This window comes from Callionymus lyra, chromosome 1, assembly GCF_982586985.1.
Source record: "Callionymus lyra chromosome 1, fCalLyr1.hap1.1, whole genome shotgun sequence".
NCBI classification, from domain to species: domain Eukaryota; kingdom Metazoa; phylum Chordata; class Actinopteri; order Syngnathiformes; family Callionymidae; genus Callionymus; species Callionymus lyra.
The window spans coordinates 50,820,948-50,965,126 of NC_141818.1; the positions used below are offsets into that span (position 1 = coordinate 50,820,948).

Genomic DNA, 144,179 nt, shown 5'->3' on the forward strand with positions numbered 1-144,179 from the left:
CTTGTTAATTCTTGTTGAATCTTGTGATCCGCATTGAAGGAGGTTAGGCTGAAGGTTCTCCGAGCTCACTCTGTGGCGTGAACTGATCATGGCAATCTGGAGTATCTGATAAGACCCAGTGACTCCATCCCTGTCAATCCCGTTGGCCCTTGTTCTTCAGCATATTTCGATTCACCGTCTCAGGTTCTAAGAACCGTGGGCATCCAGGGGGTCCACGGAGAGCTTTCGTTGTGGTGGTCTAACTTGCTCAAAGGTGTAGTATGTCTGAGCTGCCAGCAGGTCCTCCAGAAAGCAACCACCAGGGAAACATCAACCCTTTGCTAGTTCCATCTGGACCCTGGTCCAACATATCCATGGATGGCATGACCTGACCACGAATCTTTACCCACGGTCCTCCTAGAGACATCGTGTCTGACCGGATTCCCGGTGAAATTGTTTGATTATAGTTGAAAACAGTTGGATTATAAGTAACGAATGGAAATAACAAATACAATCAATGCGTGACTTCATGAATCTGTGACCTGGAGTTGCTCAACTTTAAGTCGTTTGTCCAAGAAAAGAACGTTCTGGTCCTTCATGATTTTTCCACTTCATTCCAAACTTATTTCAGATCCACCGACAGAAATTTTGACTGATTTGTTAATTTGAGATCAAATGAGGTTAAAAAAAATCCAAAGTTCTTGTTTGAGTAAAGTTGAAAATATGATATATATTGTAGTGTTACGTTATAAGAATGTATGTGAGTTTTTCAAGTGTACGATTGATAAGAAACAAAAAACTACAAAGACCAAGATGAGAATGAATCACACAAACATTAGCACTTGCTAACTTAGCTATGGAGCTAAAATTTTATATTTGTTAATTTTAATTATTTTCAGAGAAGAAATTAAATTAGAGTTCGAAAAGTACTTTTTGAAAAACGATGGATCATAAGTGGTGCTGTCACTGGCTAGCATTAGCATATTGATCAAACGCTCATGTTGTATTAGTTTAATTTAGTTCATGAACTAGATAAATGGATGGAACACTTGACCTTCATTTACAGAGAAGACAATGTTCTCAGAGGTCGTGAGTCATTCATGATTGAAACGACTCATGAAGTCATTCAGGGAACAAAGTATCATTTAAGAATTTTTCTGTCCTGAGCTCACGTCAACTGAACTAAAGAGCTCGAGTCATGACAACTTGATGGATCGTTAGTGAAATCACCAGATGTGACTTAGAGAAGAAGAAGAAAGATAAATGATGATTCTGGTCCAATGAATTATTTTTGATTATAGTTGAAAATTGTTTGTTTATAGTTGAAAACTGTTTGATTATAGTTGAAAACTGTTTGATTATAGTTGAAAATTGTTTGATTATAGTTGAAAATTGATTGATTATAGTTGAAAATTGATTGATTATAGTTGAAAATTGTTTGATTATAGTTGAAAATTGTTTGATTATAGTTGAAAATTGATTGATTATAGTTGAAAATTGTTTGATTATAGTTGAAAATTGATTGATTATAGTTGAAAATTGTTTGATTATAGTTGAAAATTGTTTGATTATAGTTGAAAATTGTTGGATTATAGTTGAAAATTGTTTGATTATAGTTGAAAATTGATTGATTATAGTTGAAAATTGATTGATTATAGTTGAAAATTGTTTGATTATAGTTGAAAATTGTTTGATTATATTTGAAATTGTTTGATCATAGTTGAAAATTGTTTGATTATAGTTGAAAGTTGTTTCATTATAGTTGAAAATTGTTTGATTATAGTTGAAAATTGTTTGATCATAGTTGAAAATTGTTTGATTATTGTTGAAAGTTGTTTGATTATATTTGAAATTGTTTGATCATAGTTGAAAATTGATTGATTATAGTTGAAAATTGATTGATTATAGTTGAAAATTGTTTGATTATAGTTGAAAATTGATTGATTATAGTTGAAAATTGTTTAATTATAGTTGAAAATTGTTTGATTATAGTTGAAAATTGATTGATTATAGTTGAAAATTGTTTGATATAGTTGAAAGTTGTTTGATTATATTTGAAATTGATTGATTATAGTCGAAAATTGATTGATTATAGTTGAAAATTGATTGATTATAGTAGAAAATTGTTTGATTATAGTTGAAAATTGATTGATTATAGTTGAAAATTGATTGATTATAGTTGAAAATTGTTTGATTATAGTTGAAAATTGTTTGATTATAGTTGAAAATTGTTTGATTATATTTGAAATTGATTGATTATAGTCGAAAATTGATTGATTATAGTTGAAAATTGTTTGATTATAGTTAAAAATTGTTTGATTATAGTTGAAAATTGTTTGATTATAGTTGAAAATTGATTGATTATAGTTGAAAATTGTTTGATTATAGTTGAAAGTTGTTTGATTATATTTGAAATTGTTTGATCATAGTTGAAAATTGTTTGATTATAGTTGAAAGTTGTTTGATTATATTTGAAATTGTTTGATTATAGTTGAAAATTGTTTGATAATAGTTGAAAATGGTTGGATTATAGTTGAAAATTGTTTGATTATAGTTGAAAATTGTTTGATTATAGTTGAAAATTGTTGGATTATAGTTGAAAATGGTTGGATTATAGCTGAAATTGTTTTATCATAGTTGAAAATTGTTTGATTATAGTTGAAAATTGTTTGATTATAGTTGAAAATTGTTGGATTATAGTTGAAGATTGTTTGATTATAGTTGAAAGTTATTTGATTATAGTTGAAAATTGTTAGATTATAGTTGAAAATTGTTTGATTGTAGTTGAAAATTGTTTGATTATAGTTGAAAATGGTTTGATTATATTTGAAATTGTTTGATTATAGTTGAAAATTGTTTGATTTTAGTTGAAAATTGATTGATTATAGTTGAAAATTGTTTGATTATAGTTGAAGATTGTTTGATTATAGTTTAAAGTTTTTTGATTATAGTTGAAAACTGTTTGATTATATTATATTTGTCTTTGTTGTTTTTCTTTGACCTATGTTCTTTGTCTTTATCTTTAGACTTAGATTGTGTCATCTTGTTCTTTTTCTTTTTATGTTCTTCTTCTTATTTTATTTTTTATTTATTATTTTGTATTGTTTATGGAAAATTGCTGGCTGTTGGAAAAAACAATTTCAATAAAGTTTTACCTTACCTTACCTTACCTTATTATAGTTGAAAATTGTTTGATTATAGTTGAAAATTATTTGATTACAGTAGAAAATTGTTGGATTATAATTGACAAGTGTAATCATACAATAAAAAAAATATTTCATTGTCCATTGAATCAGGGTGTCCCTGACTCTTGCCCTCACTAGCTGGGACCGGATAATAAAAGTAGAAAATAAAAGGTAGAAGGAGGTTCAGGCGATGACAGGATGAGGTGTGAGTGGATCCAGAGAGCATGATGGGAAATGACCACAGATGACATGTGACTTCATGAAGACCACAAGTGTTTCAGATCATTCTGCAATCACTTCTAGTTTGTTCTCAACGAAACATAAACTCTCCACAGATCCTCAAATTAAAAGCAGTTTCCAAAAGCCTGGACTGTAATTCATCAATTAGTGCATGTGATTTATTTCATGTCTCCGTGTTTGTTGCGGGTGTCTTGGCATCTCACGACCACACATGTCTTTCATTAGCACAGATGCTAGCAATAGAACCTCGTGGAGACTTTTACTGGCATTTCTCCTGCAGTGTTTCCCAACATCCACCCGGAGCCTCACGAGTCCACCAGTCCTGCAGCGTTTCCATCACGAAGGTCTGACTCCAGGTTCTCATGGTCTCCTGGTCACACCAGAGAGTCGACACTAGAGGTTGATGCGACGACTGGAACCTCTCTTCAAGATCGTGTGACGTGCATCAGGTCCTGATCGTTCTTAGTCGCCTTTAAAATCATCATTTATTAATACATTTATGAGCATATTTCAAGAAAGTCAAGTACAGTTCAGTCTAATGGAGTTTCTTAGTTACACTCTGAGACCCACAGACAGAGAGAAGGAAAGAAGCACGGCTGGATGGAGGGAAGGAAAAAGAAGGAAAAAAAGAAAGACCGACAATGAAAGAAAGAAGCATGGCTTGATGGAGGGAAGGAAAAAGAAGGAAAGAAAGAAAGACAGAAAGAAAGAAAGAAAGAGGGACCGACAATGAAAGAAAGAGGCATGGCTTGATGGATAGAGGAAGAAAAAAGAAGGAAAGAAAGAAAGACCGACAATGAAAGAAAGAAGCATGGCTTGATGGAGGAGAGGAAAAAGAAGGAAAGACAGAAAGAAAGAAAGAAAGAAAGAAAGAGGGACCGACAATGAAAGAAAGAAGCATGGCTTGATGGAGGGAAGGAAAAAGAAGGAAAGAAAGAAAGACCGACAATGAAAGAAAGAAGCATGGCTTGATGGAGGAGAGGAAAAAGAAGGAAAGACAGAAAGAAAGAAAGAAAGAAAGAGGGACCGACAATGAAAGAAAGAAGCATGGCTTGATGGAGGGAAGGAAAAAGAAGGAAAGAAAGAAAGACCGACAATGAAAGAAAGAAGCATGGCTTGATGGAGGGAAGGAAAGGAAAAAGAAGGAAAGAAAGAAAGACCGACAATGAAAGAAAGAAGCATGGCTTGATGGAGGGAAGGAAAAAGAAGGAAAGACAGAAAGAAAGACAATGAAAGAAAGAAGCATGGCTTGATGGAGGGAAGGAAAAAGAAGGAAAGAAAGAAAGACCGACAATGAAAGAAAGAAGCATGGCTTGATGGAGGGAAGGAAAAAGAAGGAAAGAAAGAAAGACCGACAATGAAAGAAAGAAGCATGGCTTGATGGAGGAGAGGAAAAATAAGGAAAGACAGAAAGAAAGAAAGAAAGAAAGAAAGAAAGAAAGAAAGAAAGAGGGACCGACAATGAAAGAAAGAAGCATGGCTTGATGGAGGAGAGGAAAAAGAAGGAAAGAAAGAAAGACCGACAATGAAAGAAAGAAGCATGGCTTGATGGAGGGAAGGAAAAAGAAGGAAAGAAAGAAAGACCGACAATGAAAGAAAGAAGCATGGCTTGATGGAGGAGAGGAAAAAGAAGGAAAGAAAGAAAGACCGACAATGAAAGAAAGAAGCATGGCTTGATGGAGGGAAGGAAAAAGAAGGAAAGAAAGAAAGACCGACAATGAAAGAAAGAAGCATGGCTTGATGGAGGGAAGGAAAAAGAAGGAAAGAAAGAAAGACTGACAATGAAAGAAAGAAGCATGGCTTGATGGAGGGAAGGAAAAAGAAGGAAAGACAGAAAGACCGGCAATGAAAGAAAGAAGCATGGCTTGATGGAGGAGAGGAAAAAGAAGGAAAGACAAAAATAAAGACAGAAAGAAAGAAAGAGGGACAGACACTGAAGGGAAGGAAAAATAAGGAAAGTCAGAAAGAAAGTAAAAAAGAAAGACAGAAAGTAAGAGGGACAGACAATGAAGTAAAGAAGCATGGCTTGATGGAGGGAAGGAAAAAGAAGGAAAGACAGAAAGAAAGAAAGATAAGGTAAGGTAAGGTAAAACTTTATTGATCTCTCAGGAGGTCTCCTTCGGGAAATTGTTTATAGATAGAAAGAAAGAAAGAATGAAAGAAAGAAAGAGGGACAGACAATGAAAAAAAGAAAGAAAGAGGGACAGACAATGAAAAAAAGAAAGAAAGAAAGAAAGAAAGAAAGAGGGACAGGGAAGGGAAGATGGATGGACCTAAGAAAGACAGACGGACGAAGAGACGGAGGGACAGACAGACAGACAAATGGATGGGTAGATGGGAGGACAGAAGGAAAGATGGATGGATGAACAGATGAAAGAAAGAGAGACTGAGGTGACGATGACAACAATGATTGAAACGTTTAAACAGTTTAGTTTCAAGTTGAATTATTGAAAGTATTTTCATTTGAATAATTTAATAGTTTCATTATTTCAGAGACAAAGTTTCTCTTATTCTGGTCAAAACAGAAACTTTTGATTCAAAAAAATAATTAAAAACTTTTATAATATTTGAACAGTTTGTGCTGAAGAAACATCTTTGTTTCACTAATATATTATTATTACCGTATTTACATCTGAAGACAAAGAAAGTTCCTCCAGACTCTTCTCACCGAACATTCCTTCACTTTCTTCACTCTCCTCACTTCCTCTCTCACGGTGACGGGATTCGAACCCGCGTCCTTCTCGCAGGTCTGCAGACCTCCTGGGTGGTCTCTGTCCTCTAGTGAGCTGTTGCTAAGCAGCTAATAATAGTCGTGTTCAAGGAGTCATTCTGGCGCCGCTCAGCCAATCACAGGCGAGGATCTCCTGAAATCTGACAGTCCCGGAGGCGGGACCTGGATCTCCTCCTCCTCCTCCTCCTCTCCCTCCCTCCTCCTCCTCCAAATGGAGAGAGGTCTTTTTCTCCTCTTCTATTGAGCCGCAGACCAGGGGGGAGACCAACAATGACCGCAGCGTCGAGCTCCACTCCTCGAGACCAGAACCTCCAGGACTTCTGAGGGAACTTCTCGCACCTTCTGCGCCACTTTTTTGTCCTCCTTCTTCTCCTCCTCCTTCTTCTCGTGCGGAGGTCCTCGGCGTGCGGGAGCGGGACGCGCGCGGGGACGCGCAGGGACCGGATCCGGATCGCGCGATGTTGGGATGGAAGGCGCAGACTTCGCCTCGACACCCGCGGGACCATGACGCCTCCGAGGGTCTCCCTCTCTTGTTCTGGGGAACCGCTGTGAGGTCCTCGCAGCAGCAGCAGCAACATGGCCTCGGCTGCTAGTGCGCCCTCCGAGCGCGAGCTCCGAGACCCCGACCGGCCCCGCAGAACGCGCAGGATCCGGGCGGACCTTGAACGCAGCACCGCGCTGGACCTGGACCTTCTGCAGAGACCCAGCTACTGCGATGCCAGCTTCGCCCTGGACCAGATCAACCAGGTGAGCCCCCCCCCCCCCCCCCTCACCCGTGACTTCTCTCCCCGGTGGTCGTTGTCAGAGTCGAGGGTCCAGACCCCCCAAACCTGCCCCTGATCCTCAGTCAAAACACGCTGCTCTGACTCCGCAGGCACATGGCGTTTCAAAATAAGAGCCGCAAACAAACTCATTCAATTGAACTTTTTTTGTTTTTTAAGATCCACGAGTCTCAAGAGTTTGTTTGTGGTTTGTGACCACATGTGCTCGGCATGTTTCAGGTGTGTGTCCGTGTGTAAGTGTGTGTTATCAGTTGAGCCTCCTGTGTTGTGGTTTGAAGTATTCTAGTCGTGTATTTATGACGGTAGTTACTGCATAATAACAAAGTTACACAGATGAACCTGCGACTCTTATTCACATTGACTTAAAACATACTGTAATATACTAAATGTTAGTCAACTTTACAAATGTTAAAAAACAGTTTATGTTTCTGTCATTAACTTTTAAATACTTTGTTAGTCAACTTTACTAACGTTTAAAAACAGTTTAAGTTTGTTTCATTAACTTTTAAACAGTTTATGTTTGTGTCATTAACTTTAAAATACTCTTTTAGTCAACTTTACTAACGTTTAAAAACAGTTTAAGTTTGTGTCATTAACTATTAAACAGTTTAAGTTTTTGTCATTAACTTTTAAACAGTTTATGTTTGTGTCATTAACTTTAAAATACTCTTTTAGTCAACTTTACTAACGTTTAAAAACAGTTTAAGTTTGTGTCATTAACTTTTAAACAGTTTATGTTTGTGTCATTAACTTTTAAATACTCCGTTAGTCAACTTTACTAACGTTTAAAAACAGTTTATGTTTGTGTCATTAACTTTAAAATACTTTGTTAGTCAACTTTACAAACGTTAAAAAACAGTTTATTATTTTATCCTTCACTTTTAAATAAGAACTTTAGGGACATTTGAGTGAAAACACAACATGTCCAAATAGAACTTTGACATCAAGTTTGAACATTTTATTTAAAACTTTCAGGAAAAACAATCAGTTTATGTTTGATTTAAAAAGTTGTTTTACATACGAGGTTCAGGAAAAGTAGTCATAAAGACTGTGTGCGCATGTAAACACTGACTCACTTCTGTCTGAACCAACACATGTGTAACTACTAACTGTTAATTAATGTGTAATAACACAAAGTTTAACAAATAATACATCATGACACTATAATACTGCTTTAAAACACTATATTACTGACGTTTAAATGTCAAAACATTCATCTGATGAATCTTATTGTCTTAACTTGAGCTTGAACCAGGATTATTTTCCCGGAGGTCAAAGTTCATCTCAAAAGTTGAGTCAAAATACTCATGTTTTGATGCAGAACCAAACGTGGGGAGGAAAGCTGAGCAAAAAAGAGGAGGATGAGAGGAAAGAACTGATGCTTTGTTATTTGAGCTGCGAGAAATTATCGATGCACCTGAATATTGTGATACTTTTCCCACGATACTGTAACGTTATATAACAATACTGTATCCATTTACAATATACTATTAACATGCAAATATTCACAGTATTTCTGTCAAGAAATCTCAAAATTAAATCAGTTTTCCTACAGTTTCACTGTATATCTCAATGTTGTATCGTGACACGTGTCATCGCTACGTTGTGTATCTCCATGTGTCCGGTGTGTGTCGTCACGAGTGTGTCAGCGACGACAACATCTTTGTCGCCTTCACACCAGAGCAGTAACATCAACACGCTTGTGTTCCAGGGGAAGGCCACGGGCAGGAAAGCTCCTCTGTGGCTCAGAGCAAAGTTCCAGAGGCTGTTGTTCCGGCTCGGATGCTACATCCAAAAGAACTGCGGAAAGTTCCTGGTGGTGGGCCTCATGATCTTCGGAGCGTTTGCTGTGGGCTTACGGGCGGCCAACCTGGAGACGGACGTGGAGAAGCTGTGGGTGGAAGGTGAGCGGCTGAGATGTTTACCTTCCTCGTCCGTAATTAGCTGCTTCGGACGATGAAGGAGCTTTTTTTGTTGGTTGCCAAGCCGCCATTTTGTGTGTGTGTGCGTGCGAGTGTGTGTGTGTGTGTGTGTGTCTGCCCCCAGCAGTGGAATTCTCCGGGTCTGTGTGTGGTCCGGGGGTTTGGAAGGCTCTCAACTTTCCAGCGAGATGTGTCTCCGGCTGCCTGAGCGAAGACAGGAAGGAGTGTTTGTGGAGCAGACGCTCGCTCTGGTGCTTCTCTGGTGCAGGAAAACAAACGTCAGGAGAAAGTGTGGTCTCAGGACGAGGGGAGTTCTGTCTATGGGTGGTGCTGGGCCCGGGCTCTTTTTTTCTTCCCTCCTTCTCTTTGATCCACATTCCAGCGCTCGAAGAGCCGGAGTCGGCTGCTCATGAATGGAGGAGAGTATTTGGTCATGTGACTTTTGCAAATGCGAGTGATCAGCAGGGACTTGAGACCTCTGTGGTCAGCTTGTGTGTCCTTGTGTGTAGCAGCAGGGGTTCGACACACAACACCGACTGACAAAGGGTTTTAATCAGCTGAGAAGAACAACTGTTTATCTGCTGAGCTGATGGTTGAGCTGATGGTTGAACTGATGGTTGATCTGATGGTTGAACTGATGGTTGAACTGATGGTTGAACTGATGGTTGAACTGATGGTTGATCTGATGGTTGAACTGATGGTTGATCTGATGGTTGAACTGATGGTTGAACTGATGGTTGAACTGATGGTTGAACTGATGGTTGAACTGATGGTTGAACTGATGGTTGATCTGATGGTTGAACTGATGGTTGATCTGATGGTTGAACTGATGGTTGAACTGATGGTTGAACTGATGGTTGAACTGATGGTTGAACTGATGGTTGAGCTGATGGTTGAACTGATGGTTGAGCTGATGGTTGAACTGATGGTTGAACTGATGGTTGAACTGATGGTTGAACTGATGGTTGAACTGATGGTTGATCTGATGGTTGATCTGATGGTTGAACTGATGGTTGAACTGATGGTTGAACTGATGGTTGAACTGATGGTTGAACTGATGGTTGAACTGATGGTTGAACTGATGGTTGAACTGATGGTTGAACTGATGGTTGATCTGATGGTTGAACTGATGGTTGATCTGATGGTTGAACTGATGGTTGAACTGATGGTTGAACTGATGGTTGAACTGATGGTTGAACTGATGGTTGAACTGATGGTTGAACTGATGGTTGAACTGATGGTTGATCTGATGGTTGAACTGATGGTTGAACTGATGGTTGAACTGATGGTTGAACTGATGGTTGAACTGATGGTTGAACTGATGGTTGAACTGATGGTTGAACTGATGGTTGATCTGATGGTTGATCTGATGGTTGAACTGATGGTTGAACTGATGGTTGAACTGATGGTTGAACTGATGGTTGAACTGATGGTTGAACTGATGGTTGAACTGATGGTTGAACTGATGTTTGAACTGATGGTTGAACTGATGGTTGAGCTGATGGTTGACAGACATGTTTGTCGTCAGCTTGTTTGTCTGTGGATACAATATATAAATCGTTCTCTGGCTGTTCGTGGATCAGGAGATGATGATGTAATTCAAGTGAAAGAAGAATAACAATATTTCAACAAGGAAATATAGTGAAGATAATTCATTATGGGAATTTATCTGTTGTAATTCTAAATATTACCAGCGTGAACTCTTCTAAATATCACCAGCGTGAACTCTTCTAAATATTTACAGCGTGAAGTCTTCTAAATATTTACAGCGTGAAGTCTTCTAAATATCACCAGCGTGAACTCTTCTAAATATTTACAGCGTGAAGTCTTCTAAATATTTACAGCGTGAACTCTTCTAAATATCACCAGCGTGAACTCTTCTAAATATTTACAGCGTGAAGTCTCTTAAATATTTACAGCGTGAAGTCTCTTAAATATTTACAGCGTGAAATCTTCTCAATATTTACAGCGTGAAGTCTCTTAAATATTTACAGCGTGAAGTCTCTTAAATATTTAAAGCGTGAACTCTTCTCAATATTTACAGCGTGAAATCTTCTAAATATCTACAGCGTGAACTCTTCTAAATATCTACAGCGTGAACTCTTCTAAATATTTACAGCGTGAACTCTTCTAAATATTTACAGCGTGAAATCTTCTAAATATCTACAGCGTGAACGCTTCTAAATATCTACAGCGTGAAGTCTTCTAAATATTTTCAGCGTGAACTCTTCTAAATATTTACAGCGTGAAGTCTTCTTAATATTTACAGCGTGAACTCTTCTCAAAATTTACAGCGTGAAATCTTCTAAATATCTACAGCGTGAAGTCTTCTCAATATTTACAGTGTGAACTCTTCTCAAAATTTACAGCGTGAAATCTTCTAAATATATACAGCGTGAAGTCTCTTAAATATTTACAGTGTGAACTCTTCTCAATATTTACAGCGTGAACTCTTCTAAATATTTACAGCGTGAAATCTTCTAAATATCTACAGCGTGAAGTCTTCTAAATATATACAGCGTGAACTCTTCTAAATATCTACAGCGTGAACTCTTCTAAATATTTACAGCGTGAAATCTTCTAAATATCTACAGCGTGAACTCTTCTAAATATTTACAGCGTGAAATCTTCTAAATATTTACAGCGTGAAATCTTCTAAATATCTACAGCGTGAACTCTTCTAAATATTTACAGCGTGAAATCTTCTAAATATTTACAGCGTGAAATCTTCTAAATATCTACAGCGTGAAATCTTCTAAATATTTACAGCGTGAAATCTTCTAAATATCTACAGCGTGAAGTCTTCTAAATATATACAGCGTGAAATCTTCTAAATATCTACAGCGTGAAGTCTCTTAAATATTTACAGCGTGAACTCTTCTAAATATTTACAGCGTGAAATCTTCTAAATATCTACAGCGTGAACTCTTCTAAATATTTACAGCGTGAAATCTTCTAAATATTTACAGCGTGAAATCTTCTAAATATCTACAGCGTGAAATCTTCTAAATATTTACAGCGTGAAATCTTCTAAATATTTACAGCGTGAAATCTTCTAAATATCTACAGCGTGAAGTCTTCTAAATATTTACAGCGTGAAGTCTTCTAAATATTTACAGCGTGAACTCTTCTAAATATTTACAGCGTGAAATCTTCTAAATATTTACAGCGTGAAGTGTTCTCAATATTTACAGCGTGAAGTCTTCTAAATATTTACAGCGTGAACTCTTCTAAATATTTTCAACGTGAAGTCTTCTAAATATTTACAGCGTGAACTCTTCTAAATATTTACAGCGTGAACTCTTCTAGATATTTACAGCGTGAAGTCTTCTAAATATTTACAGCGTGAAGTCTTCTCAATATTTACAGCGTGAAGTCTTCTAAATATTTACAGCGTGAAGTGTTCTCAATATTTACAGCGTGAAGTCTTCTAAATATTTACAGCGTGAACTCTTCTAAATATTTACAGCGTGAACTCTTCTCAATATTTACAGCGTGAACTCTTCTAAATATTTTCAACGTGAACTCTTCTCAATATTTACAGCGTGAACTCTTTTAAATATTTACAGCGTGAACTCTTCTAGATATTTACAGCGTGAACTCTTCTAGATATTTACAGCGTGAAGTCTTCTAAATATTTTCAGCGTGAAATCTTCTAGATATTTACAGCGTGAACTTTTCAAAATATTTACAGCGTGAACTTTTCTTAATATTTACAGCGTGAAATCTTGTAAATGTCTACAGCGTGAAATCTTCTAAATATCTACAGCGTGAACTCTTCTCAATATTTACAGCGTGAACTCTTCTAAATATCTACAGCGTGAAATCATCTAAATATCTACAGCGTGAAGTCTTCTAAATATTTACAGCGTGAAGTCTTCTAAATGAATACAGCGTGAACTTTTCTAAATATTTACAGCGTGAATTTTTCTTAATATTTACAGCGTGAACTTCTAATGATTTACAGCGTGAACTTTTCTTAATATTTACAGTGTGAACTTTTCTAAATATTTACAGCGTGAAGCCTTCTAAATGATTACAGCGTGAACTTTTCTAAATATTTACAGTGTGAACTCTTCTCAATATTTACAGCGTGAAGTCTTCTCAATATTTACAGCGTGAAGTCTTCTAAATATTTACAGTGTGAACTCTTCTCAATATTTACAGCGTGAAATCTTCTAGATATTTACAGCGTGAACTCTTCTAAATATTTACAGCGTGAACTTTTCTAAATATCTACAGCGTGAACTCTTCTCAATATTTACAGCGTGAACTCTTCTAAATATTTACAGCGTGAACTTTTCTAAATATTTACAGCGTGAACTTTTCTTAATATTTACAGCGTGAACTTTTCAAAATATTTACAGCGTGAACTTTTCTTAATATTTGCAGCGTGAAATCTTGTAAATGTCTACAGCGTGAAATCTTCTAAAAATCTACAGCGTGAACTCTTCTCAATATTTACAGCGTGAACTCTTCTAAATATCTACAGCGTGAAATCTTCTAAATATCTACAGCGTGAAGTCTTCTAAATATTTACAGCGTGAAGTCTTCTAAATGAATACAGCGTGAACTTTTCTAAATATATACAGCGTGAACTTTTCTTAATATTTACAGCGTGAACTTCTAATGATTTACAGCGTGAACTTTTCTTAATATTTACAGCGTGAACTTTTCTAAATATTTACAGCGTGAACTTTTCTAAATATCTACAGCGTGAACTCTTGTAAATGTCTACAGCGTAAACTCTTCTAAATATTTACAGCGTGAACTCTTCATGATATTTACAGCGTGAACTCTTCTAAATATCTACAGCGTGAACTCTTCTCAATATTTACAGCGTGAACTCTTCTAAATATTTACAGCGTGAACTCTTCTAAATATCTACAGCGTGAAGTCTTCTCAATATTTACAGCGTGAACTCTTATAAATATTTACAGCGTGAAGTCTTCTAAATATCTACAGTGTGAACTCTTCTCAATATTTACAGCGTGAACTCTTCTAAATATTTACAGCATGAACTCTTCTAAATATCTACAGCGTGAACTCTTCTAAATATTTACAGCGTGAAGTCTTCTAAATATTTACAGCGTGAAGCCTTCTAAATATTTACAGCGTGAAGTCTCTTAAATATTTACAGCGTGAAATCTTCTCAATATTTACAGCGTGAAATCTTCTAAATATCTACAGCGTGAACTCTTCTAAATGATTACAGCGTGAACTTTTCTAAATATTTACAGTGTGAAGTCTTCTAAATATTTACAGCGTGAAGTCTTCTAAATATTTACAGCGTGAACTCTTATAAATATTTACAGCGTGAAGTCTTCTAAATATCTACAGTGTGAACTCTTCTCAATATTTACAGCGTGAACTCTTCTAAATATTTACAGCATGAACTCTTCTAAATATCTACAGCGTGAACTCTTCTAAATATTTACAGCGTGAACTCTTCTAAATATTTACAGCGTGAAGCCTTCTAAATATTTACAGCGTGAAGTCTCTTAAATATTTACAGCGTGAAATCTTCTCAATATTTACAGCGTGAAATCTTCTAAATATCTACAGCGTGAACTCTTCTAAATGATTACAGCGTGAACTCTTCTTAATGTTTACAGTGTGAAGTCTTCTAAATATTTACAGCGTGAAGTCTTCTAAATATTTACAGCGTGAACTCTTCTAAATATTTACAGTGTGAACTCTTCTCAATATTTACAGCATGAACTCTTCTAAATATCTACTGCGTGAACTCTTCTAAATATTTACAGCGTGAACTCTTCTAAATATTTACAGCGTGAACTCTTCTAAATATTTACAGCGTGAAGTCTTCTAAATATTTACAGCGTGAAATCTTCTAGATATTTACAGCGTGAACTCTTCTAAATATTTACAGCGTGAACTCTTCTAAATATTTACAGCGTGAACTCTTTTAAATGATTACAGCGTGAACTCTTTTAAATGATTACAGCGTGAACTCTTCTCAATATTTACAGCGTGAACTCTTCTCAATATTTACAGCGTGAACTCTTTTAAATATTTACAGCGTGAAGTCTTCTCAATATTTACAGCGTGAACTCTTTTAAATATTTACAGCGTGAACTCTTCTCAATATTTACAGCGTGAAGTCTTCTCAATATTTACAGCGTGAAGTCTTCTCAATATTTACAGCGTGAACTCTTCTCAATATTTACAGCGTGAAGTCTTCTCAATATTTACAGCGTGAACTCTTCTCAATATTTACATCGTGAACTCTTCTCAATATTTACAGCGTGAAGTCTTCTCAATATTTACAGCGTGAACTCTTTTAAATATTTACAGCGTGAACTCTTCTCAATATTTACAGCGTGAAGTCTTCTCAATATTTACAGCGTGAACTCTTTTAAATATTTACAGCGTGAACTCTTCTCAATATTTACAGCGTGAAGTCTTCTCAATATTTACAGCGTGAACTCTTTTAAATATTTACAGCGTGAACTCTTCTCAATATTTACAGCGTGAAGTCTTCTCAATATTTACAGCGTGAAGTCTTCTCAATATTTACAGCGTGAAGTCTTCTCAATATTTACAGCGTGAAGTCTTCTAAATATTTACAGCGTGAAGTCTTCTCAATATTTACAGCGTGAACTCTTCTAAATATTTACAGCGTGAAGTCTTCTCAATATTTACAGCGTGAAGTCTTCTCAATATTTACAGCGTGAAGTCTTCTCAATATTTCTAGCGTGAAGTCTTCTCAATATTTACAGCGTGAACTCTTCTCAATATTTACAGCGTGAACTCTTCTCAATATTTACAGCGTGAACTCTTCTCAATATTTACAGCGTGAAGTCTTTTAAATATTTACAGCGTGAACTCTTCTCAATATTTACAGCGTGAAGTCTTCTCAATATTTACAGCGTGAAGTCTTCTCAATATTTACAGCGTGAAGTCTTCTCAATATTTACAGCGTGAAGTGTTCTCAATATTTACAGCGTGAAGTCTTCTCAATATTTACAGCGTGAAGTGTTCTCAATATTTACAGCGTGAAGTCTTCTCAATATTTACAGCGTGAAGTCTTCTCAATATTTACAGCGTGAAGTCTTCTCAATATTTACAGCGTGAAGTCTTCTCAATATTTACAGCGTGAAGTGTTCTCAATATTTACAGCGTGAACTCTTCTCAATATTTACAGCGTGAAGTCTTCTCAATATTTACAGCGTGAAGTCTTCTCAATATTTACAGCGTGAAGTGTTCTCAATATTTACAGCGTGAAGTCTTCTCAATATTTACAGCGTGAAGTGTTCTCAATATTTACAGCGTGAAGTCTTCTCAATATTTACAGCGTGAAGTCTTCTCAATATTTACAGCGTGAAGTGTTCTCAATATTTACAGCGTGAAGTGTTCTCAATATTTACAGCGTGAAGTCTTCTCAATATTTACAGCCTGAAGTCTTCTCAATATTTACAGCGTGAAGTCTTCTCAATATTTACAGCGTGAACTCTACTACATATTTACAGCGTGAACTTTTCTTAATATTTACAGCGTGAACTTCTAATGATTTACAGCGTGAACTTTTCTTAATATTTACAGCGTGAACTTTTCTAAATATTTACAGCGTGAACTTTTCTAAATATCTACAGTGTGAACTCTTGTAAATGTCTACAGCGTGAAATCTTCTCAATATTTACAGCGTGAACTCTTCTAAATATTTACAGCGTGAACTCTTCTAAATATTTACAGCGTGAGCTCTTCTAAATATTTACAGCGTGAGCTCTTCTAAATATCTACACCGTGAACTCTTCTCAATATTTACAGCGTGAACTCTTCTCAATATTTACAGCGTGAACTCTTTTAAATATTTACAGCGTGAACTCTTCTCAATATTTACAGCGTGAAGTCTTCTCAATATTTACAGCGTGAAGTCTTCTCAATATTTACAGCGTGAAGTCTTCTCAATATTTACAGCGTGAAGTCTTCTCAATATTTACAGCGTGAAGTCTTCTCAATATTTACAGCGTGAAGTCTTCTCAATATCTAAAGCGTGAAGTGTTCTCAATATTTACAGCGTGAACTCTTCTCAATATTTACAGCGTGAAGTCTTCTAAATATTTACAGCGTTAACTCTTCTAAATATTTACAGCGTGAACTCTTCTCAAAATTTACAGCGTGAAGTCTTCTAGATATTTACAGCGTGAAGTCTTCTAAATATTTAAAGCGTGAATTCTTCTAAATATTTACAGTGTGAACTTCTAGATAGTTACAGCGTGAACTGTTCTAAATATTTACAGCGTGAACTCTTCTCAATATTTACAGCGTGAATTTCTAAATATCTACAGCGTGAACTCTTCTCAATATCTACAGCGTGAACTCTTCTAGATATTTACAGCGTGAACTCTTCTAGATATTTACAGCGTGAAGTCTTCTAAATATCTACAGCGTGAACTCTTCTAAATATCTACAGCGTAAAGTCTTATCAATATTTACAGCGTGATCTCTTCTCAAAATTTACAGCGTGAACTCTTCTCAAAATTTACAGCGTGAACTCTTCTCAATATTTACAGCGTGAATTCTTCTAAATATTTGCAGTGTGAACTTCTAGATAGTTGAAGCATGAACTGTTCTAAATATTTATAGCGTGAACTCTTCTAAATATTTACAGCGTGAACTTCTAGATAGTTACAGCGTGAACTCTTCTAGATATTTACAGCATGAACTGTTCTAAATATTTACAGCGTGAAGTCTTCCCAATATTTACAGCATGAACTCTTCTCAATATTTACAGCGTGAATTTCTAAATATCTACAGCGTGAACTCTTCTCAATATCTACAGCGTGAACTCTTCTAAATATCTACAGCGTGAACTCTTCTCAATATTTACAGCGTGAAGTCTTCTAAATATCTACAGCATGAACTCTTCTAGATATTTACAGCGTGAAGTCTTTTAAATATCTACAGCGTGAACTCTTCTTAATATCTACAGCGTAAATTCTTATCAATATTTACAGCGTGAACTCTTCTCAAAATTTACAGCGTGAAGTCTTCTCAATATTTACAGCGTGAAGTCTTCTCAAAATGTACAGCGTGAACTCTTATTAATATTTAAAGCGTGAATTCTTCTAAATATTTACAGTGTGAACTTCTAGATAGTTACAGCGTGAACTCTTCTCAATATTTACAGCGTGAATTTCTAAATATCTACAGCGTGAAGTCTTCTAAATATCTACAGCGTGAACTATTCTAGATATTTACAGCGTGAAGTCTTCTCAATATTTACAGCGTGAACTCTTCTCAATATTTACAGCGTGAACTCTTCTCAATATTTACAGCGTGAAGTCTTCTAAATATTTATAGCGTGAACTCTTCTCAATATTTACAGCGTGAATTTCTAAATATCTACAGCGTGAACTCTTCTCAATATCTACAGCGTGAACTCTTCTAAATATCTACAGCGTGAACTCTTCTAAATATTTACAGCGTGAAGTCTTCTAAATATCTACAGCGTGAAGTCTTCTAAATATTTACAGCATGAAGTCTTCTCAATATTTACAGCGTGAACTCTTATCAATATTTACAGCGTGAAGTCTTCTCAATATTTACAGCGTGAACTCTTCTCAATATTTACAGCGTGAAGTCTTCTCAATATTTACAGCGTGAAGTCTTCTCAATATTTACAGCTTGAAGTCTTCTAAATATTTACAGCGTGAACTCTTATCAATATTTACAGCGTGAACTCTTATCAATATTTACAGCGTGAACTCTTCTAAATATTTAAAGCGTGAACTCTTCTCAATATTTACAGCTTGAAGTCTTCTAATTATTTACAGCGTGAACTCTTATCAATATTTACAGCGTGAAGTCTTCTCAATATTTACAGCGTGAAGTCTTCTCAATATTTACAGCGTGAACTCTTATCAATATTTACAGCGTGAACTCTTCTAAATATTTAAAGCGTGAACTCTTCTAAATATCTACAGCGTGAAGTCTTCTCAATATTTACAGCGTGAACTGTTCTTAATATTTACAGCGTGAACTGTTCTTAATATTTACAGCGTGAACTTCTAAATATTTACAGCGTGAACTCTTCTAAATATTTACAGCGTGAACTCTTCTAAATATTTAAAGCGTGAAGTCTTTTAAATATTTACAGCGTGAACTCTTCTAAATATTTACAGCGTGAACTCTTCTAAATATTTACAGCGTGAACTCTTCTAAATATTTACAGCGTGAAGTCTTCTCAATATTTACAGCGGGAACTGTTCTTAATATTTACAGCGTGAACTTCTCAATATTTACAGCGTGAAGTCTTCTCAATATTAACAGCGTGAACTCTTCTCAATATTTACAGCGTGAATTTCTAAATATCTACAGGGTGAACTCTTCTAAATATTTACAGCGTGAAGTCTTCTAAATATTTACAGCGTGAAGTCTTCTAAATATCTACAGCGTGAAGTCTTCTAAATATTTACAGCGTGAAGGTTTCTCAATATTTACAGCGTGAAGTCTTCTAAATATCTACAGCGTGAAGTCTTCTCAATATTTACAGCGTGAAGTCTTCTCAATATTTACAGCGTGAAGTCTTCTAAATATTTACAGCGTGAAGTCTTCTCAATATTTACAGCGTGAATTTCTAAATATCTACAGCGTGAACTCTTCTCAATATTTACAGCGTGAAGTCTTCTCAATATTAACAGCGTGAACTCTTCTCAATATTCACAGCGTGAATTTCTAAATATCTACAGCGTGAACTCTTCTCAATATTTACAGCGTGAAGTCTTCTAAATATCTACAGCGTGAACTCTTCTAGATATTTACAGCGTGAAGTCTTCTAAATATCTACAGCGTGAACTCTTCTAGATATTTACAGCGTGAAGTCTTCTAAATATCTACAGCGTGAACTCTTCTAGATATTTACAGCGTGAAGTCTTCTAAATATCTACAGCGTGAACTCTTCTCAATATTTACAGCGTGAAGTCTTCTCAATATTAACAGCGTGAACTCTTCTCAATATTCACAGCGTGAATTTCTAAATATCTACAGCGTGAACTCTTCTCAATATTTACAGCGTGAAGTCTTCTAAATATCTACAGCGTGAACTCTTCTAGATATTTACAGCGTGAAGTCTTCTAAATAACTACAGCGTGAACTCTTCTAGATATTTACAGCGTGAACTCTTCTCAATATTTACAGCGTGAAGTCTTCTCAATATTTACAGCGTGAAGTCTTCTCAAAATTTACAGCGTGAATTCTTCTCAATATTTACAGTGTGAACTTCTAGATAGTTACAGCGTGAACTCTTCTAGATATTTACAGCATGAACTGTTCTAAATATTTATAGCGTGAAGTCTTCTAAATATTTACAGCGTGAAGTCTTCTAAATATTTACAGCTTGAAGTCTTCTCAATATTTACAGTGTAAAGTCTTCTCAATATTTACAGCTTGAAGTCTTCTAAATATTTACAGCGTGAAGTCTTCTAAATATTTACAGCGTAAAGTCTTCTCAATATTTACAGCGTGAAGTCTTCTCAATATTTACAGCTTGAAGTCTTCTCAATATTTACAGCGTGAACTTCTAAATATCTACACCTTGAACTCTTCTAAATATTTACAGCGTAAAGTCTTCTCAATATTTACAGCTTGAAGTCTTCTAAATATTTACAGCGTGAAGTCTTCTAAATATTTACAGCGTAAAGTCTTCTCAATATTTACAGCGTGAAATCTTCTAAATATTTACAGCTTGAAGTCTTCTAAATATTTACAGCGTGAAGTCTTCTAAATATTTACAGCTTGAAGTCTTCTAAATATTTACAGCGTAAAGTCTTCTAAATATTTACAGCGTAAAGTCTTCTCAATATTTACAGCGTGAAGTCTTCTAAATATTTACAGCGTGAAGTCTTCTCAATATTTACAGCGTGAAGTCTTCTCAATATTTACAGCGTGAACTCTTCTCAATATTTACAGCGTGAAGTCTTCTAAATATTTACAGCTTGAAGTCTTCTAAATATTTACAGCGTGAAGTCTTCTAAATATTTACAGCGTGAAGTCTTCTCAATATTTACAGCGTGAAGTCTTCTAAATATTTACAGCTTGAAGTCTTCTAAATATTTACAGCGTGAAATCTTCTAAATATTTACAGCGTGAAGTCTTCTCAATATTTACAGCGTGAATTCTTCTAAATATTTACAGCGTGAACTCTTCTCAATATTTACAGCGTGAAGTCTTCTCAATATTTACAGCGTGAACTCTTCTCAATATTTACAGCGTGAAGTCTTCTCAATATTTACAGCTTGAAGTCTTCTAAATATTTACAGTGTGAACTCTTCTCAATATTTACAGCGTGAAGTCTTCTAAATATTTATAGCGTGAACTCTTCTCAATATTTACAGCGTGAAGTCTTCTAAATATTTATAGCGTGAACTCTTATCAATATTTACAGCGTGAACTCTTCTCAATATTTACAGCGTGAACTCTTCTAAATATTTACAGCGTGAAGTCTTCTAAATATTTATAGCGTGAACTATTCTCAACATTTACAGCGGGAACTTCTCAATATTTACAGCGTGAACTCTTCTAAATATTTATAGCGTGAACTCTTCTCAATATTTACAGCGTGAAGTCTTCTAAATATTTACAGCGTGAAGTCTTCTAAATATCTACAGCGTGAAGTCTTCTAAATATTTACAGCGTGAAGTCTTTTCAATATTTACAGCGTGAAGTCTTCTAAATATCTACAGCGTGAAGTCTTCTAAATATCTACAGCGTGAACTCTTCTAAATATCTACAGCGTTAACTCTTCTAAATATTTACAGCGTGAACTCTTCTCAAAATTTACAGCGTGAAGTCTTCTCAAAATTTACAGCATGAACTCTTCTAGATATTTACAGCGTGAACTTCTAAATATTTACAGCCTGAACTCTTCTCAATATTTACAGCGTGAACTCTTCTAGATATTTACAGCGTGAAGTCTTCTCAATATTAACAGCGTGAATTTCTAAATATCTACAGCGTGAACTCTTCTAAATATTTACAGCGTGAAGTCTTCTAAATATTTACAGCGTGAAGTCTTCTAAATATCTACAGCGTGAAGTCTTCTAAATATTTACAGCGTGAAGTCTTTTCAATATTTACAGCGTGAAGTCTTCTAAATATCTACAGCGTGAAGTCTTCTAAATATCTACAGCGTGAACTCTTCTAAATATCTAAAGCATGAAGTCTTCTCAATATTTACAGCGTGAATTTCTAAATATCTACAGCGTGAACTCTTCTCAAAATTTACAGCGTGAAGTCTTCTAAATATCTACAGCGTGAACTCTTCTAGATATTTACAGCGTGAAGTCTTCTAAATATCTACAGCGTGAACTCTTCTAAATATCTACAGCGTGAACTCTTCTAAATATTTACAGCGTGAACTCTTCTCAAAAGTTACAGCGTGAAGTCTTCTCAAAATTTACAGCATGAACTCTTCTAGATATTTACAGCGTGAACTTCTAAATATTTACAGCCTGAACACTTCTAAATATTTACAGCGTAAACTCTTCTAAATATCTACAGCGTGAACTCTTCTAAATATCTAAAGCGTAAACTCTTCTAAATATTTACAGCGTGAACTTCTAAATATTTACAGCCTGAACACTTCTAAATATTTACAGCGTAAACTCTTCTAAATATTTACAGCGTGAACTCTTCTAAATATCTACAGCGTGAAGTCTTCTAAATATCTACAGCGTGAACTCTTCTAAATATTTACAGCGTGAACTCTTCTCAAAATTTACAGCGTGAAGTCTTCTCAAAATTTACAGCGTGAATTCTTCTAAATATTTACAGCATGAACTCTTCTAGATAATTACAGCATGAACTGTTCTAAATATTTATAACGTGAACTCTTCTAAATATTTACAGCGTGAACTCTTCTAAATATCTACGGCGTGAACTCTTCTAAATATTTACATCGTGAACTCTTCTCAAAATTTACAGCGTGAAGTCTTCTCAATATTTACAGCGTGAAGTCTTCTAAATATTTACAGCGTGAATTCTTCTAAATATTTACAGTGTGAACTTCTAGATAGTTACAGCGTGAACTCTTCTAAATATTTACAGCTTGAAGTCTTCTAAATATCTACAGCGTAAAGTCTTCTAAATATTTACAGCGTGAACTCTTCTCAATATTTACAGCGTGAACTCTTCTCAATATTTACAGCGTGAAGTCTTCTCAATATTTACAGCGTGAACTCTTCTCAATATTTACAGCGTGAACTCTTCTCAATATTTACAGCGTGAAGTCTTCTAGATATTAACAGCGTGAACTCTTCTAGATATTTACAGCGTGAACTGTTCTAAATATTTACAGCGTGAACTCTTCTCAATATTTACAGCGTGAACTCTTCTCAATATTTACAGCGTGAAGTCTTCTCAATATTTACAGCGTGAACTCTTCTCAATATTTACAGCGTGAACTCTTCTCAATATTTACAGCGTGAACTCTTCTAAATATTTACAGCGTGAACTCGTCTAGATATTCACAGCGTGAACTCTTCTTAATATTTACAGCGTGAAGTCTTCTCAATATTTACAGCGTGAACTCTTCTCAATATTTACAGCGTGAACTCTTCTAAATATTTACAGCGTGAACTCTTCTAAATATTTACAGCGTGAACTCTTCTCAATATTTACAGCGTGAAGTCTTCTAAATATTTATAGCGTGAACTGTTCTTAATATTTACAGCGTGAACTTCTAAATATTTGCAGCGTGAAGTCTTCTAAATATCTACAGCGTGAAGTCTTCTAAATATCTACAGCGTGAACTCTTCTAAATATCTACAGCGTGAACTCTTCTAAATATTTACAGTGTGAACTCTTCTAAATATCTACAGCGTGAACTCTTCTAAATATCTACAGCGTGAACTCTTCTAAATATCTACAGCGTGAACTCTTCTAAATATTTACAGTGTGAAGTCTTCTAAATATCTACAGCGTGAAGTCTTCTAAATATCTACAGCGTGAACTCTTCTAAATATCTACAGCGTGAACTCTTCTAAATATTTACAGCGTGAAGTCTTCTAAATATCTACAGCGTGAAGTCTTCTAAATATCTACAGCGTGAACTCTTCTAAATATCTACAGCGTGAACTCTTCTAAATATTTACAGTGTGAACTCTTCTAAATATCTACAGCGTGAACTCTTCTAAATATCTACAGCGTGAACTCTTCTAAATATCTACAGCGTGAACTCTTCTAAATATTTACAGTGTGAAGTCTTCTCAATATTTACAGCGTGAACTCTTCTAGATATTTACAGCGTGAAGTCTTCTAAATATTTACAGCGTGAAGTCTTCTAAATATTTACAGCGTGAAGTCTTCTAAATATCTACAGCGTGAAGTCTTCTAAATATTTACAGCGTGAAGTCTTCTAAATATCTACAGCGTGAACTCTTCTAAATATCTAAAGCGTGAAGTCTTCTCAATATTTACAGCGTGAAGTCTTCTAAATATCTACAGCGTGAACTCTTCTAAATATCTAAAGCGTGAAGTCTTCTCAATATTTACAGCGTGAATTTCTAAATATCTACAGCGTGAACTCTTCTCAATATTTACAGCGTGAAGTCTTCTAAATATCTACAGCGTGAACTCTTCTAGATATTTACAGCCTGAAGTGTTCTAAATATCTACAGCGTGAACTCTTCTAAATACCTACAGCGTGAACTCTTCTAAATATTTACAGCGTGAACTCTTCTCAAAATTTACAGCGTGAAGTCTTCTCAATATTTACAGCGTGAAGTCTTCTCAAAATTTACAGCGTGAATTCTTCTAAATATTTACAGTGTGAACTTCTAGATAGTTACAGCGTGAACTGTTCTAAATATTTATAGCGTGAACTCTTCTAAATATTTACAGCGTGAAGTCTTCTAAATATCTACAGCGTGAAGTCTTCTAAATATCTACAGCGTGAAGTCTTCTAGATATTTACAGCGTGAAGTGTTCTAAATATCTACAGCGTGAACTCTTCTAAATATCTACAGCGTGAACTCTTCTAAATATTTACAGCGTGAACTCTTCTCAAAATTTACAGCGTGAAGTCTTCTCAATATTTACAGCGTGAAGTCTTCTCAAAATTTACAGCGTGAATTCTTCTAAATATTTACAGTGTGAACTTCTAGATAGTTACAGCGTGAACTCTTCTAGATATTTACAGCATGAACTGTTCTAAATATTTATAGCGTGAACTCTTCTAAATATCTACAGCGTGAACTCTTCTCAAAATTTACAGCGTGAAGTCTTCTAAATATTTACAGCGTGAACTCTTCTAGATATTTACAGCATGAACTGTTCTAAATATTTATAGCGTGAACTCTTCTAAATATCTACAGCGTGAACTCTTCTAAATATTTACAGCGTGAACTTCTAAATATTTACAGCCTGAACACTTCTAAATATTTACAGCGTAAACTCTTCTAAATATTTACAGCGTGAACTCTTCTAAATATCTACAGCGTGAACTCTTCTAAATATCTACAGCGTAAACTCTTCTAAATATTTACAGCGTGAACTTCTAAATCTCTACAGTGTGAACTCTTCTAAATATCTACAGCGTAAGCTCTTCTAAATATCTATAGCGTGAACTCTTCTAAATATCTAAAGCGTAAACTCTTCTAAATATTTACAGCGTGAACTTCTAAATATTTACAGCCTGAACACTTCTAAATATTTACAGCGTGAACTCTTCTAAATATTTACAGTGTGAACTCTTCTAAATATCTACAGCGTGAAGTCTTCTAAATATCTACAGCGTGAACTCTTCTAAATATCTACAGCGTGAACTCTTCTAAATATTTACAGCGTGAACTCTTCTCAAAATTTACAGCGTGAAGTCTTCTCAAAATTTACAGCGTGAATTCTTCTAAATATTTACAGCGTGAAGTCTTCTCAAAATTTACAGCGTGAATTCTTCTAAATATTTACAGCATGAACTGTTCTAAATATTTATAGCGTGAACTCTTCTAAATATTTACAGCGTGAAGTCTTCTAAATATCTACAGCGTGAACTCTTTTAAATATTTACAGCGTGAAGTCTTCTAAATATTTACAGCGTGAAGTCTTCTAAATATCTACAGCGTGAACTCTTCTAAATATTTACAGCGTGAAGTCTTCTAAATATTTACAGCGTGAACTCTTCTCAAAATTTACAGCGTGAAGTCTTCTCAATATTTACAGCGTGAAGTCTTCTAAATATTTACAGCGTGAATTCTTCTAAATATTTACAGTGTGAACTTCTAGATAGTTACAGCGTGAACTGTTCTAAATATTTACAGCTTGAAGTCTTCTAAATATCTACACTGAAAGTCTTATCAATATTTACAGTGTGAAGTCTTCTCAATATTTACAGCGTGAACTCTTCTAAATATCTACAGCGTAAAGTCTTCTCAATATTTACAGCGTGAACTCTTCTCAATATTTACAGCGTGAACTCTTCTAAATATCTACAGCGTAAAGTCTTCTAAATATTTACAGCGTGAACTCTTCTCAATATTTACAGCGTGAACTCTTCTAAATATTTACAGCGTGAACTCTTCTAAATATCTACAGCGTAAAGTCTTCTAAATATTTACAGCGTGAACTCTTCTCAATATTTACAGCGTGAACTCTTCTAAATATTTACAGCGTGAAGTCTTCTAAATATCTACAGCGTGAACTCTTCTAAATATTTACAGCGTGAAGTCTTCTAAATATTTACAGCGTGAACTCTTCTAGATATTTACAGCGTGAACTCTTCTTAATATTTACAGCGTGAACTCTTCTAAATATTTACAGCGTGAACTCTTCTTAATATTTACAGCGTGAAGTCTTCTAAATATTTACAGCGTGAACTCTTCTAGATATTTACAGCGTGAACTCTTCTTAATATTTACAGCGTGAACTCTTCTAAATATTTACAGTGTGAACTCTTCTTAATATTTACAGCGTGAAGTCTTCCAAATATTTACAGCGTGAACTCTTCTAGATATTTACAGCGTGAACTCTTCTTAATATTTACAGCGTGAAGTCTTCTCAATATTTACAGCCTGAACTCTTCTAGATATTTACAGCGTGAACTCTTCTAAATATTTACAGCGTGAAGTCTTCTCAATATTTACAGCGTGAAGTCTTCTTAATATCTACAGCGTGAACTCTTCTCAATATTTACAGCGTGAACTCTTCTTAATATCTACAGCGTGAACTCTTCTAAATATTTACAGCGTGAACTCTTCTTAATATCTACAGCGTGAACTCTTCTAAATATTTACAGCGTGAACTCTTCTCAATATCTACAGCGTGAACTCTTCTAAATATTTATAGCGTGAACTCTTCTCAATATTTATAGCGTGAACTCTTCTCAATATTTACAGCGTGAAGTCTTCTAAATATTTACAGCGTGAACTCTTCTCAATATTTACAGCGTGAACTCTTCTCAATATTTACAGCGTGAAGTCTTCTAAATATTTACAGCGTGAACTCTTCTAAATATTTACAGCGTGAACTCTTCTTAATATTTACAGCGTGAAGTCTTCTAAATATTTACAGCGTGAAGTCTTCTCAATATTTACAGCGTGAACTCTTTTAAATATTTACAGCGTGAACTCTTCTCAATATTTACATCGTGAACTCTTCTCAATATTTACAGCGTGAAATCTTCTAAATATCTACAGCGTGAACTCTTCTAAATATTTACAGCGTGAACTCTTCTCAATATTTACAGCGTGAACTCTTTTAAATATTTACAGCGTGAACTCTTCTCAATATTTACAGCGTGAAGTCTTCTCAATATTTACAGCGTGAAGTCTTCTCAATATTTACAGCGTGAAGTCTTCTAAATATTTACAGCGTGAAGTCTTCTCAATATTTACAGCGTGAACTCTTCTAAATATTTACAGCGTGAAGTCTTCTCAATATTTACAGCGTGAACTCTTCTCAATATTTACAGCGTGAACTCTTCTTAATATTTACAGCGTGAACTCTTCTAAATATTTATAGCGTGAACTCTTCTCAATATTTACAGCGTGAACTCTTCTTAATATTTACAGCGTGAAGTCTTCTCAATATTTACAGCCTGAACTCTTCTAGATATTTACAGCGTGAAGTCTTCTAAATATTTATAGCGTGAACTCTTCTCAATATTTACAGTGTGAACTCTTCTCAATATTTACAGCGTGAACTCTTCTTAATATCTACAGCGTGAACTCTTCTAAATATTTACAGCGTGAACTCTTCTCAATATTTATCGCATGAACTCTTCTCAATATTTACAGCGTGAACTCTTCTTAATATCTACAGCGTGAACTCTTCTAAATATTTACAGCCTGAACTCTTCTAAATATTTACAGCGTGAAGTCTTCTAAATATTTATAGCGTGAACTCTTCTCAATATTTACAGCGTGAACTCTTCTCAATATTTACAGCGTGAACTCTTCTTAATATCTACAGCGTGAACTCTTCTAAATATTTACAGCGTGAACTCTTCTCAATATTTATAGCATGAACTCTTCTAAATATTTATAGCGTGAACTCTTCTCAATATCTACAGCGTGAACTCTTCTAAATATTTATAGCGTGAACTCTTCTAAATATCTACAGCGTGAACTCTTCTAAATATTTACAGCGTGAACTGTTCTTAATATTTACAGCGTGAACTTCTAAATATTTACAGCGTGAACTCTTCTAAATATTTATAGCGTGAACTCTTCTCAATATCTACAGCGTGAACTCTTCTAAATATTTATAGCGTGAACTCTTCTAAATATCTACAGCGTGAACTCTTCTAAATATTTACAGCGTGAACTGTTCTTAATATTTACAGCGTGAACTTCTAAATATTTACAGCGTGAACTCTTCTAAATATTTATAGCGTGAACTCTTCTAAATATTTATAGCGTGAACTCTTCTAAATATTTACAGCGTGAACTGTTCTTAATATTTACAGCGTGAACTTCTAAATATTTACAGCGTGAACTCTTCTAAATATTTACAGCGTGAAGTCTTCTCAATATTAACAGTGTGAACTCTTCTCAATATTTACAGCGTGAATTTCTAAATATCTACAGCGTGAACTCTTCTAAATATTTACAGCGTGAAGTCTTCTAAATATTTATAGCGTGAACTCTTCTCAATATTTACAGCGTGAACTGTTCTTAATATTTACATCGTGAATTTCTAAATATCTACAGCGTGAACTCTTCTCAATATTTACAGTGTGAAGTCTTCTAAATATTTACAGCCTGAACACTTCTCAATATTTACATCGTGAACTGTTCTAAATATTTACAGCGTGAACTTCTAAATATTTACAGCCTGAACACTTCTAAATCTCTACAGTGTGAACTCTTCTAAATATCTACAGCGTAAACTCTTCTTAATATCTACAGCGTAAACTCTTCTAAATATTTACACTGTGAAGTCTTCTCAATATCTACAGCGTAAACTCTTCTAAATATCTACAGCGTGAACTCTTCTAAATATCTACAGCGTAAACTCTTCTAAATATTTACAGTGTGAACTTCTAAATATTTACAGCCTGAACACTTCTAAATCTCTACAGTGTGAACTCTTCTAAATATCTACAGCGTAAACTCTTCTAAATATCTACAGCGTAAACTCTTCTAAATATTTACAACGTGAAGTCTTCTAAATATTTACAGTGTGAACTCTTCTAAATATCTACAGCGTAAACTCTTCTAAATATCTACAGCGTAAACTCTTCTAAATATTTACAACGTGAAGTCTTCTAAATCTCTACAGTGTGAACTCTTCTAAATATCTACAGCGTAAACTCTTCTAAATATTTACAGCGTGAACTTCTAAATATTTACAGCCTGAACACTTCTAAATATTTACTGCGTAAACTCTTCTAAATATTTACAGCGTGAACTCTTCTAAATATTTACAGTGTAAAGTCTTCTAAATATTTACAGCGTAAACTCTTCTAAATATTTACAGCGTGAACTCTGCTAAATATTTACATTGTGAACTCTTCTAAATATTTACAGCGTAAACTCTTCTAAATATTTACAGCGTGAAGTCTTCTAAATATCTACAGCGTGAACTCTTCTTAATATTTACGGCGTGAACTCTTCTAAATATTTACAGCGTGAACTTCTAAATATCTACAGCGTGAACTCTTCTAAATATCTACAGCGTGAATTCATATAAATAATTACAGCGTGAACTCTTCTAAATATCTACAGCGTGAACTCTTTTCAATATTTACAGCGTGAACTTCTAAATATCTTGCGTGAACTCTTCTCAATATTTACAGCCTGTAGTCTTCTCAATATTTACAGCGTGAAATCTTCTAAATATTTACAGCGTGAACTTCTAAATATCTACAGCGTGAACTCTTCTAAATATCTACAGCGTGAATTCATATAAATAATTACAGCGTGAACTCTTCTAAATATCTACAGCGTGAATTCATATAAATAATTACAGCGTGAACTCTTCTAAATATCTACAGCGTGAACTCTTTTCAATATTTACAGCGTGAACTTCTAAATATCTTGTGTGAACTCTTCTCAATATTTACAGCGTGAACTCTTCTAAATATTTACAGCGTGAACTCTTCTCAAAATTTACAGCGTGAACTCTTCTAAATATTTACAATGTGAAGTCTTCTCAATATCTACAGCGTAAACTCTTCTAAATATCTACAGCGTAAACTCTTCTAAATATTTACAACGTGAAGTCTTCTAAATATTTACAGTGTGAACTCTTCTAAATATCTACAGCGTAAACTCTTCTAAATATCTACAGCGTAAACTCTTCTAAATATTTACAACGTGAAGTCTTCTAAATCTCTACAGTGTGAACTCTTCTAAATATCTACAGCGTAAACTCTTCTAAATATTTACAGCGTGAACTTCTAAATATTTACAGCCTGAACACTTCTAAATATTTACTGCGTAAACTCTTCTAAATATTTACAGCGTGAACTCTTCTAAATATTTACAGTGTGAAGTCTTCTAAATATTTACAGCGTGAACTCTTCTTAATATTTACGGCGTGAACTCTTCTCAATATTTACAGCGTGAATTCATATAAATAATTACAGCGTGAACTCTTCTAAATATCTACAGCGTGAACTCTTTTCAATATTTACAGCGTGAACTTCTAAATATCTACAGCGTGAACTCTTCTAAATATCTATAGCGTGAATTCATATAAATAATTACAGCGTGAACTCTTCTAAATATCTACAGCGTGAACTCTTTTCAATATTTACAGCGTGAACTTCTAAATATCTTGTGTGAACTCTTCTCAATATTTACAGCGTGAAGTCTTCTAAATATCTACAGCGTGAACTCTTCTCAATATTTACAGCCTGAAGTCTTCTCAATATTTACAGCGTGAACTCTTCTAAATATTTACACCATGAACTCTACTAAATATTTACAGCGTGAACTGTTCTTGATATTTACAGCGTGAAGTCTTCTAGATATTTACAGCGTGAACTCTTCTAAATATTTACAGCGTCGAACTGTTCTAAATATTTACAGCTTAAACTTCTAAATATCTACAGCTTGAACTGTTCTTGATATTTACAGCGTGAACTCTTCTCAATATTTACAGCGTGAACTTCTAAATATCCACAGCGTGAACTCTTCTAGATATTTACAGCGTGAACTCTTCTAAATATTTATAGCATGAATTCTTCTAAATATTTACAGCGTGAACTATTCTTGATATTTTCAGCGTGAAGTCTTCTAAATATTTACAGTGTGAACTGTTCTGGATATTTATAGCGTGAACTCTTCTTAATATCTACAGCGTGAAATCTTCTTAATATCTACAGCGTGAACTCTTCTAGATATTTACAGCGTGAAGTCTTCTAAATATTTACAGTGTGAACTGTTCTGGATATTTATAGCGTGAACTCTTCTTAATATCTACAGCGTGAAATCTTCTTAATATCTACAGCGTGAACTCTTCTAGATATTTACAGCGTGAAATCTTCTAGATATTTACAGTGTGAACTGTTCTGGATATTAACAGAGTGAACTCTTCTAGATATTTACAGCGTGAACTGTTCTAAATATTTACAGCGTGAACTGTTTTAAATATTTACAGCGTGAAGTCTTCTAAATATTTAAAGCGTGAACTCTTCTAGATATTTACAGCGTGAACTGTTCTAAATATTTACAGCGTGAACTGTTTTAAATATTTACAGCGTGAAGTCTTCTAAATATTTATAGCGTGAACTCTTCTAGATATTTACAGCGTGAACTATTCTTGATATTTACAGCGTGAAGTCTTCTAAATATCTACAATGTGAACTCTTCTAGATATTTACAGCGTGAAGTCTTCTAAATATCTACAGCCTGAAGGCTTCTCAATATTTACAGCGTGAACTGTTCTAAATATTTACAACGTGAAGTCTTCTCAATATTTATAGCATGAATTCTTCTAAATATTTATAGCATGAATTCTTCTAAATATTTACAGCGTGAACTCTTCTAAATATTTATAGCGTGAACTCTTCTAAATATTTACAGTGTGAACTTCTAAATATCTACAGCGTGAACTCTTCTAGATATTTACAGCGTGAACTCTTCTAAATATTTATAGCATGAATTCTTCTAAATATTTATAGCATGAATTCTTCTAAATATTTATAGCATGAATTCTTCAAAATATTTACAGCGTAAAATCTTCTAAATATCTACAATGTGAACTCTTCTTAATATCTACAGCGTGAACTCTTCTAGATATTTACAGCGTGAACTCTTCTTAATATCTACAGTGTGAACTCTCCTTAATATCTACAGCGTGAACTCTTCTAGATATTTACAGCGTGAAGTCTTCTCAATATTTACAGCGTGAAGTCTTCTAGATATTTACAGCGTGAAATCTTCTTAATATCTACAGCGTAAACTCTTCTAAATATTTACAGCGTGAAATCTTCTTAATATCTACAGCGTGAAGTCTTCTAGATATTTACAGCGTGAAGCCTTCTCAATATTTACAGCGTGAACTCTTCTTAATATCTGCAGCGTGAACTCTTCTTAATATCTACAGCGTGAAATCTTCTTAATATCTACAGCGTGAACTCTTCTAAATATTTACAGCGTGAAATCTTCTAGATATTTACAGCGTGAAGTCTTCTCAATATTTACGGCGTGAAGTCTTCTAGATATTTACAGCGTGAACTGTTCTAAATATTTACAGCGTGAACTTCTAAATATTTTCAGCGTGAACTCTTCTAAATATTTATAGCATGAATTCTTCTAAATATTTACAGCGTGAACTATTCTTGATATTTACAGCGTGAACTCTTCTAGTTATTTACAGCGTGAACTCTTCTTAATATCTACAGCATGAACTCTTCTAAATATTTACAGCGTGAACTCTTCTAGATATTTATAGCGTGAACTCTTCTTAATATCTACAGCGTGAACTCTTCTTAATATCTACAGCGTGAACTCTTCTAGATATTTACAGCGTGAACTCTTTAAATATCTACAGCGTGAACTCTTCTAGATATTTACAGCGTGAAGTCTTCTAGATATTTATAGCGTGAACTCTTCTTAATATCTACAGCGTGAACTCTTCTTAATATCTACAGCGTGAACTCTTCTTAATATCTACAGCGTGAACTCTTCTAAATATCTACAGCATGAACTCTTCTAAATATTTACAGCGTGAACTCTTCTAGATATTTACAGCGTGAACTCTTTAAATATCTACAGCATGAACTCTTCTAAATATTTACAGCGTGAACTCTTCTAGATATTTATAGCGTGAACTCTTCTTAATATCTACAGCGTGAACTCTTCTTAATATCTACAGCGTGAACTCTTCTTAATATCTACAGCGTGAACTCTTCTAAATATCTACAGCATGAACTCTTCTAAATATTTACAGCGTGAACTCTTCTAGATATTTATAGCGTGAACTCTTCTTAATATCTACAGCGTGAACTCTTCTTAATATCTACAGCGTGAACTCTTCTAGATATTTACAGCGTGAACTCTTTAAATATCTACAGCGTGAACTCTTCTAGATATTTACAGCGTGAAGTCTTCTAGATATTTACAGCGTGAAGTCTTCTAGATATTTACAGCGTGAACTCTTCTTAATATTTACAGCGTGAACTCTTCTCAATATTTACAGTGTGAAGTCTTCTAAATATTTACAGCGTGAACTCTTCTTAATATTTACAGCGTGAACTCTTCTAAATATTTACAGCGTGAAGTATTCTCAATATTTACAGCGTGAACTCTTCTCAATATTTACTTTGTGAACTCTTCTAAATATTTACAGCGTGAACTCTTCTCAATATTTACAGTGTGAAGTCTTCTAAATATTTACAGCGTGAACTCTTCTTAATATTTACAGCGTGAACTCTTCTAAATATTTACAGCGTGAAGTATTCTCAATATTTACAGCGTGAACTCTTCTCAATATTTACTTTGTGAACTCTTCTAAATATTTACAGCGTGAAGTCTTCTCAATATTTACTTTGTGAACTCTTCTCAATATTTACAGTGTGAAGTCTTCTAAATATTTACAGCGTGAAGTCTTCTCAATATTTACTTTGTGAACTCTTCTAAATATTTACAGCGTGAACTCTTCTAGATATTTACAGTGTGAAGTCTTCTAGATATTTACAGTGTGAACTGTTCTTAATATCTACAGCGTGAACTCTTCTTAATATCTCCAGCGTGAACTCATCTAAATATTTACAGCGTGAAGTCTTCTAAATATTTACAGCGTGAAGTCTTCTAGATATTTACAGCGTGAAGTCTTCTAGATATTTACAGTGTGAACTGTTCTTAATATCTACAGCGTGAAGTCTTCTAAATATCTACAGCGTGAACTCTTCTCAATATTTACAGTGTGAAGTCTTCTAAATATTTACAGCGTGAACTCTTCTAAATATTTACAGCGTGAAGTCTTCTAGATATTTACAGCGTGAAGTCTTCTAAATATTTACAGCGTGAACTCTTCTCAATATTTACTTTGTGAACTCTTCTAAATATCTACAGCGTGAAGTCTTCTCAATATTTACTTTGTGAACTCTTCTAAATATCTACAGCGTGAAGTCTTCTCAATATTTACTTTGTGAACTCTTCTTAATATTTACAGCATGAACTCTTCTAAATATTTACAGTGTGAACTCTTCTCAATATTTACTTTGTGAACTCTTCTCAATATTTACAGCGTGAACTCATCTAAATATTTACAGCGTGAAGTCTTCTAAATATTTACATCGTGAACCCTTCCAAATATTTATAGCATGAATTCTTCTATATATTTACAGCGTGAACTATTCTTGATATTTACAGCGTGAAGTCTTCTAAATATTTACAGCGTGAAGTCTTCTAGATATTTACAGCGTGAACTCTTCTAAATATCTACAGCGTGAACTCTTCTCAATATTTACAGCGTGAAGTCTTCTAGATATTTACAGCGTGAACTCTTCTCAATATGTACAGCGTGAACTCTTCTAAATATCTACAGCGTGAACTCTTCTAAATATTTACAGCGTGAACTCTTCTAAATATTTACAGTGTAAACTTCTAAATATTTACAGCATGAACTCTTCTAAATATTTATAGCGTAAAGTAGTCTAATTATACACAGCGTGAACTGTTCTAATTATTTACAGCATGAACTTCTAAATATCTACAGCGTGAACACTTCTAAATATCAACAGCGTGAACACTTCTAAATATTTACAGCGTGAAGTCTTCTAAATATTTACAGCGTGAACTTCTAAATATCTACAGCGTGAAATTCTAAATATTTACATCTTGACCTCTTCTAAATATTTACAGCGTGAACTCTTCTAAATATTTATAGCGTAAAGTCTTCTAAATAATTACAGCGTGAACTCTTCCAAATATTTACAGCGTGAACTGTTGTTGATATTTACAGTGTGAACTCTTCTAAATATTTACAGCGTGAACTTCTAAATATCTACAGCGTGAACTCTTCTCAATATTTACAGCGGGAAGTCTTTTAAATATCTACAGCGTGAACTTCTAAATATCTACAGCGTGAACTCTTCTCAATATTTACAGCGTGAACTCTTCTAAATATTTACAGCGTGAACTTCTAAATATCTACAGCGTGAACTCTTCTCAATATTTACAGCGTGAAGTCTTCTAAATATTTACAGCCTGAACTTCTAAATATCTACAGCGTGAACACTTCTAAATATTTACAGCGTGAACTGTTCTAAATATTTACAGCTTGAAGTCTTGTAAATATTTACAGCGTGAACTCTTCTAGATATTTACAGCGTGAACTGTTCTAAATATTTACAGCGTGAACTGTTTTAAATATTTACAGCGTGAAGTCTTCTAAATATTTACAGCGTGAACTTCTAAATATCTACTGCGTGAACTCTTCTAAATATTTATAGCGTGAATTCTTCTAAATATTTACAGCGTGAATTCTTCTAAATATTTATAGCATGAATTCTTCTAAATATTTACAGCGTGAACTATTCTTGATATTTACAGCGTAAACTTTTCTAAATATCTACAATGTGAACTCTTCTAGATATTTACAGCGTGAAGTCTTCTAGATATTTACAGCGTGAAGTCTTCTAAATATCTACAGCCTGAAGGCTTCTCAATATTTACAGCGTGAACTGTTCTAAATATTTACAGCGTGAACTCTTCTCAATATTTACAGCGTGAACTCTTCTAGATATTTACAGTGTGAACTCTTCTTAATATCTACAGCGTGAACTCTTCTAGATATTTACAGCGTGAACTCTTCTTAATATCTACAGCGTGAACTCTTCTAGATATTTACAGCGTTAACTCTTCTAGATATCTACAGCGTGAAATCTTCTTAATATCTACAGCGTGAACTCTTCTAGATATTTACAGCGTGAACTCTTCTAGATATTTACAGCGTGAACTGTTCTAAATATTTACAGCGTGAATTCTTCTAAATATTTACAGCGTGAACTCTTCTAAATATTTATAGCGTGAACCCTTCTCAATATTTATAGCATGAATTCTTCTAAATATTTACAGCGTGAACTATTCTTGATATTTACAGCGTAAACTCTTCTAAATATCTACAATGTGAACTCTTCTAGATATGTACATTGTGAAGTCTTCTCAATATTTACAGCGTGAACTGTTCTAAATATTTACAGCGTGAACTCTTCTCAATATTTACAGCGTGAACTCTTCTAGATATTTACATTGTGAACTGTTCTGGATATTAATAGCGTGAAGTCTTCTAAATATTTACAGCGTGAACTCATCTTAATATCTACAGCGTGAACTCTTCTTAATATCTACAGCGTGAACTCTTCTAGATATTTACAGCGGGAACTCTTCTTAATATCTACAGCGTGAAATCTTCTTAATATCTACAGCGTGAACTTTTCTAGATATTTACAGCGTGAAATCTTCTAGATATTTACAGTGTGAACTGTTCTGGATATTAACAGCGTGAAATCTTCTAGATATTTACAGCGTGAACTGTTCTAAATATTTACAGCGTGAACTGTTTTAAATATTTACAGCGTGAAGTCTTCTAAATATTTACAGCGTGAACTTCTAGATATCTACAGCGTGAACTCTTCTCAATATTTACAGCGTGAACTCTTCTCAATATTTACAGCGTGAACTCTTCTTAATATTTACAGCGTGAACTTCTAAATATCTACAGCGTGAACTCTTCTAAATATTTACTGCGTGAACTCTTCTCAATATTTACAGCGTGAACTCTTCTTAATATTTACAGCGTGAACTTCTAAATATCTACAGCGTGAACTCTTCTCAATATTTACAGCGTGAACTCTTCTTAATATTTACAGCGTGAACTTCTAAATATCTACAGCGTGAACTCTTCTAAATATTTACTGCGTGAACTCTTCTCAATATTTACAGCGTGAACTCTTCTTAATATTTACAGCGTGAATTTCTAAATATCTACAGCGTGAACTCTTCTCAATATTTACAGCGTGAACTCTTCTAAATATTTACTGCGTGAACTCTTCTCAATATTTACAGCGGGAAGTCTTTTAAATATCTACAGCGTGAACTCTTCTCAATATTTACAGCGTGAAGTCTTCTAGATATTTACTGCGTGAACTCTTCTCAATATTTACAGCGGGAAGTCTTTTAAATATCTACAGCGTGAACTCTTCTCAATATTTACAGCGTGAAGTCTTCTAGATATTTACTGCGTGAACTCTTCTCAATATTTACAGCGGGAAGTCTTTTAAATATCTACAGCGTGAACTCTTCTCAATATTTACAGCGTGAAGTCTTCTAGATATTTACAGCGTGAACTCTTCTCAATATGTACAGCGTGAACTCTTCTAAATATCTACAGCGTGAACTCTTCTAAATATTTACAGCGTGAGCTCTTCTAAATATTTACAGTGTAAACTTCTAAATATTTACAGCATGAACTCTTCTAAATATTTATAGCGTAAAGTCTTCTAGAAATTTACAGCGTAAAGTCTTCTAGATATTCACAGCGTGAACTCTTCTAAATATTTACAGTGTAAACTTCTAAATATTTACAGCATGAACTCTTCTAAATATTTATAGCGTAAAGTCTTCTAAATATTTACAGCATGAACTTCTAAATATCAACAGCGTGAACTCTTCTAAATATTTACAGTGTAAACTTCTAAATATTTACAGCATGAACTCTTCTAAATATTTATAGCGTAAAGTCTTCTAAATATTTACAGCATGAACTTCTCAATATTTACAGTGTCTCAATATTTACAGCGTGATCTCTTCTAGATATTTACAGCGTGAACTCTTCTCAATATTTACAGCGTGAACTCTTCTAGATATTTACAGCGTGAACTTCTAAATATCTACAGTGTGAACTTCTAAATATTTACAGCTTGACCTCTTCTAGATATTTACAGCGTGAAGTCTTCTAAATATTTACAGCGTGAACTTCTAAATATCTACAGCGTGAAATTCTAAATATTTACATCTTGACCTCTTCTAAATATTTACAGCGTAAACTTCTTAATATTTACAGCATGAACTCTTCTAAATATTTATAGCGTAAAGTCTTCTAAATAATTACAGCGTGAACTCTTCCAAATATTTACAGCGTGAACTGTTGTTGATATTTACAGTGTGAACTCTTCTAAATATTTATAGCGTAAAGTCTTCTAAATATTCACAGCGTGAACTGTTCTAATTATTTACAGCATGAACTTCTAAATATCTACAGCGTGAACACTTCTAAATATCAACAGCGTGAACACTTCTAAATATTTACAGCGTGAACTCTTCTAAATATTTACAGCGTGAACTTCTAAATATCTACAGTGTGAACTTCTAAATATTTACAGCTTGACCTCTTCTAGATATTTACAGCGTGAAGTCTTCTAAATATTTACAGCGTGAACTTCTAAATATCTACAGCGTGAAATTCTAAATATTTACATCTTGACCTCTTCTAAATATTTACAGCGTGAACTCTTCTAAATATTTACAGCGTGAACTTCTAAATATCTACAGCGTGAACTCTTCTCAATATTTACAGCGTGAACTCTTCTAAATATTTACAGCGTGAACTTCTAAATATCTACAGCGTGAACACTTCTAAATATTTACAGCGTGAACTGTTCTAAATATTTACAGCTTGAAGTCTTGTAAATATTTACAGCGTGAACTCTTCTAGATATTTACAGCGTGAACTGTTCTAAATATTTACAGCGTGAACTGTTTTAAATATTTACAGCGTGAAGTCTTCTAAATATTTACAGCGTGAACTTCTAAATATCTACAGCGTGAACTGTTCTAAATATTTACAGCGTGAACTGTTCTAAATATTTACAGCTTGAAGTCTTGTAAATATTTACAGCGTGAACTCTTCTAGATATTTACAGCGTGAACTGTTCTAAATATTTACAGCGTGAACTGTTTTAAATATTTACAGCGTGAAGTCTTCTAAACATTTACAGCGTGAACTTCTAAATATCTACTGCGTGAACTCTTCTAAATATTTATAGCGTGAAGTCTTCTAAATATTTACAGCGTGAACTATTCTTGATATTTACAGCGTAAACTCTTCTAAATATCTACAATGTGAACTCTTCTAGATATTTACAGCGTGAAGTCTTCTAGATATTTACAGCGTGAAGTCTTCTAAATATCTACAGCCTGAAGGCTTCTCAATATTTACAGCGTGAACTGTTCTAAATATTTACAGCGTGAACTCTTCTCAATATTTACAGCGTGAACTCTTCTAGATATTTACAGTGTGAACTCTTCTTAATATCTACAGCGTGAACTCTTCTAGATATTTACAGCGTGAACTCTTCTTAATATCTACAGCGTGAAATCTTCTTAATATCTACAGCGTGAACTCTTCTAGATATTTACAGCGTGAACTCTTCTAGATATTTACAGCGTGAACCCTTCCAAATATTTATAGCATGAATTCTTCTATATATTTACAGCGTGAACTATTCTTGATATTTACAGCGTGAAGTCTTCTAAATATTTACAGCGTGAACTCTTCTCAATATTTACAGCGTGAACTCTTCTCAATATTTACAGCGTGAAGTCTTCTAGATATTTACAGCGTGAACTCTTCTAAATATCTACAGCGTGAACTCTTCTCAATATTTACAGCGTGAAGTCTTCTAGATATTTACAGCGTGAACTCTTCTCAATATGTACAGCGTGAACTCTTCTAAATATCTACAGCGTGAACTCTTCTAAATATTTACAGCGTGAACTCTTCTAAATATTTACAGTGTAAACTTCTAAATATTTACAGCATGAACTCTTCTAAATATTTATAGCGTAAAGTCTTCTAAATATTCACAGCGTGAACTGTTCTAATTATTTACAGCATGAACTTCTAAATATCTACAGCGTGAACACTTCTAAATATCAACAGCGTGAACACTTCTAAATATTTACAGCGTGAAGTCTTCTAAATATTTACAGCGTGAACTTCTAAATATCTACAGCGTGAAATTCTAAATATTTACATCTTGACCTCTTCTAAATATTTACAGCGTGAACTCTTCTAAATATTTATAGCGTAAAGTCTTCTAAATAATTACAGCGTGAACTCTTCCAAATATTTACAGCGTGAACTGTTGTTGATATTTACAGTGTGAACTCTTCTAAATATTTACAGCGTGAACTTCTAAATATCTACAGCGTGAACTCTTCTCAATATTTACAGCGGGAAGTCTTTTAAATATCTACAGCGTGAACTTCTAAATATCTACAGCGTGAACTCTTCTCAATATTTACAGCGTGAACTCTTCTAAATATTTACAGCGTGAACTTCTAAATATCTACAGCGTGAACTCTTCTCAATATTTACAGCGTGAAGTCTTCTAAATATTTACAGCCTGAACTTCTAAATATCTACAGCGTGAACACTTCTAAATATTTACAGCGTGAACTGTTCTAAATATTTACAGCTTGAAGTCTTGTAAATATTTACAGCGTGAACTCTTCTAGATATTTACAGCGTGAACTGTTCTAAATATTTACAGCGTGAACTGTTTTAAATATTTACAGCGTGAAGTCTTCTAAATATTTACAGCGTGAACTTCTAAATATCTACTGCGTGAACTCTTCTAAATATTTATAGCGTGAACCCTTCTAAATATTTATAGCATGAATTCTTCTAAATATTTACAGCGTGAACTATTCTTGATATTTACAGCGTAAACTTTTCTAAATATCTACAATGTGAACTCTTCTAGATATTTACAGCGTGAAGTCTTCTAGATATTTACAGCGTGAAGTCTTCTAAATATCTACAGCCTGAAGGCTTCTCAATATTTACAGCGTGAACTGTTCTAAATATTTACAGCGTGAACTCTTCTCAATATTTACAGCGTGAACTCTTCTAGATATTTACAGTGTGAACTCTTCTTAATATCTACAGCGTGAACTCTTCTAGATATTTACAGCGTGAACTCTTCTTAATATCTACAGCGTGAACTCTTCTAGATATTTACAGCGTGAACTCTTCTAGATATCTACAGCGTGAAATCTTCTTAATATCTACAGCGTGAACTCTTCTAGATATTTACAGCGTGAACTCTTCTAGATATTTACAGCGTGAACTGTTCTAAATATTTACAGCGTGAATTCTTCTAAATATTTACAGCGTGAACTCTTCTAAATATTTATAGCATGAACCCTTCTCAATATTTATAGCATGAATTCTTCTAAATATTTACAGCGTGAACTATTCTTGATATTTACAGCGTAAACTCTTCTAAATATCTACAATGTGAACTCTTCTAGATATGTACATTGTGAAGTCTTCTCAATATTTACAGCGTGAACTGTTCTAAATATTTACAGCGTGAACTCTTCTCAATATTTACAGCGTGAACTCTTCTAGATATTTACATTGTGAACTGTTCTGGATATTAATAGCGTGAAGTCTTCTAGATATTTACAGCGTGAACTGTTCTAAATATTTACAGCGTGAACTCATCTTAATATCTACAGCGTGAACTCTTCTTAATATCTACAGCGTGAACTCTTCTAGATATTTACAGCGGGAACTCTTCTTAATATCTACAGCGTGAAATCTTCTTAATATCTACAGCGTGAACTTTTCTAGATATTTACAGCGTGAAATCTTCTAGATATTTACAGTGTGAACTGTTCTGGATATTAACAGCGTGAAATCTTCTAGATATTTACAGCGTGAACTGTTCTAAATATTTACAGCGTGAAGTCTTCTAAATATTTACAGCGTGAACTTCTAAATATCTACAGCGTGAACTCTTCTCAATATTTACAGCGTGAACTCTTCTCAATATTTACAGCGTGAACTCTTCTTAATATTTACAGCGTGAACTTCTAAATATCTACAGCGTGAACTCTTCTAAATATTTACTGCGTGAACTCTTCTCAATATTTACAGCGTGAACTCTTCTTAATATTTACAGCGTGAACTTCTAAATATCTACAGCGTGAACTCTTCTCAATATTTACAGCGTGAACTCTTCTTAATATTTACAGCGTGAACTTCTAAATATCTACAGCGTGAACTCTTCTAAATATTTACTGCGTGAACTCTTCTCAATATTTACAGCGTGAACTCTTCTTAATATTTACAGCGTGAATTTCTAAATATCTACAGCGTGAACTCTTCTCAATATTTACAGCGTGAACTCTTCTAAATATTTACTGCGTGAACTCTTCTCAATATTTACAGCGGGAAGTCTTTTAAATATCTACAGCGTGAACTCTTCTCAATATTTACAGCGTGAAGTCTTCTAGATATTTACTGCGTGAACTCTTCTCAATATTTACAGCGGGAAGTCTTTTAAATATCTACAGCGTGAACTCTTCTCAATATTTACAGCGTGAAGTCTTCTAGATATTTACAGCGTGAACTCTTCTCAATATGTACAGCGTGAACTCTTCTAAATATCTACAGCGTGAACTCTTCTAAATATTTACAGCGTGAGCTCTTCTAAATATTTACAGTGTAAACTTCTAAATATTTACAGCATGAACTCTTCTAAATATTTATAGCGTAAAGTCTTCTAGAAATTTACAGCGTAAAGTCTTCTAGATATTCACAGCGTGAACTCTTCTAAATATTTACAGTGTAAACTTCTAAATATTTACAGCATGAACTCTTCTAAATATTTATAGCGTAAAGTCTTCTAAATATTTACAGCATGAACTTCTAAATATCAACAGCGTGAACTCTTCTAAATATTTACAGTGTAAACTTCTAAATATTTACAGCATGAACTCTTCTAAATATTTATAGCGTAAAGTCTTCTAAATATTTACAGCATGAACTTCTAAATATTTACAGCGTGAACTCTTCTAAATATTTGCAGCGTGAACTCTTCTCAATATTTACAGTGTCTCAATATTTACAGCGTGATCTCTTCTAGATATTTACAGCGTGAACTCTTCTCAATATTTACAGCGTGAACTCTTCTAGATATTTACAGCGTGAACTTCTAAATATCTACAGTGTGAACTTCTAAATATTTACAGCTTGACCTCTTCTAGATATTTACAGCGTGAAGTCTTCTAAATATTTACAGCGTGAACTTCTAAATATCTACAGCGTGAAATTCTAAATATTTACATCTTGACCTCTTCTAAATATTTACAGCGTAAACTTCTTAATATTTACAGCATGAACTCTTCTAAATATTTATAGCGTAAAGTCTTCTAAATAATTACAGCGTGAACTCTTCCAAATATTTACAGCGTGAACTGTTGTTGATATTTACAGTGTGAACTCTTCTAAATATTTACAGCGTGAACTTCTAAATATCTACAGCGTGAACTCTTCTCAATATTTACAGCGTGAAGTCTTTTAAATATCTACAGCGTGAACTCTTCTCAATATTTACAGCGTGAACTCTTCTAAATATCTACAGCGTGAACACTTCTAAATATTTACTGCGTGAACACTTCTCAATATTTACAGCGAGAAGTCTTTTAAATATCTACAGCGTGAACTCTTCTCAATATTTACAGCGTGAACTCTTCTAAATATTTACAGCGTGAACTTCTAAATATCTACAGCGTGAACTCTTCTCAATATTTACAGCGGGAAGTCTTTTAAATATCTACAACGTGAACTCTTCTCATTATTTACAGCGTGAACTCTTCTAAATATTTACAGCGTGAACTTCTAAATATCTACAGCGTGAACACTTCTAAATATTTACAGCGTGAACTGTTCTAAATATTTACAGCGTGAACTGTTCTAAATATTTACAGCTTGAAGTCTTGTAAATATTTACAGCGTGAACTCTTCTAGATATTTGCAGCGTGAACTGTTCTAAATATTTACAGCGTGAACTGTTTTAAATATTTACAGCGTGAAGTCTTCTAAATATTTACAGCGTGAACTTCTAAAAATCTACAGCGTGAACTGTTCTTGATATTTACAGCGTGAAGTCTTCTAGATATTTACAGCGTGAACTGTTCTAAATATTTACAGCGTGAAGTCTTCTAAATATTTACAGCGTGAACTTATAAATATCTACTGCGTGAACTCTTCTAAATATTTATAGCGTGAACCCTTCTAAATATTTATAGCATGAATTCTTCTAAATATTTACAGCGTGAACTATTCTTGATATTTACAGCGTAAACTCTTCTAAATATCTACAATGTGAACTCTTCTAGATATGTACATTGTGAAGTCTTCTAAATATCTACAATGTGAACTCTTCTAGATATTTACAGCGTGAAGTCTTCTAGATATTTACAGCGTGAAGTCTTCTAAATATCTACAGCCTGAAGGCTTCTCAATATTTACAGCGTGAAATCTTCTAGATATTTACAGTGTGAACTGTTCTGGATATTAATAGCGTGAAGTCTTCTAAATATTTACAGCGTGAACTCTTCTAGATATTTACAGCGGGAACTCTTCTTAATATCTACAGCGTGAAATCTTCTTAATATCTACAGCGTGAACTCTTCTAGATATTTACAGCGTGAAATCTTCTAGATATTTACAGTGTGAACTGTTCTGGATATTAACAGCGTGAAATCTTCTAGATATTTACAGCGTGAACTGTTCTAAATATTTACAGCGTGAAGTCTTCTTAATATTTACAGCGTGAACTTCTAAATATCTACAGCGTGAACTCTTCTAAATATTTACTGCGTGAACTCTTCTCAATATTTACAGCGTGAACTCTTCTCAATATTTACATCGTGAAATCTTCTCAATATATACAGCGTGAACTCTTCTTAATATTTACAGCGTGAACTTCTAAATATCTACAGCGTGAACTCTTCTAAATATTTACAGCGTGAACTCTTCTCAATATTTACATCGTGAAATCTTCTCAATATTTACAGCGTGAACTCTTCTTAATATTTACAGCGTGAACTCTTCTAAATATCTACAGGGTGAACTCTTCTAAATATCTACAGCGTGAACTCTTCTCAATATTTACAGCGTGAACTCTTCTTAATATTTACAGCGTGAACTTCTAAATATCTACAGTGTGAACTCTTCTAAATATTTACAGCGTGAACTCTTCTCAATATTTACATCGTGAAATCTTCTCAATATTTACAGCGTGAACTCTTCTTAATATTTACAGCTTGAAGTCTTCTAAATATCTACAGCGTGAACTCTTCTCAATATTTACAGCGTGAACTCTTCTAAATATTTACAGCGTGAACTTCTAAATATCTACAGCGTGAACTCTTCTAAATATTTACTGCGTGAACTCTTCTCAATATTTACTGCGTGAACTCTTCTCAATATTTACAGCGTGAACTCTTCTTAATATTTACAGCGTGAACTTCTAAATATCTACAGCGTGAACTCTTCTCAATATTTACAGCGTGAACACTTCTAAATATGTACTGCGTGAACTCTTCTCAATATTTACAGCGGGAAGTCTTTTAAATATCTACAGCGTGAACTCTTCTAAATATCTACAGCGTGAACACTTCTAAATATGTACTGCATGAACTCTTCTCAATATTTACAGCGGGAAGTCTTTTAAATATCTACAGCGTGAACTCTTCTCAATATTTACAGCGTGAACTCTTCTAAATATTTACAGCGTGAACTCTTCTTAATATCTACAGCGTGAAATCTTCTTAATATCTACAGCGTGAACTCTTCTAGATATTTACAGCGTGAACTCTTCTAGATATTTACAGCGTGAACTGTTCTAAATATTTACAGCGTGAATTCTTCTAAATATTTACAGCGTGAACTCTTCTAAATATTTATAGCGTGAACCCTTCTAAATATTTATAGCATGAATTCTTCTAAATATTTACAGCGTGAACTCTTCTTAATATCTACAGCCTGAAGGCTTCTCAATATTTACAGCGTGAACTGTTCTAAATATTTACAGCGTGAACTCTTCTCAATATTTACAGCGTGAAATCTTCTAGATATTTACAGTGTGAACTGTTCTGGATATTAATAGCGTGAAGTCTTCTAGATATTTACAGCGTGAACTGTTCTAAATATTTACAGCGTGAACTCTTCTTATTATCTACAGCGTGAACTCTTCTTAATATCTACAGTGTGAACTCTTCTAGATATTTACAGCGGGAACTCTTCTTAATATCTACAGCGTGAAATCTTCTTAATATCTACAGCGTGAACTCTTCTAGATATTTACAGCGTGAAATCTTCTAGATATTTACAGTGTGAACTGTTCTGGATATTAACAGCGTGAAATCTTCTAGATATTTACAGCGTGAACTGTTCTAAATATTTACAGCGTGAACTGTTTTAAATATTTACAGCGTGAAGTCTTCTAAATATTTACAGCGTGAAGTCTTCTTAATATCTACAGCGTGAACTCTTCTCAATATTTACAGCGTGAACTCTTCTCAATATTTACAGCGTGAACTCTTCTTAATATTTACAGCGTGAACTTCTAAATATCTACAGCGTGAACTCTTCTAAATATTTACTGCGTGAACTCTTCTCAATATTTACAGCGTGAACGCTTCTCAATATTTACATCGTGAAATCTTCTCAATATTTACAGCGTGAACTATTCTTAATATTTACAGCGTGAACTTCTAAATATCTACAGCGTGAACTCTTCTAAATATTTACAGCGTGAACTCTTCTCAATATTTACATCGTGAAATCTTCTCAATATTTACAGCGTGAACTCTTCTTAATATTTACAGCGTGAACTCTTCTAAATATCTACAGCGTGAACTCTTCTAAATATCTACAGCGTGAACTCTTCTCAATATTTACAGCGTGAAATCTTCTTAAAATTTACAGCGTGAACTTCTAAATATCTACAGCGTGAACTCTTCTAAATATTTACAGCGTGAACTCTTCTCAATATTTACATCGTGAAATCTTCTCAATATTTACAGCGTGAACTCTTCTTAATATTTACAGCTTGAAGTCTTCTAAATATCTACAGCGTGAACTCTTCTCAATATTTACAGCGTGAACTCTTTTAAATATTTACAGCGTGAACTTCTAAATATCTACAGCATGAACTCTTCTAAATATTTACTGCGTGAACTCTTCTCAATATTTACAGCGTGAACTCTTCTTAATATTTACAGCGTGAACTTCTAAATATCTACAGCGTGAACTCTTCTCAATATTTACAGCGTGAACACTTCTAAATATGTACTGCGTGAACTCTTCTCAATATTTACAGCGGGAAGTCTTTTAAATATCTACAGCGTGAACTCTTCTAAATATCTACAGCGTGAACACTTCTAAATATGTACTGCGTGAACTCTTCTCAATATTTACAGCGGGAAGTCTTTTAAATATCTACAGCGTGAACTCTTCTCAATATTTACAGCGTGAACTCTTCTAAATATTTATAGCGTGAACTCTTCTTAATATCTACAGCGTGAACTCATCTTAATATCTACAGCGTGAACTCTTCTTAATATCTACAGCGTGAACTCTTCTAGATATTTACAGCGTGAAATCTTCTAGATATTTACAGCGTGAACTGTTCTAAATATTTACAGCGTGAACTGTTTTAAATGTTTACAGCGTGAAGTCTTCTAAATATTTACAGCGTGAACTTCTAAATATCTACAGCGTGAACTCTTCTAGATATTTACAGCGTGAACTGTTCTAAATATTTTCAGCATGAAGTCTTCTAAATATTTATAGCGTGAACCCTTATAAATATTTATAGCATGAATTCTTCTAAATATTTGCAGCGTGAAGTCTTCTAAATATTTACAGCGTGAACTTCTAAATATCTACAGCGTGAACTCTTCTAAATATTTACAGCGTGAACTCTTCTAAATATTTACAGCGTGAACTCTTCTAAATATCTACAGCGTGAAGTCTTCTAAATATTTACAGCGTGAAGTCTTCTAAATATTTACAGCATGAACTTCTAAATATCTACAGCGTGAACTCTTCTCAATATTTACAGCGTGAACTCTTCTCAATATTTACAGCGTGAACTCTTCTAAATATTTACTGCGTGAACTCTTCTCAATATTTACAGCGTGAACTCTTCTTAATATTTACAGCGTGAACTTCTAAATATCTACAGCGTGAACTCTTCTCAATATTTACAGCGTGAACTCTTCTAAATATTTACAGCGTGAACTCTTCTAAATATCTACAGCGTGAAGTCTTCTAAATATCTACAGCGTGAAGTCTTCTAAATATTTACAGCGTGAAGTCTTCTAAATATTTACAGCGTGAACTTCTAAATATCTACAGCGTGAACTCTTCTCAATATTTACAGCGTGAACTCTTCTAAATATCTACAGCGTGAAGTCTTCTAAATATTTACAGCGTGAACTCTTCTAAATATCTACAGCGTGAACTCTTCTCAATATTTACAGCGTGAACTCTTCTAAATATTTACTGCGTGAACTCTTCTCAATATTTACAGCGTGAACTCTTCTTAATATTTACAGCGTGAACTTCTAAATATCTACAGCGTGAACTCTTCTCAATATTTACAGCGGGAAGTCTTTTAAATATCTACAGCGTGAACTCTTCTAAATATTTACTGCGTGAACTCTTCTTAATATCTACAGCGGGAAGTCTTTTAAATATCTACAGCGTGAACTCTTCTAAATATTTACAGCGTGAACTCTTCTTAATATCTACAGCGTGAACTCATCTTAATATCTACAGCGTGAACTCTTCTTAATATCTACAGCGTGAACTCTTCTAAATATTTACAGCATGAACTTCTAAATATCTACAGCGTGAACTCTTCTAGATATTAACAGCGTGAACTCTTCTTAATATTTACAGCATGAACTTCTAAATATCTACAGCGTGAACTCTTCTAGATATTTACAGCGTGAACTCTTCTAGATATTTACAGCGTGAACTCTTCTTAATATTTACAGCATGAACTTCTAAATATCTACAGCTTGAACTCTTCTAAATATTTTCAGCATGAATTCTTCTAAATATTTATAGCATGAATTATTCTAAATATTTACAGCGTGAACTTTTCTTGATATTTACAGCTTGAACTCTTCTAAATATCTACAATGTGAACTCTTCTACATATTTACAGCGTGAAGTCTTCTAAATATCTACAGCCTAAAGGCTTCTCAATATTTACAGCGTGAACTGTTCTAAATATTTACAGCGTGAAGTCTTCTAGATATTTACAGCGTGAACTCTTCTTAATATCTACAGCGTGAACTCTTCTTAATATCTACAGCGTGAAATCTTCTTAATATCTACAGCGTGAACTCTTCTTAATATCTACAGCGTGAAATCTTCTTAATATCTACAGCGTGAAGTTTTCTAGATATTTACAGCGTGAAGTCTTCTAAATATCTACAGCCTGAAGGCTTCTCAATATTTACAGCGTGAAATCTTCTTAATATCTACAGCGTGAAGTCTTCTAGATATTTACAGCGTGAACTCTTCTTAATATCTACAGCGTGAAATCTTCTTAATATCTACAGCGTGAACTCTTCTTAATATCTACAGCGTGAAATCTTCTTAATATCTACAGCGTGAACTCTTCTAGATATTTACAGCGTGAACTCTTCTTAATATCTACAGCGTGAAATCTTCTTAATATCTACAGCGTGAAGTCTTCTAGATATTTACAGCGTGAAGTCTTCTAGATATTTACAGCGTGAACTCTTCTTAATATCTACAGCGTGAAATCTTTTTAATATCTACAGCGTGAACTCTTCTTAATATCTACAGCGTGAAATCTTCTTTATATCTACAGCGTGAACTGTGCTAAATATTTACAGCATGAAGTCTTCTAGATATTTACAGCGTGAAATCTTCTTAATATCTACAGCGTGAAATCTTCTTTATATCTACAGCGTGAACTGTGCTAAATATTTACAGCATGAAGTCTTCTAAATATTTACAGCGTGAACTTCTAAATATTTATAGCGTGAAGTCTTCTAAATATTTACAGCGTGAACTTCTAAATATTTATAGCGTGAAGTCTTCTAAATATTATAGCATGAATTCTTCTAAATATTTATAGATTGAATTCTTCTAAATATTTACAGCGTGAACTATTCTTGATATTTACAGCGTGAACTCTTCTAAATATCTACAATGTGAACTCTTCTAGATATGTACATTGTGAAGTCTTCTAAATATCTACAGCGTGAACTCTTCTAGATATTTACAGCGTGAAGTCTTCTAGATATTTACAGCGTGAAGTCTTCTAAATATCTACAGCCTGAAGGCTTCTCAATATTTACAGCGTGAACTCTTCTTAATATCTACAGCGTGAAGTCTTCTAGATATTTACAGCGTGAACTCTTCTTAATATCTACAGTGTGAAATCTTCTTAATATCTACAGCGTGAACTCTTCTAGATATTTACAGCGTGAACTCTTCTTAATATCTACAGCGTGAACTCTTCTAGATATTTACAGCGTGAACTCTTCTTAATATCTACAGTGTGAAATCTTCTTAATATCTACAGCGTGAAGTCTTCTAGATATTTACAGCGTGAAGTCTTCTAAATATCTACAGCCTGAAGGCTTCTCAATATTTACAGCGTGAACTGTTCTACCTATTTACAGCGTGAAGTCTTCTAAATATTTACAGCGTGAACTCTTCTAAATATTTATAGCGTGAACTCTTCTTAATATCTACAGCGTGAACTCTTCTAAATATTTATAGCGTGAACTCTTCTTAATATCTACAGCGTGAAATCTTTTTAATATCTACAGCGTGAACTCTTCTTAATATCTACAGCGTGAACTCTTCTTAATATCTACAGCGTGAAATCTTCTTAATATCTACAGCGTGAACTGTGCTAAATATTTACAGCATGAAGTCTTCTAAATATTTACAGCGTGAACTTCTAAATATTTATAGCGTGAACTCTTCTAAATATTATAGCATGAATTCTTCTAAATATTTACAGCGTGAAGTCTTCTAAATATTTACAGCGTGAACTATTCTTGATATTTACAGCGTGAACTCTTCTAAATATCTACAGCGTGAACTCTTCTAGATATTTACAGCGTGAAGTCTTCTAGATATTTACAGCGTGAAGTCTTCTAAATATCTACAGCCTGAATGCTTCTCAATATTTACAGCGTGAACTGTTCTAAATATTTACAGCGTGAAGTCTTCTAGATATTTACAGCGTGAACTCTTCTTAATATCTACAGCGTGAAATCTTCTTAATATCTACAGCGTGAACTCTTCTTAATATCTACAGCGTGAACTCTTCTTAATATTTACAGCTTGAAGTCTTCTAAATATCTACAGCGTGAACTCTTCTCAATATTTACAGCGTGAACTCTTCTAAATATTTACAGCGTGAACTTCTAAATATCTACAGCGTGAACTCTTCTAAATATTTACTGCGTGAACTCTTCTCAATATTTACTGCGTGAACTCTTCTCAATATTTACAGCGTGAACTCTTCTTAATATTTACAGCGTGAACTTCTAAATATCTACAGCGTGAACTCTTCTCAATATTTACAGCGTGAACACTTCTAAATATGTACTGCGTGAACTCTTCTCAATATTTACAGCGGGAAGTCTTTTAAATATCTACAGCGTGAACTCTTCTAAATATCTACAGCGTGAACACTTCTAAATATGTACTGCATGAACTCTTCTCAATATTTACAGCGGGAAGTCTTTTAAATATCTACAGCGTGAACTCTTCTCAATATTTACAGCGTGAACTCTTCTAAATATTTACAGCGTGAACTCTTCTTAATATCTACAGCGTGAAATCTTCTTAATATCTACAGCGTGAACTCTTCTAGATATTTACAGCGTGAACTCTTCTAGATATTTACAGCGTGAACTGTTCTAAATATTTACAGCGTGAATTCTTCTAAATATTTACAGCGTGAACTCTTCTAAATATTTATAGCGTGAACCCTTCTAAATATTTATAGCATGAATTCTTCTAAATATTTACAGCGTGAACTCTTCTTAATATCTACAGCCTGAAGGCTTCTCAATATTTACAGCGTGAACTGTTCTAAATATTTACAGCGTGAACTCTTCTCAATATTTACAGCGTGAAATCTTCTAGATATTTACAGTGTGAACTGTTCTGGATATTAATAGCGTGAAGTCTTCTAGATATTTACAGCGTGAACTGTTCTAAATATTTACAGCGTGAACTCTTCTTATTATCTACAGCGTGAACTCTTCTTAATATCTACAGTGTGAACTCTTCTAGATATTTACAGCGGGAACTCTTCTTAATATCTACAGCGTGAAATCTTCTTAATATCTACAGCGTGAACTCTTCTAGATATTTACAGCGTGAAATCTTCTAGATATTTACAGTGTGAACTGTTCTGGATATTAACAGCGTGAAATCTTCTAGATATTTACAGCGTGAACTGTTCTAAATATTTACAGCGTGAACTGTTTTAAATATTTACAGCGTGAAGTCTTCTAAATATTTACAGCGTGAAGTCTTCTTAATATCTACAGCGTGAACTCTTCTCAATATTTACAGCGTGAACTCTTCTCAATATTTACAGCGTGAACTCTTCTTAATATTTACAGCGTGAACTTCTAAATATCTACAGCGTGAACTCTTCTAAATATTTACTGCGTGAACTCTTCTCAATATTTACAGCGTGAACGCTTCTCAATATTTACATCGTGAAATCTTCTCAATATTTACAGCGTGAACTATTCTTAATATTTACAGCGTGAACTTCTAAATATCTACAGCGTGAACTCTTCTAAATATTTACAGCGTGAACTCTTCTCAATATTTACATCGTGAAATCTTCTCAATATTTACAGCGTGAACTCTTCTTAATATTTACAGCGTGAACTCTTCTAAATATCTACAGCGTGAACTCTTCTAAATATCTACAGCGTGAACTCTTCTCAATATTTACAGCGTGAAATCTTCTTAAAATTTACAGCGTGAACTTCTAAATATCTACAGCGTGAACTCTTCTAAATATTTACAGCGTGAACTCTTCTCAATATTTACATCGTGAAATCTTCTCAATATTTACAGCGTGAACTCTTCTTAATATTTACAGCTTGAAGTCTTCTAAATATCTACAGCGTGAACTCTTCTCAATATTTACAGCGTGAACTCTTTTAAATATTTACAGCGTGAACTTCTAAATATCTACAGCATGAACTCTTCTAAATATTTACTGCGTGAACTCTTCTCAATATTTACAGCGTGAACTCTTCTTAATATTTACAGCGTGAACTTCTAAATATCTACAGCGTGAACTCTTCTCAATATTTACAGCGTGAACACTTCTAAATATGTACTGCGTGAACTCTTCTCAATATTTACAGCGGGAAGTCTTTTAAATATCTACAGCGTGAACTCTTCTAAATATCTACAGCGTGAACACTTCTAAATATGTACTGCGTGAACTCTTCTCAATATTTACAGCGGGAAGTCTTTTAAATATCTACAGCGTGAACTCTTCTCAATATTTACAGCGTGAACTCTTCTAAATATTTATAGCGTGAACTCTTCTTAATATCTACAGCGTGAACTCATCTTAATATCTACAGCGTGAACTCTTCTTAATATCTACAGCGTGAACTCTTCTAGATATTTACAGCGTGAAATCTTCTAGATATTTACAGCGTGAACTGTTCTAAATATTTACAGCGTGAACTGTTTTAAATGTTTACAGCGTGAAGTCTTCTAAATATTTACAGCGTGAACTTCTAAATATCTACAGCGTGAACTCTTCTAGATATTTACAGCGTGAACTGTTCTAAATATTTTCAGCATGAAGTCTTCTAAATATTTATAGCGTGAACCCTTATAAATATTTATAGCATGAATTCTTCTAAATATTTGCAGCGTGAAGTCTTCTAAATATTTACAGCGTGAACTTCTAAATATCTACAGCGTGAACTCTTCTAAATATTTACAGCGTGAACTCTTCTAAATATTTACAGCGTGAACTCTTCTAAATATCTACAGCGTGAAGTCTTCTAAATATTTACAGCGTGAAGTCTTCTAAATATTTACAGCATGAACTTCTAAATATCTACAGCGTGAACTCTTCTCAATATTTACAGCGTGAACTCTTCTCAATATTTACAGCGTGAACTCTTCTTAATATTTACTGCGTGAACTCTTCTCAATATTTACAGCGTGAACTCTTCTTAATATTTACAGCGTGAACTTCTAAATATCTACAGCGTGAACTCTTCTCAATATTTACAGCGTGAACTCTTCTAAATATTTACAGCGTGAACTCTTCTAAATATCTACAGCGTGAAGTCTTCTAAATATCTACAGCGTGAAGTCTTCTAAATATTTACAGCGTGAAGTCTTCTAAATATTTACAGCGTGAACTTCTAAATATCTACAGCGTGAACTCTTCTCAATATTTACAGCGTGAACTCTTCTAAATATCTACAGCGTGAAGTCTTCTAAATATTTACAGCGTGAACTCTTCTAAATATCTACAGCGTGAACTCTTCTCAATATTTACAGCGTGAACTCTTCTAAATATTTACTGCGTGAACTCTTCTCAATATTTACAGCGTGAACTCTTCTTAATATTTACAGCGTGAACTTCTAAATATCTACAGCGTGAACTCTTCTCAATATTTACAGCGGGAAGTCTTTTAAATATCTACAGCGTGAACTCTTCTAAATATTTACTGCGTGAACTCTTCTTAATATCTACAGCGGGAAGTCTTTTAAATATCTACAGCGTGAACTCTTCTAAATATTTACAGCGTGAACTCTTCTTAATATCTACAGCGTGAACTCATCTTAATATCTACAGCGTGAACTCTTCTTAATATCTACAGCGTGAACTCTTCTAAATATTTACAGCATGAACTTCTAAATATCTACAGCGTGAACTCTTCTAATATTAACAGCGTGAACTCTTCTTAATATTTACAGCATGAACTTCTAAATATCTACAGCGTGAACTCTTCTAGATATTTACAGCGTGAACTCTTCTAGATATTTACAGCGTGAACTCTTCTTAATATTTACAGCATGAACTTCTAAATATCTACAGCTTGAACTCTTCTAAATATTTTCAGCATGAATTCTTCTAAATATTTATAGCATGAATTATTCTAAATATTTACAGCGTGAACTTTTCTTGATATTTACAGCTTGAACTCTTCTAAATATCTACAATGTGAACTCTTCTACATATTTACAGCGTGAAGTCTTCTAAATATCTACAGCCTAAAGGCTTCTCAATATTTACAGCGTGAACTGTTCTAAATATTTACAGCGTGAAGTCTTCTAGATATTTACAGCGTGAACTCTTCTTAATATCTACAGCGTGAACTCTTCTTAATATCTACAGCGTGAAATCTTCTTAATATCTACAGCGTGAACTCTTCTTAATATCTACAGCGTGAAATCTTCTTAATATCTACAGCGTGAAGTTTTCTAGATATTTACAGCGTGAAGTCTTCTAAATATCTACAGCCTGAAGGCTTCTCAATATTTACAGCGTGAAATCTTCTTAATATCTACAGCGTGAAGTCTTCTAGATATTTACAGCGTGAACTCTTCTTAATATCTACAGCGTGAAATCTTCTTAATATCTACAGCGTGAACTCTTCTTAATATCTACAGCGTGAAATCTTCTTAATATCTACAGCGTGAACTCTTCTAGATATTTACAGCGTGAACTCTTCTTAATATCTACAGCGTGAAATCTTCTTAATATCTACAGCGTGAAGTCTTCTAGATATTTACAGCGTGAAGTCTTCTAGATATTTACAGCGTGAACTCTTCTTAATATCTACAGCGTGAAATCTTTTTAATATCTACAGCGTGAACTCTTCTTAATATCTACAGCGTGAAATCTTCTTTATATCTACAGCGTGAACTGTGCTAAATATTTACAGCATGAAGTCTTCTAGATATTTACAGCGTGAAATCTTCTTAATATCTACAGCGTGAAATCTTCTTTATATCTACAGCGTGAACTGTGCTAAATATTTACAGCATGAAGTCTTCTAAATATTTACAGCGTGAACTTCTAAATATTTATAGCGTGAAGTCTTCTAAATATTTACAGCGTGAACTTCTAAATATTTATAGCGTGAAGTCTTCTAAATATTATAGCATGAATTCTTCTAAATATTTATAGATTGAATTCTTCTAAATATTTACAGCGTGAACTATTCTTGATATTTACAGCGTGAACTCTTCTAAATATCTACAATGTGAACTCTTCTAGATATGTACATTGTGAAGTCTTCTAAATATCTACAGCGTGAACTCTTCTAGATATTTACAGCGTGAAGTCTTCTAGATATTTACAGCGTGAAGTCTTCTAAATATCTACAGCCTGAAGGCTTCTCAATATTTACAGCGTGAACTCTTCTTAATATCTACAGCGTGAAGTCTTCTAGATATTTACAGCGTGAACTCTTCTTAATATCTACAGTGTGAAATCTTCTTAATATCTACAGCGTGAACTCTTCTAGATATTTACAGCGTGAACTCTTCTTAATATCTACAGCGTGAACTCTTCTAGATATTTACAGCGTGAACTCTTCTTAATATCTACAGTGTGAAATCTTCTTAATATCTACAGCGTGAAGTCTTCTAGATATTTACAGCGTGAAGTCTTCTAAATATCTACAGCCTGAAGGCTTCTCAATATTTACAGCGTGAACTGTTCTACCTATTTACAGCGTGAAGTCTTCTAAATATTTACAGCGTGAACTCTTCTAAATATTTATAGCGTGAACTCTTCTTAATATCTACAGCGTGAACTCTTCTAAATATTTATAGCGTGAACTCTTCTTAATATCTACAGCGTGAAATCTTTTTAATATCTACAGCGTGAACTCTTCTTAATATCTACAGCGTGAACTCTTCTTAATATCTACAGCGTGAAATCTTCTTAATATCTACAGCGTGAACTGTGCTAAATATTTACAGCATGAAGTCTTCTAAATATTTACAGCGTGAACTTCTAAATATTTATAGCGTGAACTCTTCTAAATATTATAGCATGAATTCTTCTAAATATTTACAGCGTGAAGTCTTCTAAATATTTACAGCGTGAACTATTCTTGATATTTACAGCGTGAACTCTTCTAAATATCTACAGCGTGAACTCTTCTAGATATTTACAGCGTGAAGTCTTCTAGATATTTACAGCGTGAAGTCTTCTAAATATCTACAGCCTGAATGCTTCTCAATATTTACAGCGTGAACTGTTCTAAATATTTACAGCGTGAAGTCTTCTAGATATTTACAGCGTGAACTCTTCTTAATATCTACAGCGTGAAATCTTCTTAATATCTACAGCGTGAACTCTTCTTAATATCTACAGCGTGAACTCTTCTAGATATTTACAGCGTGAACTCTTCTTAATATCTACAGCGTAAAATCTTCTTAATATCTACAGCGTGAACTCTTCTAGATATTTACAGCGTGAAATCTTCTAGATATTTACAGTGTGAACTGTTCTGGATATTAACAGCGTGAAGTCTTCTAAATATTTACAGCGTGAACTCTTCTTAATATCTACAGCGTGAAATCTTCTTAATATCTACAGCGTGAACTCTTCTTAATATCTACAGCGTGAACTCTTCTAAATATCTACAGCGTGAAGTCTTCTAAATATTTACAGCGTGAACTCTTCTAGATATTTACAGTGTGAACTCTTCTCAATATCTACAGCGTGAACTTCTAAATATTTACAGCGTGAACTCTTCTAAATATTTATAGCGTGAACTCTTCCAAATATTTACAGTGTGAAGTCTTCTAAATATTTACAGCGTGAACTCTTCTAAATATTTATAGCGTGAACCCTTCTAAATATTTATAGCATGAATTCTTCTAAATATCTACAGCGTTAACTCTTCTAGATATTTACAGCGTGAAGTCTTCTAGATATTTACAGCGTTAAGTTTTCTAAATATCTACAGCCTGAAGGCTTCTCAATATTTACAGCGTGAACTGTTCTAAATATTTACAGCGTGAACTCTTCTCAATATTTACAGCGTGAACTCTTCTAGATATTTACAGTGTGAACTGTTCTGGATATTAATAGCGTGAAGTCTTCTAGATATTTACAGCGTGAACTCTTCTTAATATCTACAGCGTGAAATCTTCTTAATATCTACAGCGTGAACTCTTCTTAATATCTACAGCGTGAACTCTTCTAGATATTTACAGCGTGAACTCTTCTTAATATCTACAGCGTGAAATCTTCTTAATATCTACAGCGTGAACTCTTCTAGATATTTACAGCGTGAAGTCTTCTAGATATTTACAGCGTGAACTGTTCTAAATATTTACAGCGTGAACTGTTTTAAATATTTACAGCGTGAAGTCTTCTAAATATTTACAGCGTGAACTTCTAAATATCTACAGCGTGAACTCTTCTCAATATTTACAGCGTGAACTCTTCTAAATATTTACTGCGTGAACTCTTCTCAATATTTACAGCGGGAAGTCTTTTAAATATCTACAGCGTGAACTCTTCTCAATATTTACAGCGTGAACTCTTCTAAATATCTGCAGCGTGAACACTTCTAAATATGTACTGCGTGAACTCTTCTCAATATTTACAGCGGGAAGTCTTTTAAATATCTACAGCGTGAACTCTTCTCAATATTTACAGCGTGAACTCTTCTAAATATTTACAGCGTGAACTTCTAAATATCTACAGCGTGAACACTTCTAAATATTTACAGCGTGAACTGTTCTAAATATTTACAGCGTGAACTCTTCTAAATATTTACAGCTTGAAGTCTTGTAAATATTTACAGCGTGAACTCTTCTAGATATTTACAGCGTGAACTGTTCTAACTATTTACAGCGTGAACTGTTTTAAATATTTACAGCGTGAAGTCTTCTAAATATTTACAGCGTGAACTTCTAAATATCTACAGCGTGAACTGTTCTTGATATTTACAGCGTGAAGTCTTCTAAATATTTACAGCTTGAACTTCCAAATATCTACAGCGTGAACTCTTCTAGATATTTACAGCGTGAACTGTTCTAAATATTTACAGCGTGAAGTCTTCTAAATATTTACAGCGTGAACTTATAAATATCTACAGCGTGAACTCTTCTAAATATTTATAGCGTGAACCCTTCTAGATATTTATAGCATGAATTCTTCTAAATATTTACAGCGTGAACTATTCTTGATATTTACAGCGTAAACTCTTCTAAATATCTACAATGTGAACTCTTCTAGATATGTACATTGTGAAGTCTTCTAAATATCTACAGCGTGAACTCTTCTAGATATTTACAGCGTGAAGTCTTCTAGATATTTACAGCGTGAAGTCTTCTAAATATCTACAGCCTGAAGGCTTCTCAATATTTACAGCGTGAACTGTTCTCAATATTTACAGCGTGAACTCTTCTAGATATTTACAGTGTGAACTGTTCTGGATATTAATAGCGTGAACTCTTCTTAATATCTACAGCGTGAACTCTTCTTAATATCTACAGCGTGAACTCTTCTAGATATTTACAGCGTGAACTCTTCTTAATATCTACAGCGTGAAATCTTCTTAATATCTACAGCGTGAACTCTTCTAGATATTTACAGCGTGAAATCTTCTAGATATTTACAGCGTGAACTGTTCTAAATATTTACAGCGTGAACTGTTTTAAATATTTACAGCGTGAAGTCTTCTAAATATTTACAGCGTGAACTTCTAAATATCTACAGCGTGAACTCTTCTAGATATTTACAGCGTGAACTCTTCTAAATATTTATAGCATGAATTCTTCTAAATATTTACAGCGTGAACTATTCTTGATATTTACAGCGTGAACTCTTCTAAATATCTACAACGTGAACTCTTCTAGATATGTGCATTGTGAAGTCTTCTAAATATCTACAGCGTGAACTCTTCTACATATTTACAGCGTGAAGTCTTCTAAATATCTACAGCCTGAAGGCTTCTCAATATTTACAGCGTGAACTGTTCTAAATATTTACAGCGTGAAGTCTTCTAGATATTTACAGCGTGAACTCTTCTTAATATCTACAGCGTGAACTCTTCTTAATATCTACAGCGTGAAATCTTCTTAATATCTACAGCGTGAACTCTTCTTAATATCTACAGCGTGAACTCTTCTAGATATTTACAGCGTGAACTCTTCTTAATATCTACAGCGTGAAATCTTCTTAATATCTACAGCGTGAAGTCTTCTAGATATTTACAGCGTGAAGTCTTCTAAATATCTACAGCCTGAAGGCTTCTCAATATTTACAGCGTGAACTGTTCTACATATTTACAGCGTGAAGTCTTCTAGATATTTACAGCGTGAACTCTTCTTAATATCTACAGCGTGAAATCTTCTTAATATCGACAGCGTGAACTCTTCTTAATATCTACAGCGTGAACTCTTCTAGATATTTACAGCGTGAACTCTTCTTAATATCTACAGCGTGAAATCTTCTTAATATCTACAGCGTGAACTGTGCTAAATATTTACAGCGTGAAGTCTTCTAAATATTTACAGCGTGAACTTCTAAATATCTACAGCGTGAACTCTTCTAAATATTTATAGCGTGAACCCTTCTAAATATTATAGCATGAATTCTTCTAAATATTTATAGCATGAATTCTTCTAAATATTTACAGCGTGAACTATTCTTGATATCTACAGCGTGAACTCTTCTAAATATCTACAATGTGAACTCTTCTAGATATTTACAGCGTGAAGTCTTCTAGATATTTACAGCGTGAACTTCTAAATATCTACAGCGTGAAGTCTTCTAAATATTATAGCATGAATTCTTCTAAATATTTATAGCATGAATTCTTCTAAATATTTACAGCGTGAACTATTCTTGATATTTACAGCGTGAACTCTTCTAAATATCTACAATGTGAACTCTTCTAGATATGTACATTGTGAAGTCTTCTAAATATCTACAGCGTGAACTCTTCTAGATATTTACAGCGTGAAGTCTTCTAGATATTTACAGCGTGAAGTCTTCTAAATATCTACAGCCTGAAGGCTTCTCAATATTTACAGCGTGAACTGTTCTAAATATTTACAGCGTGAAGTCTTCTAGATATTTACAGCGTGAACTCTTCTTAATATCTACAGCGTGAAATCTTCTTAATATCTACAGCGTGAACTCTTCTTAATATCTACAGCGTGAAATCTTCTTAATATCTACAGCGTGAACTCTTCTAGATATTTACAGCGTGAACTCTTCTTAATATCTACAGCGTGAAATCTTCTTAATATCTACAGCGTGAACTCTTCTTAATATCTACAGCGTGAAATCTTCTTAATATCTACAGCGTGAATTCTTCTAGATATTTACAGCGTGAACTCTTCTTAATATCTACAGCGTGAAATCTTCTTAATATCTACAGCGTGAACTCTTCTAGATATTTACAGCGTGAAATCTTCTAGATATTTACAGTGTGAACTGTTCTGGATATTAACAGCGTGAAGTCTTCTAAATATTTACAGCGTGAACTCTTCTTAATATCTACAGCGTGAAATCTTCTAAATATTTACAGCGTGAACTGTTCTAAATATTTACAGCGTGAACTCTTCTAAATATTTATAGCGTGAACTCTTCTTAATATCTACAGCGTGAACTCTTCTAAATATTTACAGCGTGAACTCTTCTTAATATCTACAGCGTGAAATCTTCTTAATATCTACAGCGTGAACTCTTCTTAATATCTACAGCGTGAAGTCTTCTAAATATTTACAGCGTGAACTCTTCTAAATATTTACAGCGTGAACTCTTCTAGATATTTACAGTGTGAACTCTTCTCAATATCTACAGCGTGAACTTCTAAATATTTACAGCGTGAACTCTTCTTAATATCTACAGCGTGAAATCTTCTTAATATCTACAGCGTGAACTCTTCTTAATATCTACAGCGTGAACTCTTCTAAATATCTACAGCGTGAAGTCTTCTAAATATTTACAGCGTGAACTCTTCTAGATATTTACAGTGTGAACTCTTCTCAATATCTACAGCGTGAACTTCTAAATATTTACAGCGTGAACTTTTCTAAATATTTATAGCGTGAACTCTTCTAAATATTTACAGTGTGAAGTCTTCTAAATATTTACAGCGTGAACTCTTCTAAATATTCATAGCGTGAACTCTTCTAAATATTTACAGTGTGAACTCTTCTAAATATTTACAGTGTGAACTCTTCTAAATATTTATAGCGTGAACTATTCTCAATATTTACAGCGTGAAGTCTTCTAAATATTTACAGCGTGAACTGTTCTAAATATTTACAGCGTGAACTCTTCTAAATATTTATAGCGTGAACTCTTCTAAATATTTACAGCGTGAAGTCTTCTAAATATTTACAGCGTGAACTCTTCTAAATATTTACAGCGTGAACTCTTCTAAATATTTACAGCATGAACTCTTCTAAATATTTATAGCGTGAACTCTTCTAAATATTTACAGCGTGAACTCTTCTAAATATTTACAGCGTGAAGTCTTCTAAATATTTACAGCGTGAACTGTTCTAAATATTTACAGCGTGAACTCTTCTTAATATCTACAGCGTGAACTCTTCTAAATATCTACAGCGTGAAGTCTTCTAAATATTTACAGCGTGAACTCTTCTAGATATTTACAGTGTGAACTCTTCTCAATATCTACAGCGTGAACTTCTAAATATTTACAGCGTGAACTCTTCTAAATATTTATAGCGTGAACTCTTCTAAATATTTACAGCGTGAACTCTTCTAAATATTCATAGCGTGAACTCTTCTAAATATTTACAGCGTGAACTCTTCTAAATATTCATAGCGTGAACTCTTCTAAATATTTACAGCGTGAACTCTTCTCAATATTTATAGCGTGAACTCTTCTAAATATTTACAGTGTGAACTCTTCTAAATATTTACAGTGTGAACTCTTCTAAATATTTACAGTGTGAACTCTTCTAAATATTTATAGCGTGAACTCTTCTAAATATTTACAGTGTGAACTCTTCTAAATATTTATAGCGTGAACTCTTCTAAATATTTATAGCGTGAACTCTTCTAAATATTTACAGCGTGAACTCTTCTAAATATTTATAGCGTGAACTATTCTAAATATTTACAGCGTGAAGTCTTCTAAATATTTACAGCATGAACTCTTCTAAATATTTACAGCGTGAACTCTTCTAAATATTTACAGCGTGAAGTCTTCTAAATATTTATAGCGTGAACTATTCTAAATATTTACAGCGTGAAGTCTTCTAAATATTTACAGCATGAACTCTTCTAAATATTTACAGCGTGAACTCTTCTAAATATTTACAGCGTGAAGTCTTCTAAATATTTATAGCGTGAACTCTTCTAAATATTTACAGCGTGAAGTCTTCTAAATATTTACAGCGTGAACTGTTCTAAATATTTACAGCATGAACTCTTCTAAATATTTACAGCGTGAACTCTTCTAAATATTTACAGCGTGAAGTCTTCTAAATATTTACAGCGTGAAGTCTTCTAAATATTTACAGCGTGAACTCTTCTCAATATTTACAGTGTGAAGTCTTCTAAATATTTACAGCGTGAACTGTTCTAAATATTTACACCGTGAAGTCTTCTAAATATCTACAGCGTGAACTCTTCTAGATATTTACAGTATGAAGTCTTCTAGATGTCTACAGCGTGAACTCTTCTAGATATTTACAGTATGAAGTCTTCTAGATGTCTACAGCGTGAACTCTTCTAAATATTTACAGTGTGAAGTCTTCTAAATATTTACAGCGTGAACTCTTCTAAATATTCATAGCGTGAACTCTTCTAAATATTTACAGTGTGAACTCTTCTAAATATTTATAGCGTGAACTGTTCTAAATATTTACAGCGTGAACTCTTCTAAATATTCATAGCGTGAACTCTTCTAAATATTTACAGTGTGAACTCTTCTAAATATTTACAGTGTGAACTCTTCTAAATATTTATAGCGTGAACTATTCTCAATATTTACAGCGTGAAGTCTTCTAAATATTTACAGCGTGAACTGTTCTAAATATTTACAGCGTGAACTCTTCTAAATATTTATAGCGTGAACTCTTCTAAATATTTACAGCGTGAAGTCTTCTAAATATTTACAGCGTGAACTCTTCTAAATATTTACAGCGTGAACTCTTCTAAATATTTACAGCATGAACTCTTCTAAATATTTATAGCGTGAACTCTTCTAAATATTTACAGCGTGAACTCTTCTAAATATTTACAGCGTGAAGTCTTCTAAATATTTACAGCGTGAACTGTTCTAAATATTTACAGCGTGAACTCTTCTTAATATCTACAGCGTGAACTCTTCTAAATATCTACAGCGTGAAGTCTTCTAAATATTTACAGCGTGAACTCTTCTAGATATTTACAGTGTGAACTCTTCTCAATATCTACAGCGTGAACTTCTAAATATTTACAGCGTGAACTCTTCTAAATATTTATAGCGTGAACTCTTCTAAATATTTACAGCGTGAACTCTTCTAAATATTTACAGTGTGAACTCTTCTAAATATTTACAGTGTGAACTCTTCTAAATATTTACAGTGTGAACTCTTCTAAATATTTATAGCGTGAACTCTTCTAAATATTTACAGTGTGAACTCTTCTAAATATTTATAGCGTGAACTCTTCTAAATATTTATAGCGTGAACTCTTCTAAATATTTACAGCGTGAACTCTTCTAAATATTTATAGCGTGAACTATTCTAAATATTTACAGCGTGAAGTCTTCTAAATATTTACAGCATGAACTCTTCTAAATATTTACAGCGTGAACTCTTCTAAATATTTACAGCGTGAAGTCTTCTAAATATTTATAGCGTGAACTATTCTAAATATTTACAGCGTGAACTCTTCTAAATATTTACAGCATGAACTCTTCTAAAAATTTACAGCGTGAACTCTTCTAAATATTTACAGCGTGAACTCTTCTAAATATTTATAGCGTGAACTCTTCTAAATATTTACAGCGTGAAGTCTTCTAAATATTTACAGCGTGAACTGTTCTAAATATTTACAGCATGAACTCTTCTAAATATTTACAGCGTGAACTCTTCTAAATATTTACAGCTTGAAGTCTTCTAAATATTTACAGCGTGAAGTCTTCTAAATATTTACAGCGTGAACTCTTCTCAATATTTACAGTGTGAAGTCTTCTAAATATTTACAGCGTGAACTGTTCTAAATATTTACACCGTGAAGTCTTCTAAATATCTACAGCGTGAACTCTTCTAGATATTTACAGTATGAAGTCTTCTAGATGTCTACAGCGTGAACTCTTCTAGATATTTACAGTATGAAGTCTTCTAGATGTCTACAGCGTGAACTCTCGCCGGCTGACGCAGCAACAGTTCAGGCTGTGGTGGTTTCCTAGGTCCTGCGCATGAGGGGTTCCAGATGTTGGTAGGGAGAGATCTGTTTGTTTAGATTAGACTGCACAGCTGAGGGATAGATTAGTTCCTAGTGCCTGGACTATAGAAAGCTGTGCTGGGGGACCGACCCGTGGTTGGAGAGAGAGGAGGAAGAAGAAGAAGCGAGGAGGACGAGAGCGGCTGTTTATGTTTCATTGGGAACTGCCCTCCACAGGCGACCTGTGGACGACCCCGCCTGGAAATCTGTGTGGCCCCCGCGCGCACACACACACACACACACACACACACACACACACACACACACACACATTCACACACACACTCTCTCTCTCCCCCGTCATCTCAGCTGTCTCACGATGGAGTCGTATCACCGTCGGGTCTGTTGTCACATTCTTGCCGACGGCGCTGAGGCGACGGTTGCGTCCAGCGCTGTGTTTACGCTTCGCTCGCTCACGTGCGGCGGCGTCTGCCAGGAGAGTCTCTTCTCACTCGCCGCCGAGTATAAACACTCTGACGCGGGAAGTTGTGTTTATTAGACAAACTGACAGAGACGGATCGGACGAGAGACTCGCACCGGCACAAAGAGGCGTTTGTGTCAAACGTCCGCCGAGTGATGGGCTCGTGTTATTTTAAGAAAAGAGACTTGATTGCAAATGAAGCTTCGTTTCCTTCAGGCAACGGATCGTCCCTGAAGAGTTTTCCCATCAATATCCCGGGTTCTTCTGGACCCAACAGCACGTCAGTCCAGACCCACGTCGTTCTTTTAACGGCCTCTACCGAGCTGACAATGTTACTTTTAACTGCCTATTAACTTCAAACCTGTAATTTTGACTCATCGACCAGCAACTAACTGGCGGAGTGATCAGGAGCGAGGCAGGAAAAACTGGGATGAAGTGATCTTGACTCCTGATCCTGTTGGGATACAAACGCTCAGGATTTTCTCTCGTTGACCAATAAACCGAGTTTTAATTTACTTGTATTTGTGTCTCAGGTGGTCACAACGGTGAGAACATTCCCAGGTTCGTCCATTTATTGCACTTGAATCTGTGTTGAATCGTCAGCCTTTTATTCAAGGATACAAGTTTAATTTTGTCGCTTAGGATTCAGTGAAAAGTAAAATAAGGTTCAGCCTTGAACCAGAAGTCTAGTCATGATTATAAACGGTTAGTTTGGTCAACTAAGTATAAGTTATAAGGTTTTCAACGTCAAATATTTTCTTCCTTGGCAACATTCACGATAGACCTCAAGAAGCAACACAACTCTTAAAAACTTAATCCTTTGAATCCACTTTAAAGTAAATGTATCATTATCGTAATTCTGTTATTTTATTCTTTATTTTCTCAAAATATGAACTTCAGTGACGACTCTGAGGAACACTGTGATGATGTAGTAACAAGTATATATGTGTAGTATTGTGGAGTACTTGACTCTGATGTTGTGATAGTGTAGTAACAAGTATATATGTGTAGTATTGTCCAGTACTTGACTCTGGTGTTGTGATAGTGTAGTAACAAGTATATATGTGTAGTATTGTGGAGTACTTGACTCTGATGTTGTGATAGTTTCGTAACAAGGATATATGTGTAGTATTGTCCAGTATTTGACTCTGGTGTTGTGATAGTGTAGTAACAAGTATATATGTGTAGTATTGTGGAGTACTTGACTCTGATGTTGTGATAGTGTAGTAACAACTATATATGTGTAGTATTGTCCAGTACTTGACTCTGGTGTTGTGATAGTGTAGTAACAAGTATATATGTGTAGTATTGTGGAGTACTTGACTCTGATGTTGTGATAGTGTAGTAACAAGTATATATGTGTAGTATTGTGGAGTACTTGACTCTGATGTTGTGATAGTGTAGTAACAACTATATATGTGTAGTATTGTCCAGTACTTGACTCTGATGTTGTGATAGTTTCGTAACAAGGATATATGTGTAGTATTGTCCAGTACTTGACTCTGGTGTTGTGATAGTGTAGTAACAAGTATATATGTGTAGTATTGTCCAGTACTTGACACTGGTGTTGTGATAGTGTAGTAACAAGTATATATGTGTAGTATTGTCCAGTACTTGACTCTGGTGTTGTGATAGTGTAGTAACAAGAATATATGTGTAGTATTGTGGAGTACTTGACTCTGGTGTTGTGATAGTGTAGTAACAAGGATATATGTGTATTATTGTCCAGTACTTGACTCTGGTGTTAGTAACAAGTATATATGTGTAGTATTGTACAGTACTTGACTCTGGTGATGTGATAGTGTAGTAACAAGTATATATGTGTAGTATTGTACAGTACTTGACTCTGGTGATGTGATAGTGTAGTAACAAGTATAACTGTGTAGTATTGTACAGTACTTGACTCTGGTGTTGTGATAGTGTAGTAACAAGGATATATGTGTAGTATTGTCCAGTACTTGACTCTGGTGTTGTAGTATTTACAGACCACATGACTCTTGACGAAGTCGTAACTACTTTAATTTGTTTTCAAACCAAAATATGTCCAAACATCAGCTTCAAAAGCTGCTGGACTCACTGTATCCTCTCGTCCTCAGTCATCATTTTTCCTTTAGCTGTAGAGGATGTGTCAATTTGAAAAATCTATACAATCTATACTACAGGAAGTGGTAGTATTTCCTTATCTTGCAAACACGAGCGTTGCTCTGGGTTTCGTCAACGTTGAAGTGTCAATAAAGTTGAGTGCTGGTACAGGAGTGGACGTGGACCAGGGTCTGGTGGAAAGTTCTCCTGGTGTTCTGGGTTCATACGAAGCTAATGGTAAAGAAAACAGCAGCACCTGCCTCTAATTAAAAGAGTATCACATAAACACGGGCCTTCCTGTAGGACGGGCTTCCACTCAGGCGCTGCTCGTGCACGGCTGTGGTCACGAGGGCCCGAGGAGAACTTTAGGAGGCCCTTTTGAAGTCGGAGCTCTGGAGGAGGTGGAAGTTGAAACTCCGGCTGAGGGAGAAGAGATGAGTCTGTTGGTTGTGGTTAGCATGTAGCATTAGCGAAGAGGTCGGAGCCCGAGGGGAGTCTTGTGTGGGGGTGTGTGGAAGCGTAGAGGTCCAGGGGCCTGGGGCTGGTTCGGGGGGAGGCCCCCGGGTCCCTGAGGTCATCCAGCAGAGGCCCCGATATTTAAAAGCTCACCTGATACTCGCCCTGTGGCCCCGGGTGCAGAGTGAGGCGTCGCAACAGAGGCGGCGGAAGTCGGCGGCGCAGGAAGTTGGCAGCTGTCGTGAAGCGTCGTCGTCGTCCAGGAGGTTCATCTGTCGGCCACCAGCAGAAGTTCAAGGACATCTGTGGCCACCTCCGGCAGAGGGCAGAGCTCTTGACCGGCGTCTCAACATTACGACCATGTTGATGAAAATAACTGATTAAATACTTGAATACGACATGAAAACCTTCTCTGTCGGCGTCCATCTTGAATTATTGGTCAACAAGGAAGGAAGCAAAACATCAACATTAAGAACGTTCTCATTATTTTCCTTTTCCCCTCCTCTTTACTTATTATGATTTATAACATACAACAATAACAAACTAGTCAGATATGTGAGTGTTTTCGCTGGTCGTAAGTGTTTCAAGAGAAGCGTTTTATTCACCATTTTACCGCCAGATGTGTCTCCATTTAGACACAACACACATTTGTTTATAACAACCACTGCTTTGATGTCAATAAAAAAAGTGTAATTTAAGTTTAATGTGTCGTTTTATTGGACATTTACTTCATAGATTATTTTTAAAAATCACTTTTGAAGAAGCTTCATGTTATTCCCAACAATGTTAACCCAGAATTGTTGGGAAAAATAAAGCTAATGTTTGTAAGCGAGCTTGTGTTAGCTTCATGTAGGGAGCAGAAGCCAAAGGTGTTGAATCCATCAAGGTGAGACATTATTTTTGTGACTCTTATGTTTTTCTTAATAATAAATAAACTTTTGTTTCAAGTAAAAATGTAAGTAAATTCATTATAAAGTTGTTTTTTTTTACCTATTGACAGAAGCTAACACTTGCTAACTTCCTTTTTTAGCTTGTTAGCTTGATTTGTTAGCCAAAACTTGTTAGCTAACACTTGTTAGCTTGATTTGTTAGCCAACACTTGTTAGCTATCACTTGTTAGCTTCATTTAGTGAGCAGAAGCCAAAAGTGTTGAATTCATCAAGGTGGGACATTATTTTCAATTGTTAGCTAACACTTGTTAGCTTCATTTGTTATCTTACCCTTGATAGCTTTATTTGTTAGCTAACACTTGTTAGCTTCATTTGTTAGCTAACACTTGTTAGCTTCATTTGTTAGCTAACACTTGTTAGCTTCATTTGTTAGGCAACACTTGTTAGCTTCATTCGGGGAGCAGAAGCCAAAAATGTTGCTTCATCCAGGTAGGACATTATTTTTATTGTTTCTAATGTGTTCCTTAATTATGAAAAATACACTGAAAAAAATGAAACTTTAGTACAAATATAAATTACTTACTTACTTACTTACATATTTAATGTTGCTTCAAGTAAGAATGTATCATTTGTTAGTTAAAATCTTTTAGCTAACAATTGTAAGCTAACACTTGTTAGCTTCATTTAAGGATCAGAAGCCAAAAATGTTGAATTCATCAAGGTAGGACATTATTTTTGTGTTTTTAATGTGTTCCTTAATGATGAAAAACACACTGAAAAAAAAGAAACTTTCGTACAATTATAAATTACTTACATATATAATGTTGCTTCAAATAAAAATGTATCATTTGTTAGCTAACAAGTGTTAGCTAACTCTTGTTAGCTAACACTTGTTGGCTTCATTTGAGGAGCAGAAGCCAAAAACGTTCCATGTGATGTCCGTGCTCTGGAGTGTCCTCATGTGTTTCTCATTCCCTGGTTGAACGTTTATTGACATTCTCGGGTCAAAGTGTTGTGAAACCGCTTCAGAATGTTCCGGTGTTTGTGTCGTCCTGGTGGAAGATCTGACAAACACTCTGATGAGTCTCTGGTTCAACTCCCCGTCGTGTCTGCTTCGTATCCGCCGTGATTAAGACTCGACTCATGGTCGTTTTGTTGTCGCGCCGTCACTGGAACCGTGTCGTGTGGAGGACGTCGAGGGCGGAGGTGAAGGAGCGAGAACAAGATGATGATCAATGTTATTTTTATGACAGTCACGATTCCTCCATGTTGGTCGTAATCATCTGTGAGTCTGTATGTTCTCGCCATGTTTGAGAGGGTCTGCTCAGGGTACTCGGGTCTCCTCCCACAACAAATAGAAGTTGAATTGTCAGTAGGTGTGGGTGTGACGGATTGGCCAGCTGTTCAGGGTGTCCCTCGCCTCTCACCCTAAGTAGCTGGGATAGTCTCCCTCGACCCTCGTCATGGAAATAAGAGGTAGAAAATTAATAAATTGCATATACCTTTTTTTTTACACACACCACCTGGTGACACTTAAATATTCTGGCCAATACAAAGACACTGTTTCTTTAAGTGACGTTATTACGACTGATAACTTAACAGTTCACCGTGAACATGAATCTACCGGACTGCAGTTTGACCATAAAGTCAACGAAATGACTGGTCAAAATAAGGATATTTTAAAGGGAAACCAGGGATGTTTTTAGATGAATTAATGTTTTGTTTCTTAAATTAAACTGGTCTGAGTTGAAAGTAGAAAAACAAAATCATTAAATGTTGTTCTTCGTTGGTCCCGAAAACATTGTGTTTGCAGGTCACGTGTGTCTTAAACAACGTCAAGATTTGTCCTCGATGAACTTGGAAGTGTAAACGTAGAGTGAGGCATGTGTGAGTCTAACTTTAGTAGAGTGTGTATCGCCCGCGGTTGTGTGTTTTTTGTCCACGCCGGACTCAATAAATGTGTGTTTATCTGTCCACTACAAACAGGATTAAACCACAGCAGAAGGAACAACATTCCAGTGTGTTGTGTTAAGCTTTATGAGTTGATGAAAAGTGCAGGCGAGCTGGTGAGGGATTTAACGTCTCTGGTACTGTACGACTTCTCTCAGCCCAAGAGTGTGTCGACAACTTTTTTAATGTTCCAAAACTGTGTGTTCAAGTGTGTGTGTGTACATGTTTGTATGTTTTTGTCTATGTGTGTGAGAGAGTTTGAGTGACAGAGTTTGTGTGTGTGTCTGTGTTTCTGTGTGAGATTGTGAATGTGTACATTTGTGTACTTTTTTTGTATACGTGTGTGTACGCGTGTGTGTGTATATATGTGTGTACGTGTGTGTGTGTGTAGTTAAGGTGAACTCTCTTTCACTAACATCCTGAGATCCTCCAAACTCTGTTTACATTCACATTCTTTCAGACTTTTATTCAAAAACCAGAGCTCGTTGAATGAGCGACCATTAGAGACTGAAGCTCCTCCCCCTCTACCTTCCCTCGCTCTCCATTGTATACCTCTCTCTTGTATACCCCTCTCTTTTATACCTCTCTCTTGTATACCTCTCTCCTGTATACCTCTCTCTTGTATACCTCTCTCTTGTATACCCCTCTCTTTTATACCTCTCTCTTGTATACCTCTCTCTTTTATACCTCTCTCTTGTATACCTCTCTCTTTTATACCTCTCTCCTGTATAACTCTCTCTTGTATACCCCTCTCTTTTATACCTCTCTCTTGTATACCTCTCTCTTTTATACCTCTCTCTTGTATACCTCTCTCTTGTATACCTCTCTCTTTTATACCTCTCTTCTGTATACATCTCTCTTGTATACCTCTCTCTTTTATACCTCTCTTCTGTATACCTCTCTCTTGTATACCTCTCTCTTTTATACCTCTCTTCTGTATACCTCTCTCTTGTATACCTCTCTCTTGTATACCTCTCTCTTGTATACCTCTCTCCTGTATACCTCTCTCTTGTATACCTCTCTCTTTTATACCTCTCTCTTGTATACCTATCTCTCTCTTGTATCCCTCTCCCTTGTATCCTTCTATCTTGTATACCACTCTCTCCTTTATACCTCTCTCTCTTGTATACCTCTCTCTTGTATACCTCTCTCTTGTATACCCCTCTCTTTTATACCTCTCTCTTTTATATCTCTTTCTTGTATACCTCTCTCTCTCTTTTATACCCCTCTCTTGTATACCTCTCTCTTTTATACCTCTCTCTTGTATACCCCTCTCTTTTATACCTCTCTCTTGTATACCTATCTCTCTCTTGTATCCCTCTCCCTTGTATCCTTCTATCTTGTATACCCCTCTCTCCTTTATACCTCTCTCTCTTGTATACCTCTCTCTTGTATACCTCTCTCTTTTATATCTCTTTCTTGTATACCTCTCTCTCTCTTTTATACCCCTCTCTTGTATACCTCTCTCTTTTATACCTCTCTCTTGTATACCCCTCTCTTTTATACCTCTCTCTTTTATACCTCTCTCTTGTATACCTCTCTCTTTTATACCTCTCTCTTTTATTCCTCTCTTTTATACCTCTCTCTTGTATACCTCTCTCTTGTATACCTCTCCCTTGTATCCTTCTCTCTTGTATCCTTCTCTCTTGTATCCTTCTCTCTTGTATCCCTCTCTCTTGTATCCTTCTCTCTTGTATCCTTTTCTCTTGTATCCTTCTCTCTTGTATCCTTCTCTCTTGTATCCCTCTCTCTTGTATCCCTCTCTCTTGTATCCTTCTCTCTTGTATTCTTCTCTCTCCTATCCCTCTATTTCCCTGCTCAGAAAGGTCTCTCTCTGCTGGTCTGGAGAGAGAGGCTCAGAATGCCAGATGTATTACAGAGCAGCCACGGCAATGTAAACAGTGGGGCTGCCATGAGAGCAGGGTGGTCCTCCCTCCTTCACTCCCCCTCTTTCCTCTCTCCCTCCCTCACAGCGCTGCTGCCAGAGGGTGGAGAGAGTAGAAAACTTCGAAGGGAAAGTGTGTGTATGTTTGGCCGAAGGAATAGTGGTGCTAGTGTGTTTGTGTGACGCTTCAGAGAGAGAGAGAGAGACGTTCATCCTTAGAAAACTATAAACTCTGATGCTGGAATATTTCAGACCCTGACATGTCTTATGAGCAATAAAGTGTTCAATTCCTACCACATCTGGCCCTGCAGCAATAACAATTACCAGTCCATCAAGAATAGTGTGTAGAGGTGTGTGTGTTGTCAAGAGTGTGTTGATATGTATAACGATAGTATTGTGAGTACTGGACTCTGGTGTTGTGATAGTGTAATAACAAGTATATATGTGTAGTATTGTGGAGTACTTGACTCTGGTGTTGTGATAGTGTAGTAAAAAGGATATGTTTGTAGTATTGTGGAGTACTTGGCTCTGGAACAACTTTATTGACTCTACACACAACTTTATTGAATCACAAGTTACAACATCAACCAATGGGACGCTTTCTTATAAGCTCCGCCCACTGAGTGGAGTACTGAGAGATTGATTAGATCGGACGTGTGTCAATCAAAACAGCTGGTCTCAATCAATACTCTTGTAAATATTTCAAGCATCTCTGAGTCACGAGAGCCTCCGTCTGTTATGAAATAATTTCTGAGAGAGTGAGTTTTCCTGCTTCCTCGTGGAGGAATGTGTAGTTCAGGGATACCTGGAATCACGAGGGAATCTTTCCAGGAAATGACAGTGAGATGCTGCTGGAGATTGGCTCTTCAGGCTCATGTCACGGTCTGTTAGTGCTGGGCTGCCGGCCAATCACAGGCCATGAGAGGCAGCGGGTGTGTGATGCGTTACCTCAGCCCATGAGGTCCGAAGACACAGACATACAAGGAGTTTTTTAGAGGATATTAAGTTGTATTTTCAGGTTATTATGACCACTTTATCGTCATGATGAATGTTTTAATAGTGACATCAATAAGCCAGAACATTATGACCATCGCACTAATGCTCTGACATGACCCTCCAACTTATTTTAGGTTAAAGTTGTGACATAAAAAGGTTTTGAAAATAAAATATGGAAAAGAGATTATTGGATGTCAACAATCAGAGACTTCTAATAAGAGTAAAATTGGAGGATCAAAAAAATAAATTTGTTGGTAGAATTAAAATATCATACACATGGACCACTATCTTACACATGTAAACATAGTCCACTATCTTACACAGGTACAGATGGTCCACCAACTTACACATGTACACATGGACCACTATCTTACACATGTACACATAGTCCACTATCTTGCACATGTACACATGGTCCACTATCTTACACATGTACACATGGTCCTATTTCTTACACATGTACACATGGTCCACTATCTTACACATGTACACATGGTCCTATTTCTTACACATGTACACATGGTCCACTATCTTACACATGTACACATGGTCCACTATCTTATACATATACACATGGTCCACTATCTTACACAAATGTATATGTGGTCCATATGGTCCAAACAAATAACATTCATATGTCACTAGTTAGCAAAAAAAAAAGAAGTTTTTTTCTGTAAAAAATGTACGTACGCTGAAAACCTAAACTGGAGATTTGCACTTAAGTACGTTTCCTTTTGTTAGAATTGGTCTTAAAAAAATAGTATTGAAAAAGGAACCGGTAAAAGTAAAAGTATCTTTACCAGTACAGGTATGATACTCAGTCCTGGCCTGTCAATCAAAAGTATGGACACATCTGTCCAACAAAGGAACTGCGTCAACACCATCTGCGACAGGTAATCTGGATCTTCTCTAGCTGGTGTGAAACCAGGCTGAATGAAGGCAGCAACGAGGAAGAATCCTGCATTGAGGGGTGTGTGAACACACACCTCAGGCTCTAAATACACCCATTGGAGGGTCCGCGGGGGACGGACAGGTGATTAGCATAATCAGGGGTGAGGGTGGCCATACATATGCTAATGCAGACCAGGAGTGGTGAGGTGTGGGTGAGTCGTGGAGGGGGAGTAAGGTGGTGGTGGTGGGGGGGGGGGGTACAGGGTCCCGGCAGCTGGGGTGTCACGTTTGTGTCGGGGGTCACGGTGAGGCAGATATTCCACAGCTGTCCCACATTGGTTTCTCTCACTTCAGCTTGGTCTACTCGTGTCATGGCTCCTCCCTCAGTCGTGGAGAACTCCAGGGATAGGTGGAGGCCCCGGGGTCAACCTGGGTCACAGCAGGTCTCTCTTGGTGAGGCCCTTCATGGACGTCAGCAAATACCTTTCACGACTCAGACTGGTTCTGAAAGACTGCAGATGAAAATAAGATTTTTGACATAAATCCCTGTTGTGTTGGATTGATCGTCTTGTACATGTTGACTTGATCACAATATGTTCAAAGGTTAGTTGACATTTGTTTGACTCTCTAACTTTCATACACAGTAGCTCAAGTCTGTCCCTCATTTTTACTTTTTTCGCTTCTAAGATTCTACCTCAAGATCATCTCAGTGACCCTCGTTTCTTAAATTCTTCTTTTTGATTCATATTTTTTATCAAGTTAAAGCCTAGAATCAATTCAGTCCATTCATCCATGTATCAATCCATTCAATATTCATCCATCCATCCACCTATTTATCCATCCAACCATTCATCCATCCACCTATCTATTCATCCATCATTCATCCATCCATCCATCCATCCATCCATTGCCCATCCACCTATCCATCCATCCATCTATGTAGCCATCCATTATCCATCCATCCATCCTTTCATCCACTGTATCAATATGTATGTCATTAGGTTTTCAGTCTTTATAAATTCTTCTAAGTGCATGTTTGTTGTAACTATAAAAATATATGTTGGCGATTAATGAACATCATGTATTGATTGATGCATGTTAAAGACCCAATCTGTAGTATTTATTCTCATTTTTTTATTTGAGGAATCAAAAGAAAAGCTCTTTTTGTTTTCTCGTCCTGGTAACTTCAAATACATCAGATGTGAGTGAATACGACACAACTAACTCCATCATTTGAGTTGTAATATCATCTGAATTGATTCATCTATTTAGATCAACAATTAATATGATGGACGCGATTATTTCATTATTACAGCTGCCAAGGAGGTTTTGTTTGTTTGTTGTCGTTATATAGTTAAAAAAGGAGGTGGACAATGATGCTTAAAGAAGGAAAGAATGTTTTTAATTATCGCACTTTCATGAATAATATTTCGTTTTGACTTGGAAGCTAAGTTGGTGGATTTCTCTGTAAGATCTTTTTTTTTAATGAAGGTGAACAAAAGAAGTGATAAAGTCATGATCATCCCAGAATAACATAGTTTTAGTTAAAGAACATTTAGTGAGTCTGACTTTGATGTGGGTCAGATGATCAAAAGAAAGAGGAAGAGCAGGAAAGACGTCATGACGTTGATAAAGCGGCAGCTTATTGATCTATGGTCGCATCTAAAGACGCACAACAAGTTAACAAAGCGTGTGAGTGCAGAGGTTCAAGTTATGGGAGGTCGCTCTGGTCGTGGTGGCAGAGATGACCTGGTTTTAGGGGCTTCCTCATAACCACAGGGGGTGCCCACTAGGAGGGGGGCTAATCCAGCTAATCCTCGCTCTGTGCACACACTTAACACACATGCATGGAAAGTGTGTACGAAAATACACAACCTGTGTACTTCGAGTCACACCAGGGTTGTGTTGTGAGGTTCTCAGACGAGTCCCCGTTTGATCAGGCAGGATAAGGTTCCGTGAGCGACGTTCCTGGACTGAGCCGGACGCTTGGATCTCAGGCACGTTGAGCAGGGCGTGGGACCGTGCACGGCGAAGAGAGGGAGTCCAGGAGAAGGTGGAGGGGTGGGCTGGCTCGGACTGAGGGGGCCGGGCTGATTGCCATCATGATCCGGCCAATCCAGGCCTGGCCCTGAATGGAGTGAAGGGAGAGAGAGCCGAGAGTATAAAGAGGGGTGGGGGGGTCCGAACGCTGAAAGGAGGTGGTGATGTCAGTTCCTTAGAAACCTTCTTTCACCCCCTTCGTCCGCACCACCCCTCTCTGAGAAAAGAGGGGTCCAAGGGTTAATGTTATGCAACACACTGAATACCCACATGGAGGGCGGCAGTACAGTGACACACACAAGCTTTTTCCTTCAGTACTACCATCAACTTTACTTCAATATTACCATCAACTTTTCTTTAATACTAGCATCAACTTTACTTCAATACTAGCTTCAACTTGGTCTAGAAAGGCGCTATATAAATAGAGATTATTATTATTATTATTATTATTATTATTATTATTATTATTATATATCAATACTAGCAACAACTTTACTTCAATATTACCATCAACTTTACTTCAATACTATCATCAACTTTCCTTCAATACTAGCATCAACTTTACTTCAATACTAGCATCAGCTTTCCTTCAATACTAGCATCAACTTTTCTTTAATACTAGCATCAACTTTCCTTCAATACTAGCATCAACTTTACTTCAATACTACCATCAACTTTTCTTTAATACTAGCATCAACTTTCCTTCAATACTAGCATCAACTTTACTTCAATACTACCATCAACTTTTCTTTAATACTAGCATCAACTTTCTTCAATACTAGCATCAACTTTACTTCAATACTATCATCAACTTTCCTTCAATACTAGCATCAACTTTACTTCAATACTAGCATCAACTTTCCTTCAATACTAGCATCAACTTTTCTTTAATACCACCATCAACTTTCCTTCAATACTAGCATCAACTTTCCTTCAATACTTCCATCAACTTTCCTTCAATACTAGCAACTTTCCAATGATAAAAATAATTGGTCCAATGGTGTTGGTTGTACATGTGATGTTAATGAACTCATCCATAATAAGACGTTTGTGTCACGTCTTGTTCAGGATACATAGAGGAAAAAATACAAGGAACTATAATTAATAAACTTTCATAGCTTGGTAGTCCATATTTTTGTTAAGTGGTCCGTCAATACCCGTGGTCTTCAAGTAACTACGCGACTTCCAGGTACACCTTTTCATTACGTGTTGCTCCGTCCATTCTGGATATTATATATATATATATTTATTAGGTACACGAGAATAGTATCTACCTTGATGCACTTTGTTGGTGGAAAACAACAAGGATGAGTCGAGTTGAGAAGGGCTGAGACAAGCCGTGGAAAGGGGACGTCATTGGTCATTGTTGAGCGTCCTGACTTGATATCTGTCTCAAGGACCTGGTCTAGAAACGTTTGTGTGTCGGAGCGTCGAGTTCCCCGTCTTATGCCGCGTAACCTTGTGTACGTTGGTTAAACACCCGTGGATTCATAAAAGTCACCTTACGAACCCGAAAGGAAGTCGGGGTGTCTGTTCAGTCGGTGTCACTGCGGGTTCAGGTGATGCCGGCGGAGCCTGAAGCGAGACACCTTTAACATATCAACATCGGCGAGGTCAAAAAGTTTTCTTAGGGGAAGGGATATGTGAATATGTGTCACAGAAGAAACACAGCTGTGTGTACACACACTTTTATATGCACACACAGGCTTGCGCACATTTTCCTGGTCCAGCTGGGGTGTTAATTTCACCCCGAGGCTGTGTGAGTGCTGACCCCAAAACGCTGTAACCTCGTGAAGTGTGGAATTCTCTAAGCCTGAGGCCGTAATGTGCTGTTTCCTGTAGAGAGAGAGAGAGAGTACATTCCTTCGACTTGTTCCATTCCTCGTGCGAGCTGTAAACTCAAGGTCTTTGGGTGGCAATCTACGACTTGGAATGTGTTCAGAACAGACAGCGGGCTCTTTGTCGACCCGTCTTTCCTTCAATCACTCGCTTTCTCTTGACGCACGGATCCTTTTTTTTTTCGTGTTTTTATTTGGACTCTTGGCAGCATCGGCGTCTCAACCTTAAGCCGGGGAACACTGAGTGTAGCAGACAAGTCAACTTGTTAGTGTACTGTCAGTGTGTGTCGGGTCCAAATCAGTTCCAGCTTCGCCTTTTGAAGGGAGGTTTGGTGTAGCTGGCCTCGCCGTGGAAGCATGGCTTTAGCCAAGGCCTGTTATTAATGATGAGTATTATAAACATGCTTTCAGAGCGGATCAGATGGGAATGCTGTTTGGGGCAGGAAAAAAAGAAATCAAGTGTGTTCTCCTAATGCCCCGAGACATGCCCCCCCCACCCACCTCCCGCCCGGTCCATTGGTCCGACCGGGTGGTCCGGGGCCCCGACAGAACAGTCATGCTTATGTACAACTTTAATGCTATTACAACGGGCTGCAAATATTCATGCTATGCCTGCTTACACACATCGCTCGGAATTATTGAATTGGATTAAGACATAATAAAAGGTTGCGGAGCTCCGGGCACTTCTTGGCACATGTGTGTGTGTGTGTGTGTGTGTGTGTGAACGCTGTGAAAGAGGAGGGTTGTAAATTGCCTGAGCTTTCACTGAACATTCACTCGCCGATGATAGAGCGGCTCGAAGGAAATCAGACACAGATTCGGAAGGAAGGGTGTGCGATCGCGCACACAAATCTGCGGATTAGCCCGAGTGTGCTGAAGCACAATAGCTTGTTAAACGCTTCCATAACTCTTCTCTCGGAGACGGTTGCATGCGTCCGTATGTGTGCGTTTGAGACGCTGCCAGGGTCTTGCCGTGGCGGTGCCGAGGGTGGAGCAGGGGCAGCTCCGGGACCTGAAAGGCTGCTTTTGTAGCCCCGGCTAGCTGTGGAGCTCAGAGCGCACGCACAGGGCTTAGTCGCTCCACGATACCGCGAGCAGACCCTGGACAAGAGCCCGACTCTCTCTACACATGCACCCCACGTGGTCTCCCACAGTTCTTCCTCCAGCCAGATTCAATCTGACAAACCCCACGGTTCACCTTTCGTGGCTGCACTTCTACACGTTTACTTAAATATATTGTGGCAAACTAGGGTCAGGAACATAACGCTTGTCCTTGTTCTCTCGTTTACAAACGTGATTTATTTGAACAGGAGATAAACATCAACCTCAGAACTCAGTGGAGACACTAATGACCACCTTACTTATGGTGCCAATAAAACCCTGAACTCCCATGATGCCTTTCTACACACTGATCTATCTAGTGAAAGCCGATTTGTTGAATACAGTATTTAAATTCTATGTTTATGTTACTATGTCTAAAGTCATCGACGGCTGTGATTGGTTGGCTGGGCGGCAAAGCATTACGGGAGTATTGACATTAGCTATAAAGTTTTCTCTCTCTCTCTCTCTCTCTCTCTCTCTCTCTCTCTCTCTCTCTTTCTCTCTCTCTCTCTCTGAAGCCTGCCCAATGAAAACACTGTGTTGTTCTGGAGATGAAATCTTGTTGACCATAACCACACCCACTCTGCTGTGGTTGGTCAAGCACAGAGGTTTGTCGTCATCAATGGTCTCCACCTCCAACCGACTCGTTGTATAAGCAAAGTGATTACAGGAGGAGGAGTGAAGCCATTAGTACGTCATAATGGACTCTCGTAACCTCTCGTTCGCCCAGATTTCGGAGCAACTTTATAAAGTAACAAGTGTAAAACTTAGTCATGATGAGGAACTTCATCTTGGAGAGAAGAACATTCACTCAGTGACACCAGAGTCGATCACTAGTCGACCTGTAACAATGTAACAATTGCTGTACTGAGTAAAAACTTCTTGTACTGAACGGATGTTATTCCTCTGGATTCTAAGGAAACTGGTCTGTTTGGAATGGAGCTGGTGCTCAATGTGAGAAAAGTGCTTTTGTTTAAGATACAAGTCTGATAAGGTCCGGGCCAGAAGGAGATGTTTGGGTTTTGCTCTGCAGAAATTCGACTGGATTATTTCTGGAGTCACAGATGTTGCGGCACATGAGGCTGTTTAGCGTGTAAGTGGAGCGGGATGTCGGACTGGCTTCGTTTGGGATTCTGTCAGAGCTTAAAAACCTTTAGTGCGTCTTCATGTGAGGGTTCCTACATTTCTAAAACACAATTTGTCGGCCCAGCGCCTTCTGAGACACACTTAAGTAAGATAGTTAGTAATATTTGTAGAGCGCTTTCTTAGCAGAACAACGTTCTTGTTTCTGAAATCCTGCAGAGTTTGGATATTTTTCAGTTCTTTCAACTTATGGACCAACATTCTCTTGTACGCTGATGTTATTTATAAGTTCAGAAATACCTTCTACGGTTTGGTCAACTGCTCAGTACTACATGATGCCCGCACAAAGCTCACGAAGAGTTGCTGAGTTCAATGAGGAGGGGTGACAAAATCAAAACCGTAACGTGTCTCGTTCTCCTCTGCAGTGGGAGGTCGTGTGAACCAGGAGCTGAAGTACACCCGTCAGAAGATGGGCGAGGAGGCCATGTTCAACCCTCAGCTGATGATCCAGACGCCGCGGGAGGAGGGAGCAAACATTCTAACAGTGGAGGCGCTGTTGCAGCACCTGGAGTCAGCCAAGAGAGCCAGTCGAGTGGACGTCTACCTTTATAAGCGGTGTGTGTCGTCGATGTGCATGTTTGCTGTAACTACCTCTGCCAAGGAGACTATCTGTCTCTTAGCAAACAAAGTTGAATAGTTCTCAACTAATTGTATTCCATCTGGGTATCGGAAGTTCTTGAATTTATAATTGAGTTGGTGTAAAAGTACCATCTCGGTCCGTCCTGTCATTTAGGTACTTTATCTGATAAAGTTGACTTTTTCTTTTCAGAAAATGGAATTTGGAACATTTGTGCTACAAAGCTGGAGAATTGGTGACAGAAAATCCTCTTATGTATCAGGTGAGTCCTGGAAGTGTTTCAATGTATATTTGGAAATATATGAAATATATCATTTGAAACTCAATGGGTTGAAATTTTTAATGCTAAAGGTTTCTTTTCTCCAAATTTTGTTTGTTTTATTATGTTTAAAACATGAATGATTGAGGTACAAAAAAACAAATGAAAACTGATTTGCACCCAAGAGAAGAGTATTTTAATTAGTTTTGTTTCCTTATTATTTAATACCAAAAACTGTAATAAATAAAAAATGATTGTAAAAATGTTTTTGTAAATTGATTTAAGATAAACAAAAAAGTTCTACTAAAAATATGGATCAAGAAAAATGTTTGTTTTTCACTAAAAATATTTTTTCAATATTTAAATTGATGAATCTTTTTTGGATTGAAAATATATTTTTTACTGAAGCAACCTATTTAGTTGAATTTTTTTTTAATGCAACTTTTTTCAAACTCTATAGATTTATTTTTGACTTCCGAACGTTCCGAACCGAAAATGAACGCTTGATCAAAGAAGACCATTTTTATTTTATTTTATTGTTGAAACACATTTTTTGAATAAATAATCAAAAACAAAAGAACCATCAAAGGCGTCACATGACATGTAAAGTGAGTCACAAACAGAAATTGCATCATTTGATATTTTGAAGTTCTTAAGATCTGTTGCTTCTTCTTACGTAACGCTGCGATGGATCTGATGACGAGATGTTCCTGCAGTCGGAATGTGACCTCGTCATCTTCTCAACACGCCTCAGTGTCTTCTTCTCTCCTCTAATTAGATCATAGAAAGACTTCATCCCTGTCTCGTCATCACCCCCTTGGACTGTTTCTGGGAAGGAGCCAAGCTTCACTCCGGCGTCTTCTATCTCCCGTAAGTCCACGCTCGCTTCCCCTCAGAACGCCGAGACATAGGCGACCCGCGCGGGTGTTTGCATGAGTGTGTGTCCCACATCCCGTCCCCTCTGAAGGCTCTATTGTAGTCGTCGCTGGCATGCGTGTCGCTGGCCATGGTTTCTCTCCAGCCTGGGCCTCACACCATTGTCTGTTCTTTTTGTCGTGAATGCCCGGTTGCTACAGTAACACGCCGCGGACCTGTACCTCCGCATGCGTGTGTTCAGGCACATGTATGTGCGACGCTGCTCCTGGAGTACGTTCTCCAGGTTCACCTCAGAAGGTGTGTGTGTGTGTGTGTGCCGGGGCCTCCCATCTCCACGTCAAACCAGGTTCTTACTATGTTCTGGTTGGAAGGCCGCGAATAATGACCCAAGCCTGGTTAGGCACATACAAAGAAGTCTGAACGACGGAGAGAGAGATTTGGGGAAAAACAGAGATCGGAATTTGTATGGCATGGACAAACGGGGGAGAGACCGGTCCAATCAGGAATTCTGTACCTCACGGCATTGTGGGAATTACTTGTTTTCTGCCAATTATTAAAGTTCTTGTTCTCTTCTGTAACCTCGAGTCGAGGCAAGATGGTCGTCCCCTCGTCACCCACGACTGGATTGGATTGTTTCAAGTACACCGTCCGAGTTTACCAGTGACCCTTCATGAAGCACTTTTGCAATCGCTCTTGAGTACCGTATTTTCCCCACTATTAGGCACACCGGATTATAAGGTGCAACTTCAATGAATGGCCTATTTTAGAAGTGTTTTCATAAATAGTTTGCACCTGATTATAAGGCATAGAATAAAAGATACAGTCAAACGTTTGACTGGGGTTGTGTTATGCATAAAGGGAATGTCAACAAAACAGTCAGATAAAGTCAAACTTTACTAAGCGTTCTGACAACTCCGTTCACTCCCATGGTAACGACGTTCAAATGATATTTAAAAGGTATCAAGCAGCAGAGCATGAGACTGGTGTTGTGAGCAGACAAATGTTGAGTTAGCAGCAGTGAAGTTGAGCGCATGTATGACAGCTAGATTGCGCGTGTATGACATGTTGAGCGCGCAGCTGAGTGATTTTGCGCAAAAAAAATGTTTAAGTGTACAACAACCAAGACACACTCGCTCAAAACTGTGGCAGTAATCTTACTCCGTAGACGTCCACCATGATGTGACGTGCGTCGTTAATCCCACCCCCTACAAGTCACCCACGAGGTAATGTAATGATTTTAAAGGATTTTAAGTGCGCCTTATAGTGCGGAAAATACGGCAGTTGTAGGTTTCCACGTCCTACTGACTCAAAAGTGGAATATAAATTAGCAGGCTAAGGTGTGTGGAGAGTCCTAATGGTGGATCTAAGAGGTATATTTGAAGCATTTATAAAACTTGGAAGAATGAAAATAATTTCTAGACGTTGCCGTCTATACTATCAGGGCTCTGATTGGTCTATGTACCTCTACGTCCAATTCCGGGGCCCACCGTAGTCCAATTTATTTCGTCCAAAGATCATCCATTATGACCAGCTTTGCCTTTGGGCTTTACTGTCTTTGTACCAGCATAGATCGGTGCATCGTCTGCATAACTGCTGACGACACCACAGTCGATCCCTCGCTTAATTCCGACTGAGAACCATGGATTCAGATTTGCGAGTGTTTAGTGCTTCTCGACCTGACCTCTAAGGGAGGGTGGATCGTCTTCTCTCGGAATACCATTTCATTCTGATCGTTTTAATCCCAAAGTGTTTCGAAGGATTTTTACTCAGGTCTTCAAGAAGTACAACAACACGACACAGCAACACTTGTACTTCCTGTCCTCACAGAGGTGAAAGTCCTCTGCAATGGACCAACTTCGACCCGCAGCACTTCCTCGAAGACCTCCGGAAGACGAAAGTCCGCGTGGAAGTGTTCGAGGACATGTTGAACAAGGCAGACGTGGGCCACGGCTACATGGACAGACCCTGCCTGAACCCGGCCGACCCCGACTGCCCCCCGACGGCACCTAACAAGAACTCGACCAAGGTGGGTCCATGTGTTTCGCTTAAACGTCAAGTTTCGAGGCAGCGTTTCCTGACAGTTTATTTTCCCCTCCGCTGGTTTTATTGCCGTAGCCATTAGACGTGGCGTGGACCCTGAGCGGCGGCTGCCACGGCCTCTCCAGGAAGTACATGCATTGGCAGGAAGAACTCATTGTAGGAGGGACCACCAAGAATGGCAGCGGACCCCTGCTCAGGTAACACAAGAGAGTTCCTTCTGCCCTGGACATGTAAAGGTGTGCGCTCTGGTTGTAAATCTTGCAGTCATTAGCAGATTCCAGTGAAATCTTAGAGCTCCAGCTGTTCCTGCTCAGCTCTCGCTACCCTGCATGAACGACTCACACTCACACACACACACACAGACGCACACACACACGCACACCGCTGTACAGGATGATCTATTGCCGAGGTGGTTTGTCCAAATATACAGCGATTTCAAGTACATGGTCTTAACCCCGGCACAAGCGTCCAGACGGAGCACATGGATTACGAGTTCAGACTCACACGAGATGCTCGCCAGCGTTAAAGCCTCAATTAGTGTGCGTTGTTTCTCGCCACACACGCCGAGGCGTCATAAAGACTCACAACACTCAAAGTGTACATATTTCTTGAAGCCCCGACAACGGCTACAGTTTATCCGGCGTTGTGCAAATTGAGCAATTATTGGATTAAAACCTTGAAAAAAACGCACTCGGATCGAGACGTTAGGTTTGAACTGAGGGTTCAGTGTCGACTTGTTTGTCTCCAGTTGTTGTTTCCTGGCAGGGTTGAGTCATTAGTGTCTGCCTACCTGCGTGTGTGGGTCTGTGGTTGTGTGTGTGTGTGTTTGGCATGTCAAAAGATTGTGTGTGTGTTAGTGTTAAAATGTATGTTTGTGTGTCTCTGTGAGTGTTTGAGAGATTGCGTGCCTGTGCATGTGTGTTTGTGTGTGTGTGTCAAAAGTTAAAATAATATATAAGTTAATAATATAACACACTTTCAGACACACATTCGAATCATCTTGTGTGTAATTCAGTGGGCGGAGCTTAAGATAACTTTCTATTGTCAATATTTAAATGAAAAACACACACATACTAATACAATAGAGTCGTGCATCAAAATAACACACATGCACATACACACTTTAACACACATGGACATACACACTTTAACACACACGCACATACACACTTTACCAAATATGGACATGAACACTTTAACACGGAATCACATACACACATTAACACACACATACATACACAGTTTAACACAAAAGCACATACACACTTTAACACACACCCACATACACACTTTAACACACACGCACGTACACACTTTAAAACACACGTACATACACACTTTAACACAAATGCACATACACACTTTAACACACACGCACATACACACTTAAACACACATGGACATACAAACTTAACTCACACGCACATACACACTTTAACACAAATGCACATACACACTTTAACACACACGCACGTACACACTTTATCACACACGCACATACACACTTTAACCCACATGGACATACAAACTTAACTCACACTCACATACACACTTTAACACACACGCACATACACACTTTAACACACGTTTCAATGAAAAGACCGTTTTTTGCGACTAGAATACACAAAATACTTCAGATGTACTTGTTGAAGTATTGTTTAGTGATGCATGTTACGAAGACGCTCAAATGTGTGACATCTAAACCGCCTCCTTCACCTCCAGCGCTCAGGCCTTACAGACCATGTTCCAGCTGATGACTCCGAAGCAGATGTTCGAGCACTTCCGGGGCTACGACATGGTCTCCCACATCAACTGGAACGAGGAGAAGGCCGGGGCCATCCTGGAGGCCTGGCAGAGGAGATACTCGGAGGTAAGACACCAGATACATGTAAACCCCTGGTAACCACCTCGTAGATCACGGGCCGGATACAGGTGGATCTTCTGGTCCACTGGTGTGTGGTAGGAGCTTCAGACCATCAATGGGGGAACAGCGTGAGGAACGTCTGGAACACATTAAGCTCCGAAACTCTCTCTCTCTCTCTGGTCCGGCTCGCTTTTTCACTCAAACACGAAAAATTCGCTCAAAAGTTCACGCACAATGGCTTCCCCAGCTGTGGCCCCCGTTGGTGGCTCCAGTGTGACATCATCTTTGTTTTGAGGCCCCGAACCTCTGCTTGACACGGCACAACCTCGCGTGTGTGTGTGTGTGTGTTTGTGTGTGTGTGTGTGTGTGTGTGTGTGTGTGTGTGTGTGTGTGTGTGTGTGTGTGTTCCAGAGTTCACGGATGGTGCGACAGCGAGGTGTGATGCTCTCATCGCATGTTCCTCATCAAAGGAAATCATAAAACACACTTCATAAATTCATAGCGTGGCCTTATTTGTCCTAGAAGTGTGTGTGTGTGTGTGTGTGTGTAGTACAGTGTGGGTCTGGGGGTCAGGAGACTTGTGAGTTCACATGTGTGTGATGAAGTGTGTTTTGCTAATGTGTTAGACCTGCTGGTGGATGTTGAAGGCAGCTGTCTGCACCGACAGTGAGAAGATACCTCGTAACATCTGAACCTTCCACCAAAAACCCGAGGTTGTGGTTCTGTTCTCTGTCCGTGGCGATGGAAAAAGTATTTCTTGTGAGGTCATAGTTTGTTTTAAAGCAAACCTGCTATGATATAGAGCAACTTATTACAATACAGTGGTCCCTCATTTATCACCGGGGTAATGTACTGATAACTTTGCATTAAACCAACTGACCATGTAATTCTTCACTTGTTTAAATACATTTATTTAACTTTATTTAGATTTCCAGCTCAACATTTAATATGAAGTGTCATCCCTAGTAACGGTGACCTGAAAATCTCCCATAATGATTTGCCGCCCAGCCGACCACTCTTAGCTGTGGTGTCGTCCCTAGTAACGGTGACTTAAAAATCTCCCATAATGCTTTGCCACCCAGCCAACCAATCGTAGCTGTGGTGTCATCCCTAGTAACAGTGACCTGAATATTTCCCATAATGCTTTGCTGTCCAGCCATACAATTGTATCTGTGGTGTCATCCCTAGTAACGGTGACCTGAAAATTTCCCATAATGCTTTGCTGCCCAGCCGACCAATCATAGCTGTGGTGTCATCCCTAGTAACGGTGACCGGAAAATTTCCCATAATGCTTTGCTGTCCAGCCATACAATTGTATCTGTGGTGTCATCCCTAGTAACGGTGACCTGAAAATTTCCCATAATGCTTTGCCGCCCAGCCGACCAATCTTAGCTGTGGTGTTGTCCCTAGTAACGGTGACCTGAACATCTCCCGTAATGCTTTGCCGCCCAGCCGTCCAATCTTAGCCGTGGATGACCATGAATAGATCTGAAAGTAGGAACCAGAATTTTAAAATGATCCTGAAAGAAACTGGCAGGCAGTGAAGAGTTTGAAGGAGAAATGTGAGTTCTTCTACTAGAGCGGGTCAGAATTCTGGCTGCAGAGTTTTGTATGAACTGCAGGCGAGACACATCCTTCTTGTTTAGACATGAAAACAAGTGACTTTATTGACAAGTGTGTTCTCTGTGTTATAAGTGCGTTGTGTGTGTTATAAGTGTGTTTTGTGTGTGTTGTGCAGGCGGTGCTGCAGAGTGTGAAGGCGGACTCGTCTCAGAAGGTCTTGTCTTTCACCAGCACCACCCTGGAAGACATTCTCAAGTCCTTCTCCGACGTCAGCGTCATCCGCGTGGCCAGCGGCTACTTGTTGATGGTGCGTGGAGTCCATGCGTCTTCGTCATCTTCGGCGCTCGCTCACCAGGTTGTGTTTCTTCCTTCAGTTGGCGTATGCGTGCCTCACCATGCTGCGCTGGGACTGTGCCAAGTCCCAGGGGGCCGTGGGGCTGGCAGGAGTCCTGCTGGTCACGCTGTCTGTGGCGGCCGGACTCGGACTCTGTTCGCTCCTGGGGATCTCCTTCAACGCTGCCACCACGCAGGTACTGACCGCTGCGCTCCTGTTGCTGATGTAGGCCAGATTATATTGTTTCAAAGTTTCTCCTTTCATTGGTTTTTATTTGAATGTTGTCATTTAGAGCAACTTGTGGCCTCAGGATATTCTGACCCTTCCTCTCATTAGTTCTGAGTTTGTTTGTATATTTTTTAAATGTCACATTGTGAAGGAATAAATATCATCATATCATTTATACAGCGTTGTTTATACAGTTAAGATTGATTTATTCAATAAATTAACATTTAAAATTAGACAAAAATGCTCAAATTCACAGTGAAAACACAAAAATTCATTAAAAAAATTCAACCAAATATGGATAGTATTTAAAAAATGTGCTGAAAGTCCATCGAGCCAGTCTCCACAATTGACCCCAGTTGACCCCAGTTGTGTTTGAGACCCTGATCTAGACTAACATATTTGATTTGATATTTTTATGGCAATTTTCATATTTTCCAAAATACTTTTGAAGCTTTAATCAAGTGCTAAGAAGATCAAAACCATCCCAGTTCGAGAACTTCTTTCACCTTAATTTAACATATTTTATTTTATGAATAAATCATTATTTTATCTCCCACTTGAATTTAAGTATTTAATTTATTTTATATTGATCTCATTCTTTTTATTGAGTACTGTCGTCACATCGACATGTTTTTTAACTTCAATGCAAAAATAATAATAACAATTTGTTCAGGCTTTTCCTTGATTTTCTGGAACTCCTGTGTTGTTCTCGGTGTTATCTTGATCTTTTAAAGTATATACTTTATTGAATATTGTTTTGATTGTTTAAGCGCTTTGTGACCCTGGTCTGGAAGTGCTCTATAAATATAAATTACTTACTTACTTACTTTGTTTCAGATTTTGTTGCAACAGAACACTTTTTATCATCTATGTATGAAAAATGTGGGTTTTTTTCACATCTTTTCACTTTTGCTCCGGTAGGTTCTGCCCTTCCTGGCTCTCGGTGTCGGCGTGGACGACGTGTTTCTTCTCGCTCACGCCTTCAGTGAGACCGGACAGAACAAGAGGATTCCATTCGAGGTGAGACACATTTTTCTTAAAAACCACAGTTGCTTTGTAGGTGAACGTCTTCTTTTTGACACTTTGTTACGTCGGAGATTTTTGTGATCATTGTCACGGCAGCGAATTCCTCTCCAGCAGATTTGGACACGCTCGCAAGCAAACAAAAGAATCTAATAAGAGAATGTTGTTGTTATGCGGTGTGTGTTTGTGGACGGGCGCATGTGTGTGTGTCGCTGGTGTAGGATGACTTTCATCTCCACGGGGGGAAAACACAGGCATGCATTTGCTTGTTTTCCTGTTCCCTTGTTTCCTCTCCTGCTCCACGTCGTCCTCCAGAGAATCTCTTTGTGCGTCGGAGACGTAAACAAAACCCGATCCGAGCGACACACAAAAAAAACGCACACGCCTGCGGGAACGGCCTGTGTGGTCCTGCGTGTCTTCACACACCTGTTTGTCGCGTCCGACCGAGATTTATTATTATCTTTAATTGATCAGTTTCATCCTCCGGGATCCTTCGGGATGATCCGGGAAGTGTTGCTGTCAGTCACGCCGTGTTATGATAGTCGTTGATACCTGAGCGTGCGTCGCCCGCGGCGACCGTCTGATCACAAGAGCTTTCTTTTCTGTTGTCAGGATCGTACCGGGGAATGCCTGAAGAGGACGGGGGCCAGCGTCGCTCTCACTTCCATCAGTAACGTCACAGCATTCTTCATGGCCGCCCTCATTCCTATCCCGGCCCTGCGAGCCTTCTCGCTCCAGGTACGTCCTCCAGGTGCACACCTGAACCATGACGTTTGTTACGTGGAGCAACGATAGTGATGATAGTGGATTTAAAAAGGTTGAATGCTAACTTTGCTAACTTGCTGTTAGCGGTAATTCTTCCACGACTATCGTGTCTTTTATAAATAAGTAACAAAACATTCACGACATCAAATATGAACAAACGTCAAAGATCAGATGCTACTAGATGTTGCAGCTAATAGCTTTAGCTTTCACGTTAGCTTAATTCAGTGTAAGTAAGTAAGTAATTTTTATTTATATAGCGCTTTTAGTGTCATTCAACTCTTTTCAAATATATATTTCTCTTATTCTATACGACTAAGTCAATAAAGGAATAGAAAAACTATTTTAATTATCAATTATAAGTATTTATTTTACATTGTTAGCATTTTAGCTACGCTGGCACTATTTGTTTGCTTTCGAAATTAGAATATTTTATCATTGTAAAAGAATAACATCAAACAGTTTGGTTTTTAATGTAGAATATGTATAATAAGTCTCAAGAACAATTGTATTTATGATGTACTTTAGTGAAACATTTACAACAATGAACATATTATCAAACTAGAAGAAGTGAAATATCAGATACTACTAGATGTTGCAGCTAATACTATTAGCTTTCATGTTAGCTTAATAAGCTTCTTTTCGTATGAAGTCTCTCAAAAACTCAACTTTTTTGATGAATATGTCTGTTATTATTCCGTTTTATGTCATTAAACAAATACATGTCAATGTAAAAAATATTTAAAACATGCAGGATTTCCATACTGTTAGCATTGTAGCTATGCTAGCACTAGATGTTTAAAAACAAAAATCTTGCATTCTTGTTCTTGTAGAATAATAATATCAAATAGTTTATTTTAAATTATCTCAGTTTAAAATGGATGTTGGTCTCAATTTCCTCAGAAGAATTATGTTATTCATGTACAGTAGAAACACATTTACAAATGTACTGTCTCTGTGTCAAGTTGACCCTTACCCAGAGACAACACAGGGGATGCTACAAACACATTTGTTTTCGAAGGCTTCGGGTCACCTTGACCCAGAGACAACGCAAGGGTTAATATTCAATAAACTAGAAGAAGTGAACTTAATATCTGGAGATATTATAGTTTAAAGCTAAATTATCTTCTTAACGCTTAATGACTAATCAAAATACATCTTGAATTGTAAAATTAAATCAATACTTTTATTATCATTGAACTCTAGTTAAACGTCAATAGAAAAAAAGGATTCAAGTGGTTTGCGTCGTTAGCATTTTAGCTATGCTAGCACCTTTTTGTCTGCTTTAAAAACTTTTTTTATAACATTCTTGTTAGAATTAGAGGTTTCAACAGTTTGATTATAATATATTTAACTCTCAATCATCAACACAATCATCATCAACAACCTTCCACACTGATCTTTCCAGGAGCATCAAATACACGTCACTTAAATGTCTTTTTTTTTCCTGCTTAAACATTGACTTCATGTGTGTTTTTGACGCTACGTCAGCGTGACGACCAGAACGTGTGACTTTATTTTCTATGGATCTGAGAGGCGGAGGCCCCGGGTCGAGCGTAGACGAAGTCTGTGTAATCCAACCTCTCTGCATGTGTGCACGTATGTGCGTGCACGTCTGTGTGTACATCTGTGTGGGAGGTTTCCAAAGCAATGGCCTCACTGTTTCTCTGTGTGTGTGTGTGTGTGTGTGTGTGTGTGTGTGTGTGTGTGTGTGTGTGTGTGTGTGTGTGTGTGTGTGTGTGTGTGTGTGTGTGTGTGTGTGTGTGTGTGTGTGTGAGGGGGGGCACTGACTTCTTTTGCATCTGTCAGTAATTATAGACGTCATCACAGTGAAAACTGGGACAGAAAGAGCGTCTGTCACTCGAGCCAACTGCCTTCAATAATCACTCAGTGCTTAATTCATACAAATCGCTCTTTCAAACACACGGAACAAAACGTGGAATGGAAAAAAAAAGAAAAAAAAGGAGTGTAACAAATAAGCCTTCGTTCCAAAAGTGGACAATTTGTCCAGTGTCGTGGAGTCGTCGCGCTCGGACTCCAGAGTTTCTCAATGACTTTTGCAGCGAGAGCTTTTCCTGTCACGAGCGCGTCCATCAACACAGGATTTATTTCCTCCTCCTTCTTAGCAGATGAAATGAAAACATCATTTGTCGTTCAGGAATACAAGGGAGAGAGAAGTTCCTAGAAAGTCGAGTTCCAGGGAAGTTCACTCCCGTTTAATTCAAATATACCTGTTTTATTGAAGTATTATGGTGTTAAAGTTTAGATGTTTAGGTACAAGAAAGATTTTTCAAAACGACAAACTCTGAGACGGAGACGATTTGACTTAAAATATATAAAACGTTTATGTGAAGAAGGAGAAGAAGTTTTCACTTTATAATTACTATAAAACCTGTTTAAAAATGTTTATTATTCTTCACTGTTTAATTCTTAATACAACATGAAAAGTTATTAGTTTTCACACTTTATTTTGTCTTTTGTTTTTTATAACTTATATTTAAATAGTATTTCTAGTAGGACACATTATTAAACTACAGTTAAACCTTATATTTAGCAGATGTAATGAATACTACGATATGTATTTGTGACAGAATGTAAGTATATTTAATTGAATTATGACATTTTTAAAAGGTGTGATGCTGGGAAAAGTTGAAATTAAAGAGATAAAATAAGTTGAAGTTAAATAACACAGTTACAAATGTACAAAATTTGCACAAAAAAAAGACGCACACAGACACACACAAAGACACACACAGACACATACACACACAAACACACACAAACACAAACAGACACACACACAACAACAGACACACACAGACCAGCCAGATACACACCGACCCGCAGACGGAGACACAAACACACACACACTGACACACATGCACACACACACAAACACAAATACACGAACAGAAACTGACATACACTGACACAAACAGACACACACACACATACACACAGACACTGACACACAAACAGACACACACACACAAACAGATACACACAGACACACACAGATTCACACACAAACAGATACACACAGATAAAAACACAGACACTGACACACATTCACACAAAAAGACACACACAGATACACACACACTGACACAGACACACACAGATACACGCACACAGACACACACAGACACACACAGACACACACACACACACTGACACAAACAGACACACACAGATATATACATAGACACTGACACACAAACAGACACACAAACAGATACACACAGACTAACACAGATAAACACACAGACACTGACACACATTGACACAAACAGACACACACAGATACACTGACACAGACACACACGAGAAGATACACACAGACACACACACATACACACACACACAGATATACACACAGACACTGACACACACTGACACAAACAGACACACACGGATACACACACACAGACACACACAGATACACACAAACATACACACACAGACAGATACACAGACACACACACACAGATACACAGACACTGACACACTGTCACAAACAGACAAACACAGATACACACACAGACACACTGACACAGACACACACACTGACACAGACATACACACACTGACACAGACACACACACAAGCAGATATTGTGAGGACACACACATTAGCTGCATCAACACTAACAAACACGACTGAGTAAAAACAAATGCTTCACGTCCATCTTTCCCGTCAGAGTCTCTTCCTGTCGTTGACTTCTCTGAGGATTCTCCCCGTTTCCTTCCTCGTCTTATCTTCCTCTCTTTAGCTTCCTCGTATCGCCGCGGACAAAAAAAAAGCCAGGAATTCTGTGCAGATAACGGCACGAAAACACACACAGGAACACACACATTCACGAGTGGAAGACAGATGTGGCGATAAATCTCCTGCTCCGGGGTGAGCCTGCGGTCAGAGAATGTGTTTGTACAAGTCTGTGCTCCTCTGTCTGGACGTCCGCGGCCAGAGGATGGATCGTTCCCCCTGTGGTCCAGTCCCTTTCTTGTGGACCAGGACCAGGAACACAGTGTGTCCGAGGCGTGCGTTTGTGTGTGTACACATTGTGTGTTGTCTGTGCAGCGCCTGCTCATCACCTCGGGCCCCGCGGGCCTCCGGATCCCTGGGTGGTCTGGCACTCACACAGGATTGTGTGTCTGTGTGTAGTGGTCTGGCAAGTACACCAGATCCAGATTGTGCTCTGGGCAGGGCCTCAACCTCCCCCCTCCTCCCCCCTCCTCCCTCCTGCTCCACCACAACACTGACTTCACACAGTAACACACACCATGGACGCACACTACTCTGCTCACTCAGCAGTTTACTCTCAGAAACACACAAAGTCTTCCTCTAGTGGTGGATTCCTGCAGCTCTGATGTAACCATCAGGTTACCGAGATGTTCCCAGACCAGAGTCATAGTCTCTCCGGAGTGTCCTGGGTCTGACCCTTGGACTCGTCCAGTTCTACTTCCTGATCCTAGTGGAGTCAGAGACGTTTACAAACAACACATCGATGCATCGTCTCCATAACTGTTAACGTTCCTGTCAATCTCACTCTGTTCTTCCCTCACTCTTTTTACAACTGAGAACCATGGACTCAGATTTGGAGTTTCTGATTTTCATCCCTGCTGCCTCACAGTCGCTTACAAACCACTCCCCTCATACTCTGGAGTTGTGGAGTAATACTACAGTGTCTAGATGTGTAATACTACAGATTCTAGTGGAGTATTACTGCATTTCTAGTTGAGTAATTCTATATTTATCTACAATGTATCTATAGTGGAGTACAAATGCGTATTCTTGTGGAGTACTGCTACAGATTCTGGTGGAGTAATACTGGCTCTTGTGGAGTACTAATACATTTATAGTGGAGTAATACTACGGATTCAACTGTAGTAATACTGCATTTCTTGTTGAGTAATACTACATTTCTATCGGAGTAATACTACGGATTCTAGTGGAGTAATATTACAGACCCTTGTGAGGTAATACTACATGTTTAGTGGAGTAATACTACGAACCCTTGTGGAGTAATACTACAGATTCTAGTGGAATAATACTAAGCTTCTAGTGGAGTAAAACTACGGTTTCTAGTGGAGTAATAATACAGACCCTTGTGGAGTAATGCTACATTTCTAGTGGAGTAATACTACAGATTCTATTGGAGTAATACTATGGATTCTAGTGAAGTAATACTACAAATCTAGTGGAGTAATGTTACGGATTCTCGTGGAATAATACTACGGATTCTAGTGGAGTAAAACTATACGTCTCATGGTGCAGTTTCGTAACTAACCAAACTAAACAATCGAACTCAAACATTTAGAAACTAAATCTTTCAAGGTCAAGTACACACGGTTTTAATAAATAATAATGTTGACAATATTTAAGCGAACCTTTTAGTCTGATAAATACGGTAATGAACCTGTGATGTTGAAATAAAGATCACATGATGTCAATATCTATCCGATGGATCCTCTTGAGCTCCACTGTGGATTGTGTAGTTAAAATTCACAATGACGTGTGTGTGTCGTCAGGCGGCGGTGGTTGTGGTCTTCAACTTCGCCATGGTGCTGCTGATCTTCCCCGCCATCCTCAGCATGGACCTGTACCGTCGAGAAGATCGACGCTTCGACATCTTCTGCTGCTTCTACAGGTGAGGACGCACACACACACACACACACACACACACACACACACACACACACACACACACACACACACACACACACACACACACACACACACACACAAAGACTCTCTTTCATTCAGGATTATGTCTCCATCATCCCGGCTATCAGTTCATTGTTCTCTCCATCAAGTGTGTGTCTGATGTGTCTTCATCACTTCCTCTAATCCCTTCCATCAACTCATCACGATTGTCGGCTTCACTCCTGCTGTCACGTCACGCTTCGCTCACTTGTTCAAAGATTGTCGTCACCAGTGTGTGAACACACAAGTGTTGTCGAACACAAGTCAGTTGTGTCTTTGTGTTCTGAGCATCACGTATAACAAACACACGTAATAATCATTATAATGTTGTATTGTAGACGAAAGTTAAAACTGTAGAAGAAGTTTTCAGGCTCGTCGTTTTGCAGTTTTACTTTATTGCTTACAGTACTACTCAAATATTACATACTTACTTACTAACTTACTCATTTAAATATATAGTATTACGCTGCAGGAACATGTTTACAATCTTTATCAAGTTCAACCACAGAACTTAGTGAGAGACACTTATTACCACACAAAAATTTAAAAGACATCCACAGCTGTGATTGGTTGGCTGGGCGGCAAAGCCTTATTAGAGCTTTTCAGCTCCCCGTTACTGAGAGGGTTGTTAAGAGGGATGACTCCTCATATGTTGTGTTTAAAAGTTTAAGCAAATGTTGTCAGTTTAAACAAGTGAAAAATTACTACTTTATTGGTTTTGTTGAATGCGTGAGTTTTCAGGACGAGCAGATACAGTTATGACTGAGGACGAGAGGATACAGTGACTCCAGCAGCTTCTAAAGCTGATGTTTGAACATATTTTGGTTTGAAAACAAATGAAAGAAGTTACGACTTCGCCAAGAGTCATGTGGTCTGTAAATACTACAACACAAGAGTGAAGTACTGGACAATACTACACATTTATAATTGTTACTACACTATCACAACACCAGAGTCAAGTACTGGACAATACTACACATATATACTTGTTACTACACTATCACAACACCAGAGTCAAGTACTCCACAATACTACAAATATATACTTGTTACTACACTATCACAACACCAGAGTCAAGTACTCGATAATACTACACATATAAACGTGTTACTACACTATCACTATATATCACTGTATATCATATCCTTGTGTCGTGATAACAACACACACTTCTATCTTCTTTCATCCTGAAGCTCGTGAAGATTCAAACCTTGATGTTCTTCTTGATGCTAACATTGTATCTTCTTCCATCAGTCCTTGTGCCAACCGTGTGATCCAGATGGAGCCTCAGTACCTGGACGGGGCAGACGGGAGTCGCTACAGTCCACCCCCCTCCTACCGCACCCCCCCTCCGTCCTACCAGACGCCCCCCCCTGGCTACAGCAGCCCCCCTCCGTCCTACAGCAGCCACAGCTTCGCCCAGCAGACCCAGATCACCATGCAGTCCACGGTGCAGCTCCGGACGGAGTACGACCCCAGAACCCAGGCCTTCTACACCACGGCCGAGCCCCGCTCCCAGATCTCGGTGCAGCCCGTCAACCCGCCCCGGAGCAACAATGACTGTCACAGCAGCAGCCGGGTCAGCACCAACACCACCAGCCGAAGTAACGTCTCCACGCGAGACACCTTCTCCAACCTCCACCCCTCGAACCCTCATCCTCCACCTGCTGCTGCTGCTGCGCCCGGCGTCCTCCAGACCGACGCCGCGTCCACGACCGGGCCCGAGAACAACAGCTCCACACGAGACCTGCTGTCTCAGGTTGGCGAGTCTTCGATGGGCCTTCGCTGTCTGGATCCTCCGTGTACTCGCTGGACTCTGGCCTCGTTTGCTGAGAAACACTACGCACCGTTCCTGCTGCAGCCCAGCACCAAGGTGAGTGTGTGAGAGTGTGTGTGTGTGTGCATGGGTGTTTGATTGTGTTTACAGTATGTGTGTTTGCCCGTCTGTGTGTGTATGTGTTTGTGCGTGTCTGCCTGTGTGTGTTTGTAATATGTGCATGTGTGTAATTGTGTTTGTGTGACTGTATAATGTAAATGTGTGTACTTGTGTGTGCTTGTGTTTGTAATGTTTGTGTACTAGTGTGTGTACTTGTGTGTGTGTGTAATGTGTGTGTGTACTTATGTGTGAGTGTATGCACATGTGTACTTATGTGTGCATGTGCTTGCAATGTGTGCGTACTTGTTTGAGCATGTACATATATTTACTTGTGTGTTTCTAAAGTTTGTACTTGTGTGTGTTTGAAGTGTGTGTACTTGTGTGTGTTTGAAGTGTGTGTTCTTGTGTGTTATTGTGTCTACTCGTCTGATTTTTAAAAATGTGTGTAGGTGTGTGCACTTGTGTGTATTTGAAGTGTGTGTACGTGTGTGTACTTGTGTGTACTTGTGTGTACTTGTGTGAGTGTGCGTGTTTACTTGTGTGTGCATCTGACTCACGGATCAAGTGAGTTGATGGTTAATCATCATGAAGATGTTGTCGTTCTTGTTCAGAGGTTTTATGTGAGTCACATCCAGACTCTGTGTGGTCGTCTGACGATCACCAGTGAAATAATGTGCTGATCTGGATTCTTCTCAATTCTTCTTCTTCTTCTTCTTCTTCTTCCACAACAGCTTCATGTGGGTTTTTTAATACCGAACAACGAAGCCTCGACTCATTGACTTAAAGGAAAATTCCTTTTTGTTACAATTTATTTTGGCGTTTGCTGGTATTTTACGACGTCTTTTCCTCCTGTAACTGTTTGATGTGTCTCTCACTTATGAAGTACTTATGAAGTACTTATGAAGTACTTGTATCTTCTCTCAAGAATCCATCATATTTATTTAAACTTGAGACTGAACTCAAACTCAATGAAGGCTTCATAGCTGCAACACAACTGGATGAACATCACGTGCTCGTCTCGCCATAAAAAAAGTTTAAAAAAGGTTTAATTTCAAAGATCTCAAGATCCTCCAGATCTTCTCGTCCCCTCCACGTACATGAAGGAAGATGCATTGACGGTCCTCTCTTCAGGTGGTGGTCATCGTGCTGTTCCTCTGCCTGCTGGTGGTCAGTTTGTACGGGACCACTCAGGTCAGGGACGGCCTGGAGTTGACCGACATCGTGCCCCGCGAGACCAGCGAGTACGACTTCATCGGCGCTCAGTTCAAGTTCTTCTCCTTCTACAACATGTACGTGGTGACCCAGCGCGCCGACTACGCCAAGATTCAGCCTCTGCTGCACCAGCTGCACCAGAGGTTCCACACCGTCCGCTACGTGCTGAAGGAGGACGACGGCCGCCTGCCGCCCATGTGGCTGCACTACTTCAGGGACTGGCTGCAAGGTAACGTGACCTCTTGACCTCTGCATGTTTGATATGGGATGTTGCGGGGAACACTTCTCGAGGTCAGAGTAGAACATGTACAGGTTCTTGAAAAATACATGAAGTTCTTTAAACTAAAGGTTTGATTGGTTTGATTGGGTTTGTAATTATAAGTAAATTGAAGTAATAAATTTCACATCAATTAAAATTTCAAAATATTTGTTAAGAAAACATATGTGTAGTGTGTGTGTGTGTGTGTAATACGTGTGAAAATGTGTGTACATGTGTCTGTTTGTAAGATGTGTACTTGTGTGTGTGTGTAATATTTGTGTATATGTGTGTTCTTGTGTGGGTGTACTTGTGTGTTTTATACTGTGTGTACTTGTGTGTACTTGTGTTTGTGTGTGTAATATGTGTGTTCTTGTGTTTGTGTGTGCATGTGTGTGTTTGTAAGGTAATCTAAATATTTGTTTACATTGATTAAAAAACTATATTTTAGAGATTGACTATTGTTAATCTAATTAAACTCTGGAAAGTTATGATTTTCAAAATAAAAGTTTTTAAGTCAATTTATAATCCATAAAACAACGTAATTTATATTTTTTCAATTTGGATTTATTTTAAATTGGTCTTAAATTTAATCTAAAATGGCTTTAAAAAGTAATCTTAAAGTACTTTGATCAGCCTTTAAGATTCAAATAATTTTGTTCATATTGAGATCATATTTTGAAAAATATTATTTATAATCAGTTTATTTTACAACAATGGTTTTTACATATTTTAATGACACATTTAGGCTTTAATTTTATGTTTATATTATACCATTGTAACGGCTTCAGAGCCCTTGATTTGGCCCCTAAACGATACCAGACATACATTCTTTTCATATAAAGACAAAAATATTGGTTGGCTGGGCGGCAAAGCACGACGGGAGCTGTTCATGTCAGCATTACTGAGAGGGTTGTTGAGAGCGATGAGAGCTCTTATGATATGTTGAGTTTATAAGATAATAAACATGTAAATAAATGTTGGTAAATTAAATTAAAATTAAATGAGTTTAAAGTATATGGAGGATGAGACAAGAACCCGACACTCAAACCTTAATAACCACACTTAACATGATGTTGATCCATGTTTGGTCCCACATTAACCCTCCTAAGAATGAAACTGCTGAGGACCAGGAGAGCTCGGTCGACACTGAGCAACGTTTAAATCTCAGCGGCTCGTAATCGGTGCTGAAAGTTCTCGGCGGAGCAGCCGAACACTGAGACTGTGTGTGAGCTCAGAACCACACAGAGCGAGGGGGGGCCGGAGCGGGAACTGTGTCTGATATTGCTCTCTGCATTGGTGGGACAAATTGGAGCCAGACAGGGCCCGGGGAACCAGAACAACATCTCCCTCAGATGGACCACAGCGTGGGCCTTGGGGGGAGCGCCCGGGAGGAGGGGAGTGAGACGGGATTACAGCGGCGTATAGAACCCGAGACACATGTTCCTGATGATTCCTTCAAATAAAAGCAAAAGATATCAGGAGTTTGAAGTCTGGAGACTCATATTAAATCAATCAGAGCTGGTTCAGGATCAGGGTTCCGTGTCGTGTTCTGGTCTGACCCGGGTTTTTCTTCCTGCAGGTCTGCAGCAGGCGTTCGACAGAGACTGGGAGTCGCGGCGCATCACGCTCAACAACTACAAGAACGGCTCTGACGACGGCGTCCTGGCCTACAAGCTGCTGGTGCAGACGGGGCGCAGAGAGAAGCCCATCAACTTCAACCTGGTGCGTGACTTTTATCACCAGCTGGTGACGCATGTTAGTGTCGGCAGGAATCTGACCATACAGAGTATCTTTGTAGTAGTACTCCGCAAGGCTTTGTAGTATTACTCTGCAAGGCTTTGTAGTATTACTCCGCAAGGCTTTGTATTATTACTATGTGAGGCTTCTTAGTATTACTCCGCGAGGCTTTGTAGTATTACTATGTGAGGCTTCTTAGTATTACTCCGCGAGGCTTTGTAGTATTACTCCGCAAGGCTTTGTAGTATTACTATGTGAGGCTTCTTAGTATTACTCCGCAAGGCTTTGTAGTATTACTATGTGAGGCTTCTTAGTATTACTCCGTGAGGCTTCATAGTATTACTCCGCAATGCTTTATAGTATTACTCTGTGAGGTTTTCAAATATTACTCCGTGAGGCTTTGTAATATTACTCTCCAAGGCTTTATAGTATTACTCTGCGTGGCTTCATGGTATTACTCTGCGAGGCTTCTTAGTATTACTCTGTGAGGCTTCATGGTATTACTCCGCGAGGCTTCTTAGTATTACTCCGTGAGGCTTCTTAGTATTACTCCGTGAGGCTTCATGGTATTACTCCGCGAGGCTTCTTAGTATTACTCCGTGAGGCTTCTTAGTATTACTCCGTGAGGCTTCATGGTATTACTCCGCAAGGCTATGTGGTATTACTCTGCGAGGGTTCATAGTATTATTCTGCGAGGCTTCATAGTATTACTCCGGGAGAACAAAATGATCCTGAAACAAACAAACATCTGTGCAGGTAAATAGAATGAAAAAAAATATAATAAAAACTGTTTTTAACAGGTTAAACTTCCTTTTACTGGATAAATACTTCTTGAAACATGCTCAAAATTAATGGAAAATGAAACTTTGTAAATAAAAGTTTTATAATATATTTGGAAATATATACGAAAACAGTAGGTACAATAAATCGACAACTCTTCTTTTTTCAAACTGTGACATTAGTTCTACGTCATTGAAGTCATTGAAGAATCTCTGTCTCTCTGACATCACTTCCTGTTCTTGTGAGTCTTCTGTGAGCCAGTGACAGCATCAAGACGTACAGTTGTTGTCTTCACCGCCGTAACAATTCATTCCAGATCCTCCACTCGCTCTTTGCTGGTCTCTTTTCCTCGTCTTCTGTCCATCAGAGCACATGGTTCCTGTGAGTGTGTGTGTGTGTGTGTGTGTGTGTGTGTGTGTGTGTGTGTGTGTGTGTGTGTGTGTGTGTTTGCCTGTGGTGAGTTCACTCAGAGCAGTAGCTGCTTCTCGTGCTGCCAAATGAAGACCAGATCTTTTCCAACGCCTGCAAATGACCGAGCTGATGTTTTATTTTGATACGGCGCAGCAGACGCTCACCAGCTCTGCTTCTGATTCCTGCGTCGGATCGCGCTGCTCACATGCCGGAGTCCCCACCAGGGTCAGCATGCGCGAGTGTGAGCAACATTTGTACAGATGTCGTGTTATTTTTATAGCTTTACTCCATTTGGCGGGTGGCATTTCCTCCCGTGTTAACAACCAGGTTAACTGCGCACAGACGTTCTCAGGGACTCCGGCCAGTTTCTTTTATCGTGACTCTAACTCAAGCCATCGTTTTTTTCTCCACCTTCGTATGAAAACTAACGCCATTAGTCGGCGCTTACCTTCCTCTGTAGGGATTTATGTCTCTGGGAAAGAAGAGTGAAGTCACTTATAAAGTCCTTTTTTCTGTGAGTTAGAACTCAAGACTTCTTCGTCTGCTCCTCCATCAAAGTCCTGCACTGACCTCTCATGTGAACAAACTACTGTGGTAAAACTACAAGTATTTATTCTGGCTGTATTTACTGACCTTGAACTGATTTAATGTGGAACATGTTACATGTATGTGTCGTTCAAAAATAAAATACTTTTTGGTAAGATAGGAAGTAGTAATATTCCACGACGTCTTATAGTATTACTCTGCCAGGCTTCGTAGTAATACTACGTTGAGCTTCATAGTAATACTCTGCAAAGCCTTATAGTATTAATCCGCTATGCTTCGTAGTAATACTCTGAAAGGCTTGATAGTATTACGCTGCAAGGCTTGGTAGTAATACCCCGCGGAACCTTATAGTATTATTCCGCTAGGCTTCGTAGTAATACTCTGCGAGGCTTCATAGTATTACACCGCGAGGCTTCGTAGTAATACCCCGCGAGGCTTCATAGCATTACGCCGCGAGGCTTCGTATTGTTTGAGTCCACGAGGCTTCATAGTAGTATCAGTGCCCTAGAAGCCTTACAGTATAGCATTACTCTGCGAGGCTTTGTAGTAATACTCCGCGAAGCATTATAGTATTAATCTGTGAGGCTTTGTAGTAATACTCCGCGAAGCATTATAGTATTAATCTGTGAGGCTTTGTAGTATTACTCTGCAAGACTATGTAGTAATACTCCGCGAAGCATTATAGAATTAATCTGTGAGGCTTTGTAGTAATACTCCGCGAAGCATTATAGTATTAATCTGTGAGGCTTCGTAGTATTACTCAGCAAGACTATGTAGTAATACTCCGCAAAGCCTTATAGTATTAATCTGTGAGGCTTTGTAATATTACTTTGCGAGGCATAGTAGTATCAGTCCCCTAGAAGCCTAACAGTATAGTATTACTCCGCTAGGCTACGTAGTATTACTCTGCGAGGCTTCGTAGTATAATTCTGCAAGGCTTTGTAGTAATACTCGTAAGCCTCTGTAGTATCACTATAAGTTAAGTTAAACTTGATGACCTTAAACACTGAAACATCAAAGTCACGTCATCAACACCAACATGAATCTAGTGTTTGAACAAATCTTCCGGCCGCGTAAACTCACTTGGCGGCTGCGTTTGGCCTCAAAGCCATGAGTTTGATGAAGTACACAAGTGCACACAAAGTCTGTGTTTTCCTGCCACAGATTGAGATGCTTTAATCTTTAGAGATTTGAAAAGTGGTTCATCTGGAGGAAAGTTTCTTGGAGCAAGTGGTTCCAACTGGACCGGATCCCAACGCTCCCGCCAACATGGAGTGTATGTAAAGGGAGAAGCTGGTTCCACATTTTCCAGGTTTTAATGTGGCTGATCATTCCGGGAATCTGCCGCGAGCAGTCCGGGAATGTTGAGAAAGGCGAGCAGTGTTTCACGTGTTGATGTTTCTCCGGGTGGAAAGAGAGGGCGTTCATCCTCGACTCTTATTTTGAAAGCGCTCACGCATACGTGTGAAGGATCTGAGGTCGACTCACCTGGTTCTCGACGAACAAAACCTTCTCATTCTCTCTCTGACCGTCCGTCGTTTGTGGTGCAGTTGACTCGACACCGGCTGGTGGACGCGGACGGCGTCATCAACCCCGGAGCGTTCTACATCTACTTGACCGCCTGGGTCAGCAACGACCCCGTGGCCTACGCCGCGTCTCAGGCCAACATCCGTCCTCATCCGCCCGAGTGGATCCACGACACGACCAACTCCATGCCCGAGACTCAACTCAGCAGTGAGTCCGAGAGCCTCGTCCAACAACATGTCTCGTATTTATCTCAATCATATATACTTGAATCATGTTATTGTTTGTTATTCAGTATTTTTAAGTTTATTTTTAGATTTAATATAATGTAACAAATATGAAAAATAATCGTTTTAGAAATTTAGAAATGCATCGAATACATCATATTTATTTATTTTACAATAAAACATTCAAACATTATTAACGACCTGCGGAAACTAAATATAATGAATTTATTATTTTTAAATCTTTAATTAACTTTATTTATTTATGTACATTATATATGTTGTTTTAATTATATTCAACAATTTATATTGAATTTGTTTTGATTTAATCATTTTCAAAATGTATTAGCTACATTTTTTGTACATGTAGAATTTAATATTACTAACCAAAATTATTAATTTTTTAAAATATGAATTCAATATTTTTACTTTGTAGTCTTTTAAATTCAATATATAAATGTTGATATAATAGAATCACCAGACAAAACCAACAGAGCACAGAGGTATTCAGACAATAAGTCACATGATTGGATGAAAGTTTGATCAGTAGCTCTGTGCTCTGTTGGTTTAGTCTGGTGACTCTATTATACCAACATTTATATATAGAATTTAAAATACTATGAATTGAAAAATATTGAATTTATAACATTTATTTTTGGAATTATTGTAATATAAAAAATATTCGATTTATCAAATAAAAAAAAGCCAAAATAAACCTTTAAATAAAGCAAGAATCGAACTCAATCAAATTCAATTTAAGTTTAACACACACACACACACAGACACACACACACACACACACACACACACACACACACACACACACACACACACACACAGTAAAAAACCTCCTCTTCATCCCTCAGTCCCGGCTGCTGAGCCCATCGAATACGCACAGTTCCCCTTCTACCTCAACGGGCTCCGGGAGACGCCACAGTTCGTGGAGGCCATCGAGAGCGTGCGCTCCATCTGCAGCAACTACAGTCGCCAGGGTCTGCCCTCGTACCCCAACGGGTACCCCTTCCTCTTCTGGGAGCAGTACGTGAGCCTGCGCCACTGGCTGCTGCTGTCCATCAGCGTGGTGCTGGCCTGCGTCTTCCTGGTCTGCGCCCTGTTCCTGCTCAACCCCTGGACCGCCGGCATCATCGTGAGTCTCTGGGTCTCTGGACCACTGCTTCACACGTGTGTGGAAGATCAGTGTCATCACGATAGTCAACCTTTAAAATGTTCAAACTTCAACGTTTTTGAAGTGATTTTTTCAATATATTCAACAATTTCTATTGAATTTTAATTTGTTTTTATTCAATTTTTTTTAAATGAATTACATACATTTTTTAGTACAATATAATATTCTTTTACATGAATTATTATTTTTTTAAAGTCTTAATTCAATGTTTTTACATTTGTAGTCTTTTAAATTCAATATAAAATGTTATAATAGAGTCACCAGACAAAACCAACAGAGCAACAAGGTATTTAGACACAGTCACGTGATCGTCTGTGCATCACATGATTGGATGAAAGTTTGATCAGTATCTCTGTGCTCTGTTGGTTTAGTCTGGTGACTCTATTATACCAACATTTATATATTGAATGAAAAATACTATGAATTAAAGAATATTGAATTTAGGAATTATTGGAATAAGAATAACAAACTGTATGTATAAAAAATATACAATTCATTCAAAAAATATATTATTTTTCAAATAAAAAAAAGCCAAAATCAACCTTTAAATGAAGCAAGAATCGAATTAAAATAAAAATAAAAAAGTTTAAATTTAAAATTCAAAGTTTCAAGAATCCAGATGTTAAATTCTTTCAATATTGTGACAATATTGTGACGACACTGAGTTACTTTTCTTCATGATTCAAGACGCGACGACTCGTTGTTTTCTTGTTGCTGCTCTGGTGTCGGGTCAGTGTTTAGTCTCACACGTCCTGAACCAGAACCAGACCATCTGATCCAAACACATCAAAACAACCTATGTCTTGGTGGAGAGTCTCCAGGATAGTGTAGTAAACACACACACACACGCACACACACACACACACAGGGACATGTTTACACTCGCACACACACACGTGTAAACATGCAAGTTCATCGCTCAAACACATCTGGAGTTTGTCTTTCATGAGCAGCTCGTGTTCTTCTACAAACTTCACACACATCATTGTTGTCGTTGTGATCATTGTTGTCGTTGTGATCATTGTCGTCGTTGTGACTTTGTCTAATCGTTACTCAAGCAGAGTGTTTTCTTTAGGTTCTGTTTATTTCTCTACTATATATTTTTACCCAGTGATCGTCGATGCTCTGAACTTACACTCACAACTTTGATTCTGCTCGTTTTGTGAATGCTGGATAGGTTCCATCTTTCTTTTATCTCTTCTATTCTTTCTTCTATTCCTTCTTTTTCTATCTTCTTGTTCTCCTTCACTTGAATGACAAACATCTTCAACTCATGTTTCAACTTTGACCTTCATCTACTCACACCTGGAAACTTACTACTACTAATACTTCTACTTCTACTACTACTACTACTACTACTACTTCTACTTCTACTTCTACTTCTACTTCTACTTCTACTTCTACTTCTACTTCTTCTACTACTTTTACTACTTATACCACAACTTATACTATTTATACTACTAATTATCCTACTTCTATTATTCTACTATTAATACTACTAATTGTACTACTTCTTCAACTTCTATTTCTACTACTTCTTTGTCTTCTACTACTACTTCTACTACTTTTTCTTCTTCTTCTCTTTCTAATTATTCCTCTTCTCCTTCTTTGTTTTCTTTTTACTTTTCTCCTTTTTCTTTCTTATTCACAACCTTTTTCATTTTATTTCAATGTTTTCATGTCAGTGTTTCTCCATTTCAACTTTTCCCTCTCATGTTTACTTTGAATACTAACGAAATACTTTCATTATTTCACTTTAAAGATTCATCATCTCATGTTCTTCTAGTTCCTGCAGACCAACTAACTCTGGTGTCGGTTCTGCTGCAGGTGCTGGTCTTGTCCCTCATGACGGTGGAGCTGTTCGGCTTCATGGGTCTGATGGGCATCAAGCTGAGTGCAGTTCCTGTGGTGATCCTCATCGCCTCGGTGGGCATCGGCGTGGAGTTCACTGTCCACGTGGCCCTGGTACGTTTGTCTCTGTGAAGAAGGTCAACCACAGATGAAGTTCAACCACAGATGAAGGTCAACCACAGATGAGAGGACGACCTCAGGAGCTTTTATTCAAACTTTTAAATCATAAACACCTTCAAATTAAAACACTTTTTCAAAAAAAGAATGAATAAGATTTAAAGGTTTTGGAAATCTTGACATTTTTATTGATTTCTTTCTTTGAAAGCATTTTTTTAATAATCAAATTAAAAGAACGTTTTTATTAATTGTATTAAATAACTCAATTTATAATTTTTTTATTTTGAAAGGTTGATTTTTTAAATTGAATTAAAACGTTTAAATATTTTCAAAATGAATGATTTATTTTTTAACGCACAAAGGGTTTGACATTCTAAAAAATAAAATAAATGATGGTTAAAATAAGTTAAAAACGAATAAAAGTCACTAAATCAAACACTAGTCGCAGGAATCTTCTGAGCTGTGACTGGTTGCAGGCGTTCCTGACGGCGATCGGGGATCGACACAAACGGGCCGTTCTGGCTCTGGAACACATGTTCGCTCCGGTTCTGGACGGAGCCTTTTCTACTCTGCTGGGAGTTCTGATGCTCGCGGGCTCCGAGTTCGACTTCATCGTCAGGTGAGCGACAGAACCTTCGCGTCTCTGCGGCGCCAGACGTCCGGGTCTGGACCTGCATCCACCCGAGACCCCAGTCATGCATGAAGACCCTCAGAGCTCGTCTCTCTTCACCCTCATCTCACCTGTAATCCTGATCCAGAACCTCCAGACTAGACTCTCTGTCTTCTCCTCTTTCTCCTTTCATCTTTCTTTCTGCTGCGTCAACGTTTACTTTCATCTCAAAATTGACCTTTTTTTTTCATCTTTTGAAATTATTAAGAAAAACGATTTTTTTGGTTAAACTGTAAATTATAATTTATTTACATAAAGTCTATCAAATAAATGCTTGTGTCATTTTCATGTGTGACGAAGAAAAGTCTTCATATGTGAAGAAGAATAACTTCTTGTGTGATGAAGAAAAGTCTTCATGTGTGATGAAGAAAAGTCTTCATGTGTGATGAAGAATAACTTCAAGTGTGACGAAGAAATAACTTCAAGTGTGACGAAGAAATAACTTCAAGTGTGACGAAGAAAAGTCTTCATGTGTGATGAAGAAAAGTCTTCAAGTGTGATGAAGAAAAGTCTTCATGTGTGATGAAGAAAAGTCTTCAAGTGTGATGAAGAAAAGTATTCAAGTGTGATGAAGAAAAGTCTTCATGTGTGATGAAGAAAAGTCTTCATGTGTGATGAAGAAAAGTCTTCATGTGTGATGAAGAAAAGTCTTCAAGTGTGATGAAGAAAAGACTTCATGTGTGATGAAGAAAAGTCTTCATGTGTGATGAAGAATAACTTCAAGTGTGACGAAGAAAAGTCTTCATGTGTGATGAAGAAAAGTCTTCAAGTGTGATGAAGAAAAGTCTTCAAGTGTGATGAAGAAAAGTCTTCAAGTGTGATGAAGAAAAGTCTTCATGTGTGATGAAGAAAAGTCTTCAAGTGTGATGAAGAAAAGTCTTCAAGTGTGATGAAGAAAAGTCTTAATGTGTGATGAAGAAAAGTCTTCAAGTGTGATGAAGAAAAGTCTTCAAGTGTGATGAAGAAAAGTATTCAAGTGTGATGAAGAAAAGTCTTCATGTGTGATGAAGAAAAGTCTTCATGTGTGATGAAGAAAAGTCTTCAAGTGTGATGAAGAAAAGTCTTCATGTGTGATGAAGAATAACTTCAAGTGTGACGAAGAAAAGTCTTCATGTGTGAAGAAGAATAACTTCTTGTGTGATGAAGAAAAGACTTCATGTGTGATGAAGAAAAGTCTTCATGTGTGATGAAGAATAACTTCAAGTGTGACGAAGAAAAGTCTTCATGTGTGATGAAGAATAACTTCAAGTGTGACGAAGAAAAGTCTTCATGTGTGATGAAGAAAAGTCTTCATGTGTGATGAAGAAAAGTCTTCAAGTGTGATGAAGAAAAGTCTTTGTGTGATGAAGAAAAGTCTTTGTGTGATGAAGAAAAGTCTTCATGTGTGATGAAGAAAAGTCTTCATGTGTGATGAAGAAAAGTCTTCATGTGTGATGAAGAAAAGTCTTCATGTGTGAAGAAGAAAAGTCTTCATGTGTGATGAAGAATAACTTCTTGTGTGATGAAGAAAAGTCTTCAAGTGTGATGAAGAAAAGTCTTCATGTGTGATGAAGAATAACTTCTTGTGTGATGAAGAAAAGTCTTCAAGTGTGAAGAAGAAAAGTCTTCATGTGTGATGAAGAATAACTTCTTGTGTGATGAAGAAAAGTCTTCAAGTGTGATGAAGAAAAGTCTTCATGTGTGATGAAGAAAAGTCTTCAAGTGTGATGAAGAAAAGTCTTTGTGTGATGAAGAAAAGTCTTTGTGTGATGAAGAAAAGTCTTCATGTGTGATGAAGAAAAGTCTTCATGTGTGATGAAGAAAAGTCTTCATGTGTGAAGAAGAAAAGTCTTCATGTGTGATGAAGAATAACTTCTTGTGTGATGAAGAAAAGTCTTCATGTGTGATGAAGAAAAGTCTTCAAGTGTGATGAAGAAAAGTCTTCATGTGTGATGAAGAAAAGTCTTCATGTGTGATGAAGAAAAGTCTTGTCACGTGTGATGAAGAAGCTTCTTCACCGTCGTGACAAAAGTCCACGTGAGCCTCTGATGTGTCCTGACCTGGTAATCATGGAGGTCAACCATGGCGTGATCACACACCAGGAGACGTATGGACACACATGAGAACACAGGGAGGCCTCTATAGCTCTGGCCTCGTCCCGGGGCCTCCACTTAAAGTTCTGCTGTTGTCTGAGCAAACAAAGCTCAAGACGCTGCAATAACAACAGGCTCCGACTCAGGGAAGCGTTTCTTGACTTTACTGTCAGAATGTTTTCTCTCCAAACAGCCCTGAGAAAATAAACCTGAACATGAAATCTTTCTCTCTGTTAACTTCTGTTCGTCTTTTAATCCTAATTCCTTAAATAATGTGACCTGAAGTCTTTGTTACGACACACTCCTGATTAAAATTTTATCGCTCGGATTTTAGAGGAAGTAGATCAGAAGCATCAGAATATTGAAGGATTTAACTTTTTTAATCTTGAAACTTATTTGAATCCATTTTTTTTTTTAAGAATTGGAATAATTGAATTCAATCATTTATTATATTGAAATGTATAAAGTAAATATTTAATTTATATTGAAACGATTTTTTTTTTCTCCAAGAATTTAATTATAAAAAAATCTAAATGTTCTAATTCCCAAAATATATATATTTTTTAATTCAATAATTTATATTTTATATTAATATTTAATTTGTTGTTTTCTCAATGTTTTCCAATTAGAAAAATAAAACCAAAACAATCAATTTTAAAAAATATAACTCAAAGAAAAAAACATTGCATTAACAAAAAGTGATGACAGTTTTTGACTTGAACTCGTAGGATTGAAATGCCATAAAAGTTTCAACATCAATAGAAGATTCAAGAAATGTTGAAGAAAGAAGTTTCTCTTCTTCTTTCAGAGGAAAAAAAAGGGTGGAAATGGAACGTTTTACCTTTAATTAGACTGAAGTTCACAGGAGCTTGAAGAGAGAAATGAAAGCGAGGGATGAGAAAGAGAGAGACTCAATTCTATACCTTCTTTCCATTTGTTTGCCCCTTTCTCTCTCTCTCTCTCGCTCTCTCCCTCTCTCTCTCTCTCCCTCTCTCTCTCTCTCCCTCCCTCTCTCTCTCTCTCCCTCCCTCTCTCTCTCTCCCTCTCTCTCTCTCTCTCTCTCCAGAGAGAGGCCCCACTTGTACCCTCACTCACCCCCTCCTCCCTCACATTCCTTCCTGCTTTGTTTTCCCCATGTTTGCTTACACACCACACACACAGAAAGAGAGAGAGAGAGACCCCCGTCCTCATGAACCCCCCCCCTCTCTCTTCTGCCTTTGAATTAACCAGCGCCGGCTAATTATGCTTCTTTTCTTTCTCTCTGGTGTCTTTGTTCAGACTAACTCTTATGTGGACCTCGAACACATCAGGTACCGTCAGTAAGAACCACTGTCTGTGGCTGTTGATGCACGTCGACAAACGTACTTTAAAATAATCATCTTGTTGTTGTTTTTTTGAGAACGTGTCGGTGTTGTCGTGTTGTTGTGTTGTTGTGTTGTCGTGTTGTCCTGTTGTCGTGTTGTCGTGTTGTTGTGTTGAGCTGAATAAACGTGTGGTTGACGATAACTTTAACCTTTGATTCTTCTGCAGGTATTTCTTCGCGGTCCTGGCCATCCTCACGCTGCTGGGCGTTCTCAACGGACTGGTGCTTCTGCCGGTCCTGCTCTCTTACTTCGGGCCTTATCCTGAGGTGAGTCACCGGGTCATGACCTCAAGGGGGCGCTGGAGAGTCCTGCTGCTTCACAGGAAGGTCTTCGGCTCAATTCCTGCCTCAGTGGTGACAAGTTTTAAGTCTGTCTCGAAAAGAACTTCTGCGAAGGAACATTACGACACACTGGAGATGTGTTCGGGTGGTCGGGAGGAAGCCACGGGGCAGAGCCAGAAATAATATCTCAAATTCGCTCAGTAACTCTTCAGTATTCAACTGGATCTGTGTATATATGATACTTTGATGAAGACAGATCTTCATAGAGACTGAGATAAGATCAATCTTAAGTAGCAACATTCAATAATTAAATACAGATATTTAAAGGTTGTACATGAAAAAGTGTGTATTTCACAAGTGAAGCTCGTATTAATTATAATAATATCATTAAATATTACATGTTAACTACAAAAACTGCAGGATTTATGAGAGAAATATTGAATAATAATCAAGATTTCAAATATTGTTTCAGCTCACTGTGATTGTTCTCTTAAAAGTTTTATTGAAAATGTCTTCAGATCTTATGATTTAACACTTGAAATAACATTGAACACAATGAAAAAAAGTGAGTTTCAAACAAAAATATAAAACAAAAGCAACAAAATTATTTTAATGTTGTTTTTAAGACATGATTTTCCAGATAAAATATAGTTTGTAAAAATACAAGTATTTAAACAAACTCTGGTCACAGGATCTTTATCAGTTCACCTTCTCTCCACCAGGTGTCCCCGGTCGACGGTCGGAGCCGGTTGCCGACCCCCGAGACCCCCCCTCACGTGGTCCACTTCTCGGTCCGGCCGCACCACACCACGGTGAACACCAACACCTCCGGCGCCGCCTCGGACTCCTCGGACTCGGAGTTCAGCTCCAACACCACGGCGTCCGGAGCGAGTCGCGAGCTGCAGAACTATGGCCTTCCTCAGCAGTTACACCTCCACACCAGCAGGGGCAGGACAGCCAGGACGGACGAGGAAAGAAGAGCGGGATCAGGGCATCGGCGCTCGGCTCGTCAGCCTGATCCTTCGGCGTCTACTGTGCCTGTGGTGAGGCTTTAATATTGAATTTTATTGAAAAGTTTTTTCAAGATTTTTTCTATAAATTAATTTGATTTGAGTTCAGTATTTTATATTTAAGGTTTGTTTTGAAATAAATTATATTAAAAATAAATTCAATATTTTTTTTAGTTCCTAGTCTTTTAAATTCAATATATTTTAGTTCCTAGTCTTTTAAATTCAATATTATTTAGTTCCTAGTCTTTTAAATTCAATATATTTTAGTTCCTAGTCTTTTAAATTCAATATATTTTAGTTCCTAGTCTTTTAAATTCAATATTATTTAGTTCCTAGTCTTTTAATTTCAATTTATTTTAGTTCCTAGTCTTTTAAATTCAATATTTTTCAGTTCCTAGTCTTTTAAATTCAATTTATTTTAGTTCCTAGTCTTTTAAATTCAATATATTTTAGTTCCTAGTCTTTTAAATTCAATATATTTTAGTTCCTAGTCTTTTAAATTCAATATTTTTCAGTTCCTAGTCTTTTAAATTCAATATATATTAGTTCCTAGTCTTTTAAAATCAATATATTTTAGTTCCTAGTTTTTTAAATTCAATATATTTTAGTTCCTTGTCTTTTAAATTCAATATATTTTAGTTCCTAATCATTTAAATTCAATATATTTTAGTTCCTAGTCTTTTAAATTCAATATATATTAGTTTCTAGTCTTTTAAATTCAATATTTTCTAGTTCCTAGTCTTTGAAATTTAATATAAAAGTGTTCTAATAGTTTCATCCTCCCAGACTAATCCAATCGAGCACCGAGTCGCTCCCTCAAACTTTTTTAATTCACCAGTATCCAGTTAGTAAAACTAAGATAAGATAAAAATAAACTAAGCTTTGATGGATCGATGCAACAGTTTTTCTACATAGTCACATGATCGCCCTGCATGTCACATGATTGGCTGAAAGATCCAGTAGCTCTGTTGGTTTAGTCTGGTGGTTTTCATATTGAATTTAACAGACCGTCAATCAAAATTCTAAAAAGTTATATTCAGTGGTTTCTCAAACACGTTTTGTTGATCCTCTCCATGTGTCCTCAGTCCTCTCAGGGTTCTTCATCCGGGCCTCAGCCTGGACCTTCTCAGCGCAGCAGCAAAGGTCGCCGTCAAGCTCCGCCCCCAGCCCGCCCGCGCACAGACGCTTTTGAAACTGCTACTGAGGCTGGGGGCCCCAGACCCCGCCCCCCCCACCACAACTCGCCGCCTCACCAGCACCCTGGCCACGCCCCCTTCTGCCAGCCCATCACCACGGTGACGGCGTCGGCCTCGGTCACCGTGGCCGTCCACGCCGCCCCCTTGCCCGGCTCGAACTTCCCAGCGTACACTGCGGCGGACGGACGCCGCCCGTCTGAGCCGCAGGGGGCGGAGCCTAGCTTCCAGGACCCCCACGTGCCGGCGAGCAGCAAGGAGTCCCTGGAGCTGCAGGATCTGGAGGCGGCTGAACGGTGGACGAGCTGAGCGTCGGACCCTCGAACCCTCAGACCACCTCAGTCTCAGGCCAAAGAGACTCTTGAGATCCAGCAGCTCCGCTGACGCCAGTGTTCAGTCATGGTGCTCATTCTTACTGTATTTAAGGTGTTACTCGTGTAAATATGTGCAGAAAGTAGCTATAATGGTGTCACACTCAGAGTTGTGTGCATGTGTGTGTGCGTGTGTGTGTGCGTGTGTGTGTGTGTGTGTGTGAGAGATAGATCTGTTACTGTCACTCACGTGTGGGTCTTTACAACCTTCATCCGTCAACATTCACTGTTGCTGCTGCAAAAGTCTTTAGATTCTCCGTCTATGCAACCTTTGACTCCTGAGATCTATCAGAGTGTGTTTGTGTGTGTGTGTGTGTGTGTGTGTGTCTGTGTGTGTGTGTGTGAGTTTGGGTGTCTGTGTGTAGTTTTGTGTGTGTGTCGGTTTTTGTCTGCATGTATGTTGTGTCTGTGTGTGTGTCTGATTGTGTGTGAATCTGTGTGTGTCTAATTGTGTGTGTGTCCGTGTTTGTCACCCTGTGTGTGTGTGTCTGTGTGAGTTTCTGTCTCTCTGTGTGCAAGTCTCTTTATTTAGATATGCGTGTGTGCATGTGTGTGCTTGTATCTGTGTGCGAGTGTTTGGCTTTTTGTGTGCGTTTGTGTGTGTCAATGCTTTTGTATGTGTTTTTGTGTGTGTATATGTGTGTGTCTCTCTCCGTGTTTGTCACTATGTGTGTATCTGTGTGAGTTTCTGTCTCCCTGTGTGGAAGCCTCTCTGTTTGGATATGTGTGTATGTGTGTGTGTGGTGTATCTGTGTGTGTTGTACGAGTGTGAGTGTGTGTAGAAAAGTACGCACGTTGAACTATGTTTATCACAACTGTGGTAGTTTTGTAACAATTACTGTCAACACGCTATGCGTGCTATTTAAGACGAGCAGAAATGAAGAATTGTGTTGTTGCTTTTCTTGATTGATATTTTAGGTTGTGAGTTTGTTTCTGCTCATGTGAGGCTCGGTATCACCTCTGGTACCACCTCGAAGTGGTACCACCTCTGATACCATCTCTGGTACCCCCTCTGATACCATCTCTGGTACCACCTCTGGTACCACTTTTAGTACCACCTCTGGTACCACCTCTGGTGCCACCTCTGGTACCACCTCTGGTACCACCTCTGGTACCACCTCTGGTGCCACCTCTGGTACCACCTCTGGTGCCACCTCTGGTGCCACCTCTGGTACCCCCTCTGGTACCTCTCCTGTAGTCCACCCAGCAGCCACGCGAATGATTCCGGGTCAGGCTCAAAGGCATCTGTGTCTCGTGGATAAGCTAAAACTCATCATATACTGTAAATCAACGGTTCAACGCCTCGACCACAGGAATCTCCTCCATTAGCTTCTCGTCCATAAGCTAGCCCGCTAACGGCTAACCCATTATTGCCTCACAGTCTCCGTGTGTCTGAGTGTGTGTTTCTGTAGCAGCAGTCAAGTGTTCATCATAATTCCAGCCTCCAGCCTCACTTCCTGTCCACCTCGATCCTAACTTCCTGTCCTCCATCCACCCCACTTCCTGTCCACCTCGATCCTAACTTCCTGTCCTCCATCTATCCCACTTCCTGTCCACATCGATCCTAACTTCCTCTCCTCAATATACCCCACTTCCTATCCTCTATCTCCTCAACTTCCAGTCCACCATCTACCCCACTTCCTGTCCACCTTGTCCCTCACTTCCTGTCGTCCATCTACTTCACTTCCTGTCTACCTCGTCCCTCACTTCCTGTACACCTCGTTCCTAGTGTCCCGTCCACCAGGTCCGTCACTTCCCGCCACAATGTCCCTCACTTCCTGTCCACCAATTCCTGTCCACCAGGTCCCTTACTTCCTGCCACAATATGCCTCACTTCCTGTCCACCAGGTCTCTCACTTCCTGTCCACCACTTCCTGTCCACCACATCCCTCACTTCCTGCCCACCACGTCCGTCACTTCCTGTCAACCTTGTTCCTAGTTTCCTGTCCACCACGTCCCTCACTTCCTGTCCACCTCGTTCCTAATTTCCCGTCCACCAGGTCCCTCACTTTCTGTTCACCATGTCCCTAACTTCCTGTCCACCATGTCCCCCACTTCCCGCCACAATGTCCCTCACTTCATGTCCACCAATTCCTGTCCACCAGGTCCCTTACTTCCTGCCACAATGTCCCTCACTTCCTGTCCACCACGTGCCTCACTTCCTGTCCACCAGGTCCCTCACTTCCTACCACAATGTCCTTCACTTCCTGCCCACCACGTCAGTCACTTCCTGTCAACCTTGTTCCTAGTTTCCTGTCCACCACATCCCCCACTTCCTGTACACCATGTCCCTTACTTCCTGTCCACCACGTCCCTCACTTCCTGTCCACCACATCCCTCACTTCCTGTCCACCACATCCCTCACTTCCTGTCCACCACATCCCTCACTTCCTGTCCACCACATCCCTCACTTCCTGTCCACCACGTCCCTCACTTCCTGTCAGCTGCTTGCATGCGTGGTGTGTGCGTGTGGATCTCCAGGTGTCATATTGGCAGTGGTGGAGAGATCATAGCTGGCAACTATTTTATTCATGTGTACATGTTTGATATTTATATTTTTGTAATATAATTGTGTGTGTTTGATGATAACAAATGCAGGGATTCTTGAGAAAAACACTTTCATGGTCTGTATAAAGTACTAATGTCGAATAGAGTTTATAACGTTTCACTACATCATCATAGCTCTTAGAGGATTGAAAAGGAAATCAGTGCAGACTTGGCATGGATGTTACAAAGATAAATGTATGCCATATAATTTATTTATATGAAAGTTTATTTTTGTAGTGTACATAGTAGTTGTCGAGGTATTTGACAGAAGTATATTTTTAAAGAGTTTATATGTAATGATATACCATAACAGAAAACAACAACAAAAAGGTGCACATTCTGGTTGCTAACGACGACGCCTCCCCTTCAGTATTATGTTCCGACCCAGAGAGTTGTGCTGGTTCTCCGGGTCGACGGCTCGCCACGAACGTAGAGAATTGTACTAGCTCTCGAAATATTAATGTTCAAACACTGATAGAATTCTAACAAATAAAAATATTATAACTTATTTGTCTCTGTTCATAACTTTAATAAAATGAATCTTTGAAAATCAAACTCTTGTTCTTTTTTTTCGCTCAAGTTGTCTGCTTAAGACCTCGGCTCCTGCAAGGGTTTGTCCTGTGCTGAAGGACATGTGACTTGAAAAAAACCGGTGTCTTTGTAACAGCCAGAACATGTCAGGGTCGCAGGGTGACAGTTAAAATTTGATGATTAGATAAATAAATGAATCATTAAAAAAAAGAATCTTCCATTCTTGTAGAAATTGTCCAAAAACACCGTCAAATGTCGTCACTGTGGTACGAATAAAGGTTTATTTGAAAATGTCTATTAATAACTTATTAATACAAGCGTTACATCCTGTCAATCAATCCAAAGTTCAAATCTTCATCAGGTTCAACTCTGGTGTGACTCTGACATCTGGTCTGAAGCCCACCCAGCTCCGCCCCCCCGACCTCACCCTCGACCCCCCCTCACACACCCATCCACTCATATGATTTTGATTGACAGCTTTATAGACTGCAAGGAAATTGGTGGTAGTTAGTTTGCAGCTGGTCGCAGTAACGACGGTGACCACACGATGATGATGATGAAGATGAAGATGAAGATGATGATGAAGATGATGATGATGATGATGATGATGATGATGATGATGATGTTGATGATGATGATGATGATGATGATGATGTTGATGAAGATGATGTTGATGATGATGATGAAGATAAAGAGGATGAAGATGAAGATGAAGATGATGATGATGATGATGATGGTAATGATGATGATGGTGATGATGATGATGATGGTGATGATGATGAAGATAAAGAGGATGAAGATGAAGATGAAGATGATGATGATGATGATGAAGATGATGTTGATGATGATGATGAAGATGAAGATGAAGATGAAGATGATGAAGATGAAGATGAAGATGAAGATGAAGATGATGATGATGATGAAGAAGATGAAGATGGAAATGATGAAGATGAAGATGATGAAGATGATGATGAAGATGAAGATGATGATGATAAAGATAAAGATGATGATGATGAAGGTGAAGATGAAGATGAAGATGAGGATGAAGATGAAGATGAAGATAAAGATAAAGATAACGATGATGATGATGAAGATGATGAAGATAAAGATGATGAAGATGAAAAGGATGAAGAGGATGAAGATGAAGATGATGATGATGATGATGATGATGATGATGATGATGATGATGATGATGATCATGGAGATGAAGATGATGATGATAATGATGATGATGATGATGATGATGATGATGATGATGATGATGATGATGAAGATAAAGATAATGATGATGAAGATGATGATGAAGATGAAACTCACGCGATTTAATCTGTGTAACTACTTTTAAAGTGAGACTCAAATCATTTACGAGGCTTCTCTAAAACACCTCTGACCTCTGACCTCTTCTCAAAGAGTTGAAGCTCAAACTGGTCCGAGAGATTTTATTGACACATTCTTGACTTTAATAAGAAGTTGTTTTTCTGTGGTTCTCCTTAGTCTTCATCACACCATCACACATGCACACACACGCACACACGCACATGCATATACACACACACGCACGCACGCACATGCATATATACACACACACATGCATATACACACACACACATGCATATACACACACACACACACACGCACGCACACACATGCATATATACACACACACATGCATATACACACACACACACGCATGCATACACACACACATGCATGCACACACACGCACACGCACACGCACACATGCATGCACACACACGCGCGCACACACACACACCCGTACATGCACGCACACGCGGTGTGTACCATAACCGTGTACCTCTGCCAAGGAGGTCATGTCGTCGTCTTTCAATCCACAAAAATGTATCGAAAAATTGATAAAGTTTTCAATAAAGTTTTTCAAGAGATGATGAAAATGAATCAATAAATCAACACTTAAGGTGTTTTCTTAAAAACCATCGAATTAAAGTGATTTTTCAAAAATAACAGACGAGACACGAGCTCAGGTGTGTGTGCTAGAATGATGACGTCACATAAACGTTTCCGGGTGTAAAAGCGCGGGAACGTCTTGGAGTTTTGTTTCCACAGAGACCTGAGAATTCCTGGACTCTGCTTCACCCTCTGCACACACACACACACACACACACACACACACACACACACACACACACACACACACACACACACGAAAATGATCTCACACACACGCGAAGAGAGTATATTCACGCGGAGATGACGTCACACTTTTAGTGAAGAAAAAATAACTCAAGAGTGACGTTAAAGTGTAAATTAACAAACATCTTTAACCTTTCTCTCGAATAACAGTTTGATATAACAATACATTTTTATTTTATACGTTGAAATCTTAAATTTCAATAAGATTTTTATAATTTTTAACACATTATAGCCGAAGTAGTCTGGACTTCATTTCCCATAAAGCGTTGCGAATACTGCGTCACTCACCCCTCGTCCAATCATCTTTGGCGATACAGCGATGTGTAAACGAGGGAAATTCGCTTGTGAACTTCACTGTTTTGGAATCCAAGGTTTTCTGGATACATTCAGGAATAACCTATGACGTCATCAGACGACGACAACACGAACTCTTCCCTCGAATGTTTCTTCGTCTCGCGCGCGCGTAAGTTTTCAGTCAAACTCATCGTTTTGTGGATTTGAATGAAGTGAACACTTGCTAAGAGCTAATCGTAGCTAACAACAAGTTAGCATCAGCTCAGCTAACGAGTATTTAAAATATATTTTATTTAGTTTCGAAACCTTGTGACGAAGTTAATATTCAAACTTTAAAAAAGAGAAACGAGCAGAAAGAATGTTGGACACATTTGTTTGAATGTAATACTGACATCAGGCGGTTGAATGTTGTAACTGCAGGGTTTAAAGCAACAAGTGCATTCGCTTTTTTTTGTTAATTATTAATGTCATTATTTAAAACGCAATAGATAAAATATATTAATCAGGTTTTTTAAAGTAGGTAGTGTTTATTATTATTTTCAACCGTCTTTATCAAACCGTAAATGTGCAATGATAAATAAAGAAAGGAAAAAGAAAATGTTTTCTTAACTAATATATCTTTCATTTATAGAAAGTATTCGACTAAAGTACATCAATTGTAGTTTTGAATTCGACAACACAATAATCTTTAGTGTTTATTTACCTTTTCCGTCACATTTGTTATGAATTTGAAAACACACAGAATCTATGTAAGTAAGTAAGTAATATTTATTTATATAGCGCTTTTCGAGACCAGGGTCACAAAGCGCTTAGGCAATCAAAACAATACTCAAAAAAGTACATACTTTAAAGATCAAGATAATACTGAGAACAACACAGGAGTTCGAGAAATTCAAGGAAAAGCCTGAACAAATAGAAACGTCTTAAGGTGTTTCTTAAAGGAGTCAGTAGATCCATCAAGCGCAAAGAGAGAGAAGATCGTTCCAAAGCTTAGGAGCAACAGCCTGAAAAGATTTCTCTCCTCTGGTCCTGAGCCGTGTGCGTGGAACCATAAGTAGATTCTGATCCACAGACCTCAGAGCCCAAGCTGGGGTGTAAGGCTGGATCAGATCAGTGATGTAAGGAGGAGCCTGACCATGAATAGATCTGAAAGTAAGAACCAGAATTTTAAAGTTGATCCTGAAAGAAACTGGAAGCCAGTGAAGACTTTTAAGGATCGGAGAAATGTGAGTTCTTCTACTTGAGCGGGTCAGAATTCTCGCTGCAGAGTTCTGAATCAACTGCAGACGAGACGATCCTTCTTGTTAAGACATGAAAACAAACTGTTACAATAGTCCAGACGAGAAGAAACAAACGCATGGATTACAAGCTCCAGATCATGTTCCGACAACATTTTCCTAAGTTTAGAGATTTTTCTCAGTTGAAGGAAACAGTTTCTGGTCAGTTTTCTTCAGTGTCGAACAAGAGACATGTCTTTATCAAATACAACACCCAGGTTTCTCAGGCTCAGTTTGACAGACTGACCTAAGTCACCCAAGTACTGACTCAACCCTGGAATCTTATCATCAGGAGCAATCACCAGAGTTTCAGTTTTGTCCACATTTAGCTGTAAAGTGTTTTCACTCATTGTTTGATTTCTAGCAAACAATTGACTAAGCTGTTCAGCCTCTGGGGCTCAGTTGGGTCAAAAGAGCAGTAGAGCTGGATGTCATCAGCAAAAATGTGATAAGAAACATCTGGAAATCTCTGAATGATTTTACCGAGGGGAATCAAGTACAGCAAAAACAATAAAGGACCCAGAACAGAACCTTGAGGGACTCCACACAACAGATCTGCCGATTCAGACCTCATTTGATTGGCAGATACACTAAAACTGCACCCAGAAAGGTAAGATGAGAACCATTCTAATACAGACCCAGACAGTCCCACTTCATCCCTTAGTCTTCTCAGCAGGATCTGGTGATCAACTGTGTCAAAGGCTGAGGACAGATCCAAGAGCACCAGAACAGTGAATTTACCCGAGTCAGCCGACATCATGATGTCACTGGACACTTTCAGTAACGCGTCTCCGTAGAGTGATGTTTACGGAAGCCAGACTGAAACTTCTCATGGATGTCGCTCTGATCCAGGAACAGCTGCTCAGACACCATCTTCTCCAAGATCTTGGACAAGAAAGGGAGCTTAGAAATAGGCCTGAAATTACTGAGGTCAGTTGGGTCTAAGCCTGGTTTTTTGAGCAGAGGCTCCACAATGGCATGTTTAAATGCATTGGGAAAAACCCCTGTGGAAAGGGAGAGGTTCACCATATTGGTAACCCAGGGGCCAATTACATCAAATACTTTGATAAAAAGCCTACAAGGAAGGACGTCATCTGAGCAAGAGGATGGTTTCATCTTGTTCACTAGTGCTGAAATATCACCCAAAGATACAGCAGTGAAGGAGGACCAAGAGGAGGAGAGGGGCTCAGAGACAGTAGGGGTTCCAAACAAAGGGGGAGAGATTTTCTCTTTGATCATTTTAATTTTGTCAATGAAAAATCTCAACAATGCATTGCTGTCAGCTTCACAGAAGACAGGCGTGATTTGAGGAGCAGGAGACACAAGAGCACTTGTATCCAATAAAAACATGTACAAATGAAAGCAGAGTTCTTAAATATAATACATGATAATAAGATCACATCTGAAATTTCTCTGTTGCTAAACATGCAATTATCATGAAACATTTTTTAAATAAATCAATAGACTTGTGTGCAGTTTTCTACGTTGTATCATGGATGAGAAAGTCTTTGGAATTTCTTGATAAATATGAAACATGATGCAATTTATTCAACTTATATTCCATTCATTGTTGTGCTAAACGTACATATAAGTACACAAAAGTAGCACATTAGTGAAACCTTACTTAACGCTTCTATTGTCGGCAATAATTCCACGTCTGTATATGAAGCTTAAACTTCTGCCAAGACTTCCTTCAATAAACTGAACGATTTGATTTCGTTATCATCGTGTCAACAGACTGATAATTGAAACGGCAAACTAACTCTAACCCAACGTCCACAAGCTCAGTTGCACAAATCTTCAGAAATAATATTTGAGAAGTCACGTCTCGTTCCCGCCGCGAACATGTTCGGCCAGAACTGCAACGACAGCCGAGCATGTTTTTCTACACGGTAGTATTTTCGTTAACCATCTGTCTTTCAAAACCAGTTCCTTTCAATCGAACTTTTCCGGAGAGAAAAAAGTTCCCGACAAGTGGGGTTTGTTCCTAATTTGCTTGGCCTTCTTCTCCTCCCTGAAAATGAGTATTTATATATTCACATCCAGCCGTAGGGGCTTTCCAGCAGAGATGATGGCACGACATTAAACAAATCGTGTGTAACGAGGTGATCGTAAAAAACACAACCCTGTGGTGTCCCACACAGACCTGTCATTATGAGAAGGTTCGCCAAGTACACAGACACACACACACACACACACACACACATTCATAACGTTGATCCTAACACACCTTTAATCTTAAGTGTTTTCTCTTCCCATTATCTTAAAAGGTGAAGACGGTGCCGTTTATTCCTCAGGAGCTTGTCACGAGTGTAGTTCTGTGTGTGTCTGTGTGGAAGCTTTTGACACTAGAAGCACAAATTGTGTGATTATTTTTGCCGTAGTGAGAACTAAGCCCAGCGTTCAAGTCCCAACTCTTTCTGTATTTTTGCAGATCCATCATAAGATGTTCATAACAATTACTGTTCATACTCACCTGCTCATCATCATTATTTTTAAATATACACTTAACTTGGAATTATAACAGCCTGTTTACTTTTGTGTTGCAATTAAACTTGGCAGTCATCACTCATTACGTCCTCTGTGCCAAAGGACAGTGAAATTCCGCAAGGTCCCACTGAGGACGAGAGGATACAGTCGACTCCAGCGGCTTTTAAAGTGTGTCCAAACACATTTTTTGATTACAAATGAAAGCAATTACTTATTGATTGAATGACTGAGGACGAGAGGATACAGTCGACTCCAGCAGATTTTAAAGTGTGTCCAAAAACACATTTTTTGATTACAAATGAAAGCAATTACTTATTGATTGAATGACTGAGGACGAGCGGATACAGTGAGTCCAACAGTTTTTTAAAGCTGATGTTCGGGAATATTTTGGTTTGAAAACAAATGAAAGCAGTTACAACTGAGGACAAGAGGATACAGCGAGTCCAGAAGCTTTTAAAGCTGATGATTGAACATATTTTGGGTTTGAAAACAAATGAAAGCAGTTACAACTGAGGACAAGAGGATACAGCGAGTCCAGAAGCTTTTAAAGCTGATGTTTGAACATATTTTGGTTTAAAAACGAATGAAAGCAGTTACAACTGAGGACAAGAGGATACAGCGAGTCCAGAAGCTTTTAAATCTGATGTTTGAACATATTTTGGTTTAAAAACGAATGAAAGCAGTTACAACTGAGGACGAGAGGATACAGTGACTCCAGAAGCTTTTAAAGCTGATGTTTGGACATATTTTGGATTCAAAACGAATGAAAGCAGTTACGACTTTGTCAAGAGTGTGTTAAGAATTGTACACATTATGTCTTCGTTCCAACAGTATCACAATATATCACAATATATATTATTCTTGTGCCTGATGCTTATCGTAACAAATACAGTTTGAAGTACAAATACGTAAATAGTTGTACTCGGACATTACTACAATGATATCCTAGTTCCTGAGTATCACAATATATCACACAATATCACACAATATCACAATAGTATCCTTGTCCCTGATGCTTATCGTATCAACAGATCATACATCCTAAGTTGTGATTGTCTTTTCGTTCTTGCCCAGGTTCTCTGGAATCGACCTCCCTGACTCTGTACGAGTGGAACCATGTCTCAGCCTCAACAGTCGGAGGCGCAGGAGTTGCAGCTCTGGCTGGAGAGAGTCGTGGACTGGAGTCGATCCGACAGTCGTGAGACCGTGAGAGACGCCTGCAGACTCTTGAGTCCACTGAGAGACTACCTTCAGAGACTGCTGGTGCACATCAACAGTGTGGTGAGCAGATGGTTGTGTTGATTCAGCACAAGATTTCTTTCAAGCTCTTTATGCAAAAGTAATAAAAACATCAATAATTGATGTTTTTGTACGGCTTTAACCGTTTTTATTTTTAGATGAAAAACATGAATTCTACACGATGTATTAGTACAGCTGCCTCATGTACTACTATTTTACATTGGCCACAGTTCACCGGTTACTTATAATAGTTAGTGCATACGAACTACCCACCTCACTGTCGACAGATTAATGAAGCCTTTGGTCGACTCCAACGTCAACACACTCCGTACACAAACGCACACACTCTTGACTTTGTGTCCGAGCCAAGAGAGGAACAGTGAGGCCAGGGTTGGTTCGGACCCGCTAACACTGGACGCTCTGTGTCCGAGGCCGAGGCTTGTGTACGTCTGGCTGGCATCGCTCGCCGCTCCGAGTTTGTCAGGTAACGGCCGCACTGGGAGCCCCGGCGTTAACCTAATGTATCCCCCGTACGAGGGCCGGAGCGTTTTAATATGGAAGGACTGTCCAAACAAGTGTCCTGCAGTTTTAACAAATTGAATTCATCTTGTTTGAAGAAGTGATGCTTGATACGTTGTGTAAGGAAAATAAATCGGCTTCAAAGTTCATAGTTAATCAAAATATTAAGATTAAACAGGCACTTTCTTTATTCAACACGGTCTTCGACAAATAAACCTTATTTTAAACCTCTTTATAAAAGCAAATGAAGAAAACGACTTTGACCTTCGTTTCGACTCCTGGTCTGAGACTTAAACTTTGCTCGATGCTTAAATACTCATATCTCAGCATAGTTGCATTTAAGTAAGTAACTCATTTATATTTATAGAACGCTTTTCCAGACCAGGGTCACAAAGCGCTTAAACAATCAAAACAATACTCTATAAAATATATACTTTATAACACGGAGACAAACACAGGAGTCTCAGAAAATCAGGGAAAAGCTCAAATAAAAGTGTCTTTAGATGTTTCTTGAAGGAGTCAGTAGATCATCAAACACAGATGTTTCTTGAAGGAGTCAGTAGATCATCAAACACAGATGTTTCTTGAAGGAGTCAGTAGATCATCAAACACAGATGTTTCTTGAAGGAGTCAGTAGATCATCAAACACAGATGTTTCTTGAAGGAGTCAGTAGATCATCAAACACAGATGTTTCTTGAAGGAGTCAGTAGATCATCAAACACAGATGTTTCTTGAAGGAGTCAGTAGATCATCAAACACAGATGTTTCTTGAAGGAGTCAGTAGATCATCAAACACAGATGTTTCTTGAAGGAGTCAGTAGATCATCAAACACAGATGTTTCTTGAAGGAGTCAGTAGATCATCAAACACACATGTTTCTTGAAGGAGTCAGTAGATCATCAAACACACATGTTTCTTGAAGGAGTCAGTAGATCATCAAACACAGAAATCATCCCAAAGCCATTTAAGTTGATTATTGGAGTGATTTTATTGTTTTTATATATTCAAGTTCAGCATGTTTTTGCTAGTTCTCACTATGAGTGATTGAGAAAAGCTTCAAAATGTTCAAATACACATTATTCTGCTGAACCAACTGCAAATTGTTACTTACCTGATAGTTTTACTGACAAATTTGATATTTCTCAACCTGATGGAGTTTAACGTGCGTAGACGAACAATGCTTATTGAAAATGCCACATTAAAGATCTATAAGATTGCTCTATATATTGTCTATATAGATGTGTTTACATCTTACCACCATGTAAGTAAGTAAGTAGTTTATATTTATATTTATATAGCGCTTTTTCTAGACTTTCTTATCCATGCAGGCTTTCCCTAATTTTCTGGGACTCCTGTGTTTTGAAATATAAACCATTGAGGGACTTTCATAAAATAAAACCATTTGAAAGCCTTAAAAAAAAAAGAAAAAAACTCAAGACAGTACTCTTGGATGATGATAAAGTATCATACAAAAAATTGCGATATTTAAAGCAGCACTGGGTAGTTTTGTGTACCGTAATATTTTTGTACTAAAATAACTTGTGATGACACATCAACTTAAAACTAGTTTAATGACTCGTATACCGTTACTTGTAGGTGTTTTGTGTGATTTTTATTTTATAAATAATAACGGTACAAAAACAAAGTTAAAGTTATTTTATTTACAAAGCCGTCATATCATATTTAATTTTCCACAATCTGATTCATGACCTCATCAGTATCATCCTTCATTCATCAATAAAAGTCTAGAAACAGAACATTCATCAAATGCTACAAACCGGGACATGGAAACTTTTGTGACGTTTAGCGAGTGCTCATGGGAAATGTAGTCTCCCGTCGGGCTAAACACTACCACTGTAGTCCACTGGCGGCGCTCGACTAAAAATCCCATAGAGCTGCTTTAAGCGAATCAATATTTTCTAACACCTCCTGCTGCTTTCAATGACTTAAATAAATGTTGAGTTCTTTAAGTCATCGATCAGCCACAGTTCAGCATATTAACCATAATGTAGACGAATGGAAAATACTTTATTGGTCTCTATGTGGCGACGCCAAAATTGAGAGTCATTGAAAATTGCATCATGTGACTGCCAGGTATATTTTTAGCAGTTTTTTTAAATGTAAATTGTATTTTTTATTTCACACTCTTTCTACCGTAGGAGGATCTTGAGTCTTTTAACTGAAACATTGATATTATAAATGAAGCCATCATCCCTTTGAATCCACTTCTCCTGCTCCCTGGTGGCTGCAGGGACTCATGCGAGGTGTAGCATGAGTGGATATACTGCCAGATAAAAGAATGTTAAAGCGTAATTGGACGTAAATCCCTTTTACTGGCTCTGCGCTTATAAAAAAAAAAGCCGAGGATCACTGGCTTCTTGGCAGAATCCTGCCTCCCTTGATGGCTTAACAACTTTCTCTTGGCTCCGACCCAAACCGGGAGAATATTCCCAAGTTAACGCTCTTTTTTTTCCAGGAAAAGAGAATCCTCCCTCTGTCGGATCTTCTATCGACAGTGTCGGCAAATCCTCTCGGGCGTCGTGTCCCGACAACCCTGTCCTTCTGGTCGGTTCTCCTCACAGGAGTCCATCGGAAAATCCAGCAGATCAAGACGTTTTGTATGTTGACGTGGTCGCCGTGGCGACCGAACCAGTCACCGTCAGAGCTGGTCGTCGTTCGTGTTCCCTTCATCGTCACATGCACGACCACGACCATAAACTGGTCCTGGCTCGCTCGACGATCCCTCGCTCGGGTCTTCATCTGTCCCTGATCAGGACAAGATGCGAGGACTCGCCTGTAATTGGCGACGATACTGACGAAGCTCTAATGACGACTTGGCGCTTCACTCAAAGTTGGGTTCTTATTGTAAACGAACATTCCTCGCCGCCTCATCACGAACGCTCGCCATGTGTTGTCGATTGACGGCGGAGTGTATAGCCGTGTCCCAGACGGCGTCGATGATGTTGTGGGGCCTTCTTCGGATCTTACTTAGACCTTTAACTGAGCTGCTTCCCATTAATGCTGATCTCATCCACTTGAAGCAGTCAAATTACTTCTCCTGTCTGTCTGGAGATCACTTTGATCCTGAGGCTCAGAGCTTCCTACGTGACCCACTGGATCCACTTCCTGCTCGATTATTTCACAAACATCTATTTGTTGTTGTGGTTTTGATACAGTGTATCTTATTGATGTCAATGTCATTGGTGTTTAACAGCAATGATTCACTGCAGGGATTTTAAGGCAGATTCCATTGTTACTTTTGTATTTCTTCATAGGATATGATGATGTTTAACACTCTTTTCTTTAATTCTCTTCTTCCTTCATGTCTCTGCTGCTCTCGCCAACTTAAAGCAGCTTCATCGATATTTATTTAAAGTAAGTTTAAGGTCTTTAAAGTTAAAACGTGCACTTTATTATACAGATTTAAGTAAATACAGATACACTTGAATATTAATTATTTATATTATTTTTTTTATATATTCCTTTCAGTGTAAGAAAGTAAGTCATCATTTATTTCTAAAGCGCCTTTCGCAGACCAGGGTCATAAAGTAAAATGCCTACAAATGACAAAACTTTAGAGACTGTTTTTGATATTAAACAGCACTGTCTAAATTTAAAAAATAATACAATTTGAAATATTTTAATTTTCTTAATCATAGTTTTCTTGTGCTTAAAATAAAAAAAAGATTGTCCTTCACTGCAAAAGGAACAATGAAATCCTATGAGATCCCAGTGATGACTGAGGACGAGAGGATACAGTGAGTCCAGCAGCTTTTAAAGCTGATGTTTGGACATATTTTGGTTTGGAAACAAATGAAAGCAGTTACGACTTCGTCAAGAGTCATGTGGTCTGTAAATTAAAATTAAAAACTTCTTTCTTAACAATCACAAAGAAATATATTTTCCTGTAAAGTGAATTGTGTTAAAAAATAATTGCATATTTAATCGCAATATTGTGGAAAATAATCACAATTAGATTATTTTTAATAATCGTTCATCTCTAGTTCTTTAATTGTGTATGTATGGATCGTATACATATTTTTCATTTTTGTTCAGGCTGTAACATGAAAATACAATGTTTGTTCTTGAAGGATAAGGTTTATGTTTTTTTTATTGTGGTGATACTTTCATTAGTATGTTGTGAGAAAAGATGGTGAGTGTGTGTGTGTGTGTGTGAGGACTAGTACCTTTTATAAATGTATTTGTAGTAACACAGGGGAGAGGGGGATGAAAGTGGAGGTATGAGGGAACGATGTCTTCAGAGGAGGATCTGTCAACACATCAGTAGAGTGAGAGAATAAATAGTTACAATAATGTCATGGGTTACGAAGCTATATATGATTCAAGTTTAAACATAATTTGGTTGAAAATGTTGTGTATTTGCAGAATGCAAATTATTTTCAAATTGCAGAAAAAATGTTTGACTTTCTGCAATTTTGCAAAACACCGTCACCATAGCAACCGAGCCTAGCAAGCTGAGCCGCACAGTTCACAGACGGACGGAGACGTAAACAACAACGAGACATGGAAGTACAAATTGACAACTTTACAGAACCTGACACTGATTGGTCGAAGTTCGCATTTAAGAAATGCTTGATTTATACAATAAAAAATGATAAATGATCACGTTTTCTATATGCATATCCCACGTGCCAATATCGCGATATCTATATTTTTTTGATACATCATGCATATAAAAAACATTTGTGTTGCTGTGGTTCAAAATGTAACAAATCAATAAGTACATTTAAGTATTTTTGTCATATATGCAGGAAATAAACTACATTTATAACTTTTATCGAATCATTTATTTTAAAACCATGCAGTTGTTTCTTAATATGTAATAATAATAATAAATGCGTAATAATGTGCAGCTGTTTCTGTCCAGGTTATCAATGCTTGCATCTGCCTTTAATGATCTTGTCCTATTTGTTTTTAACTGGCTGTTAGTTGAAATACATCACATGGTCGGATGCCATACGCAGGATAAACAAGCAGAGAAACACACGTACTTAAAGTTTTACAGATATAGCACCCGTAGCCAGAACCCCAGCATGTGTTCTGTTCAACGTATCTTTCGCTGCAGCCATGAGAGCGAGAACACGGTGGTGAAGAACAACAACATGGTGTCAGTGACATGCAGGCAGACATCCATAAGTACGGAACACATGTAAACAATAAAGTCACTGTTGTGTGTCACAGGATCTGGTTCATGTTGAAACTGTTTTCCACATGTGTGGCTTTATTCATATGAAGATTTGGATTAAAACACAATAGTAAAACACTTGTTGACTGATTGTTTTGGTTTGTTTGCGTTCATTTAAAGAGCTCCACAGCCGAGATCATGAAGAAGCTTCCACACTTGGGACAGTTTCTGGGTCGACTGTGTTGGAACCACCTGGTCATGGCTGATGGTGAGAGAATTAATATTTTCTTTCTCACAACTTATTGTCTTCATCAAACCTGGTGTCGTTCTCCATTAATCCGTGCACGTCTCTCTGACGAAAGACTCGAGTATGAAGTCGGTGCTTAACTGTCTGTGGGGTCTTTACTCCGAGACCCCCAGCAATCCTGTGGAAACCAAAGCCAACCAGTGGATCCGGGTGAGTTTTTTTCTTCTTTCTTATAGTGTTGTCAGTAGGACACTTGAAAGGATACTTTATTATGTTGTAAAATGTTTTTTTCTCACACATTAGGATTCTATCATACCATATAATATCATGTTTCAGAAAACATCAATTTAAAATATTATTTTGATCCTTTATTTCACAAGTTCTAATGTCAATTTTCCAAGTACTGTGTGTGTCCAGTATTACATCAGTTTGTATGTTGTTTAATATTGTTGTGTTTATCCACCTTCATAAGGCAGGTCTGTGAAAATATTACTTGACATAAAACCAGTGTGTCGCACAAAAAAGATGGGAATGCCTGAAGAAAGTTGTGCATTAGTGCTGGTTGAGATGGTTATCAGAATATAATCGGCTGATTATATAACTTTTATAGAACCACCATATTGTTTGTATTGACTAGGGGCGTAAATATTGATAGCTTTCAAGTTAAGGCAGCACAATATATCGAAAAAATATCGATATCGCAATATTGGCACGTGCGATATTCATAGTTGAAAACATGTGCGATAATTTATATTTTTTATTGTATAAATCAAGCACTTCTTAAATTGTCACTTCGACCAATCAGTGTCAGGTTCTGTAAAGTTGTCAATTTGTACTTCTATGTCTCGTTGTTGTTTACGTCTACGTCTGACTGTGAACTGTGCGACGCAGCTTGCTAGGCTCGGTTGCTATGGCGACGCTGACTTGGTGCGGCTCAGTATAAACAAGGAAGTAATACTAACTTATGATCTAGTCAAACACTAGTGATCCAGTCACTCGTCTCTTTCAACCTCCTTTGTTAAAGCAACATATTGTAAGAACTTTTCATCTCGTCTCAGTTTTCTTATAAGATCGTGAACTTCCAAACAAACCTGTCCGTCTTCACTGTATGCTAAGGAGCTAAGTTGTTAGCGTCATTTATAAAGTGTTATGTGTGCGTGTACAAGGAGGTGGATTTATTATTGATTTGGTGATATCACGACGCGCCGGCGGCTCCTCTCTGATGTCGCTCAGTTTCGCAGGAAACCGATGCAAGTCCCGCGAGACTGAGCGTTATAAGTGAAAATGTTTTCCGATTTTGCCGAACGTCGGCACTAAAGGGCGCAAATAAACGAAAGGGAAATATCGCATGGTTTTCCTTATTGGACCTCTGACCTACACTACAGTTCTCGCACCTGCGCGCGCAAGTGGGCAAATTTTTAGGTGAAAGAAAAAATGATCGCATTAATATCGATGCCACAATTAAAGACACCAATATCAAATATCGCACATATTTCCGATATCGTGTAGCCCTACTTGAAGTTGAACTTATTGACCGAATGACTGAGGACAAGAGGATACAGTGACTCAACTTTTAACAATGAAACAAATGAAAGCATTTACGACTTCATCAAGAGTCGATCCTTGTTACTACAGTATCACAATATATCACAATATATCGTGTCATTTACCCTGTATTGTGAAACATAACGTATCATATTCTTATTAATACACAACACTAGTATTGACCTGTGTTAACACTTGCTTAGTGTTTTTGAAAATATATCATCAACTAGCAATTTCTGACATTTGACTGGCCTTCAAACAGGTTTTGGTAACTGACGCTCGCTACTGTGTTTTCACTTAATCCCACATAAAGACGTTGCGCAACAGATTCCCTCGTATTTAACTTAATATCGTGGCCCCACCCTTCAGCGGTGGCTCCACATCCAAGTGTTTGGATGGTCGGATGATGAACCGCGAGCTGCAGGCCACGAAAGACGGTCATTAGCTGCGAGTGTTTCTTGACATCCTGTCCCAGCCGAGGACCACACAGTGGCTGCAGGAACACGGCAGGATCTCTGAGGAGATGACAGACGCACGAGCGTGAGATATTAAAGGCCTGGTTTGATAGTGTCATCTTTGATCTGGATGTTCCCTCGACTCGGGAGAAACCACAGGAGCGCTCGGAGCCACTTTGGTTTTCCCTTTGGTTTCAAAACGTATTCGGATCTCTTTGTTCCCATGGGAAGTAACGCGTTTAAAACATGATCAAAGACACTTTAATGTCTTTATCTTCCTGGGCGTGCTTTTTTCAGAGAAGGTTAACTTGAGCCCACAACAGAAATGTCTTATTACAGGACACCAGAACAGAGAAGATGCTTTGTTTAACTCAAGCAATTAACATGTTTCCTAACTCAAAATACAAAATATTAGACTCATTTTAAGTTAATCTTCTCTTCTCTTGTTTCTCCATCGACGATCTTTCCAGTCGCTCCCTCCACCTCACGACTCCCGGGCGGCTGATGGTTTCGTAGGTTCAGCTGAAGCCGCTCACATGGTAGCGATTGAGGTTGTTTTGTGTGCGGAGGGTAAATATGTTAGCGTGACGTTCAACCAGCCCGACAAAACCACACGACTCTAGCGAGCGCACACAACACCTCTCAGTCTGGCACTCGCTTTAAGAGTCATTTAAACCCATTTATCCTCGTTTCCTTCAGAGTTTTACACTTTTTATCCGTTTCACTTGGTTTGTTTTGTGCGTTGATCCTCTATGTTATCTATGTTAGTCTTTGTATCCTTTGTCTTTGTTATTTTTATTTGATCTATGTTCTCTATCTTTATCTTTAGACTTAGATTGTATCATCTTGTTCTTTCTCTTTATTTCTCATTGTTCTTGTTCTTATTTTATTTGATTTATTTTTTATGAAAAATTGCTCTATTTGCTGTGGATAATTTGGAAAAAACAATTTCCTGAAGGAGACCTCCTGAGGGATCAATAAAGTTCTACCTACCTGGGTGTTGTATTTGATAAAGACATGTCTCTTGTTCAACACTGCAGAAAACTGACCAGAAACTGTTTCCTTCAACTGAGAAAAATCTCTAAACTTAGGAAATTGTTGTCGGAACATGATCTGGATCTTATAATCCATGCGTTTGTTTCTTCTCGTCTGGACTATTGTAACAGTTTGTTTTCATGTCTTAACAAGAAGGAGTTGTCTCGCCTGCAGTTGGTTCAGAACTCTGCAGCGAGAATTCTGACCCGCTCTAGTAGAAGAACTCACATTTCTCCGATCCTTAAATCTCTTCACTGGCTTCCAGTTTCTTTCAGGATCATTTTAAAATGTTGGTTCTTACTTTCAGATCTATTCATGGTCAGACCTTCCATCAGTGATCTGATCCAGACTTGCGCCCCAGCTCGGGCTCTGAGGTCTGTGGATCAGAATCTACTGATGGTTCCACGAACACGGTTCAGGACCAGAGGAGAGAAATCTTTTCAGGCTGTTGCTCCTAAGCTTTGGAACCATCTCTGTGTTTGATGATCTACTGACTCCTTCAAGAAACATCTTAAGACGTTTCTATTAGTTAAAGTTTTTCCTTGATTTTCTGGAACTCCTGTTGTGTTATCAGTTTTATCTTGACCTTTAAAATATATACTTTATTGAATATTGTTTTGATTGTTTAAGCGCTTTGTGACCCTGGTGTGGAAAAGCGCTATATAAATAATCATTTCTACCTACCTACCTATCTATAATGTTTTCTATTATATTATAATCGATCAATCTTGCGAATTTACTTTATAGTTAAACCACTAATATCTCTTCGTAAATGTCCAACAACTGTCTTATAGACTTGGTAAAGAAGCATTTGTCAGAACATGTCACATTCTAAATAAATTATCTTTAATTGAAGATTAAATTGGTAAATTAATATGAATCTAATACAGCAGTAAATATGAATTTTAGAAGAAAAAATTAAGGATGAACTTCTAGAACAAGACCCGAGAAGGTAAAGACTACTAAAGAAAGTAAAGATGGATATTATTACTAGCAGGGCTTAAGCTCGGGTGTTTATCCGCTTTGTCTTCATGAGGACGACGTATAAAGCGCGACACTTGTTTGTGACTTGTTTCTTGAATTTTCTTTTTATCATAAGGCCGAAAAACAAACGACTTCCAATGCATACTTGAAATAACTTTGTTTCTGTTGCTTTACAAGCGTCTGGTCATCGGGACGGAACTCGAATCACACGTTCGCGCCGAAAAAACATAGACGCCGTCGAGTTAATATGAAATAATTTCCGTGTTTTTACGAGCTGTGCGCTCGCATACAAGCATCAGCTGCGATGATTAATCTTCTTTTATCACTTTATGATGAGGCCCCTTCCAGAAATATGCTTGTAAAACACCAAGACCGTGTTGCGAAATCTCACGTGCTGTCCATACATCCTCGCTCGCTGGAATACCTGCACCGCAGTCACGCGTGACCCCATGATGTGAGATCCTTTGTGTCATGCTTTCTAATGAGCTTTAAACATTATCAACACTAAGTCTGGTCTTTCTCATGCAGAGAGTCTTGTCTCGGCTGGTGACGGAGGAAGAAGACGTTGACCTGCAAACACAACTGAAGCACCTGGATGTCTCACCTGAGCACTATCATCACCTGGTGTACAAGAAGGTACCCTATTTTCCCGACTATAAGTGTCAGTTTTTTTTTCATAGTTTGTCCGGGGGTGCGACTTGTACTCTGGAGCGACTTATGTGTGAAATTATGAACACATTATTACCGGTATATCATTTCACATGTTATTTTCACACTAAACCACAAGAGGGCGCTCTAGGCCTGTGGTGATAATTTCCACGTAGAAGAGGAAGCATCTTCTACCTCCGGAGTTAGTTAGTTGTTTAAAAGTGACACGAGGATGAAGAGTTATTTGGAGTTACACGGATGGTTTGGTAAACTTGTTAGTTATTTATGCTATAGTTCTCTGAATAACTCTTCATATGTTATGTTAACATACCAGGTTCTCACTTCATGTAACGTACAATTATTCTGTTGTTGCCTCTATTTTTATTTTAAATTGTCTTTCAAGATCACATGTCTGTTCTTGGTGTTGGATTTTATCAAGTAAATTTCCCCCAAAAATGCGACTTATACTCCAGTGCAACTTGTATACGTTTTTTTCCTTCTTTATTATGCATTTTATGGCTGGAGCGACTTATAGTCCGGAAAATACGGTACTCGTGTGTTTGATGCTGTATTGAAAGAACATCTATTAATCCTTCTTTTTCTCTCTTTAGATGATCACTCAGTTACAGGGAGTTGTTGAAAGAAGATGCGACGTGTTGCACGATGAAGACCAGAGGTGATGTTGTTTATACGAGTATTTGTAAAACAACACATTATTTACCACATAAATGTATGTATCATTAGTTTTACGCTCATTCTTAAGAACAAAGTTGTCTCAGTAAAGTGTCGTCAGTCGCTGCCGAGAACGAGCGCTCGTTGCTCTGCCAACTATTTCCCGCTTCAGATAATCTCTTCGTTTGATCTAAGAATTCCTTCGGCAACTTCGCTTGGTCTAAGAAATCCCTTAATTTAAGGCCAACTTGAAACATGTTAGCACTTAGTGGTTGAAGTAGTAGTTGAAAAGCTGCGGAAATAATAACGATTTGGAGTCGATTTGAGAAAATAAATATTAGGTTTATTAAGGATCTGTGTTGTCAAAAATCTGTTGAAATTCGAATCACAGGTTCAATAATATGATATACAGTAATATATGGTGATACTGAAGGTACAATGACTGTTTACCCTGTTCACGTCATCGGCCGGTGTAGCTCATGGCTACTGCAAACGGGACTTCGTCTCAAATTGCTGGTTATATATTACTAACATTTGTTAGACTAGAAGGAAGATCTGATTTAATTGTATTTTGTAAAAATCTAAATATATATATATACAGCTGTCCAGGAAAGGTATTACATGCACAATTGACAGGTGTATGTGCTTCTAACTCATTCAGTTAAATGTATATTCTGAATTCCAAAAAATAAAGATAACCAGGCATCCTAGAGGAAAAAAAGTTGCATTTATCTGAAGATTTTAAACAAAATGGTAACGACCTTCATCAACAACATTATGGTCTACAATAGTTCTGTAAAAATATATATATTTTTTTTAACAACATGCAATAAACTATCTTTTTATCTCTCGCATCAAAATAAGATTCTTGAATCCATGAATCCATCCATGAATAAAATATTTAAATTATTTCGTGGCCACGACTTTACAGTATTTACAGACTACATGACTCTTGACGAAGTCGTTACTGCTTTCATTTGTTTTCAAACCAGCTTTAAAAGCTGCTGGACTCACTGTATCCTCTCGTCCTCAGTCATCATTCTTGCATTTAGCCGTGGAGGACGTAACTACTGCTGCCATCTAGAGGCCAGAAGTTTAACTGTAACACAAAATTGAAGAAAACTTTTTGAATATTTACATGTTAATTGTAAAACTAACTAGTAGAACTATACAAAAAATAAAACACTTTGAACATCTCACTATATCCTCCCTCACTCCTCTCCTTATCCATCTGTCTACCCCCCCATCCTTCCTCCCAGCCGGTCAAAGCAGGAGGCCGTCAACAATGAGTCTGGTTCTGCTCGAGGTTTCTTCTTTTCCTCGCCATAGCTCACTGTACAGTGTTTCGCTTATTGCTCATTGTTCAATTGCTGGGATCTGTTTTTCCATAATCAACTATAGTCTTACTTCAACTGTAAAGTGTCTTGAGATAACTTTGTTATGATAAGACACTTTAAATAAGATTGCATTGAATATCATAAAAGAAACTTTGTTATGTTCTTCTACTTGAGTAAGTGTACATTTGCCTCCAGGTGTGGGTGTGACAGCAGCCTGGCAGCATCACAGACCCTCATCCCTCTGCTGGGATCTCCTGAAGCGGCTCCTCTCATTGGTGCGCTGCTGCGGCGACCTTTCACCTGCACCAGAGCGGGTCTGGGCGAAGACTTCCTGGAAGCCGTGAGCTCTGCCTACTTGAGGTACCGGCACACAGGGGTGTGTAACTGCAGCATCCGCAGGGTTTCGTGTGACGTTTTATGTGTTGTTCCTCAGCCACAGCTTGTCATTAGACGAGGCAGCAGTGATGTCTCTGTGGCGTCAGTCGCTGCCGAGCCTGGAAGACGCTCTGCTGACGCTGCTGGAATCTTCTCTCGGCCACAGGCGAGCGACGCCTCTGGAGCAGCGAGTCGAGGAGTCGGTGCTGGTGGGTTTTTTAAACTGTAGTCGCGTTTATCCGACCACCTGTCACGGAAAGAAGAAGAACACTTCATCATTTTCTATCTTTAAATGGTGCTTTTAGTCCTGAAGACCTCGTGTCACACGACCCTGAACACGAACTCGCCGCTTAAAGTCATAGTTGGTCCAAAATTCAAACTTCACTCGTTTTCTACTCACTTTCATGTCGACTAAGAGTTGATTATTTTAACAGTAATGGGTTTCTTTTAGAGTTCTAGACAAAAATGTTTGTTCATTTTAATGTAGCGGCTGGAGCTCAGATGTCTTCGTCTTCATCTTCGTCCAAAAAGACACTTAAAAACATCCAAACACGTCTTTTATTGAAGCTCCGCATGAATTGATCAGAAACTAATAAGTTTATATTTGAAGTTAATATGTAACAGAAGTCGTCTCTCAGCTGCTGCGCAAAATTATATATTGAATTTATAAAATATTTGAATTGTTTTATAATTATAATAATCAAACTATGTGTAAAAATGCATTTATTACCGTAAATCTACGGACTACAGAGCGCACACGATTAAAAGACGCATGCTCTAATTTTAGAAAGAAAAAGTACTTCGACAAGCCGCACAAGATTTGAAGCCGCATACATCCCACGTAATATTAAAAATGAGCTCAAAAACGTTCATAATATCTTGTTATTGTAACAGAGCGTCTCAAATGACTTATGGAGAGGACGTCACACACGAGTTTACATGGACGGAGCTCTGGACTCGATGACAGCAGTTGTTTTATATAAACGACAAAACAAAAGTCACTTCTGAAGGAAACCAAATGTATTCACTCGCTATCGAATTTTTAATTGATCAACAAAAGATGCTCTACGCCGCAGGAATAAATGAACAGTTCTTTAGAAAACACACAACTTAAATCAACCCAGAGACAAAATACCCAAAAGTCCCAAAGCTTGTGTCCGACAGAAATCCAAAAAAGTCTGCGAACTATTTGTCAAAGTCCCATAAATCCAAAGGAAAATATAAAGAGGTGCAGAGATCCTGCAGGTCCTGCAACACCTGCCTGACGTGAAGTCGTGCCTTCAGTCACACGATCACAGAGAACAAATGATTTACAATAGTTGAAAAAGTGCACTTGATTAATCGGACAATTTCATTGGACATCTGTGAACTAAAAAGCTCACTGGACCAGACGCCGCAGTATCAAATTGTGGGAAAAAAATGAGCGGCTTAAAGTCCGAAAATTGCGGTAATTAAAGAAGAAAATTAACCTTTCATTGTAAAAATGATTACATGCAAATAATTGATGATCATAATAACTTTAACTGTTAACACAACAGGAAGTTGTTGTGTGTCGTTACAGAATATACAAATGAAATATTAGGAATGGAATAAAAAGAGATGAATTAAATATATCAACAATACATTAAAATAAAATAAGAGGCGTTACCATAATGATGAAGGAGTAAGGTCATTTATTTAAAAAACAATGCTTAACAAAAACAACATCACTTTAATATACCATTTTTAGTTCAATATTTGAAATGTAACCATTCAATATTCTGACGGCACTGAAATACTTTCATATCAGACACAGTGGGGTTTTTTATGAAGTTTTACCAGGAATTTAAAATGGGAAAACGTAGACATGCTGTATTTAGAACTAGTGTATCAGAGATTTAAATAATGTCTTCAATGTCACATATTTAAAACTAATGTATCCGTTTTATTTCAAGTTTTTTTTAAGAGCATGAATTTCTGAATTACTAAACCATATCTTTGTTAATGGCAAGTATTTTCCCTCACAGAAACTACGATTTCAGCCTCTAGTACTGATGCGTATATTTCATCCTGGAAACAGTATTTTAAGAGTTTTCAATGCATCTGAGTTTGTTTCAAGTCACAGGTTCAAATTTGAGGATGAACTGTTTTATCTGAACTGAACGATGGCAGTTTTCGTTGAATCCACAGAAACCGTTGCTGTGTCTCAAATCGCATACTACTCTTAGTATACTAGAAGTTAGTATGCATCAGTTTAGTGTACGTACTAACTAGTACGCAAATTCTCCACAGATAGTATGTCTCAAATCAAACTCTGCTGCTACACACTAACAGGAAATGACGCGACAGCTTCTTCTTCTACTACTATTTAACGATGATTTCAACCAGCTGTTTGAACACTATCGCCACCTGCTGGCAGCACGTTTTGCAAGTTTGAAAGAAGAAATAAAGAAAAAATATGAGAATCTAAATATTCTCGCGATATTTAAGCTGGTATCAGCAGCGAAGATGTGTTTATCCTCCTACTGCTGCTGAAAATACACATTTAAGTATATGAATATATATATATTATATATATGACGTAACTTCCGTTTATAACGTCACTAAGATGGCGGACGTTTAGTTTGGTTAGTGTCCATCAAACCATACTCAGTTTTGTGGGCGTGTTAGTACGCCAATTTAGTGTGCATGGCGCACTAAATTTCGCATACTAAGAATTGAGACGCACTTGCGCACTAAAAATACTAACTTTGAGTACGCTAGTATGTGATGTTGCTCTGGTTCCGCACACAGTGAGTCGTGACTTCTACCCTCACATCTGAAATCAAGTCTCACCCCATCGTGCGTTAAGTTGCGTTTGATCTGTTCCTAAACTGTGAAACCAAACGCTGTGAATGGCAGATATTTTCATTGTGACTTATGGATTGATTCTGGTTTAGGAATCAGGCTCCGTGGAAAACCCGCCTCCGGCTCTCTGGGCAGAACTTTATGAACTGTTTGTGTCCGACTCGCGGCTCTATTATTCCTCGCCTCACTGGGTCTCACATCATTTGGCGAGCTGGGAACGGCATCGCACATCATTTCACTCTTTTTTTTTCTCCAAACAACTGGAGCTGCTCTCAGTTCTGTTCTTTATTTCAGTTTTCATCTGAACTGGTTCATCGTGAAAAGATGTTCTGCGACGTTTGTTCTCGTGTTTTTGACAATAAGTTGTGATGCAAGAAAATATTGATACACTTAAATATCATGATATTTATTATCACAACACCATATCGATCCTCAAGAGTACTGGATAATTTTTTTAAATTTACAATTAACATGAAAATATTAGGGAAACTTTTATTTGTTGTTATTTCAGAGAAAATCGTGTTTGAGGTTTTTGTGTTGCAATTAAACTTCCGGCACCTAGATGGCAGCAGTCATTATTAAACAATTAAAATCATTGACATCCTGGTGATGACTGAGGACGAGAGGATACAGTGAGTCCAGCAGCTTAAATCTGATGTTTGGACATATTTTGATTTGAAAACAAATGAAAGCAGTTACGACTTCAAGAGTCATGTGGTCTGTAAATACTACAACACCAGAGTCAAGTATTGGACAATACTACACATATATACTTGTTACTACACTATCACTACACCAGAGTCAAGTACTGGACAATACTACACATATATACTTGTTACTACACTATCACTACACCAGAGTCAAGTACTGGACAATACTACACATATATACTTGTTACTACACTATCACAACACCAGAGTCAAGTACTGGACAATACTACACATATATACTTGTTACTACACTATCACAACACCAGAGTCAAGTACTGGACAATACTACACAAATATACTTGTTACTACACTATCACTACACCAGAGTCAAGTACTGGACAATACTACACATATATACTTGTTACTACACTATCACAACACCAGAGTCAAGTACTGGACAATACTACACAAATATACTTGTTACTACACTATCACAACACCAGAGTCAAGTACTGGACAATACTACACATATATACTTGTTACTACACTATCACAACACCAGAGTCAAGTACTGGACAATACTACACATATATACTTGTTACTACACTATCACAACACCAGAGTCAAGTACTGGACAATACTACACATATATACTTGTTACTACACTATCACAACACCAGAGTCAAGTACTGGACAATACTACACAAATGTACTTGTTACTACACTATCACAACACCAGAGTCAAGTACTCGACAATACTACACATATATACTTGTTACTACACTATCACAACACCAGAGTCAAGTACTGGACATTACTACACAAATATACTTGTTACTACACTATCACAACACCAGAGTCAAGTACTGGACAATACTACACATATATACTTGTTACTACACTATCACAACACCAGAGTCAAGTACTGGACAATACTACACATATATACTTGTTACTACACTATCACAACACCAGAGTCAAGTACTGGACAATACTACACAAATGTACTTGTTACTACACTATCACAACACCAGAGTCAAGTACTCGACAATACTACACATATATACTTGTTACTACACTATCACAACCCCAGAGTCAAGTACTGGACATTACTACACAAATATACTTGTTACTACACTATCACAACACCAGAGTCAAGTACTGGACAATACTACACATATATACTTGTTACTACACTATCACAACATCAGAGTCGAGTACTGGACAATACACATATACACTTGTTACTACAGTATTACACTATATTGTATCACGATACATATCGTATCAGTAGATCCTTGCACTAGTAGATACACAAAGATTCATTAAGTTATACTTCAAGACTCTGAAGAAGGTTCAGCTCAGGGTTGGATTCATGACACGACAAATGAAGAACTTTGAGCTTCTGTGCCGCGTCTGTGATTCAAGCAAACATCCGTCAACACTCGAGTTCAAATGGAATAAACGTTCCATCGTCTCTCTCTTCTAATGGCCTCGAGTCAA

At 37.5% G+C, this 144,179-nt stretch overlaps 2 protein-coding genes across 2 annotated transcripts in view; both read left to right on the forward strand.

The window, feature by feature from the left end:
* Positions 1-6,397: 6,397 nt before the first annotated feature.
* ptch1 (patched 1) lies at positions 6,398-118,741 on the forward strand. The gene is made up of 23 exons (XM_087811905.1): positions 6,398-6,882; positions 8,629-8,821; positions 82,136-82,325; positions 82,540-82,609; positions 83,385-83,476; positions 85,310-85,508; positions 85,598-85,719; positions 87,245-87,392; positions 89,125-89,256; positions 89,324-89,479; positions 90,433-90,531; positions 91,147-91,272; positions 96,828-96,946; positions 98,257-98,875; positions 100,010-100,319; positions 101,929-102,071; positions 105,374-105,557; positions 106,438-106,718; positions 108,585-108,722; positions 109,202-109,344; positions 112,998-113,097; positions 113,835-114,155; positions 115,208-118,741. Exons 1-23 carry the CDS (start codon positions 6,712-6,714, stop codon positions 115,622-115,624), a joined length of 4,473 nt encoding a protein of 1,490 aa, XP_087668031.1. The 5' UTR covers positions 6,398-6,711; the 3' UTR covers positions 115,625-118,741.
* A 7,372-nt stretch (positions 118,742-126,113) lies between these two features.
* Positions 126,114-144,179, forward strand: part of fancc (FA complementation group C) — a 29,048-nt gene continuing 10,982 nt past the window's right edge. The window contains exons 1-7 of the mRNA XM_087785591.1: positions 126,114-126,278; positions 132,083-132,170; positions 132,265-132,359; positions 136,697-136,804; positions 137,428-137,492; positions 139,021-139,185; positions 139,259-139,409. Of these exons, the coding sequence (XP_087641717.1) occupies positions 126,114-126,278; positions 132,083-132,170; positions 132,265-132,359; positions 136,697-136,804; positions 137,428-137,492; positions 139,021-139,185; positions 139,259-139,409 (837 nt within the window). The remainder of the gene's footprint in view (positions 126,279-132,082; positions 132,171-132,264; positions 132,360-136,696; positions 136,805-137,427; positions 137,493-139,020; positions 139,186-139,258; positions 139,410-144,179) is intronic.

Coding starts and splice junctions, on each gene's coding strand:
- ptch1 (XM_087811905.1), top strand. CDS start 6,712: ATGGCCTCGGCTGCTAGTGCGCCCTCCGAGCGCGAGCTCCGAGACCCC. Junction 89,480..90,432: donor TCAACGCTGCCACCACGCAG/GTACTGACCGCT, acceptor TTGCTCCGGTAG/GTTCTGCCCTTCCTGGCTCT. Junction 108,723..109,201: donor TCACTGTCCACGTGGCCCTG/GTACGTTTGTCT, acceptor GACTGGTTGCAG/GCGTTCCTGACGGCGATCGG.